This window comes from Anomaloglossus baeobatrachus, chromosome 1 (assembly GCF_048569485.1).
Source record: "Anomaloglossus baeobatrachus isolate aAnoBae1 chromosome 1, aAnoBae1.hap1, whole genome shotgun sequence".
Taxonomy (NCBI): domain Eukaryota; kingdom Metazoa; phylum Chordata; class Amphibia; order Anura; family Aromobatidae; genus Anomaloglossus; species Anomaloglossus baeobatrachus.
In genome coordinates, this window is record NC_134353.1 from 840716291 (window position 1) to 840860469 (window position 144179).

The following is a 144179-nucleotide window of genomic DNA, read 5'->3' on the forward strand; positions in this document are numbered from 1 at the left end:
TGAGGGACCCCAGGAACCAACTATAGGTTTGGTCAGGGATCAATATCTCTTCCTTCCCTAGAAACAGGGGTCCCCTTCCCTTACCTTTCTTCACTCGGTGCTTACCCGTACGTAGCGTGACAAATATGGGCTGCCATTTTTTTTTAATTAAAGAGAGTGCAGCCCCATATTGGTGATCTTACTAATTATCATCTTTTAGTAAAGTGGTCAAAAGTAACCCTAATTCCCTAAAGTCCCAAATTTCTAGGAAAAATGGGCCTGAACCTTCAGGTTGGTGGGATCTCTGCCTGTAGAGTGGGATCCCACAATCCTACCCAGCCCCTATCACTATAAAAGAACAAGATTGTCACATCTCCACCTGGATCTGTTCCTGTGATTTCGGTCTCTGTGAACTGGTGCCACCGTATCCATTTTATGGAAAATGCTGGAATTGACATATAAAGAAAGCCGACCCTGATCCTAAAATTTATATCTCGCTACACCTTGTGTGAAGAATACCAAAATCCAGTAGTCCCCTTTTACTGACAAGTGTCATGAGCTGCAGAAAAACAGCATACTACATGTAATGTCCTTGAGTAGTCACCTATTAAAATTCAGTTTTCATTGCCAGAATTTTTCAATACTTTGCATTAAAAAATTGGGTTAATGAAAATTGAAATTTGCCAAATGACTAAAAAAGGAGATTTGAGTAAAGTATGCTATTATTCTACATTTGCTGATGGAAAAACAATCAACATCAAGAAGATTTGGATGGGTGCAGGCTCTATCGAGGAAAAGATGCTCATGTGGCTTCGACCTAAAGTGTACTGCCGCCCATTCTGCCAGTATGCGAGTGTGTGCTGCCCAGCAAGAGTAATCCGCTAATCAGCACTACATCCTATTTAAACTTCCAGCTTTCTATTGGGAAATTCCAATTATATTTTATACTTGCCTTGGTTTACACTGTTTTTTTCAGCTCCTGCTCAGGCTGGTTGATTCCAGTTTTTGATCTTGGTTCGACTATACTTCTGCTTGACGATTCTGTTCCTATCCCTAACCTGTTGGTATTGATGCAGTTTCTGATAATCCTGGCCAGGTCTTGTCATTGACCACTAGCCACACCATGGACACAACCCAGGGGGCTCTGTGTAATTACAGATACCAGTACAGGGGTTAAAGTGTGAAGGGCAGGGCATCCCCTGGGATTTGCTAGATGGAATGGCTAGCACAAAGTCTCTGTGGAAGCCCTATTAAGAGCTTCCAGCCTTTCACTGACAGTGCACTCTGACAGAGATCTCGCTCTCTGCACTAACCCAGCAATGCCACATATCTTACTAAGGCTGCTTTCACGCTTGCATCGTTTTGCATCAGTTGCAATCTGTCATGTGACTGATGCAACGGATGCAATGCAGATAGTGGCACAACTGATGTGACTAATGCTTCAAAAAAACGATCCGTTGTTTGTTTTTTTTACAGTTTCACTGGCGGCCGGCTATTGTGAATGATCAGCTGATCACCCGGCGGCCGGCCGCCAGGCATCAGCTGATCGTTCACAATAGCCGGCCGCCAGGCATCAGCTGATCGTTCACAATAGCCGGCCGCCAGGCATCAGCTGATCGTTCACAATAGCCGGCCGCCAGGCATCAGCTGATCGTTCACAATAGCCGGCCGCCAGGCATCAGCTGATCGTTCACAATAGCCGGCCGCCAGGCATCAGCTGATTGTTCACAATAGCCGGGCGATCAGCTGATCGTTCACAAAAGCCGGCCGCCAGGCTATCAACTGATCGTTCACAAAAGCTGGCCTGGTCGATCAGCTGATCGTTCACAATAGCCGGCCGATCATCTGATTGTTCACAAAAGCCGGCGCTGGGCAATCAGCTGATCGTTCAGCCGCCGAGAGAGAGACATTGATTTCAATGATTAAACACAAGAGCTGAGCATGCACAGTGAAAACAAAAGGATTCCGCCACTCAGAAAACGTTACATGCTGCGTTCTTGCAGCCCGACGGTCAGTCGTTCCACGACCGATCCGTCACGCAGCGGATGCAACACAATGCCATCAGTCGCAATCCGTCATCCATACAAGTCAGTGGGGAAAAAACAGAATCCTGCAAAATATTTTGCAGGATACCATATTTCCTCAAGGCGACGGATTGCAACTGATGCAAAACAACGCAAGTGTGAAAGCAGCCTAAGCTGTTACTGAATAGTAACGGCTTTAATGACATTCTAAATAGGCTTTTAAATGACCAGTACTTGAAAAATATTTACTAAGCAGCCCTCAATTTATGCAGTAAGTTGACTAATAAGCACTAGTAAATGCACCCTTAGTTAAAGCCAGCTAGAAAATATCTTTGTGCCCTAACATCAAGGTCTTGTGGGTTCATCTGTGAGTTCTACTGGTAGATTACTATCTACTGTATGACCATCATTGATGTAAACTCTGACCCCTCATTGTACAAAATAAAGAGATGGTGGCCTTTAGGATTAACTTTAAATGTTTTTCATTTTATATTACACAGAACAAAAGGGTGTGTTCTCAAGAGAAAATTGTTGCGGACGGGGGCCGGACCGCTGCAGGGGCTGCTCGGATCTGGGTTCGTTACTGTGGCTCGAGTAGTAGCCGGACCCGGGCTCATACAGCCATCCTTCCTCACAACCGTAGGAAGGGGGCATTTAAAAGGGAATAGTTTGTCAGTGACGCCACCCGTGGGTTGCGGTGAGAGTTGGTAGCACCGCCGCTGCCTGGTGATGGGGCGCCCAGGGCTGAACGAGTGGGGCAGCAGGATGAAATTCCCTTCACTTGTAGGAGAGGTGTAGTTCCGGGGCCCAGGTGAGCGGGAGTGGTGGCTGCGGAGAGTGTCCTGCAGGGTTGGACCGGGGATGGATGGTGTACTCACAGTTCCAAAGAATTGCACACAGAGTCCAGTGGTAAACAAAATTGCCAGTGACCGGATGCCTCTGGCGGGTGTATTCGGGTCCCACACCCTGGTGTAGCAAATAGGGGTCCCTTCCTCCTGCACTCAGTGTTTGTGTCTTCAATGAGACAACTCCGCTTGGAATGGGGAAATCCACTCCCGGTACTTTGTATGTTGGGAGCTGTGGCTCACGTAATCTGACCCTTGGGATCTCTGTGGGTTCTGGCGGACACCCTATCCCCCGCGTTGGGCTTCCGTTTCGCTCTCTGGGCTTACTGTGGAACAAGGCCTAAAACCTTGTCCCCGGCTGGTCAATTGACAAGGGGCTTGAAACCTTCCTCGCTCTAGGGTCCAGGCACCCCGTCTGTACACGGCCTCCGGACCGGATTCCCGCTGTCGGCACCGGCGGGCTACAACCCTGCCCCGGTCCACTTAAGGTCTCCATTGCCTGTGGTCCTGCTTGCCGTCTGCCACCTAGTCCGGTAGTCCAGGGGCCCCAACCCCTGACTCCGCTGTCACTTCAACTGTCAGTACTGTTCTACTGTCTGAACTGCTCTGTTATCTTTCCGCCCCTTACACCTCAGGACCCCTAGGTGGGCGCTCCCACCCGCCTGGTCCCGCCCACTGGTGTGTCCCTATTGTCATGGGGGGGTGACTAGGCTTTACTGCCTGGTGTTGTGCACCTGGGTGTTGGTTTTGTGTTGGTATGCCAAGGAGGATGGAGTTTTGTACCTGAGAGATTTGTACAACCTCTGTGACTACCTGGTTTTGCCAGGGCGTCACAAAATCACAGCAAGATAAACCATGACAGATTGTTAAAGGGAACCTGTCAGGTAATTTATGTGTTCTAACCTAGTAGCAGTGTGATGTGTGGCCTAGTAACCCCTTCTTACCCATCCCTGTGTTGTAACAGTGTGTAATGTGAATGTATAAAAATATGTTGTATTACTTACATGCTCCCTATGTAAATGAGTAGGGGCTCTAGCCCCATGGGCGTCGAATCGCCATGTGGGCGTTTGCATGTTTTCCATGGTATAACGCTCCTATGGACGTGATACTGTAATGCCCCTGAAGCCATCAGGGAGCTACAAGATAGTGCATCCCCACCAGGATGCAGGGCCTACCCCCAGGGACGCAGAAAACCAATTCCGGTAACAACAAAAACATTCCAGTTAATCCCTGTTTTTCCCCAAATTTCCCATAGACTGGGTGCCAGACTAGGGTTGGACCTAATGACTGGCCACCTAGAGGTGGAGTCGATCCAATCCACTAGACGACCAGTTGGGAGGGGCAGACAGTGGACAGTGAGAGTTAGTAGTCGGTGACAAAGAGAAAGTGAGCGGAAACACTGACAGGAGTGTGACGGTGACCTGAGGGCCCAGGCGTTTGGTTGCCAGTGGAGTATGGTGGAGTGCTCCCAGAACCATAGCACCAATGGGGTACAGAATCCTAGGTCAGGAAAATGCTCCAGGCAGAACTGATAAAATCTGCACAGTGAGGGAACCATCAAGGACCTCACTGACCTTGAAGTGCGGGACTCAGTAACAATGGGAGAACTGGGGACAGGACCAGAGACTCCGACCCCACAGGGTTCACGCTACCATGGACTACCGATCAGAGACTACCAGGAGGGGAACCCCAGATGCTCCAAGCCCCGGTGACCCACCAACCAAAGACAGGTGCAGGGGAAAGAAGCCACCAAGTCACCAAACCGTCACTGGGACTAAGGGGACCAGCGGTCAAGACCAGCCTTCCTCAGGTGTCCAGTTTCCATCTCACTGTGAGTAAAGAAACCAGTTACACTACAACCCCTTGTGTGGCCTACCTTCTTTCTGCACCCATCCTCATCACCTATCCTCTGGGGTCCGGCCCTGCTTGTGGAGGGCCTAACATCCAGGCTGCCACCAACACCAGCCCCAGTAGTGAGAACATATCCGAAACCCGCTAGTGGCGTCACGTGATAAACATTCATTTAATCTCCCCTCCGGGATACGGAACCGAGCAACGGCCACCAAGTGACATCTCCCCAACAGTACACCGCCCAGGACCGAGTACCCCATAGCCCTGGGCACCACAATACCATAGATTTACATGAGCGACGTACCGTCGCTTCTTGAGATCCCGTGCGTGTGCACTTACCATTCCCGCAGCCTTGTTATCCGAGTGCTTGCTTCTCGGCTTCAGACGCGCACTGTGCATGCTCAGGAGACTCCTGCGGTTCCGGTCATGCGCAGAGCGCATCTGAAGATGAGAAGCAAGCACCCGGATAACAGGGCTGCAGGAATGGTAAGTGCGCATATGTGAGATCTCAAGAAGCGACGGGGACATCGCTCATGTAAATCCATGGTATCATGCCCACGTAATACCACGGAGAACATGCAAACGCCCACAGGGTGATGCAACGCCCATGGGGATAGAGGCCCTGCTCATTTACATAGGGTACACGTAAGTAATAAAACATATTTTCATACATTCACATTACACAATATTACAACACAGGGATGGGTAGGAAGGGGTTAGTAGGCCACACATCACCCTGCTCCTAGGTTAGAACACATAAATTACCTGACAGGTCCCCTTTAAATACTGTTGCAGATTTTGTGACAGAAAAGGTGTGAATGTGACACACATTTATTTTGCAGCTAAATCCGCAGCAGAAATTGACATGCCATGGTTACAGCCCATGCTAACTATGCACAGAGTGGTGACTGAAGACATGGCGGAGCTCCCCTATGACTGAAAGCCTGAGGCTGCCTGGAGTAATAAAGTTATTTTCCTCCTGGCAGCAGGGTGTCAGTGCTGCGGCCACATGCCATCAGGATATTATTAATCTGAAAATTCCCCCCTTATGTGCAAGTTAATAGCATTTTTTACATGACAGGTTTTCTTTAAACTGATGCGATCAGATCTAATTCCAATCACAAAAATTACCAGTAGGTGTCTGCTGTACAACACAGTTGTCGTTTTCAAGTATGAAGCAGGCTAAACATGTGAACCTGCTCTATAGATATCCTCCCAGTTTCTGTGGTAATTAATCAGCGGAGGTCAGGAGTGGTGAGCTGGATTAGGCTGTTCAACACCAGATCCCCTCAGTTCTCAGGATCCATACTGTAGTAGTCACATGGCTTGCCATTATTGGTGGTACACTGGTATCTGCTCGACATGCCCACTTTTGGGTGACGTTTATAGTTGAGAGCTATGACGATAGATATACATGAAGTGACAGACAACTAGATAAGAAAAATCTGTGAGTTGTCTCAACCTTTTATGGGACACAGACGCGTCTAATCCATTTTATTAGCAGTCGAACAGCTCTTGTCACTTCCATGTTCCTGGAAATTACATGAAGTATATGCAGTTTTGAGCTTTTGTGTGCTTGATGCTTTTTTTTTTTTTTACAGGAAAGGCAAAGTATTTTCTTTTTATCAGACACAATCCTTTATTCATTTCATACATGACTTTCCAGCAGCAGGACGCGGCAGTCATAGATACCTTTACTGTCCTTCATCTAAGACATCAACATTACATTCAGGCCATATATGTTCCTGTGACAAAGTGCTCTGTAGTTTCACAGGAATCTTTCAGGGTCTTTGGTCTCCAGAGTTACTGCGTTGCACAAGAGTTTATTTTATAACGTCTTTATCTGGGGAGTCATTTCTTGGAAACTGTGTTTAATGTGAAATCAGAATAACAGAAATACACAAAGGGGAACAATGGTCAATTATGAAGCTAATGAGAAACAGATGCACACTGCTGAATGCTGAGTCTATAGTACTCCGACTGCCTCAGCTCATAGAACTCCTGTCCGCTGCCTCTGAGGGGCTCCCTCTCATCTTCCAGGTAACTGCCTCTCATTTTAGGAAAATAGGTGGCAGAGCATTTCCTCTGGTAGTGTAGATCCATGGATTTCAGATGTATCAGCATATGGAGTGCGTAGGCCAATACAAGTAGAAGAATAAGTGACATGACAAGTCCCATAAGAATGGCTGGTGAAAAGTAGGTGGCACAGTCCTTGGCATAGGCAAACTCTCCATCTTCAATGTTAAATCCCTGTATCTGCAAATAAATGGCATCATTAGAAGATAAATGTATAATCATGAAAGTCAGATGGCCAAGAGCCCCGTGATGATAAGAACAGGGATTCAGTGCCCAAGTGTAAATGGAGCAACAGTACCCATGCGTGACCACAAGCCTCTTCACTTCAAATGGTCTAAGGGGCAAGACACCCCTGATATAGATAGTGAAAACAGCAATTGTTATGCAAGTCCACCAACACTCCTTTCACACCGGGAACATAGGACCCCTATTTTCTAACCAGGGGGAGCCCCATGGTTACACTCCTACAGTCATATATTTATAACTTTCTAGTTGTTAGGGCTACAGAGAAAAGACTTCAATGTGCTGACCTCTTGGAAAAGTTTATTTTTCTTAGTAAGGTATAAGCTGAGCACAAGGTGTAACACTGTTGGAACCCCCAGAGATCAGCGGTACATTGTGCAAAAAGCCATTGCTCCATTCCCCCGCTCTGGTGCTGCAGTTTAGAGGGAACCTGACAGCTGATAAATGCCGTCCAAGCAGTGAGCCACATTTAGCAGCCATTGACTGTGTTATCCTAGCCAGACATTTGGACTAAACACGTATGTAGGCAAAGACCTGTGAATCACTGTCAGCGGGCAAGGAGAAGCCGCCGGTGACTCACCTGTCCAACTAGTTTGCCATGCGGTTCGGTCCCTGGTGACTAATTAAAGTATGTTTGGAGTATTTTTGTTTGGAGTTTTTTTACTATATATTGTGGTCAGTAGTTTAGTCTATGGTGGTATAAACCCATAATTCTATTAAGGCCCTGTCACACACAGAGATAAATCTGCGGCAGATCTGTGGTTGCAGTGAGATTGTGGACAATCAGTGCCAGGTTTGTGGCTGTGTACAAATGGAACAATATGTCCATGATTTCACTGCAACCACAGATCTGCCAAAGATTTATCTCTGTGTGTGACGGGGCCTTTAGACTTGTGCAGCTTTGTTTCCTCCAAACCAGTTGAGAACAAAATGGACTTTTTTAAACCCATGTTTCACAGCTTTGCACAACTCAATGGTGTGCTGCCATCTTTTCTCTTCTTTGGTTGGAAGAGTTGGGTTTTTGTTCAAAGGCATAGCACTTATAATTATTCCATTGTAGATGGATGGATGGATGAATGGACAGATAGATAGAACAAAGAGAAAAACAGTCGCACACTATAATGGCAAAAATATAAACTACTAATAAAAAGGTTTTTAGAAGTGTTTAGATAATTAAAATGGCCATTGTAATACCAGCCCAGCGCCATGTCACAACAACCTCCTTTACTAGGTCCTACTCAATACTGCATCTAAATGGGCTTCTAAATAACCTACATAGAAGATCAGCGAGTAACCATGGAAGTTAAGAACACATGAGGCTAATGGGCAAGGTGGGGGCCATGACGTGGTGCTGGACTGGTATCACAATGGCCATTTTAATATTCAAACACCTCTAAATAGTTTTTTAATAGTAGTTTATATCTTTGTCATTGCACTCCCTGACAGAGGTTCTGTCGCTTATCCATGTTATGTAAATAAAAGCTTGTAACCTGACTTTAAATTCATCCATTGGTTTTTATAAATTACTCTTTTGAAAGCTGAAACCCTCCAAAACTTGGTTTATGTTATGAAAATAAAGTTAATGCAAAGTTGAAATACTGATCATTTAATGAACACAGAAAGGTCAAATTTTGGCAAGACAAAAGCTTTGTCGCACACAGAAAGTGAAATTCAAACAAATAATTAACTTCTAATACAAAGATATGTTGCATAACATTGGTGAAGGAGGCTTTGGTGCTATTAGAGCCATATTTCATATTTTGGGTGATTTTCATAAGCTTGAAGGACTGCATCCATGCGGTTCAACAATGATTCATACAATTTATTGACGAAGTCATAAGGAATAGCAAAGAATGCAGTCTTACATGCCTCCCAGAGTTCATCTAGATTCTTTGGTTCTGTCTTCCAAGCTTCCTCTTTCATCCTACCCCAAACATGCTCAATGATGTTCATGTCTGGTGACTGGGCTGGCCAGTCCTTGAGCACCTTGATCTTCTTTGCCAGAAGGAACTTTGTTGTAGAGATGGATGTATGAGATGGAGCACCATCCTGCTGCAGAATTTGACCCCTTTTATGATTGGAAATGTAAGAGGTAGCTAATACTTCTTGATATTTTAGACTATTGATATTGCCTTCCACCTTGCAAATGTTTCGCACACCCCCATACTAAATGTAACCCCAGACCATGATTTTTCCATCACCAAACTTAAGTGTTTTTTGGGTGTATTTTGGATCCATATGGGCTCCAGTAGGTCTCCTGCAGTATTTGCGGCAGCTGTGGTATAATTCAACTGAAGATTCATCAGAGAAATCTACCTTCTGCCACTTTTTCAGTGTCCATCTGTTTAGCAGGCTGTGAGACTTGGCAAATGCCACACTTCTTTTAATTGCCTTTTGTTTACTGCTGGCTTCTGGGCACTGATTTGACCATGGAGCCTTTTTGAGACAGAATCCTACAAACTGTTCTAGTTGACACAGGGACTTGAGGTGACCAGGCCTGTTGGAACTCTGCTGTAGTGGAAGAGGGGATGGCTTTGGATTTTCTAACCAACAAACTTTCCTCCTGAGCAGTTGTCTTGCGGGGTCCGTCGGACCTGGGCTTATCAAAAACATCTCTAGTCTCGTCAAATCTTTTTTTAGTTCTTTGTTCTTGACGCTGAGACACATTAAAAGTGCCAGCCACCTCTGTAGTGCATCTGGTCTTCAGCCTCTTGATAATCAAGGCTTTGGTCGCAGGGTGGATTTTTGGCATTTTGTCAGAGGTCAAGTTGCAGTTCAAGTGAAGGTCTGATGTGCTGGGTTTCTTTTTATACACACCCACTAATTAACCGATCATTTAGTGAGCACAGGTGAGGATGTAAACTAGGATTGGGTGCATTATATGACAAGGCGACAAAACTTTTGTCTTGCCAAAATCTGACCTTTCAATGTTCATTAAATGATCAATATTTCAGCTTTGCAGCAACCTTATTTTCATAACATAAACCAAATTTGGGAGGGTTTCAGCTTTCAAAAGAGTAATTTATAAAAACAATGGATGAATTTAAAGTCAGGTTATAAGCTTTTATTTATATAACATGGATAAGCAACAGAACTTCTGTCAGGGAGTGTATAGTGTGCAACTGTTTTTATTTTCATTTTATTTTGTATCATGAACAAGATATGCACCTATTCACATTATGGTAAGTGCTGCCAGTCCTCTCTTTTTTCATTATATTTAGTATGGAGTGATGTCCTTTACAGCCCGCTTTACACGCTACAATAAATCTTACAATACGTCGGCGGGGTCACGTTGTAAGTGACACACATTCGGCATCGTAAGTATGATTGTAGCGTGTAAAACCTCCATGCTATTGCGATTGAACGAAAAACCGTTCATCGCATGCACGCCATTCATTCCTCAAAGATTGAACGTGAGGTTGTGTAATGTTCCCGAGGCAGCACGTGTGACACCCCGGGAACATTGAACGACAGCTTACCTCTGTCCGCGGCTCCCGCCGACAATGCGGAAGGAAGGAGTTGGGCGGGATGTTTACGTCACGCTCCGCTCCTCCGCTTCTATTGGCCGGCTGCTGCGTGACGTCGATGTGACGCCGAACGTCCCTCCCACTCCAGGAAGTGGACGTTCGCCGCCCACAGCGAGGTCGTATGGACGGGTAAGTACGTGTGACGGGGGTTAATCGTTTGTGCGGCATGTTCAACAAATTGAACGTGCCACACATACGATAGGGGCGTTGCAAATCGCATACGATATCGTATGCGAAATTGCAACGTGTAAAGCAGGCTTTAGACTGGGTTTGCACTACCAATCCCCACATTGCTCATTAGACTCATGTGTTTTTAACTTCCAAGGTTACTCACTGATCTTGTGCAGGTTTTTTTTAGGAGCCCAGTCAGATGCAGTGTAGAGTAGGACCCATCAAAGGAGGTTGCCGTGATGTGGTGCTGGGCTGGTATTACAATGGACATTTTAATATTATTATATAAACATCTCTAAAAACTTTTTTATTAGTAGTTTATATCTTTGCCATTATAATGTGCAACTGTTTTTATCTTCATTAGGCCTGTTTCACACGTCAGTGAAAAACACAGATGTTTTTCACTGACGTGTTAAAAACGTATATGTCTCTCCGTGGGTTATCCATGTGCTATCCGTGATCCATCATCCATGATAGCACATGGAGATAAACTCACCTGTCCCTGCTCCTGCTGTCCGTGGTGCTGAACTCTTCGGCTCTGCTGCATTTCCGGACTGCCGCTGACCCCCGCTGCAACTAATTCTGGGTCGCGGTGCCATGGTTAACTGCATATGCGTGAGAATAATGAGCCGGCTAGGAAGCAGGAGACAGCAGCAGCCGAGACAGCGTCACTGGAGAAGGTGAGTTTAAAAAGCTTTTTATTTTCAATGTACGTGTTTTTCTGGTACATGTTTCACGGATCACACTGTACTGTGGTCCATTGGAACCTTCGTGATATAAAAAAAAATGAACGTCTCCATGCAGAGCACACGGACATGCGTGTACGCTGCACGGAAACACGGTCACTGAAAAATCACTGATGTGTGAGCAGACCCATTGATATTAATGGGTCTGCGTATGTCCGTGATTCTGGTATGTATAAAAACTGTCACATACGTACCAGAATCACTGACGTGTGAAAGAGGCCTGATAGATAGATAGATAGATAGATAGATAGATAGTGAAGTATCAAAGAAGACAACTGTCTTCTAGAAGTAAACTGGGTTAGACACAGACTGATATTATGAGACAGTGTAGTGCTATGGAGCGAGCCGTTTCTGATGACAATCCTCTCAGGTCATGTCATTGCCTCAAGAATACAACAGTGCTATCAAGTCATATAAAGCCGGGAAGTTGTCTGTGTGGCAGAAATACCTGACACTTGTGACATCATTAATCTAGAAAGCCTTGGGCTTTCAGCGTGTACAAGTTGAAAGTACATAATACCATAAGCTTTACTTTATTTTTCTCCTCCCGTTATTTGCTGTGTACTTTCATCCTCTCGTTAAAGTAAATCTTCCATGTCTCCCATCCAAACCATGTTTATTACCTGAAAATCCTGGAAAGTGACATCCCACAGCCTTGAGCAGTTTTCGGCAGAGCTGGGCACCAACAAAGCGTCGTAATTCTGTAGGCTGCTGACATGCTGACAGTGGTAAGAATAGCTGATTGGGGCAAATATTCGGGAGGTACTGAATGTTGCCTGCACTGAACGGTTAAGAAGGATCTGTATGCTTTGTAGTTTGTACCAGTTCTGCACAGACAGTTTGTAGTAACTTTTTACTAATAAAAATCTAAAACAAAAGAAAAACAATGAAGTCTGAAAATACATAATTCTATACATTAAAATACATAATAAAATACATATATCAATTATGTTCATAAAATATATTATTAGATACATAAAATATATTTGTGTGTGAAAACCTTAATATTGGGATATGTGGAGGTGTATTAATATAATTAAGTAGGGTTCGTCGTTCATACCACTTAGATCCAATAAATGGGTTTTCTCTGGGATGACCATCTATCCTTATGAGAGGTCATCAATATCTGATCAGTGGGTGGAAATGCCCAGCACCCATTACCAGTTCCTTCCCGCATTGGCCGGATGTACACAGTGTGCCCAGATACAACACTATAGCTCAATACAGCTTTACCCATCAGTTTAGTTTCATTTTTATTTCATAAATCAATAGCACAAAAATACAGTATAAACAACTTTGAAATATATCTTATCAGACACATCTGCATCCAGGAGGAGAAAGAAGCAGATTTCTTGGGTATGATATATTACAAGGTTGCTTATGCTCCCGTGTATTATTGATTTATGAAATAAAAATTAAAATGATCTTGTATTATAGTTTATCCAAAAATATAGGTTATCAGAAAAATCTGATTCTTTATATCCCAGGACTGATTATTCATTCTCAAAATTCTTAATTCGGGGGTAAAATCTATTTTCACTGAAGACTTTCCCATTACTGAGATAGGAGATGGCACTTAATACCCTGTTTCCCCAAAAATAAGACCTACCCTGAAAATAAGCCCTAGTAGGATTTTGTGGCCTTTTTTAAGTATTTAGAGTAAAGTACAGCTCACCACATCATCTGTCATACCTCATTATGGAGTCCAGGATCCAGTCTCGCCTTGGCTCCAAACAATCCAAAAGAAAAATCAGGATCCAGCTCTTAAACATACCTAGTGTCCTTTATTCCTGGTCAACAACAGCAAAGTGCATGGTAGCTCAATCAACGCATTTCAAGTGCATTTAGCACTTTTATTTTTAGTCTCTTGTCTAAGAGTGCTAAACACACTTGAAACGTGTTCAAAGGGCTACTCCATGGCTCTGTTTGCTGTTTTTCCACTGTAATTGAACAAAAATAACCTCATATGTTTAAGAGTTGGTTCCTGATTTTTCTTTTGGCTTTTTTGAGTGAGTATGCTTAAGATATGAGCCCTACTCCCACAATAAGCCATGGTTGCAAGTCTATCAGGAAGTGTCCAAGTAGCTAAAAAGGTTAAGAATAAAGCAGGACTCATCATCAAAGAAAGCAGATATTTCCGAAAAAAAAAAAAAACAGGCACCACCAAAAGAAAGAAACTCCCCCCTCAAAACAAAATGCCCTCACCAGACCCCAAACATTTACAGTTGGCAAGTGCTGATAGTGGATGGGCTCTCACAGCGAGATCTGCATCACTGTCAGGTCCCACGCCATTCCAGCTGCATTGTACTGCAGCTCGTACTAATGAGATTCTATATAGACTGAGGGGGAAGGAGGGGGGAGGAGCTCTGCTTTTTGCTCCTTATCCTTCGAAGCTCCCTAACCACCCTTATCCTCAGAGAATCTTATCAGTAACAACTGTTAGGGTAAGTTCACACAGTGCGTTTTTCGCGGCGTTTTTGCGCAGTTTTCGGGTGCGTTTTTGCTCAGAAAACTGCATGACTTTGCTTCCCCAGCAAAGTCTATGAGTTTTCATTTTTGCTGTCTGCACACAGCGTTTTTTTTCAGCTGCGTTTTTGTGGTGCCACAAAAATGCAGCAAGTCAATTATTCCCGCGTTTTTCACTGCGCTTTTCATCCATTGAGTTCAATGTGATGTTGAAAGACGCAATGAGAAACGCAAATAGCTGCGTTTTGGTGCGTTTTGGTGCATTTCTAAGACCAAAAACGCAGATATAAACGCAGGAGGTGGGTAGTAAAGTGACGTGTACAGGAAGAGGATTCCTTCTGTCAGTATATACAGAAGCGTGAATCCTCCCGGTACCGTCACCGCCGCTTCCACCTCCAGTCCTGTGCATGTATGCTGCCGTGCGGCGCCATGTACGGGCAGGAGGTGGAAGCGGCTGCGAAAACAAAAGTTAACAGTAGAAAAAAAAAAAAAAGTTATACTCACCTGTCTGCAGACTCCCGGTGCCATGCCCGCTCACATCTCCTCTCACGGTATCGCCGCTCCAGCTGTGTGCAGACGGCCGGGAAACCTCCGATGGACGCAGGACCTGGCGATGGATCACCTGATGCAGTCACCTGACGCATCAGGTGATCGTAAGTATCGCGGTGACGCGGGCGCCCGGCCGGTATCAGCGGATGCGTCAGGAGACTTCATCCCTGATTACCGGCAGCTGCTGCAGCGATCGGACGGGATCAGACTCCCGCCCCATCGCTCCAGGAGCTGCCGGTAATCAGCACATAAGTGAGTATTTTTTTTTTTTTTTTTGCACCGATGCATCTGCTGATTGTATAAACGGCTTTTATACAATCAGCTGATGTGTGATGGGATTCAGGCACTTGATCCTGACACATCATCTGATCGCTATGCCTTCCAGCAAACCGATCAGATGATATTGGATCCGGATTGGACGGCGTGGGACCCTTGACCCAGGATTACTGCGGAGGGGGGTTCTTTATTTCAATAAAGATGGAGTCACTAATTGTGTTGTGTTTTATTTCTAATAAAAATATTTTTCTGTGTGTTGTGTTTTTTTTTATCTTTACTAGAAATTCATGATGGCCATGTCTAATATTGGCGTGACACCATGAATTTCGGGCTTAGGGCCAGCTATACAGCTAGCCCTAACCCCATTATTACCCAGCGAGCCACCCGGCATCAGGGCAGCTGGAAGAGTTGGATACAGCGCCAGAAGATGGCGCTTCTATGAAAGCGCCATTTTCTGGGGTGGCTGCGGGACTGCAATTCACAGCGGGGGTGCCCAGAAAGCATGGGCACCCTGCACTGTGGATTCTAATCCCCAGCTGCCTAGTTGTACCCGGCTGGACTCAAAAATTGGGAGAAGCTCACGTCATTTTTTTTTTAAAATTATTTCATGAAATTCATGAAATAATTAAAAAAAAAAGGGCTTCCCTATATTTTTGGTTCCCAGCCGGGTACAAATAGGCAGCTGGGGGTTGGGGGCAGCCCGTACCTGCCTGCTGTACCCGGCTAGCATACAAAAATATGGCGAAGCCCACGTCATTTTTTTTGTTTGCGGGGGGCAAAGAAATCCTGCATACAGTCCTGGAAGGAGGATGCTGAGCCTTGTAGTTCGACAGCTGCTGTCTGCTCTCCTGCATACACTATTGGATGGAGGATGCTGAGTCTTGTAGATCTGCTCCCCCTGACTCTCCCTCAAGCATACAGTCCTGGATGGAGCATGCTGAACCTTGTAGTTCTGCAGCTGCTGTCTGCTCTACTGCATACACTATTGGATGGAGTATGCTGAGCCTTGTAGTTCTGCAGCTGTCTGCTCTTCTGCATACACTAGTGGAGAATGAAGAACACATTGAAGAAGGAAATGACATCAGACCTTTTTTTTTTGTTCACTGATAAAAAACACATAAAGACGCAGTGAGCAAAAACGCAGCAAAACGCAGCAAAAAACCGCACCAAATCGCGGCAAAACGCGTGCGTTTTTTGACGCGGGTGCGTTTTTGTGCAGTTTTTGCCGCAAAAAAAAGCACAAAAACGCAGCGTCAAAAAAACGCAGTGTGTGAACCTAGCCTTAAGGCCCCTTTACATACTGCAACATTGCTAGTGATATCGCTGTAACATCACTGGTTTTGTGACGTAATAGCGACCTCCCCAGCGACATTGCAGTGTGTGACACGCATCAGCGACCTGGCCCTCGCTGTGAGGTCACTGATCGCTACAAGTCATTCAGGACCATTCTTTGGTCCTTTGTTTCCCGCTGCGCAGCATGTATTGGTGTATTTGACACCGTTACAAGGACATCGTTAGCGACCCAGTCGATAGGCGCGCTAGCGTTCCCTTTTCAGCGATGCCGTTCTGCAGGTCCGTATCGCTGCTGCGTCGTTGGCCAGATCTGCCTGTTTGACAGCTCACCAGCGACTCCAGCGATCCTGGCCAAGTCGAGATCGCTGGTGGGATCGCTAGAAAGTCTCAGTGTGTAAAGGGGCCTTTAAGCTGTACCTCAACAGGAGCAGACAAACTATTGGTGCAATCTGTACAGCCGCATTTATTGGACTAAAAAGAGCCCATATACAGTTAGGTCCAGAAATATTTGGGCAGTGACACAATTTTCGCGAGTTGGGCTCTGCATGCCACCACATTGGATTTGAAATGAAACCTCTACAACAGAATTCAAGTGCAGATTGTAACGTTTAATTTGAAGGTTTGAACAAAAATATCTGATAGAAATTGTAGGAACTGTACACATTTCTTTACAAACACTCCACATTTTAGGAGGTCAAAAGTAATTGGACAAATAAACCAAACCCAAAAAAAATATTTTTATTTTCAATATTTTGTTGTGAATCCTTTGGAGGCAATCACTGCCTTAAGTCTGGAACCAACGGACATCACCAAACGCTGGGTTTCCTCCTTCTTAATGCTTTGCCAGGCCTTTACAGCCGCAGCCTTCAGGTCTTGCTTGTTTGTGGGTCTTTCCGTCTTAAGTCTGGATTTGAGCAAGTGAAATGCATGCTCAATTGGGTTAAGATCTGGTGATTGACTTGGCCATTGCAGAATGTTCCACTTTTTTGCACTCATGAACTCCTGGGTAGCTTTGGCTGTATGCTTGGGGTCATTGTCCATCAGTACTATGAAGCGCCGTCCGATCAACTTTGCGGCATTTGGCTGAATCTGGGCTGAAAGTATATCCCGGTACACTTCAGAATTCATCCGGCTACTCTTGTCTGCTGTTATGTCATCAATAAACACAAGTGACCCAGTGCCATTGAAAGCCATGCATGCTCATGCCATAACGTTGCCTCCACCATGTTTTACAGAGGATGTGGTGTGCCTTGGATCATGTGCCGTTCCCTTTCTTCTCCAAACTTTTTTCTTCCCATCATTCTGTTACAGGTTGATCTTGGTCTCATCTGTCCATAGAATACTTTTCCAGAACTGAGCTGGCTTCATGAGGTGTTTTTCAGCAAATTTAACTCTGGCCTGTCTATTTTTGGAATTGATGAATGGTTTGCATCTAGATGTGAACCCTTTGTATTTACTTTCATGGAGTCTTCTCTTTACTGTTGACTTAGAGACAGATACACCTACTTCACTGAGAGTGTTCTGGACTTCAGTTGATGTTGTGAACGGGTTCTTCTTCACCAAAGAAAGTATGCGGCGATCATCCACCACTGTTGTCATCCGTGGACGCCCAGGCCTTTTTGAGTTCCCAAGCTCACCAGTCAATTCCTTTTTTCTCAGAATGTACCCGACTGTTGATTTTGCTACTCCAAGCATGTCTGCTATCTCTCTGATGGATTTTTTCTTTTTTTTCAGCCTCAGGATGTTTTGCTTCACCTCAATTGAGAGTTCCTTAGACCGCATGTTGTCTGGTCACAGCAACAGCTTCCAAATGCAAAACCACACACCTGTAATCAACCCCAGACCTTTTAACTACTTCATTGATTACAGGTTAATGAGGGAGACGCCTTCAGAGTTAATTGCAGCCCTTAGAGTCCGTTGTCCAATTACTTTTGGTCCCTTGAAAAAGAGGAGGCTATGCATTACAGAGCTATGATTCCTAAACCCTTTCTCCGATTTGGATGTGAAAACTCTCATATTGCAGCTGGGAGTGTGCACTTTCAGCCCATATTATATATATAATTGTATTTCTGAACATGTTTTTGTAAACAGCTAAAATAACAAAACTTGTGTCACTGTCCAAATATTTCTGGACCTAACTGTATTGTTCTTGCACAGGTACTCTTTCCGGTCTGTGTCTGCTACTGAATCTCAATAATATAACAATCTGTTTTGGCTGAATACAGATTTTACTCTTCGTGGAGAAAAAGCAAATTTCTCTGACAAAATAGATTATAGAGTTGATAATATTCATGTCTACTAATCAGTTGTCACTGCATAGGAGCGAAGCTACACATAATTTTGTACCTGTGGAAGTGGGGATACATCTGTCAGATAAAACCAGAGCACCCATATGGAAGGCAGAGATGGTTTATTACCACCTGTGCCTTCTGCATCACTGTATACACAACTCTAAACAAGCACTCTGTATTACAGATATTAATTACAGATATTTCAGCAACCAAGCATCCGATCTTTACTCTATATAGCAAAATACTAGTGGTTGGTTCCCTTTAAGAAACCCAATGTTTGTCCTAAGTCCTTCCTCAAGCCATATCATTCCCCGGTAGAAACCCAATGTTTGTCCTAAGTCCTTCCTCAAGCCATATCATTCCCCGGTTCGAGCAGTTAGAAATCCTCCTCCTCCTCCTGTTTTAGTTAAAGGCAATTTGGAGTATGAGGTGCAGAGAATCCTAGACTCTCATATGGTGAGAGGGTCTGTGCAATCTCTGGTGCATTGGAGGGGTTATGGTCCAGAAGAAAGATCTTGGGTTCCAGCGAGTAATATCAACACCTAAAACCTGATCAGAAAGGTTCATCTTTTGTTTTTCAATAAACCTGGTCTAACAGGTCTGGAGACACATCGTAAAAGGGGGGGTACTGTCACATCTGTAATAGGGTCTGCCCCTACAATGTCTGCATCAGTTGTCAGGTGTAGGCGGTGCTGGTAATAGAGGAGATGTCAGAATCAGAAGCTCTAGACAACGCAGGCTCTGTCCATCCACTGAGGTTAGAATGGCTGGAAGACTTTATAGTGTGACAGAATGGGTGTGTGTGCTGTCCAGCTGAAGTCGTCATCTCCTTGCTTCAGCCTATTAGACGGCACCACACTCTACTAAAGTTTACTGCTGCAAGCTACTACATATAGCTTGTGCTTCACTAGTTAGGTCTGTGCTTGTTTCACCTGTCTAGTGTCTCACCCCAGGTCTATGGGTTACTTGGTCCTGGGCCGTATATTTACGGGGACAGTTCACTTGGTGGCCATTGCCCGGTTCCTTGACCCTGTGAGTCGCTTTAAAAGGGGGATTATGTACAGGGGAATGTTTATAAAGTTGTTATCGTGATGCCACTTGCAGGTTGCGGTTATAGTGATGGAACAGCCGCTGCACAGTTTCTCACCACTGGGGCTGGTGTTAGTGGCAGCTTGGATGTTGGGCTCTCCGCAAGTAGGGCCGGGGCCCCAGGGGGTAGGTGATGGAGTTAGGCGTGGAAAGAAGGTAGGCCACAGACAGGATTGCAGTGTAACTGGGTTCTTTACTCACAGCGGTTTGATGGCTGATACACGGAGGAAGGCTGGTCTTTACCACTGATCCCCTTAGTCCCAGTGCTGGTTTCGTGACCTGGTTGCTTCTTTCCCCTGCACCCTCCCCTAGTTGGTGGGTCTCCGTGGCTTGGAGCGTCTGGCGGTCCCCTCCTTGTGGTCTCTCGGTCTTTAGTCCGTACGGCGGGCAGTTTGAACCCTGTGGGGTCGGTGTTTTTTCAGGTCCCTGGTTCTCCCGTCACTGCTGGTGCCCTCGGACTTTGCGCTCAGTAAGGTCCTGGACTGTGCAGATTTTATCAGGTCTGCCTGGAGCATTTGCCTGACCTAGGATTCTGTACCCCGTCGGTGCTATGGTTCCAGGAGCACTCCAATGTACTCCACCGGCAACCACAAGCCTGGGCCCTCAGGTCACCGTCACACACTCCCGTCAGTACAGTGTGTCCATCTCCTCTCACTTCCACTTACAGACTCTAAGGGGCACTTTGCACGCTGCGACATCGCTAGCCGATTGTAGCGATGCCGAGCGCGATAGTCCCTGCCCCCGTCGCAGATGCGATATCTTGTGATAGCTGCCGTAGTGAACATTACCGATACGGCGAAATTATGGAAATGACTGACACTACACAGATCACCGATTTACGACGCTTTTGCGATCGTTTATCGGTGCATCTAGGCTTTGCACGTTGCGACGTCGTTACTGGCGCCTGATGTGTGTCACTTTCGATTTGACCCCGACGACATCGCAGTAGCGATGTCGCAATGTGCAAAGTACCCCTAACTAACTGACTGACCCCTCCTCCCCTGGTTGTCGTCTAGTGGACTGGATCGGCTCCATGCCTGGGTGGCCATCCATTGGGTCCAACTCTAGTCTGTCACCAGTCCTTGGGGAATGGAAAAACTGGGATTCTAATGTGTTTTGCTGTTACCGGCACTGGTCTTCCGGGTTCCTGGGGGTAGGCCCTGCATCTTTGACAGGATGCAGAACCTTGTAGCTCCTGATTGCTTCAGGGGTGCTACACTAGCATTGGTGGTTTTCATTTTTTACTTCGGATTGTTTATTGATGCGTTTCCTGCCTGATGATTTTTTACCTTGCTGCCCTATTGGTTTTGACCTGGCTACATGACTATTCTTACAGATCCTGATTTTGTCCTTTACGTGACCTCCCAAGCTTATTCCTTGCTTGGCGACCATTCCTTCTTCTGGTTCGCACCTCCGGATGGTAGAGCTTCTCTGTATTCCACCAAATGAAGTGGCTTGTGCCAAGTCTGTTTGGGGTAGCCTTTTTAAGCCTGTGGCTTCAGACAGATGTTTCGAGATGTTGTTGTTCATGGTAAAGAATAGAACAAACATGCCAGACCCTGACAGACACCACGATTAGACAATAGAGTTCGCTGTGCACTGCTATTGTATGTTGGATGAGGCATGTGCCAAAACATTGCAGCTAAGACAGATGTGATCAGGACATGCATACAATTATACTAGTGATCCCAGTAGTATGAACCCGTAATACATGCTATACCTCCATGTTATGTTGTTTGAAAAGATTTATTCTCCCTTAAAATCATTGATTTCACGATTGAATATACCTTCGTACAAAATGGCACATGGAGCCGTCTATAGTATTGAACCATATTATTATTATTATTATTTATAATAGAGCCATTTATTCCACAGCGCTTTACATGTGAAAGGGGTGTACATAGAAAAGTACAATAATCATAAAGAATACAAGGCACAGACTGGTACAGGGGTAGAGAGGACACCTGCCTATGAGGTCTCACATTCTACAATGGATGGGTGAGTATACAGTAGGTGACAGTAGAGCTAGTCGGGCAGCGGTATAATGGACTGAGGGTTATTGCAGTTTGTAAGCTTGTTGGAAGAGGTGGGTCTTCAGGTTCCTTTTGAAGGTTTCCATGGTAAGTGAGAATGTGATATGTTGTGGAAGAGAGTTCCACAGTATGGGTGAGGCATGGGAGAAATCTTGTGTGCGATTGTGGGAAGAGGAGATAAAAGATGAGAAAAGAAGGAGATCTTGTGAAGATTGGAGGTTATGTACAGGTAAGTACTGGGAGACTAGGCTACAGATGTCTGGAGAAAACAATTTGCAGATGGTTTTGTATGTCATGGCTAGTATTTTGAAATGGAGTCTTTGGGCAATGGGAAGCCAGTGAAAAGATTGGCAGAGAGGAGAGGTCAAGGAATAGCTGGGGGACAGGTGGGTTAGTCGAGCAGCAGAGTTTAGAATAGATTGTAGGGGTGCTAGAGTTTTAGAAGGGGAGGCCAGAGAGCAGGAGGTTGCAGTAGTCAAGGCATGAGATGATGAAGGTATGCGATACGATACGATTCACTTTATTGATCCCGTGGGAAATTATGGTATCACAGCAGCACAACTTAAATAATAACATCAATTACTTAATTGACAAGACAGTAGAGTTGACAGAAGAACATTATACATTAGATTAGGTCATACACAGTGGGTAAACTGAAAAGTAGAAGAAATAAAGAAGGAAACATTCACCTTGATGATTTAACACTAATGTTATTGCACTGGTATTTTGGCAGATTCTTAGTCAAGGAATGTACGGATTCAGGAAATATTTTTTAGTTGGAGTCAGCAGGAGGTTGAAAAGGCATTGGATAAGCAACTTGAAGATAAGAGTAGAGTAGAGTGTTAACACCAGGCAGCGAGCATGCGGGACTGGGAAGAGTGAGCAGCCATTGACTTTGATGGATAGGTCTCATGGAGTGGTAGAGTGAGATGGGGGAAAGATGATGAATTCTGTTTTGTCGATGTTCAATTTTAAAAATCGAGCCGAAAGGAAGGATGAAATAGCAGATAGACATTGTGGGATTTTGGTTAGTATGGAGGTGATATCAGGTCCAGAGAGGTAGATCTGCGTAGAGATGATACTAAAAGTCGTGGGACCTACAAATAAAAAGTGAGATGAGGAAGTAGTGTGAGAGAGGGAGACACTGAGAGTCCGGTCCATTAGATATGAAGTGATCCAGGATAGTGTTAAGTCTGTGATACCAAGAGATGAGAGAATCTGTAGCAAGAGGGAATGGTACATAGTATCAAAAGCAGAAGACAGGTCTAGGAGGAGTAGGACAGATTTATGTCGCTTGGCTTTGGCGGTAAGTATGTCATTGGTTACTTTAGTTAGGGCAGTCTCAGTGGAATGATGCAATCGGAAGCCAGATTGTAACCGAATAAAGAGGGAGCAAGAGGAGAGTTGGAAGTACAGATCAAGATGGACATGCTGTTACAGTAGATTTGAGGCATAAGGGAGAAGTGATATGGGGCGATAGCTAGACACAGAGGATAGGTGAATGTAGGGCTTTGGGTGTGATCGAGGCTTGTTCAAAGCATGAGGTGAAAACACCAGTTGTTAGTGCTAGGTTGAAGAGATGGGTTAGGGTTGGGAAGAAGACTGTGGTGAGGTTGGAGATGAGGTGGAAATCCATAAAGGTTTTCCCACTTTAGGAAGTGATAGAATATCTCTGCTCACCAGCGCTTTAATTAATCATTGTTGTATAGTCATGTGCCCAGCTATCTGATATGCGTTCTGACCCCTTTTTGTCTCATTACAAAAGGAATATATTTTTCTTTATTTTAGGGATTATTAAGCGGGCTTTACATGCTACGATATTGTTAATGAATTATCGTCGGGGTCACGTTGTTTGTGACGCACATCCGGCGCCATTAACGATATCGCAGTGTGTAAAACTTAAGAGCGATCTGAAACGATCGCAAAAGAGGGCAAAATCGTTTGCCGTGGAGAGGTCGTCCTGAAATAAAAAATCGTTTTCTGCTTTTTAGCGATGTTGTTTGTCATTCCTGCGGCATCACACATCGCTATGTGTGACACCGCAGGAGCGACAAACATCTCCTTACCTGCCTCCACCGGCAATGCGGAAGGAAGAGGGTCGGCGGGATGTTTACGTCCCGCTCATCTCTGCCCCTCCGCTTCTATTGGACTGCTGCCGTGTGACGCCGCTGTGACGCCGCACGACCCGCCCTCTTAGAAAGGAGGCGGTTCGCCGGCCAGAGCGATGTCGCAGAGCAGGTATGTGCGTGTGACGCTGCCGTAGCGATAATGTTCTCTACGGCAGCGATCACCACATATCGTCTGTATGACGAGGGTGGGTGTTATCGCTAGCGATGTCGCAGTGTGTAAAGCCCGCTTTAGAGTTCAGAAGGTCAAATCTGAATGATTCAAAAGTTATAACATGAAAAAACAATTGAAGCCACATTTCTCAGTACTTTGAAATAAAAGTGTGGTTAAATAGGCAACCCAACATATTAGCCCAAATCATTACATAGCTGTAGTGCTGAAGGTAAAGAATAGATGTGGCATTATATCTAGTCAGTGTACATACAGTGGGTACAGAAAGCATTCAGACCTCTTTAAATTTTTCATTTTTTGTTTCATTGCAGCCATTTGGTAAATTCAAAAAATTTCATTGGTCACAGAGTTTTCCGAAGCCACTCCTTTGTTATTTTAGCTTTGTGCTTAGGGTCATTGTCTTTTTGGAAGATGAACCTTCGGCCAAGTCTGAGGTGCAGAACACTCTGGAAGAGGTTTTCTTCCAGGATATCTCTGTACTTGGCTACATTCATCTTTCCTTCAATTGCAACCAGTTGTCCTGTCTCTGTAGCTGAAAAATACCCCCCTGGCATGATGCTGCCAAACATACCGCTTAGAATTATCACCAATAAATTCTATCTTTGTCTCATCAGACCAGAGTATCTTATTTCTCATAGTCTGGGAGTCGTTTATGTGTTTTTTTGCAAACTCTATGCGGATTTTTAAATGTCTTGCACGGAAGAGAGGCTTTCGTCGGTTACTCTGCTATAAAGGCCCGACTGGTGGAGGGCTGCAGTGATAGTTAACTTTGTGCAACTTTCTCCCATCTCCCTACTACATCCCTGAAGCTCAGCCACAGTAATCTTGGGGTTCTTCTTTACCTCTCTCACCAAGGCTCTTCTCCCACAATTGCTTAGTTTAGCTGGACGTCCAGGTCAAGGAAGAGTCATGGTGGTCCCAAACTTCTTCCATTTAAGGATTATGGAGGCCACTATGCTCTTAGGGACCTTGAGTACTGCAAAAATTCTTTTGTAACTTTGGCCAGATCTATGCCTTGCCACAATTCTGTATCTGAGCTCCTTGAGCAGTTCCTTTGACCTCATGATTCTCATATGGTGTGACATGCACTGTGAGCTGTGAGGTCTTATATAGACAGGTGTGCGCCTTTCCAAATCAAGTCCTATCAGTTTAATTAAACACAGCTGGACTCCAATGAAGGAGTAGTACCATCTCAAGGAAGATCACAAGGAGATGGAAAGCATGTGACTTAAATATGAGTGTCCGAGCAAAGGGTCTGAATACTTATGACCATGTGATATTTCAGTTTTTCTTGTTTAAAGAAATTGCAAAATTTTCTACATTTCTTTTTTTTCTGTCAAGATGGGGTGCAGAATGTACATTAATGAGAAAAAAACTTTTTTGAATTTACCAAATGTCTTCAACGAAACAATGAGTGAAAAATTTAAAGTGGTCTGAATAGTTTCCGTACCCACTGTATGGACTTACATTTACTTACAGAATATGTAATCATGGCTTACCTTAAGGCAAGTCCCTTTAATTGTCCAACCTTGAAAAACTTTAAAGTAAGTCTACAAAGAGGAAAATAAAGAATAAATCATAAAGTAATGAGTGTATGGCTGAAATATAATATCTAATGGTGGTGAGCCATTACCAGTAATTACAGAGAACCATCAGGGATAATTGACATTCCTTAGAAATCTAAATACATTGTTGTGCATATAAACAGTAATTCCAATTTCAACACAAACAACCGAGTCACAATGCAAACCACCACTGACTTCTGATAAAAAATCCCCTGATAATAGGCTGATCATAAGTTATCCTGCTGCTGGACCCCAAGAGATCAGCGGAGATCTATGTAACAACAATATTCATTGAAATTACCATGGGCCCAATTGTTCATTTCTGATTATTTTAAGTATTTTTTTTTTCTTTTCTTGTGGTATTCACTTATGGTCTTTGCACCAAATAGATCGCAATGGCACACACAGTTCATGAATTTGGTGCAAAATAAAAAAATTTCTTTTTTTCTGTCTTTATGTAGTTTTGTGACTTTTTAGTGCAAAACGTTGCTCAATTTTAACAATGGCACAAAAAGTGCACCAAATATGTGATGTAAATAACATTAATCTATGGGGGTACTGAAGTACATTTGTGACAAATTAAATGTTTATTCTACCTTCCAAGGATCACAGTAAAGCTCGGCCCACATATATCCTGTGCTCTACACTGAGCGCTTACATCTGGGTTTCCACAGCAATCTCAGAAATACGTGATGGAGATAGAATCCAAAAGGAAGATTCACTATAATGTGACAGATGGAGACACTTTGGACTTTCTCTGGCCTATGATCTGGCCATGCCAGTCTTTTTAGGTGTGTGTAAAAGTGCGGTTGACCAGCTCTTTTGTGTACATCTTAAAAGCCAAGTACAGCTAAACAGAAGCCACACAGAGTGCAGAGTAACTCATTAGTAAATGGATCCATCGGTCTTTCATCTGAATCACGTATTTTGTAGATTTAGATATAAACCCAGCGTAAAGCACAGGATAAATGTGAACTGATGCATAATGTTGTATACCCCAAAATACCAACAATAAAAGACTCTTCTCAATACACAAAAAACAACTCCCCACTAAAGTTCATCATCTGTTAACAGAAATAGCACAAAGGCTCTGGAAAAGTGCTATGGCTTCCCCCAAAAGAATCCAGTTAAACTGCGCTCCCAAAACCAAATACACCCTTCCCTCCTAAGCCATACAGTGTGCCTAAACTGCAGTTAGCGTCCACATGTTTGCATTACTGTAGCGAGGAGAGCCTGCTTACTTTACAGGGCGCTGGTCTCCACAAGTTCAAGCTTGGCACAATCTAAGGGCATTACAATGTACGAGCACTACAGTAGCAGATTTCCATTTACACTCTGCAACATCCATTACTGCTTGTTTCTGGAACACAGCCATGGAATTAAAAACATCACTACATCCGTAGTTGACTTCCTAGAGGCATGTTAATTTCAAAATGGGGTCACTTGAGGGAGGTTTCTGCTTTTCTAGCACTTAGGATGTATATGGAGTCTGCATACTATTCTAGGAATCTCTGCACTCCAAAAGTCAATGTTATGCATGTGTCACAATTGAAAGACATCGTGTAGTTTCTGGCTGATGAAGGTCACAGTGTTTGGCTACACAAGTTGCTCTCTGACTTTACCTTTTTCCCGCTTGGGATTCATCCTTTGCTCTTTAAGACCCTGCCCATTTCCTCACCTTTTCACCTGTTAATCTTCAGCACTTACTTTTGTGTCTTTAAATAGCTTCATTCCTACTTAAGCTGGGTTCACACTAAACGACAGCGACAACGACGTCGCTGTTACGTCACCATTTTCGGTGACGTAACAGCGACCTTGTAAGTCGCTGTTATGATCGCTGCTTAGCTGTCAAACACAGCGACGCAGCAGCGATCATAACGTCGCTGTGCTACATGTGCAGAGAGCAGGGAGCCGCGCTTAGCGCTGGCTCCTTGCTCTCCTACAGTACACATCGGGTTAATTAACCCGATGTGTGCTGCAGCTACATGTCACAGTTCAGAGAGCAGGGAGCCGCGCGCACTGCTTAGCGCTGGCTCCTTGCTCTCCTTGCTACAGTATACATCGGGTTAATTACCCGATGCATACTGCAGCCACATGTCACAGTGCAGGAGCCGGCGCTGGCAGCAAGAGCGGAGGCTGGTAACCAGCGTAAACATCGGGTAACCAGGGAAAGGTCTTCCCTTGGTTACCCGATGTTTACGCTGGTTACAGCTTACCGCAGCTGCCAGTGCCGGCTCCTGCTCGCTTCATTTCGTCGCTCTCTCGCTGTCACACACAGCGATGTGTGTGTCACAGCGGGAGAGTGACGACCAAAAAATGAAGCTGGACATTCAGCAACGACCGGCGACCTCACAGCAGGGGCCAGGTCGTTGCTGGATGTCACACACAGCGACAGCGACGGGACGTCGCTGCAACGTCACAGAAAATGGTGACGTAGCAGCGACGTCGTTGTCGTTGTCACTGTGTGTGACACCAGCTTTACTCTGTGCTGGTGACAGGTTTAATACCTGTAACAAGTCTTTGGTGAAAGCAGTTGGCTTGTATTCATCTGGAGAAACTTGGTTGTTGCAGTTCCTCTCCCTGAGTCATCTGGGGATAAGTTATGTGTTTACTCCCCCTGTGTGTATTCCCTGCGTGTTCTTTAGAGCTTACTGCTATACCCTACCTGGGACCTATTTCAGGGTAAGCCAAGGTGCAGTATCTGGCTTGGCGCATTGGTGCGGAACCGATCTAGTGTTGTAAGGAAATCCAGAGGCCAACAGTAGATTTGGGCATGAGTCATATCTCCCCTTTCCCTAGACACACAGTTTCCTTTCCATTTCTTCCATTTTGCCGTTCGCTTGATACTTCCCCGTTATCTAGTGTGACATTATCACCAACTGCACAAGAAGAAAAAAAAAGTCTGACACATTTTTTTTTCCATGGATCCCATCACTTTTTTGGCTGAGCGGTTTCAGGGTCTGTCCCTGGACGTAGCAGACCTTTGGTTAGCTGTTCAGCAGCCGCAGCAGTAGCAGACTCCTAATTTGGAGGATTCTGAGGGTAAGCAGGCCCACCCAGAGCCCAAGATTGCTCTCCCAGACAGGTTTGCAGACGGTAGAGACAATTTTTTTCATGTTCAAAGAGGCCTGTAAATTGTACTTTAGGCTTTTGACATACTCCTCTGGGGATGAGGAGCAGCAGGTGGAAATTGTGATCTTACTGTTGCAGGGGGATCCACAATCCTGGGATTTCTCTTAGCCACATGGCTCTGGTTGCCTCTGGTCGGTGGATGGATTTTTTTGGGGCCTTAGGTTTCATCTATGATGATCCCGACTGAGTCTCCTTGGCTGAGTTCAGGTTGCGTCGCCTCCAACAGTGGATTGTCAGCAGAGACTTATTTTTCAGAATTTCGCAGATGGGCCAGCGACACCAGATGGAATGACACAGCTCTTAGAAGCCAATTTGGACTGTCTAAAAGGTTGAAGGATGCATTGGTGATTTATGACACCCCTGAGTCCCTGGAGGCTACCATGTCCTTAGACATACGTGTGGACAGACACCTCCCTGGAGAACCTTCCTCGAGGCAGCACCCAATTGCCGGGGTGGGGGGGGGCGATCTCAGTGTGGACAGTCATGTTTCCGGTGAGATCCACAAAAAAAGGGGGGTTTTGGTGGTAAAAAGGATCATTTTATCGGATTTTGCCCCTCGGTTTCTAAACATAAAGGAACATCTGGTATGTATTGTCAAAAGAGAAAGGGCAGTCATGCACTACAGTCTAAGCACACCCCATATTTAATATTGTTGGATGCATAGGTAAAACCCCTATATGAAAGACAGCAGTGGTGCACACTCTAAAGGCATATAGTCCATAACAACATTCATCCAGAATAGAAGAAAACAGAGGGGCATTCACCGTGTAAAAAAATCTTTCTTTATTTCATGTGGGATAAAATGGGTCCACAATCAGATGCAGGTTAACAGCTGTTTCGCGCCTGCCAGTGTTTCCACACATCCTGGCCAAGTATTTTGCATATGATGCGCCCACGGGGACTGGGGGGTTACTTGCAACCGGGCCTGTCATAGCGGCCAGGCCTGGTTCCGTGACCCAAGTGGTGTCAATAAAAATGGAGGGGTTATTTACAGGGGAGAAGAGTTTGTATTCATGACGCCACCTGTGGTTTGCGGCTAATATAGGAGTCGCCGCTGCGGGAGGTATCCTCTGGGGCAGATGGTAGCGCAGCTCGGTTGGTGCAGCTCTCCACAGGCAGAGTTCAGGCCCCAGGGATGTTGGGAGTAGTAGTCTCCTGATACTGTGCAGCTATGGTGAGGGTAGGGCGCGGGAAGGATTGGACGACGCAGGGGTTGCAGTCAAAGTTCTTTACTCACTGAAGTATCACCGCCTCTGGAGTGCCGGGTCCCGCTTTCATGGGCTCCAGTCGATCTCGGATAGTTCAGAGGTCAGAGCCTGTGAGTTCTTCCTTCTTGCGCTAAGTGTGTGAGTCTCTGTGGCTTGAAGCTGCACAGTGACCCTCTGCCTTGTGTTGGCTCCGGTTCTCGCCCGTATGGCAGGCAGCGTGAGTCCGTTACTGGTGCCGCTCTTTTGTCACTGCTCCTGGCTCTAGTATGCTGCTGTGCCCCGGGCACTTTGTGGGCCAGGAGACTTGCAATCTCCTGCCCGTTGAATTCTGCTAGTGGGACTTAAAGAACTCACCCAGCCTAGGGCTCCGCACCCTGCTTTCTGCGCTCGGTCCTGAGGAAGCTATGGCGCAGTTCTTTCCTCAGCGACTGTCTTCTCTCCCTTTTTCCGACTCTCTTCCTGCGTGTGTGTCACCTTACTCCCCCATTGGTTGGCTCCACCCCCCGGGTTACTGAACTAGTGGTCCCATACCTTGTAGTGGCCACCCCCAGGTCCCTACCCTAACCCAGTCCCAGTGGGAGGGCACTGATTGTGTGTTGTGTGGATAGTGGTGGTTACCGGCAATTACCTTCTCTATACCCAGGATGGACACGGCACCTCAGCCGAGCTGCAGTACCCTGTGGAGACTGAAGCCTGAGGAGCGCCAAACATACTCCTCCTTCGGGATCTCTCCTGCCATTCGCTATCCCTAATAGATCATGGACATGTTTATCCATGGATTTCATTACTGACCTACCCTTGTCTTTGGGAAAGACTGTGGTTTTAGCATTTGTGGAGAGGTTCAGTAAGATAGTACATTTCATTGAATTACCAGCACTTCGTAATACCAATACTCTGGCTCAGGTGTTCATCAAAGAGATTGTGACACTTCACGGAGTTCCTTCCAATGTGGTCTCAGATTGGAGAACCTAGTTTGTTTCCAAAATGGGGTCAATTGTGGGGAGTTTACACTGTCTAAGCACATTAGGGGCTTTGCAAATGTGACATGGTGTCCGCTATCAATTCCAGCAAATTTTGCATTCTATAAGTCAAGTGGCACTCCTTCTCTTCCGAGCCCAAGCAGTAGTTTTCCATCATGTAGGGCAGAGTACAGCAAAGTGTGGACCACAGGCCACATTTGTCCCTTTGGCTGTTCTAGTCAGGCCCACAGACCAAGACAGTTGAAGGGCTAAAATCAGTGGCCTATGGGCCACCCCATACCCTTCCCCACCGCATGTATGCTGCCACTCACTTTCTGATGTCACAGTTATCTACATCCCCAGGATGTAGACAGCGGTGAATACATTGGTGGAGCAGGGGCTACTGGGTCCATCGTTCACCAATCAGTTTGTGGCACAGAAGATGAGATGACGTCAATTCATCGCATATGCTGTGTGGAGTGTCAGTGCGCCAGAGACCTGAGCAGAGTGGCAGGGGAATGGGTTTGAGGTGAGAGTTTTTTTATTGTCATGTGTATGGAATGTAGGAGGTTGTGTGGGGGCTCATAAAGTATATAGGAGGCTATGTGGAGGATCATGCTTTATTTAGGAGGCTATGCGGGGGCTCAAAATGTATATAGGAAGCTATGAGGGGCTCATAATGTATATAGGAGGCTATGTGGAGCTCATAATATATATTGGAGACTATTTGGGGGCTCATTCTGTATATAGAAGGCTATGTGGGGCTCATATTGTTTATAGGAGGCTATGTGGGAGCTCATAATGTATATAGCAGACTATGCGGCACTCATAATGTATATAAGAGGCTATGTGGGGATCATAATGTATGTAGGATGCTATGTGTGGGCTCATACTGCATTTAGGAGGTTATGTGGGGCTGAAAATATATAGGATGCTATGTGGGGCGCATGCTGCGTTTAGAAGGCTATGTGGGCCGCATAATGTATATAGGAGTCTATGTTGGGCCTCAGATATGTTTAGGGGGCTATGTTGGGCTCAAACTGTACATAGAGGGCTATATGGAGCCTTATGCTGTATATAGGAGGCTATGTGGGGCTCAAAATGTATATAGGAGGCTATTTGGGATTCAAAATGTATATAAGAGGCTATATGGGGTTCAAACTATATATAGTTTGATACTATATATACTCATACTGTGTATAGCAGGCTATGGTGAGACTGATACTTTATATAGGAGGCTATGTGGGAGCTTGCATTGTATATAAAGTGGCTATGTGGGGGCTGATGTAAAGTAGACATGTGGCAAATATTATTTAGTAACTATTTTGTGTGGTATAACTATCTGGTTTGTGTGGTATAACTATCTGGTTTAAAGCCATAAGAATTCTAAATTTAAAAATTGTGACATTTTCAAAACAGTTGCCAAATTTTCAATATTTTCATAAATAAACTCAAATAAGATCAACCAAAATGTACCACTAGCTTGATCTTGATGTACAACATGTCACAAAAAAACAGTCTCAGAATCACTGGAATCTGTTGAAGCGTTCCAAAGTTATAACCTCATAAAGTGAAAAATTAGGCCCGGTCATTAACGTAAAAGTTGGCTCGGTGCCAGAACAGCAGAAACCCCCACAAATGACCCCATTTTACAAACTGCACCCCTCAATGAATACATGCAGTGGTGTAGTGAGCATATTGACACTGCAGGTGTGTCACAAAATGTTATACTATTGGGCAGTGAAGAAAAAATAATTACATTTTTACCACTAAAATATTGTTTTAACCCCAGATTTGTAATTTCTACAAGGGGAATAGGTAAAAATAGGCCACATAATGTGTTACATAATTACTCCTGAACGTGGCAATAACCCACAAGTGACTCTACAGAACGTTTTGGCTGCACCACAGGGCTCGGGAGGGAAGAAGCGCCATTTGATTTTTGGAACATAGATTTTCCTAAAATAGTTTGTGGACTCCATTTACAGAGCCCCTAAGTGCCAGATTGCAAATTACACCTCTCTGGGAATTCATCTATGATTTTAGTTACGATTTAGGCTGTGGAAAACACCCATGGTGTCAAATGCAGTGATTGCTGCAGAATTAAAAATTGCAAATAAGTCCTTGTTGTGTCCAGTACACTGTAGTTTCCATACATTGTACCCACCTCTTGCTTCTGGAAACCTGATACATTTAAGAGGGCTCTTTTCACTACAATTATGCAAAACATGTGGATACTAACTGTGGTTTCGGCACATTGTGGGGCTCAGAAGAGAAGGGTGCATTTGAATTTGGGAGTGCAGATTTTGCTGGATTTCTTATTTGAGGGGGGAACCATGACGTTTTTCGAGAGCCTTTGTGCTACCAGTAACCTGGAAGCCCCCTATATTTCCATTAAACAATGACGTACCTGAGTGGAGACTTGTGTTTTTGTGGGTTGAGTTGAATGCTATTTGGTGACGATTTTGGTACAGAACATGTTGAATCAGTTTATATTTATATTGTGCTCTATGCTGAGCCCTTACATAGGGGTTTCCATCTATGTCTCCAAAATACGTGATTCAGGTGAAACCCGCGACGGGTCAATTCACTAATGAGGCAGTAGAGTTACTCTGGACTCTGTTTGGCCTCTGTTCAGAGGTGTCCATCTTTTCAAAGAGATTGTGACACTTCACGGAGTTCCTTCCAATGTGGTCTCAGATTGGAGAACCTAGTTTGTTTCCAAAATGGGGTCAATTGTGGGGAGTTTACACTGTCTAAGCACATTAGGGGCTTTGCAAATGTGACATGGTGTCCGCTATCAATTCCAGCAAATTTTGCATTCTATAAGTCAAGTGGCACTCCTTCTCTTCCGAGCCCAAGCAGTAGTTTTCCATCATGTAGGGCAGAGTACAGCAAAGTGTGGACCACAGGCCACATTTGTCCCTTTGGCTGTTCTAGTCAGGCCCACAGACCAAGACAGTTGAAGGGCTAAAATCAGTGGCCTATGGGCCACCCCATACCCTTCCCCACCGCATGTATGCTGCCACTCACTTTCTGATGTCACAGTTATCTACATCCCCAGGATGTAGACAGCGGTGAATACATTGGTGGAGCAGGGGCTACTGGGTCCATCGTTCACCAATCAGTTTGTGGCACAGAAGATGAGATGACGTCAATTCATCGCATATGCTGTGTGGAGTGTCAGTGCGCCAGAGACCTGAGCAGAGTGGCAGGGGAATGGGTTTGAGGTGAGAGTTTTTTTATTGTCATGTGTATGGAATGTAGGAGGTTGTGTGGGGGCTCATAAAGTATATAGGAGGCTATGTGGAGGATCATGCTTTATTTAGGAGGCTATGCGGGGGCTCAAAATGTATATAGGAAGCTATGAGGGGCTCATAATGTATATAGGAGGCTATGTGGAGCTCATAATATATATTGGAGACTATTTGGGGGCTCATTCTGTATATAGAAGGCTATGTGGGGCTCATATTGTTTATAGGAGGCTATGTGGGAGCTCATAATGTATATAGCAGACTATGCGGCACTCATAATGTATATAAGAGGCTATGTGGGGATCATAATGTATGTAGGATGCTATGTGTGGGCTCATACTGCATTTAGGAGGTTATGTGGGGCTGAAAATATATAGGATGCTATGTGGGGCGCATGCTGCGTTTAGAAGGCTATGTGGGCCGCATAATGTATATAGGAGTCTATGTTGGGCCTCAGATATGTTTAGGGGGCTATGTTGGGCTCAAACTGTACATAGAGGGCTATATGGAGCCTTATGCTGTATATAGGAGGCTATGTGGGGCTCAAAATGTATATAGGAGGCTATTTGGGATTCAAAATGTATATAAGAGGCTATATGGGGTTCAAACTATATATAGTTTGATACTATATATACTCATACTGTGTATAGCAGGCTATGGTGAGACTGATACTTTATATAGGAGGCTATGTGGGAGCTTGCATTGTATATAAAGTGGCTATGTGGGGGCTGATGTAAAGTAGACATGTGGCAAATATTATTTAGTAACTATTTTGTGTGGTATAACTATCTGGTTTGTGTGGTATAACTATCTGGTTTAAAGCCATAAGAATTCTAAATTTAAAAATTGTGACATTTTCAAAACAGTTGCCAAATTTTCAATATTTTCATAAATAAACTCAAATAAGATCAACCAAAATGTACCACTAGCTTGATCTTGATGTACAACATGTCACAAAAAAACAGTCTCAGAATCACTGGAATCTGTTGAAGCGTTCCAAAGTTATAACCTCATAAAGTGAAAAATTAGGCCCGGTCATTAACGTAAAAGTTGGCTCGGTGCCAGAACAGCAGAAACCCCCACAAATGACCCCATTTTACAAACTGCACCCCTCAATGAATACATGCAGTGGTGTAGTGAGCATATTGACACTGCAGGTGTGTCACAAAATGTTATACTATTGGGCAGTGAAGAAAAAATAATTACATTTTTACCACTAAAATATTGTTTTAACCCCAGATTTGTAATTTCTACAAGGGGAATAGGTAAAAATAGGCCACATAATGTGTTACATAATTACTCCTGAACGTGGCAATAACCCACAAGTGACTCTACAGAACGTTTTGGCTGCACCACAGGGCTCGGGAGGGAAGAAGCGCCATTTGATTTTTGGAACATAGATTTTCCTAAAATAGTTTGTGGACTCCATTTACAGAGCCCCTAAGTGCCAGATTGCAAATTACACCTCTCTGGGAATTCATCTATGATTTTAGTTACGATTTAGGCTGTGGAAAACACCCATGGTGTCAAATGCAGTGATTGCTGCAGAATTAAAAATTGCAAATAAGTCCTTGTTGTGTCCAGTACACTGTAGTTTCCATACATTGTACCCACCTCTTGCTTCTGGAAACCTGATACATTTAAGAGGGCTCTTTTCACTACAATTATGCAAAACATGTGGATACTAACTGTGGTTTCGGCACATTGTGGGGCTCAGAAGAGAAGGGTGCATTTGAATTTGGGAGTGCAGATTTTGCTGGATTTCTTATTTGAGGGGGGAACCATGACGTTTTTCGAGAGCCTTTGTGCTACCAGTAACCTGGAAGCCCCCTATATTTCCATTAAACAATGACGTACCTGAGTGGAGACTTGTGTTTTTGTGGGTTGAGTTGAATGCTATTTGGTGACGATTTTGGTACAGAACATGTTGAATCAGTTTATATTTATATTGTGCTCTATGCTGAGCCCTTACATAGGGGTTTCCATCTATGTCTCCAAAATACGTGATTCAGGTGAAACCCGCGACGGGTCAATTCACTAATGAGGCAGTAGAGTTACTCTGGACTCTGTTTGGCCTCTGTTCAGAGGTGTCCATCTTTTCAAAGAGATTGTGACACTTCACGGAGTTCCTTCCAATGTGGTCTCAGATTGGAGAACCTAGTTTGTTTCCAAAATGGGGTCAATTGTGGGGAGTTTACACTGTCTAAGCACATTAGGGGCTTTGCAAATGTGACATGGTGTCCGCTATCAATTCCAGCAAATTTTGCATTCTATAAGTCAAGTGGCACTCCTTCTCTTCCGAGCCCAAGCAGTAGTTTTCCATCATGTAGGGCAGAGTACAGCAAAGTGTGGACCACAGGCCACATTTGTCCCTTTGGCTGTTCTAGTCAGGCCCACAGACCAAGACAGTTGAAGGGCTAAAATCAGTGGCCTATGGGCCACCCCATACCCTTCCCCACCGCATGTATGCTGCCACTCACTTTCTGATGTCACAGTTATCTACATCCCCAGGATGTAGACAGCGGTGAATACATTGGTGGAGCAGGGGCTACTGGGTCCATCGTTCACCAATCAGTTTGTGGCACAGAAGATGAGATGACGTCAATTCATCGCATATGCTGTGTGGAGTGTCAGTGCGCCAGAGACCTGAGCAGAGTGGCAGGGGAATGGGTTTGAGGTGAGAGTTTTTTTATTGTCATGTGTATGGAATGTAGGAGGTTGTGTGGGGGCTCATAAAGTATATAGGAGGCTATGTGGAGGATCATGCTTTATTTAGGAGGCTATGCGGGGGCTCAAAATGTATATAGGAAGCTATGAGGGGCTCATAATGTATATAGGAGGCTATGTGGAGCTCATAATATATATTGGAGACTATTTGGGGGCTCATTCTGTATATAGAAGGCTATGTGGGGCTCATACTGTTTATAGGAGGCTATGTGGGAGCTCATAATGTATATAGCAGACTATGCGGCACTCATAATGTATATAAGAGGCTATGTGGGGATCATAATGTATGTAGGATGCTATGTGTGGGCTCATACTGCATTTAGGAGGTTATGTGGGGCTGAAAATATATAGGATGCTATGTGGGGCGCATGCTGCGTTTAGAAGGCTATGTGGGCCGCATAATGTATATAGGAGTCTATGTTGGGCCTCAGATATGTTTAGGGGGCTATGTTGGGCTCAAACTGTACATAGAGGGCTATATGGAGCCTTATGCTGTATATAGGAGGCTATGTGGGGCTCAAAATGTATATAGGAGGCTATTTGGGATTCAAAATGTATATAAGAGGCTATATGGGGTTCAAACTATATATAGTTTGATACTATATATACTCATACTGTGTATAGCAGGCTATGGTGAGACTGATACTTTATATAGGAGGCTATGTGGGAGCTTGCATTGTATATAAAGTGGCTATGTGGGGGCTGATGTAAAGTAGACATGTGGCAAATATTATTTAGTAACTATTTTGTGTGGTATAACTATCTGGTTTGTGTGGTATAACTATCTGGTTTAAAGCCATAAGAATTCTAAATTTAAAAATTGTGACATTTTCAAAACAGTTGCCAAATTTTCAATATTTTCATAAATAAACTCAAATAAGATCAACCAAAATGTACCACTAGCTTGATCTTGATGTACAACATGTCACAAAAAAACAGTCTCAGAATCACTGGAATCTGTTGAAGCGTTCCAAAGTTATAACCTCATAAAGTGAAAAATTAGGCCCGGTCATTAACGTAAAAGTTGGCTCGGTGCCAGAACAGCAGAAACCCCCACAAATGACCCCATTTTACAAACTGCACCCCTCAATGAATACATGCAGTGGTGTAGTGAGCATATTGACACTGCAGGTGTGTCACAAAATGTTATACTATTGGGCAGTGAAGAAAAAATAATTACATTTTTACCACTAAAATATTGTTTTAACCCCAGATTTGTAATTTCTACAAGGGGAATAGGTAAAAATAGGCCACATAATGTGTTACATAATTACTCCTGAACGTGGCAATAACCCACAAGTGACTCTACAGAACGTTTTGGCTGCACCACAGGGCTCGGGAGGGAAGAAGCGCCATTTGATTTTTGGAACATAGATTTTCCTAAAATAGTTTGTGGACTCCATTTACAGAGCCCCTAAGTGCCAGATTGCAAATTACACCTCTCTGGGAATTCATCTATGATTTTAGTTACGATTTAGGCTGTGGAAAACACCCATGGTGTCAAATGCAGTGATTGCTGCAGAATTAAAAATTGCAAATAAGTCCTTGTTGTGTCCAGTACACTGTAGTTTCCATACATTGTACCCACCTCTTGCTTCTGGAAACCTGATACATTTAAGAGGGCTCTTTTCACTACAATTATGCAAAACATGTGGATACTAACTGTGGTTTCGGCACATTGTGGGGCTCAGAAGAGAAGGGTGCATTTGAATTTCGGAGTGCAGATTTTGCTGGATTTCTTATTTGAGGGGGGAACCATGACGTTTTTCGAGAGCCTTTGTGCTACCAGTAACCTGGAAGCCCCCTATATTTCCATTAAACAATGACGTACCTGAGTGGAGACTTGTGTTTTTGTGGGTTGAGTTGAATGCTATTTGGTGACGATTTTGGTACAGAACATGTTGAATCAGTTTATATTTATATTGTGCTCTATGCTGAGCCCTTACATAGGGGTTTCCATCTATGTCTCCAAAATACGTGATTCAGGTGAAACCCGCGACGGGTCAATTCACTAATGAGGCAGTAGAGTTACTCTGGACTCTGTTTGGCCTCTGTTCAGAGGTGTCCATCATTTCAAAGGTGAACAAAACTGTTGATGACCGCACTTATGTGCACACTTAAAAAAAGGTGTAAAAAGATGGACACCGCCTGACTACAGGCCAGATATGTGGTCAAAGTGTCTTTCTCTGCTTCAGGGCATGTGCCAACAATCTGCAAACATTATGTCCTGACCAGAATAACGCAGCAGCCTGGACCTACGATCAGGGTTTGGGGAGCTGTAGACTTTCACTCTGTTTTCCCCATGGAGAATACTCGCATCTCTGCAAGCATAAATTAATAGGATGGGAAGCCAAACTGCATAGCAGTTTACGCTGCGGAGAAAAGAAGCACTGTGGGCATGGGATTTCTATAAATCCATCCACTGTGCTTGTACTGTACAATGCAGCATTTTGTACGCAGTAAAAACACACTGCATCCAAAACACTGCTAACACTGATAGTAAACACATACCCTTACACGTAATCACGGTGAAAGCACTCAGCGTAGAGTGCAGGATAAATATGAGACACGCCATACTGTGACTTTTAAGAAGCAGAATGAACAAATCAACAGCAGTTGAAGAATTGGCTTTGTTTATTTATTTTTTACGCCATTCACCTTGTGGTATAAGTGCGGCTTTATTACTCCGGTCAGCACAATTACAATGATACCACCAGATTTATCCAATTTTGGCGACTATTACACTAAAAATTGCTTTTTACAAAATAAAGTTTTTTTGCATCACTGATTTTTTTGGAAAGCTACAGTTTTTTTTTATTTTTTTACCTACAGAGTCATGTGAGGGCTTGATTTTTGCGGGATGAGTTGGAGTTTTTATTGCTACCATTTTGGGCCACATAATCTATTTTGATCGCCTTCTATTTCACTTTTTGTGAAGCACAATCAATAAGAAACAGCAATTCGGGAATAGATTTGTTTTTGTTTTACGCCGTTCACCGTGCCATAAAAGTGTAAGACAATTTTATTCGAAAAATACAGTAAATGTGGTATCGCTGTAATCGTACTGACCTTACAGTACGATTACAACGATACCACATTTACTGTATTTTTCGCTTTATAAGACGCACTTTTGTTCCCCCAAATTTTGGGGGAAAGTAGGGAGTGCGTCTTATAATCCGAATATACGAATTATATACTGCAGGGTCCAGGGGAGGTGGGGGCCGCTCTGGAGCCATGCTGGAGGCTGAGGGAGGCTGGTAGAGGCAGGTGAAAGCTGCGGGCGGCAGCGTTAGATCTCCTGCTCCCGCTCATATAATATGCACTGCCGCTGTCCATCAACATGGTGCTGAAACCGCACTGTGGTGATGGGCTGGGGGAGCGGCGCATATTATATCTGCCTGTGCTCCCTTTGATCGCACATGCACCCCTGTGTTAGCTATGGCCTCCATGCTGCTGCTCATAGTAAAATAAAAAACTCTTTCCTTACCTCCTCCTGCATGTCTCCCCGGTCTCCCTCCTGCTGCTGTGATCAGGCACGCAGAGATATCTCTCTGCTGTGCCGATCACATGACCGCATCGAGAACCAGGAAGTAGGAAGCGCAGTAGACAGGAGGAGCTCAACCCCACGGAGGGAGACACGAGACAGTGATGGAGAAGGTAAGGAAAGAGTTTATTTTACTAAAAGCAGCAGCATGGGGGCGATATCTAACACAGGGTGATGTGTGCCAGCCACAGTGGGCCGTGTGCCAGCCACAGTGGGCCGTGTGCCAGCCACAGGGGGCCATGTGCCAGCCATAGGGGCCATGTGCCAGCCACAGGGGGCCGTGTGCCAGCCATAGAGGACATGTGGCATCACTGGGGGCCGTGTGCCAGCCATAGAGGACAAATGCCAGCAATAGGGGACATGTGGCATCACTGGGGGCTGTGTGCCAGCCACAGGGGGCCGTGTGCCAGCCACAGGAGGCTGTGTGCTAGCCATAGGGGCCGTGTGCCAGCCATAGGGGCCGTGTGTCAGCCATAGGGGACATGTGGCATCACTGGGGGCCATGTGCCAGCCATAGGGGCCGTGTGCCAGCCATAGAGGACGTGTGCCAGCCATAGAGGACATGTGGCATCACTGAGGGATGTGTGTCAGCACAAGGGTGCTATATTCAATATAAGGTGGCCATATCCAGATTAAGCGGGTTAATTTTAGGATGGGGAGGCTATGAGGGACATATACCCTATATGATTTGTTAGACGGACACTGGCATTATAAGACGTACCCCATTTATTAAAAAATTCTCTAATTAATGGTGCTCTATAAATAAATAATAATAATAATAATTACAGGACTCTAATTGCGATGTTCTGCTGTGCTCAATCACTGCAAAACATCACAGCTGTCAGAGCTGCACAGGGAAAGCTGCAGGCATGATCACTCAAGTTTTCCGTAGTCATGTGACCCGGAGGTCGTCATGACGACCTCGAGTCACCACGACAACGATCGAGCCCTTGCAATTACATTGCGGGTGCACTGTTTGAAGGGGGGTAGAGAGCGCGATCCCTCTCCCAATCTCCTAAGTGCCATGACCAATATCAATCATGGCATTTAGGGGGTTAAACAGCCAGGGACAGTGTGGGAACTGCCCCTAACTGTGATGGTCGGGGCTCAGCTGTCAGGAAAGCCGAGTCCCCGGCGGAGATCATGGTGGGCACAGCTTCTATGCCTCCACGATTGCTATGACGAACCTATACGTCATTGGTTCGGAACGAACTGACTTCCATGACATATAGGTACATGAAGGGTCATGAAGGGGGTAACATTGATGCAATAAAATGGATTGGTTACCAGTTCTATTTGAAAGAGAAGAAAAAGGACATATGCCAAACATGATGTATGTGAACCTAAATTTAGGGCTCATTCAGATGTTAGTTTTTCTCATAGATAGCTATCATACCTATCATAGTCTATGGGGTGATTAACATGTCCGATTTTCTCCTTGGACTGAGTAATCGGCACAAAGACTTTTCCGATATTGATCTGAGTGTTGGATCAAACTCATCAATGCATGTCTATGGCTTTATGGAAAAAAAAAAATCGAAAAGCACACAAATATCCATGTGCTGTCCATTTTTCGTGCTGTCCATTTTTCATGAATTGTTGATAAAAGAAGGTTAAGAAATACAGATGAGCGGACCTGTGAAAGTTCGGTTCGGTGGGTTCAGCCAGACTTTAGATTAGTTTCGGTTTGGGACTCGGACGTGACCTGAACCCTAATAGAAGTCAATGAATGGGCAGTTTGGGTCTCCGCCAACATACAGCCAGCCATAAACAGATCCCTTCTGGTGGAAGAGGGGTGGGGGGATTCCATTTTTTTGGTTTGGTGCACACTACATCTGATAACGCTGTTATTACCACCGGTGCGAGACACTCAAACACTGCAAGCGGCTCATACTGGACTGAGCACTGAGAGTACCCAAGCACAGCGAAAAGTAAAAAGTAAAAGTGAAAGTAAAGCACCCAAACTCCGAACCCAAACTCTGTGGGTTTTTTTTGTAAAGTCTGTGTTTGGTACGAACACCGAACCTCAGGTTCACTTATCTCTATTGAGAAACCATCATTGAGTTTTCTTCATCCAAGACAAACTGAATGAAATGAAATTCTGTACAATCTCACAAAAAACTCTGATGACACTCTAGTAGAAAAAAAAACTTGTCAAACGTTTTTCTGCATACAAGAAAAATGACTGATGCCTGATGAGGCCTAATACTGATCATAATTCAATAATAAAATATTATCATTATTTGAACCATATTGACTGCTTCTATGACATTTGAAGACATGTACAAAAAGAGTACTGTGCGATGGAAAAAACACCTTGAGGGCACTGCTGGATACCTGGATTAGATGTCAGCATTGCAATACAAAGTGAAGATTCCTTGAAGAGTCAGATGTACAGATGCAATATACAGAAGACACAATGACGAAGGTCCAGTCCAGATGAACTTACTACCTCGGGGGTCAGGGATGTTGCACATTATGAACACAGTGCCCCAATTCCTACAGCAACATACAGCATATACAATTTATGAGAAATAAATCCATACTTGCTTACGTGGAATTATCGTCATTGCACTTTGATTTTTCTACATCCACATTGTCAGACAGGCTGAAATTTGTATTTGTCAGGTCCAGCTGAGTTTGATTCTTAAATCTGATTATTATTCTCTTCACTCCAAAAAGAATACAAGTTTTGCCATTTTTGGTGATATTAACTGTACTGTGAAGAGGAAGATTGCTTTCATTCGTCACTTCTTGGATCAGTGTTTCTTTTCTTACTATGTTGTAATATATACCCTGTATAAAAGCACACAATAACAAATGCAGGTTTACAGAAATTAATATCAAATTACACATGTATTTTAAAAAGTTCTTACAGTTAAGAAATGTTCACACGTGGTAGAAAATCCAAAGCTGAAGAAAACAGTAATATAGTGAATTGGATTTTATTAGAAATAGTCCTGCATTAGGGATTTTAAGGGGAAGTTGTCATTAGGTTTTTGCCACCTACGGTAGTAGGAAAGCAAAGCAAAGTAATGTAGAGACCATGATTCCAGTATGTGTCACTCAGTGGACCTCTTGATGTAGTTCTGATAAAATCACTGTTTTATCAGAAGGAGATTATCACTACAGGACTAGTAAGTAATGATGAATGAGCACTACCATGTACGGAACTCGTTAGAAGCAGTTGGATCTGTCACCAGTGTGTCACGGGTCACAGACCGTCATGTGGTTTCTGGCAGCAGAAGGTCATAGCTTTTGGTTGTGCAAAATGCTCCCTGGTTTTATGTTGTTCCTACTGTTAGCATTCATTGTACTAGGTACCTTTCCTGCTGGATTTTCATTTATTCACCTTTAGGACCCAGGGGAGCTAAACTTCTGTCCAGCTGCTCATCATCAGTATTCCCCTTGTGTTTAAATACTCCCATATTCTCTACACTTGTGCTGGTGATATTATTCAGTTCATTCAAGCTCTGGTTCCAATTAGGTGGTTTGAACTCATCTGTGGTATCGTTGCTAAAGCTTTGCTGAACGTCTGCCTGAGTCCTCTGTGGATAAGTTGTTCATGCCCTTTTCCCCTGTGTGTCCTCCTTTAGCATTAGTGTGGTTGATGAAGAGCTCATCCCATCTATTCCCTAATTAGGGTCCAGCACTAGGCATACCTAGGGTCAGGTATCCGGCTCAGCGCATAGGTGCAGAATTAGCTGAGGGTCCCCAGGGACCAGCAGTAGGTTTGGTCAGAGGTCACCATCCCCCCTTCCTTAGACGCAGGGATCCCCTTCCCTTCTTACCTTTCAACGCTCGCTTGGTACGTCCCTGTACCTAATGTAGCGCCCCTCAGTACATAAGGGTGCTACAGGGAACTGCATTGTGAAGCCCCACAGGTGCAGTGTCGGTGCATTACCTTCAGGGACTCCACTCGGCTGGATCCTGTCACGGGTAGGAGATCTTCTATTTGTCGTGACGCCACTCTCAGTATTGCGGTCAGTGGGGACCGCCACTGCAGGTTGAGGGACACCTGGGGCTGATGGTGAGAGTGCAGTTAGTTGGAATAGCCTCCTGAGAGTGAGGCAAGCCCCAGGGCCCTGTGTAGGTGCGTAGTACCACAAGGCGCAGAATAACTCCACACAAGCAGGGTGTCTTTCAGGGGTTTTACTCACTTCAGATGGCAGGGTGAGTAACCCGGGCGTAGCTGGGATGAACCAGGCGGGAACCAGGTATCCTTCAGGCTGACTTCTGATGGTGACTACCAACTCGCCTTCCTTAGCCCTTGGTGGTTTGGGGTAACCCCGACTTTTAGTCCCTATGGGGGTCACCCAGGGAAGTTGCTGAAGCCTCACTCCCCTTCGTTTGCCGTTTGCTTGTTGCCTGGGCCAGATCACTCCAGCTGCTTGCCTCCTGTGAGCTATGGGCCCTAACTGTGGCTACGTGGCTGCGGCTTTTGTGGTGTTGTGGTGTGGGCTTTGAGGGCCCCACACCGGCAGGTTTAGCAAGGAAAGGTGGATCTATCCCCGCTCCGGGATCTGCCGCCCGTTTGGGCCTGGTACTCCCTAGCAGTCTCCTTACTTCCCACTCTGTGCTCTCTCTCTAGCTGTAGATGGGTTTCGGGTAGCACTCCTAGGTGACCGTTCTCCCCCGTCGGTAGCCACTGCGCGGACGCTGTCAGACTGCAACAGCTCCAGGGGAAGGGGTCAGCTCTCCTCGGAGCTCCCTGGACTCTGCACTGAACTGGCTCACTGCTCCTCCTCTCCTGTTCTTGCCTACGCCACCTAGCAACCAGGCTCTCTTACCACACCCCTTGAGAGGAGATGGAGGCTTTTGGCCCCCTCCACTATTCCAGTGGAGGTGAAGGCTTTTCCCCCTCCTGGGATCCCCAGGGGTCCTCTCATAGGTACATGTGTGAGACCTGATCACTATGCGCCTGTATAGTCACACCTCGGTCAGCCTTCTGGATTACCTGTATTGTACTGTCCCCAGCATGGGTGCAGTACTCAGTGGTGCCTGACCAGGTCAGGGGCGCCACATTCCCCCTTAGTTATCACCAGCACGTCCTCGGGCTGCAAGACAACATTTTAAAATGCATAAAACATTAAAACATGTAAAACATTTTTAAAAGCACCAGGTACCATACATCACCACCCTCCACCCACAAGTCCGTTAACCCACCCAAAACCCTTTCACGTTGGCCGCGCCTTCAGCCACTTCTGGCAGGATGTAGAGGCGGCTTTCATGGTCTGGTGGTCTTCAGGGTATACCTGGCCTGGTGGATCCGCGCCTTCAGCCTCTTCTGGCAGGATGTAGAGGCGGCCTCCACAGTTGGTGCTGACCAGGTACCCTCTTTGTGGTGGAGAGCCAGGCCCCATAAACAGGCATGCTCTCTGGTTGCAGGTAAGCCAAGGCCCTATATACGGACGTGCCCCCTGGTTGCAGACGAGCCAAGCCCCTAAACAGGCTGACTCTGGTGGTGGTGGTGCCCTCTGGTGTAACTATTTACACTGCGAGAGTTTGTGGCTATAGCCAGTTCATAGCCTTAAGGTTCATTTCTCACATTAGTTTATGTGGGCACATTCTTAAACTTGTAAAACGTTGCAAAACAAACTTTTTCAAACTGGTAACTTGCTGTATTTCTTATGTTATTTACATGGATTCCTCCTCACCAGGGCTTGGGCCTGTAGGGCTGCGGCACCTGCTGCTTCCTTGACCTTTTTCTTCATCTGTGGTAGTCTCGTCAGTAGGTCCTTTGTCTTTTCTTTCTTTATCGCTGTCTTTCCTTTCTTCTTTAGGACATGGTGCTACATCTAGCGCATACCAGCCTCTTTCGCCTTGATGCATGGTAAACTGCACTGTGTCTCCCATCCTTAGGTTCCTTCCAGGATGTCCTCTGGGCAAGTGGGCTCTGACGTCTCGTCTATTGACAAAAATGCCCTCTTTCATACCTGATGCCACTATAAAGCCGTATCCGCTCTTCAAGTTAAAGTCTTCCACAATTCCTCTACAAAGGGGTCCTCTGACCTGTGCTTTGGCTCTTCTCAGGAACCGTTTTTCTTCTAGGTCTCTGGCCGTGACTTCTCTCTGCTCTGGGGATGGCGGTGCAGGGGAAAACTGGGTTCTACTACGGCGCCGTGTCTTGCGGGCTGGATTCTGCGAGGTACAGCTTACAAGCTCCCAGGTGAGGCTTTTAGGCAAATCTTCTTCCGCAGACGGTGTCAGGTCTTCCTCATCCCAGCGGGAATATGGCAACATCTCCGGCTCTGGGCATGGATCCACTGCTGGTGGCTCCTGAGTCAGCTCCTCTGCTTCCTGGCCTCCTCTCCCCCTTAGTTCTTCTGAGCACTCCTTCGGTGGCAGTGCTGGGGATGGGCTTTCTTCAGCAGACCCAGACGGGGAACTCTTTGGCGTGGTTGCTGCAGGAGTTGTCGGAATCCTCTTGGGGGTGTGCGGAGGGAGCATGTACTGATCCACCATCTCCTGTGGGAACTTGGCCTCCAGGTCAGCCTTCAGCTTCCAGTATGCGGAGTCTTCACCTATCAGGGATTTCCTTGCAGGGACCTCCTTGGACTGGGGAGCGGTGGCTGCTCTGGCCTTGCAGGCCGGGGGAAATGGTGATGCAATCTTATCTTGGCGGGCCGCGCCCGATATGGCGGCGGCCTGGTCTTGGCGGGCCGCGCCTGGCATGGCGGCGGCCTGGTCTTGGCGGGCCGCGCCCGGCATGGCGGCGGCCTGGATGGGCACTTCTGGCGCAGCTTGGATCGGCGTCGCAGCTGCGATGGGGTCTTTGCAGGCTGGGCTGGGCGTCGCTGCAGCGATCTGAGCTTGGCGGGCCGCACCTGGCGTGGCTGCGGCCTGGTTCAGCACCTCGCCTGCGGCGTGGATGAGCGTCGCTGCTGCAGTGGGGTCTCGGCGGGCCGGGCCTAGCAAGGCGGCGGCCTGGGTCAGCGTCACACCTGCGGCGTGGATGAGGGTCGCGGTGGCAGCCGGTTCTCTGCGGGCCGGACTGGGCGTCGCTGCAGGGACCGGGTCTTGGTGGGCCGAGCAGGGCATCGCTGCGGCGGCCTGAGCTTGGCGGGCTGCACCTGGCGTGGCTGCGGCCTGCTTCAGCGTCGCCGCGCCGGACGCCTCCTCAGGGACTGCGGGCGTGGCAGCAGGGGTCGGGGCACTCGCGCTGGCAGGGGCATCACTGGACTCACCCATCGGTGGCAGCATCGGGGTCTGAGCCGTCACCGCCCGGTCTGGCACTCGGCGCGCGGCTCTCTCTTCATAGGCCTGAACCGCCGCGGTCATCCACAGAAACTCCGTCCGTCCCTCTCTGATCAGCCTTCCGACCCTGGCCTCCAGTTGATCGCAGAACTCGGCGAGCTCCCGGCACCACCAGGCAGCGGAGCCCGGCTCTGGGTCTCTGCATTCAGACGCCATTTTCTCTAGCAACAAGCTGCTGGCTTCTTGTCCGTTCCGCCGTCTCTGGACGCTTCCGCTCGCTTCACAAGCGAGGTCAGAACTCTGCAGGGGATCTCTGGGTAGCCACACCTCTTCGTGGGCGGTAACTTCTCCCAGCGCGGGCTGCTGTTGTTTTTCAGCGCACTTTTCATGGTGGCAATATGGCGGCGCTTCCAATTTTTCAAGCGGACCGCCCAGGCACATAGTCACCTGTCTGAACAGGTCTAGTCCTTATCCTGTTCGTGACGCCAGATGTGAAGCCCCACAGGTGCAGTGTCGGTGCATTACCTTCAGGGACTCCACTCGGCTGGATCCTGTCACGGGTAGGAGATCTTCTATTTGTCGTGACGCCACTCTCAGTATTGCGGTCAGTGGGGACCGCCACTGCAGGTTGAGGGACACCTGGGGCTGATGGTGAGAGTGCAGTTAGTTGGAATAGCCTCCTGAGAGTGAGGCAAGCCCCAGGGCCCTGTGTAGGTGCGTAGTACCACAAGGCGCAGAATAACTCCACACAAGCAGGGTGTCTTTCAGGGGTTTTACTCACTTCAGCTGGCAGGGTGAGTAACCCGGGCGTAGCTGGGATGAACCAGGCGGGAACCAGGTATCCTTCAGGCTGACTTCTGATGGTGACTACCAACTCGCCTTCCTTAGCCCTTGGTGGTTTGGGGTAACCCCGACTTTTAGTCCCTATGGGGGTCACCCAGGGAAGTTGCTGAAGCCTCACTCCCCTTCGTTTGCCGTTTGCTTGTTGCCTGGGCCAGATCACTCCAGCTGCTTGCCTCCTGTGAGCTATGGGCCCTAACTGTGGCTACGTGGCTGCGGCTTTTGTGGTGTTGTGGTGTGGGCTTTGAGGGCCCCACACCGGCAGGTTTAGCAAGGAAAGGTGGATCTATCCCCGCTCCGGGATCTGCCGCCCGTTTGGGCCTGGTACTCCCTAGCAGTCTCCTTACTTCCCACTCTGTGCTCTCTCTCTAGCTGTAGATGGGTTTCGGGTAGCACTCCTAGGTGACCGTTCTCCCCCGTCGGTAGCCACTGCGCGGACGCTGTCAGACTGCAACAGCTCCAGGGGAAGGGGTCAGCTCTCCTCGGAGCTCCCTGGACTCTGCACTGAACTGGCTCACTGCTCCTCCTCTCCTGTTCTTGCCTACGCCACCTAGCAACCAGGCTCTCTTACCACACCCCTTGAGAGGAGATGGAGGCTTTTGGCCCCCTCCACTATTCCAGTGGAGGTGAAGGCTTTTCCCCCTCCTGGGATCCCCAGGGGTCCTCTCATAGGTACATGTGTGAGACCTGATCACTATGCGCCTGTATAGTCACACCTCGGTCAGCCTTCTGGATTACCTGTATTGTACTGTCCCCAGCATGGGTGCAGTACTCAGTGGTGCCTGACCAGGTCAGGGGCGCCACAGCATCATTTTTCCCCAGGGTGCAGGACCTACCCCCCCATGGTTCCAGGTTCCCAGAAACCGGTGTCACCTCCATCAGCACCACAAAACTCAACCCACACCTCACACCATGACCTGTCAGACACAACAGTGGGTTGGTCTAGCTGGAACAAGGCCACCCACCAGGGGTCAGGCAGACTGGTGGCAGGGACCAAGTCAGAGAGTAGTGACAGCTCTCAAAGTGTGAGGAGCTGGAGTGTTAGCTCCCGGGGAGCTAGAAAGAACGAAGTTGGGTTGCAGACAGTGGTGCAGGACTAGAGGAGTCGGTGACCGGGTTCAGGGACTAACAGAACTGACCGGTACCAAGCACGACGGGGTACAGGACCCTAGGTTAGGAGCAGATTAAACATCCTAGCAATTAACCTGCAGAGGAAGGGGGCCTTCAGGGACCTTCCTAGAGCTCAGAGACTGAGGACATCAGCACAACGCGGGGGACAGAGTTTTCCAGACAATGCAACCCACTGAGGTCCCAAGTGCCAGCCCTTAGGAGCAAGACTTCACCCAAGACTGAAGAACTGGCCTTACAGCTTCAAGCAATAGGGACCCACACAGACACAAAACAGTGCACGGAGGCAGGTTCTGGACTACTAGTGACACCGGTGGTACCGGGGACCTGGACGTGCTCCAGGCAGCGGCAGCTGTACACAGAGACTTGTTTAAGAACAGTGTGTGTCTCCGTTTATCTCTGCTTATACAGTGCATCAACCACCGCAGTGAGTACGCCAGCCCCTGCACCCTGCCTTATACATCTCCTCATCACCCGAGCTCTGGGGCCTTCCCTACCTGCGGAGGGACTGTCACCTTGCTGCTCCCCACCATCTGAGTTTTGAGTGTCCGCCGAGCCCGGGTCCAGACCCCTCGAGCCACGACCACCCCGGATCCGAGCACCCTGGTTGTCACTGAGGCGGCACACTAGCATGACAGGATCAAGCACCAGAGCATAATGAAAGTCGAAGGGGTACTCAAGCATTTTTTTAAGGAAATCTTCTTGAAAAATGCTTCGACCCTCCCGTTGACTTTCGGTACAGGAGTTGCGCCCATCCTTGCATTCAACTGCTCTTAATGAGTAGCAAACACCCAAGCATGGGAGAAATCACTCCTGTTGCCTTACAGTCCTCCAGATTCCTGATCCCTGTATAGCCCCACCTCTATCACTGATTGGCAGCTTTCTGCCTATGCACAGTGCACACAGAAAGCTGCCAGTCAGTTGCATGTTTATCAAAACTGCAGCAACCAGTAAAGTGATACATGGCTGGAATTATGGTCTCTGTCTCTACATTATGCTGCTTTCAAGATGGGTTAGTAAAAATCTGGTGAAAGATTCCCTTTACATCACCAACATGTCAACCTATTCTGCATATTTTCACGTTATATTTCACCCTTTGCAATGTATAATGTGAAATCTGTGGCAGATCTGTAGAAAAAACATTGCACATTCAAATGTAATACAAATAAGAGGTTAGATAACACCGTGATCCAAGAGAGAATCAAGGCACAAAATGTGTCTGTCGATTCAGATTATGGTTTCCCAGGAAGCGCATTATAGGGGAGGCAGAAGCCCGAAGTAATCGATCCCTATAAAGTCCTGATGCCAAAAATTGAAAATCAGAACAGTCTGATTGGAGCAGACAAGCACAATTATTGGCAAATTGACATTTACATGCCCACTCCATGCTTAAGCGAGAAGATAATCTGTTGGGAAACAGAGGAGAGGTAAAAACTATTTTATCCACACCAATGTTTTTTATTCCCATTTATTTTATTTATCTACTTCCTATCATTGGTCTAATAGTAGGTTTCTAGCTTAGGGCATAGTATAGATAGATATTTCTATGCATAGGGCATTTTAATAACACTCTTATTTTTAAGGGCAACATGTGGGGGGATGTGCTCCAGATATCCAGAGAAGATTGAAATCTGCAGAGACGGGCTTTTGTTATGAAAGTTCATCATGGCATCTAGAGAAGATGGGGATGAGAAGAAAGAGAACAACTCCAGTCATAAAAGATGTCAGGTACCTGGATGGCAATGTCTCCTTGTTGATACTGGACTGTGTTCCATCAGCACAAGTGGTTCCTGTATGGTCCACAGTCTAATAATGGCTGTCAACAACAACTCCCAGCATCTCATTACTATTATTAAAGACATTCTGGGAGTTGAAGATTCATGGAATACAAATTTATATGAGGCTGACCTGACATTACAATTAAATGCTTTACTAAGCTTTGTTCTTGTATTCATGTAATTTTAGTGGTTCTGGTGACATATGCATATACTGATGATGGTACTAGTATTGTATTTACTTACTGATGGTAGTTGTTGTGATGTATTCATGTACTGATTATGGTCTTAGTGATGCATTCATATACTGATGGAGGTTCTGGTGTTGTACTCATGTACTGATTGTAGTTCTGGTGATGTATTCATGTACTGCTAGTGGTTCTAGTGCCATATTTATGTACTATGATGACTTTAGTATTCTAGTTATGTACTGGTTAGGAGTTTGGTTTCGTATTCATGTACTGATGATGGTCATCATCACTCCATGAATACAGTACTAGAGCAACCAGCACTACAAAGTGCTGGCACTCACAGGATAACAGTACTCTGCTACATTATTATTGCTGAGTTCCAAAGAGGGAAGAGAAATGGCCAAAGCACTGACAGGGATAGAAAGGGAGAATGGGTCTACAAACATTTTTATATTTTTCTGATCCTGATATTAATAATAAAGCTTGTTAGGTACTATGAAAACTAAGTTGAAATAAATTAAGAATTTTGTAGCAAATCAATTGCTAATGCAGAATTTGAGCTTTTTAGATGGCTCCAGGTACTACTGTAATTAGAGTCCATGCACGGGATATGCAGCGACCACCTTAGTTGATGTGTTGATACAGGGACCATTCTCCCTCCTATTCAGTGCAGAAGGCGAAGCTGAAGGCACTTGCTGTAATGTGTACAATGACTGGAAATGAGACAGAATATATTTTCTGAGTGGCAGGCAGTTCATAAAAGCTCTGGAGTTACCTAAGCAGTAGATATTACCAAATACCAAGCTCACACAAACAAAAAGATATGCCCAGGGTGATGCCCTGGTGGACACTACTAAAGTTGTCGCCATCATTTGCTACCAGAGACCTACATATGTAGTGAGCAGCAGGATACACCTGTAGATTTTGAGCTTTTGGGTAAATTGCAGCAGCAGTCCTGCTGAATGGAACAGTAAGGAAGCTAACGTGTGTGTGTGTGTGTGTGTGTGTGTGTGTGTGCGTGTGTGTGTGTGTGTGTGTGTGTGTGTGTGTGTGTGGGGAGATGTGGCAATTGGATGAGAAGTGTTGCCCTCCCAGATCCCTACTCCATTTGATGAGCCATTTAATACAGGAATCAACTTATCATGCTAAAGAAGCCATGGTGACTATGGAGACCCAATATTGGCTACTAAAAGGATTTAATTAGGATGCTGTTGCATATGTTCCTGCCTATACTGTCTGTGTCCTCCACAACCCAGGAGAATCTAACATGGTCCTGCAATGACACAGGCCAATGCTATTGTACCCTTTCCAGCAACTGTAGAAGAATTTCATACAATTATCCAAGGTGAACACATATGAGTCTGTCTTTATCAGTGTGGATCTCTTTTCGGAATATCCATAGGTCTGATCTCGTGTAAAAGCAACCACAAACCTAAGAAAGGTGGTTGATGTCAAAAGTGATATGTCAATATGAGCGTTCCAATAGTAATAGAGACATGAAAGATTGAAAGATATTGGGGAACAATTTAGAGGACACAGCAGATATTCTTACTCCATACCATCTTCACCATGGGATAGTTGAAAAGCTTAATGGGACACTGAAGTTACAAATTCAGAAAATTGGTGTACCAACAAGGAAGCCATGGACTGAATGTCTGTCAATAGCTTTGTGTTATGTCAAAACCACTCTCAGTAGAAAGAAACGTCTCTCTCACTATAAGATGCCTTTTGAGAGTCCCGCTAAGAATGTCATTACCATCAGCAATTACAGCACCTACACGGAACTTGACAAGATATGTCACATAAGTGCACAACCACAGACACCGTCATAAACATATCACCATGTTTTCTTGTCTAGACCCAAAAGGACTAGAGGAGTAAAATCTGGAGACTGGGTTGTAGTGAAGAAGCATATGAGGAAAAGTTTGAAACCCAAAGTTTAAAGGACATTCCAATTAACCACCCAACCTCAGTTGAAATAGAAAGAACCCATATAAGAGGGGCTACTAATAAGTCTTTGGCTTTGTGATCTTTTTTTTGTTTCTATGGTAACGAATGCTACATCACATGAAAGCCTTGTGTGTCTAGTATACTGTATGTTTTCAAAATGTTGTGTTTGTTGCTTATGGCAACAATGTTTTACGCACGCGGGAAAACAAATTGGCAGAGTCTAATGCGATATTCACAACAACTAAAAGACAGAGAGGGCGCTCCTGTGTGAAAACTGGTGATGAAAGTAAAACAGTGTGATGGACACACTCACCTGGTACTGTTGTACATCAGGTACAACGCTGGGGAAATAGCCGCAGGGAATTGCAAGGTGCACCGCTTAACATCAGCAGGAGAACCGGTCCTTTCAAACCCACAGGAGTCCTGTCCTAGGTGGCTGCTCACGCGATCGATATCCCACGTGGAGATCACAGCCACTGGACCAGCGCTAAATTACAGCTCCTCCTCTGGGATGGATGGTCCCGTGAATACGATGCCGGTGAGTCACCAGCCCTCAGGCAAGCGTTGATAGATGCAGACAAATCCCGAAATAGCTGCAGCAGCCCCGTGAGCTCCACATGGAGATACGGATTCAGGGAAAAGGAAAAAAAAACACGGTATGGCTGCGCTGCTAACATAGACAGAGAGATGCCTAGAGGGACGTGCACAGGGCGTCTACCCTCATGCATGAACCAAGAGGACTGAGCCAGTTTTTTCCTTTTCCCTGAATATTCACAACAACTGAGAGCAGAGGAGTGATAAAATTCTTGTTTCTGCAAAGAAAGGCTGCAAAGGATATTCATGGTGATATGTCGCAGACATTGGGGGATGAATGCCCTTCATATTCCACAGTTAAGAACTGGGTTGCCAAATTTAAAATGGGTCACTTCAGCACCAATGATGAGGAACGTCCTGGACGACCGAGAGTGGTTATTGTTCCGGAAATCGTCAATGCGGTACACAACCTCATACTGGAGAATTGACGAATTTCCTGGATTGACTGGTCACTATGGCTGAGAACTGGATTGAACTTTTGGACCAACTGAAGGCAGCTCTAAAGGCCAAAAGGCACGGTAAGCTGTTCAAAGGAATCTTGTTCCTGCAAGACAACGCCTCGGCTCACATTGCACACGCAACCATGGCACAACTGGCAAAGCTGAGCTTTCATCTGGTTGACCAATCACCGTATTCATCAGATCTAGCTCCCTCCGACTATCATCTGTTTGCAAACCTTAAGAAACACCTCAAGGGTACCAAATTTCACATCATTTCTGATGCCATGGCTGCTACAGATGCCTGGTTTAAGGCACAACCGAAACCTTTCTGTTTGCTAGGCTTACAGAATTTGGAATACCGGTGTAAGAAGTGTGTTGACATGGAGAGTATGTGGAATAAATGTAAAGTTTCATTATCCTATCTCGTTTCTTTCTGGGTAAAGCCAAAGACTTACCAGCAGCCCCTCGTATACACACCTTTCATGATAAAAAGATCTCAATTACAATCAGTGTCAGACCATATCATCTATGAGTTTCAGATAAGTGATTTTGTGGTCATTATATACACAAGTCAATATATACACAACTATCTCCAAAATGAGTGGGATAAAAATAATTAAGACATCATCAGGCTTATATTGACTAATATTACCATATCGTCCAAGTCATCGTCCTACTTACCCAACTGTTTGACAGAATGGGAGTTGTTTGTATCAAATAGTTTAAACATGCAAGAACTGAATTCAGGAGGTAATTTAACAAACATACTAGTAGCAAGCGCAATGGCGGCAAGAGCTATCATTACTAAATCCAACCAATTGGTTTAAGGATCAGGGCAGTAATATTAACCCCTTAATGACCACGAGCCATAACACTACATCCTAAGCCGTGTAGGTGTAATTCCCTGCGGCTGCTATAAGCACCCGACAGTGAACCACGCACATGTCAGCTGAAATGAACAGCTGACCTGTATAAGTAGATCCGCCCACGCCTATTAATTCCTTAAATTACACTGTCAGAATGTGACAGCGCAATTTAAATGCCTGTCGTGGTAAATCTTCACTCACCCGGCTCCATCGGCGGTGACATGATCACTGTGAGATGATTGTTGTCATAGTAGCACAGGGTAATGTGATGACTCCTGTAGCTCACATGACTCATTTACTGTAACAAGCAGCTGATTGCTGCTTGTAACAGGAGATGAGTATTTCTGGTGATCTCAGCTGTGTAGCTGTGATCAACAGAAATGAATGAGCGATCAGACTGCTTATAGTCCCCTAGGGGATCTAGTAGAATAAAGTAAGAAAAGTAAAAAAAGTTTTTTAAAAATAAAAAACCTACAAGTTCAAATCACCCCCCCATTTGCCCACTGAAAATTAAAGGGTTAAAAAAATAAAAATGTACACACACTTGGTATCGCTGCGTTCAAAAATGTCAAATCTATCTAAATATAAAATCAATTAATCTGATCAGCAAACGGCATAGTGACAAAAAAATTTCTAACACAAAAATTAAGTTTTTTGGTGACTGCAGATTTTGTGCAAAATGCAATAACAGGCGATCAAAACAATAGCATCTGTGCAGAAATAGTACTATTAAAAACATCAGCTTGAGACGCAAAAAATAGCCATCACTGGGCCATAGATTCCGAAAAATGAAAATGCTAATTGTTGCGGAATATGGTGAAAAAAGTGCACTTTTTTTGGAACAAAGTTTTAGATTTTTTTAACCCCTTAGATAAAAGTAAAGCTATGCATGTTTGCTGTCTACTAACTCATAGCGACCTGAGGCATCACACTGACACATGAGTTTTACCATATAGTGAACACGGTGAATAAAATACCCCAAAACCAATCATGCAATCGCACTTTTTTTTGCAATTTTTCCGCACTTGGAATATATTTGCCATTTTTAAGTACACTATATGGTAAAACTTATGGTGTTATTTAAAAGTACAACTCGACCTGCTAAAACTAAGCCCTTATAAGGCAAGAATGACGGAAAAATAAAAAAGTTACAACACTACGAAGAAGGGGAGCAAAAAAAAAAAAAGAAAAAAGGAAAATCAGCCGGGGTGAAGTTAATGAATATCAAAATCGGTAGAAGTGTTTACTACAGGGTTATATAGCTATATTTGTAGTGTTTCGAATAATGATGATCTGTATATCAGCATGTGAAAAAAAGGTTAACCCAGCCGGATGTTTCCAGAAATCTAATGTTCTAATTTATGTTCCAGCTAAGTATGAAACTACTCCTATCCTCCTTCATCATGTACATAGGACCAACACTGCAGCAGCATCTCCACTACATTTGACCAACTGAAGTCATAGCTGCTGTGAACCAATCCCCTGAATGTCACATATTGCATAAATTGTAAAATAAGTAGTTACAATAGTACAGTGAAAGGGAAATGTGGTAATGCCCACCCTCAAAAGTTTGCCCCATGTAGTTAAGAGCCTATCCCTATTACTAAGTGGGTTAACATTTGACGGATATATATGTCAAAAGTCTTGTCTCTGCCTTTGATGCGGGCTTGCACACCAAGCCTACATCATCCCCTGCACATGACGGAAGATTTAAAAAGCCATTATGTGCCTCTAACAGCCACAGGTGGATCAGAGATCTGCCCGTGTCTGTTAATCAATTAAATTCCACTGTCAATCTCTGACAGTGGGATTTAAAGGGTGCTTTGCAGTCTGCGACATCGCTAGCGATAGGTATCGATGTCGTGCGCGATAGCACTTGCCCACGTCTCTGTTTCGTCATGGGGGTGATCGCTGCTGTAGCGAACAATATCGCTACGGCAGCGTCACACGCACATACCTGCTTAGCAACGTTGCTGGAGACACCGAACAATCTCTCCTTTAAGGGGGAGGTTCGTTCGGCGTCACAGCAGCGTCACTAAGCGGCCGCCCAATAGCAGATGAGGGGCGGAGATGAGCATGCCGCCCACCTGCTTCCTTCCTCATTGCCAGTGGATGCAGGTAAGGAGATGTTCGTCGTTCCTGTGGTGTCACACATAGCGATGTGTGATGCCGCAGGAACGACGAATAACCAGCGGCATGCAACACCAACGATATTATGAAAAGGAGTGACGTGTCAACAATCAACGATTTTTGACGTTTTTGCGATCGGTGATCGTCGCTCCTAGCTATTACACGCTGCGATGTCGCTAACGACACCGGATGTGCGTCACAAACACCGTGACCCCGACGATATATCGTTTGCGATGTCGCAGCGTGTAAAGCACCCTTAACATTCATCGGTAAGTGACTGCTTTAGTCCCCTAAGGGGACTAATACAGTATCAAAAAATGTAATAATATGCAACAAATTATAAAAAAAAAATCCACCTTTTGACCCATTAAAAGTAAAACAATAAAAAAATACACATATTTAGTATTGCTGCCTTTAGAAATGTCCGATCTATCAAAATATAAAATGTATTCATCAAATCAACTAATGGCATAACAATAAAAAAAGAATCAAAATGCCAAAATTAAGTTATTTTTGGTCTTCGCAACATTTCAATCTAATGCAATTAGACATAATCAAACCATCTACCCCAAAATGGTATCAGTAAAAAGTCAGCTCAGAGCACAAAAAATAACCATCACACAGCCTCAGATTTTAAAAAATGAAAACCTCACAGATCAGCAAAATGCCGACACAAGCAAATATTTTTTAGTTACAAATTTCAGATTTTTTTATTCAACGCTTAGAATTTAAGCAAAATACATAGTTTGGTATCTACGTAGTCATACTGACCTGGAAAATCATATGGCCAAGTCAGATTTACTATTTAGTGAACACAGTAATTTAAAAAAAAAAAACAAAAAACAATTGTGGAATTACACTTTTTTGCAATTTCAACAAACTTGAAATTTTCTTCCAGTGTTCGGGCTCATGCGCACGTTGCCAAATTTCATGCATTTACGCTGCGTATTGCACTGCAGCCTAAATGCATGCGTCCTGCGCCCCCTGCACAATCTATGAAGATTGTGCATGACACGTGTGCACGTTGCTTTTATGAACGCAGCGATTTGGGTGCTAAAATTTTGACCCAAATCTGAGCGTTCATAAAAGCAACATGTCAATTCATTTGTGCGTTCTGGATGCAGTTTCCACTCTGTCTATGGTGGGGGCTGCGGCCATAGCGCATGAAATCGGCTTTTTTTCTGCAGAAATACTGCATCTTTTATGCAGTGTTTCTGCAGCGATTTGACGCGCACATGTGCTGTCAAATCCCTGCAGAAATTTCTGCAGGGACACGACGCAGCTTACGCACATAGCCTTCAAGTACAATATATGGAAAACTTTTAAATTAGAGACAGAACTACTTCAACATTACTTTTATGCAAAAAAAATTAACTCTAAAAACCTTTTTGTTTGGTCGTAATATTGTAAGAGCCTAACTTTTTAATTTTTCTGTTTACAGTTCTGAGTGAGTGCTTTTTATTTGTGCAATGTGCTGTAGTTATTAATTGGTATGAAGAAAACACAGGTGTGCGACTAAAAACCTGTTTGATTATTTTCATCTAATTTCCATGTATTTTGATGTGCTGAAAACAAAAAAAAATAAAGAAAAAAATCCTGGATGTCAGGATTTGCCACAAAATGCAAAATTCTTTTAAAATGTAGGTAAACTTTTCTCAATTTTGTTATTTTTTTAATCTTAGGGTTGGGGGCTGGGATTCTCAGCAGTCCGCAGCAGCCCCTGAAAATGGCGCATTGTTTCTTATAGCCATTTCCAGGCAATTTACTCGACTTGTACAGTGGCCCTGATGGCGGTGGCACGCTTAATACCAGCTTTGTAGTCTCAGCTGATACTAAGGCTATGTGCGCACTAGAGATGTGAAGTTTCTCGAGAAAATCTTCTCGAGAAACTTCTGGGAGTGAAAGATTTGCTGACCTCCGGAAAAAATCCGCGGCAAAACCGCATGCGGATTTGCCGCGGATTAGCCGCGGATTTACCGCGGATTTGCCGCGATTTTCCCGCGGGTGGTTCCCTGCGGATTTTTGCAGTCTGTACTGCAGAAATCCGCGGGGGTACCTGCGGATTTAATGGACATGTTCATTTTCTCAAGAAAGTTTCTCGAGAAACTTTTCTCAAGAAATTTTCTTGAGAAAAATCCGCACCAGTGCGCACAGCTTTTTTTTTTCTCATAGAATTTCATGGGAAATGTCTGCACAAAGATTGCAGACATTTCTCAAGAAATTTCCGCGGGTAAATCCGCGGGTATTTTGCTCTAGTGCGCACATAGCCTAAGCCTGAAATTCAAGGTGTCACACCGAAATAGACATGGCCACCATGAATTTCTGGTAAACAGTAAAAAAAAACCACAACACATGAAAACATTTTTTTATTAGAAATAAAACAAAAAAAAATTAAGAGACACCATATATATTATAAAAATCTCCTTAGTCTAACGAAGTCCAAAGGGAGAACCATGTCAGCCATGCTTCATCACTCTGTAAAGAAGAGCAGCTCTACAGAGAGAAAAGCAGAGAGAGCAAGAAGTAGGCTGACAGTGAGGGTATGATTGCACTTGCATCTCGCATTGCATCACCCCACACGGCCTGACGCTCTCAAGACAGGAGCACCTGAGCTGCATGGAAATACTATTGGGAGATTGTGCACCTTCGATGATGTCATAATCATGTTACCAGACTGATCACATGAGTATGACGTTATACAAGGTCCTTTAGGCATTGGGGCACAGCAATGATCGGATGTGGAAGCAGAAGCGACTTGGAGACACTGCAGTCTGCAGGACGCGTCGTGGGACCTGTAAGTATAATCAGAATGTTTTTTAATAATGTGTTTGTTTTTTTTACAGCCCCTGGACCTGAACTGGACCCAAACTGGACCCGATCTGTAACACGAGCTTCCCAGGAAAGCTTGTGATCGCGATCGTGTACACGATCACTATGTGGTTGGTAAGAACTCCAATCTTTACAGTTCGGGATCAGCCATCACTATTCGTAAACTTAAATATGAAGACCATGGTTGGCAAGTGTGTGGGGATTTGAAAGTCTTGTGCATGCTGCTCAGGCAACAAGCTGGATATACCAAATACCCTTGTTTTCTGTGTCTATGGGACAGTCGAGAATGACAAAATCACTGGACCAAGAAGAGTTGGCAGACGAGAGTGATCACAGTTGGTGAAAAAAATGTCCTCCGAGACACTTTGGTACCTCCCCATGAAGTTCTTCTACCACCTCTCCACATCAAATTGGGATTGATTAAGCAATTGTAAAATCACTTCCAAGAGATGGAAAATGCTTCAAATACTTGGTCACCAAGTTTCCAATCGTCTCGGAGGCAAAATTGAAGGAAAGTGTGTTCGTCGGACCAAACATTATAAACATTAGAAGACTTATAACTGATCAAGAATTTATCAATACCATGAAGAAGGGTGGATTGCATTTAAAGAGGTCATAGAGAAATTTTTAGGCAATAACAAAAATCCTGACTACAAAAAGATTGTCGGACGAATGCTGAAAGCATTTCAAGCTTTAGGTTGCCTGATGAGTTTAAAAGTGCATTTCCTCCATTCCCACCTTGACAACTCTCCTGAAAATTTGGAAGCTGTGAGTTATGAGCAAAGTGAAGGACATTACAGAGATGGAAAGATACCAGGGAAGATGGAGCATTACATGGCAATGAAGGCAGATTACTGCTGGACACTTCAGAAAGACAATCCAGATGCTACTCACAAGCGTAAATGTACCAAGAGAAGCCTCACAGGGAAGAAGAATCAATTTTAGTGTGTGTTAGAGAGCTCATTCCAGTTAAAAAAAATGATTTTCATGAAAAATTTGTAGTAAAAAATGAATTTTATAACTCTATTTTCATTAATTTTGAGGTATTGTCTTATTTAATATTGTTACCTAAATTGTCAGAAAATGTGATGTCCTATGACAAAATGGAGGTAATTTTCGGATTCAGCGCACCTAAAAACATAAGGACTACGTGGAATAACCAAAACAACTCTTGAAAACTTTTTTGGCAGAATTGTGACATAAGAGTTTAACAGTATCATCGGTGAGTGCTAGCCCTTTATTTCTTCATAGAATATTTTTGTTTATATACTGCAGGAATTTAAATGGGTTTTCCCACTATCAAAGTTAATTTTAATCAATAGATCTTGGAATAACAATATTTTCCATAATTGGATGTGTTTAAAAAAAATGCTATGTTCTGTGTAATTACCGTGTCTGACCATACAGGGACATGGTCTAATCATACCACTGCTCCTGGGCAGGGGAGGATGTAAAAAAAATCATAAAGACATTACAGCATGGGGTCGCAGATTATTCTTTTTTTGAGGGACAACATTTTTTAAAAACAGGCAGAGAAATGTTTTACCTCACAAAAAGAATCAGCTATGATCCTATGCTGTAATATCTTTATAGTCTTTTGCATCCTCCTCAGCTCAGGAGCTATGGTATGGTCAGACCATGTTCTTGTATGGTCAGACACAGCCATTACACAGCACAAAGCAGGGACACATATATAAGATTATCTCAGCGCAGGAACATTTTTGCAAAACACATCCAATTGTGGAAATTATCAATATTCCAAGATTTATTGATTAAAAGCAACTTTAAATTAACTGTTTGTGGGAAAACCCCTTTAAGTACCTCCATCCCTAAACATCAACTGTACTTCTAGGGTAATCAGCCACCGCACATATAAATTTCAGTTTCATCGCTGGGTAGTGCCAAATTAATCTCTAAGCTATTGTATTTTTATTGGTACTATTTTGGAATAAATACAATTTTTTTTATCATTTTTTTTTATATATTTTTTTTAGCCATGATTAAGAAAAGTGACAAAGTTTTATTTTTTTCATTTAATGGAGTTCACAAAATGGGATGAAAAAAAAATTCATTTATAAAGTACAGGTTGTTAAGTCATGAACATGGCAATAGCACATATGTGACATTTTTGTGGCGGGATGTTATATTTTAATATACTGTATATACCATTGTTTTATTATTAAAACTGTGATTTTAGGTTTATTATATAATTATTTTTAATAAGACTTAATATTTATTTTCTATGTTGCACTGTACATTATCTAACAGGTCAGTGTTTGAATGACCGTAAGCCTATTAGGCTCGACCATGGTGCGATCTGATTAATAGCAATCTGGACGTAAAGTTACAATTATTTGCGAGGAGGGATAGTATTAATACAAATAATGATAACACTTTAACACTTTGAGAGTTTTTTGTTTGTGCTAAAAGAAATTTCAAGTTTTGGAAAACCTTTGTCCCCAGACACGGTCCCCCAGGCATCAACCACCAGGATTTTAATATTTAAACTAAAGCCAGTGCTATACTGGCGCTATCATGCTGACTCTAAACATACCTTTAGTTGTGAGATCAGATGTATAGTTTCTGAAATATAGGCAAGTAAAGTGTGTGCAATGCACTGTTATTTGATTGATAGCAGCTGCAGACTATCTAATATTTGTGTCGGGTTTTGCTACTTATTCCCTGTCTGCTGCCTGTCCTTCCTCCCCTTGTAGTAACAGAGACAGAGGGAGGAGTGACAGGCAGTCAGACAGGGGTGGGAATGACTAACAAAGCGTGACCCACCTATTAGATATTCTGCAGCACCTATCAATCAAGTATCAGTGCATTTCACAACTTTACTTGCCTATATTTCAGAAAGCATACATCCGATCTCACAACTAAAGGTATGTATAGAAGCAGTATGATAGCGGCAGTATAGCACTGGCTTTAGGTTTTCTATGAAAATCCTGGTGGTTGGTCCTCTTTAACCCTAGAACGCATACCTGGGACCTCGTAGGCCTGCTAGGTCACTTGTTTTCTATCGTAGATTTCTATGGTTGCGCATTCTAGGGTTAAGAAAAAAAACCAAAAACACAGTGCTTTACTTACCCTCTCAGGATCCAGTGCTGAGTCTCTGCTGCTGCTCCAAGTGTCTGTTGTTGTCTGAAGGGCTCATGTCACGTTGATTACGGCTTGTGCCTTCCACATGGACGGGGCCACCAAGCTCACTGCTTGGCCATTGATGAGCGCCACAGACGATCACAGACACCCGGAGCAGCGGTAGAGGTTCTGCGCTGGATCTTGGGAGCGTGATTTTAGCACAGTTTATTTTTTTTAAAACAGTCTACAAGGGGTTTTTACACCTAGAACAATTTTGTTTGTTTCTGCATCTCATATTTAGCAGGTCTGAGAATGGCATTGGCCTCAATAAACAGGACCTTATCATTCTCCAGTTCATTGAAGGCCTGATAGCTGGAATGGCCGTGAATATGATATCAGTGATTAACATTTTGTAAATGTCAGATATAGACCTGCGACATCTGTATGAGCAGCTTAGACGTTTTGTTTTTGCTTTTTTTTTAATCAGTTTTGAGAGAAACACTTTCCAGTATAAATATAAAGGCAGCAATTTCAATATAAGCTGTAAACTCTCAGAGGCCAAAATGCTTCTACAGCGATGTCCTCCTATGGCCTCTGACAAGTTAGCGGAAGCTTGGAACTGCATTAACTCTTCACCGCTGTTCTTTTGTGGTTTTTATTCTTATGCTAATATGACCTTCTTGTGAAATGTACTCACATCAATCATAAAGCAGTTTTCTCCATTGACAATTCATAATCACATATGATGTGAATAGCATATCAGCGCCTAGGCAAAAGGGCAAGACGTTCGCACTATAGGGCAGAAACAAACATTGACACTATTTACAAAGTACTAGATTCTACTTGTTTTAAGAAAATCTGTCACCAGGTTTTTGCTATTCCATATGGGAGCAGCAGAATTCACAGGCATCGATCCTGATTCCAGTGCTGTGTCATTTCCTGAGCTGTTTGCTGTCATTTTTAGATACTCACGGTTTTATCTGCTGCAGATCTAGCAGTTTCCTAAATATTGAGCTCTCGATAATCCGCCCACACCACTGATAGGCAGCTTCCTGCCTATGTATATTGTACACACAAAACAGCCAATTAGTGGTGGGGGTTACACAGGGCTCAAGAATATACTTGATTACTAGGGATGATCGAATACTTTGATTATCCAGCTTCGCAAATATTTTCCGAATAACTCGCCGCTATTCGACTATTCGATGCGCAATGTAAGTCTATGGGAAGCCCGAATAGTTCCGAATAGTTGTTATTCAGGTTTCCCATAGACTTACGTTGCACATCGAATATTCGCGAAGGTATTCGGAAATTATTCGCGAAGCCGGATAATCGAAGTATTTGATCATCTCTATTGGTTACCTTACAGCAGGTTCACTAGTCCTCTAATAATAATCTCCTGCTGAAAAAAAAGTGATTTTATCAAAACTACAGCAAGCATCCAGGTAAGTATCACATCGCTAGAATCAATGATTCTGCGCTACTTTATGCTCCTCTCAGACTGGGTGACCAAAACCTGGTGACAGATTCCCTTTAACCAGGATATCTTCCTGCTCATTCGCAGAAATCTGAGGAAATCTGTAGATACAAACTATCTGCTGGCCAATTGCTTGCTCAGCTGACGGCTATTCCTTCTGATCCCTCACATACATGCTTGAATTGGATGGGAGAATCTTTCTTTTTGAATATAGAGTAGTACATCTGTGAATTCAGGATACCATCAAAGAAATGTAGCTCCCTAACATCAGGAGTTCTTATGCAACCCCACATAAGGACACTGCTGCTACCATGTGTCACTGTAGGCATCAGGCAGTGTACCCCGTTTTGTGTCTCGGGAAATACTCACCTCTGTTTGGCTTTTAACTTTAGCTTACAGCAATGAACGCGCATGTCGTTTTTCTTCAACACTTTTTCATCAGACCACTCTCCTGTTTAGGTATTAACCTCCATGTCCGGCCTGGACATCTCTGTTACTGTTACAGTTTTATCGTCATTAAATGTTCGTATCACGTTTTCTACAGTATTCTGACTGATAAGTATAGCTTTGTTGATAGTCTTGTAGCCTTCACCTTTCTTCTGTAAAGAAATAACTTTTTTCCTCGGGACTTGTAACATATCTCTTCTATGTGGTGCTATTGCTGACAGCTTAAATTCGGTTATGGCTTTCTTTGTTAGGTAATGCCGTTTTATAGTCATCTGTCTGCTAAACACCTGTTTAATGAATAAATACACTTACCTGTGGTTGAAATTAGAGTTTTGCAATCTAAACTTTAGTTTTGCTCCTAAGACTTCATTGAAGGTTACTCATTTTTGCAACATGGTCTTGAATGAATTTGTTAGAAAAAAATATTTTTTGGGGTGTGCAAAATAACAAATCTTGATTTGCAATCAATGACCCACATTTGAGGACGTATTTTGTAGTATGGGATCCCATAGAAAATGTTGAATCTGTCAAAAACCTAAGGTTTTTCTGAGAAATCTGTTGAGGTGTACTCATTTATGCTGACCACTGTATAACAGTTCAGTAATTTATAGATATGTTAAATTTTCCACATGTAAATACAATGATTTTTCATACTAGGTGCCATATAAACTGATCCAGGGTATCCCGTTCCTAAACATGCTCAATGGATGACGTGTGATGAGTATGCTGTCATGCAAGAATGGGGATGTTTGCAGCCTCCAGGAGTTGTGCACAGATCCTTGCACCATGGGGCCGTGCATTATCATGCTGCAACATGACGTAATGGTCATAGATGAATTGCACAACAATGGGCCATCCGTGAAGAGAAACCTCTCAGCATGCCAGATGCCATTTGTTACAATGATGGACTGCAGTCAGGTGGAGACCCTGATGAGGATCGCAAACAGCAGATGAGCTTCCCTGAGATGGTCTCTGACAGCTTGGGCAGAAATTCTTTGGTTATGCAGCTCTATTATTGCAGCAGCTGTCCGGGTGGCTGGCTTCAGACAATCTTTGAGGTGAAGATGCTGAATGTTGAGGTCCTGGGCTGGTGTGGTTACACATGATCTGCGGTTGTGAGGCCGGTTGGATGTGTAACACCCCGGGGTCGAGGGGTTTCCCCGACACGTCGCCGGGTCGGGGGTGCAGATCCTCTACGTCGTCACGGGTTGGCCTGGCCTGGTTTCATGACCCCCGAGATGTACAGGAGGGAGGGAAGGCATTGAATTGGAGGAAGAATGGAAGATGGGGGTGGTAGTGATGGTTAGGAAAGTATTTTATGATCGTGACGCCATCTGTGGTATGCGGCCAGGGATGGGCCGCCACTGCAGGTGCTGCTCTCCGGGGCTGATGGTGAAGGCCGCAGCTGGGATGGTGTCACTCCCCACAGAAGGAGTGGGGTTACCCAGGGGAGGATGATGGAGGATGGACGGAGTGGTAGTTCCCGTTGGCGCCGTAGCGCTGGGTGACGACAAATGAGAGACAGAGGAGAGGGCTGTGGTTACAGGTCTTTTACTCACTGGTAGTTCAGGTGCTGCCCCAGAGTACCGATCTCTGCCACGATGGGCTCCAGACGATCCCGGATAGTCGGTGGTCATCGCCGGTGCCCGTGAAAGTCTTTCTAGTGAAGTGTCCCTTGGTTGCTATCCGGAACCTGGGCCGAGCCTCCAGCTCCAAGCCACGGGTCCCACAGAGAGAGAAACACGTAACTCCCATTGTCTGTGCGAGTTGTTATCCCAAGCTGTGCCCACAAAAGTCTGCTCCTGTGTGATAGTTGCGCCTACTTCTACCCCAAGTGGTGCCCGCCCCCAGTGGTTGGCCTAGCGACTGGTGAAGTCCTATGCTTCATGATGGCCAACCTCTCTGTCTGCCCTAGTCCACCCCCCTGTGGGAAAGCACCTTATTGTTTTATGTGTGTGGTTTTGTGAAGGCACCGGCAGTTAACCCCCTCCTGACCTGGAATAGATATTACCCCTTAAAAGTGGTGTAATACCCTGTGGCGCTTGAAGCCCAGGGTTGCCACAGATGTACTGCCAAATTCTCTGAAACACCTTTGGAGACAGCTTATGCTAGAGAAAAGAACAGTCAATTCATGGGCAACAGCTCTGGTGGACATTCCTGCTGTCGGCATGCCAATTCCACGTTCCTTCAAAAATTGCAACATCTGTGGCATTGTGCTGTATGATAAAACTGCACATTTTAGAGTGGCCTTTTATTGTTGCCAGCCTAAGGCACACCTATGCAATAATCATGCTGTCTGATCAGCATTTTAATTTGTCACACTTGCAAGGTGTATGGATTATCTCTGCAAAGCAGAAGGGCTCACCAATGCAGATTTAGACAAATTACTAAACAATATTTGAGAGAAAAGGGTCTTTCCAGTTCAGCTCATGAAAAGTGGGAGCAAAAACAAAAGTGTTGCATTTATATTTTTGCTCAGTGTAGTATGCCATCTGGTATTATACATCCGCAGTTATTATATTTATAATACCAACAACACCAAACAGTGTTTTCTATATTAAGAATTGCAAAGTAAGTGTGAAAATTGGATCCTAAAAAGTTAATCCATATGAGATCAGATTTTTTTTTGCGCAGCCAGAAACTTGAATAGATGAGTCTCATCCGAAAGTGAAGAAGAAACTAGTGCAGGCTGTGATTTTCTTCACATGGAGATTCGGTACATATATAAAAAAGCACACATCTGAACTGCCAAATTGAATAACCTTGGCCCAACTGCAGTCAGATATTTCAAGGACAACAATCAGACCAAAAATAAGGTTGAGTGACCTTGGCCTGACAGTGAAGGATAGAGGATAGGGAAGGACCTGCGCATGCTCGACTGTCCGTCACAGTAAAAACTACCAACGGGCTTCTCCATTAGCAGCCGTAGGTCATATAGTGCCTCAGAAAGCTGCTAATCAGTGGTGGGGGCGGAGTTATACAGAGCTCATGAATATGGAGGACTACATGAGAGCTGGTTTAGTAGTCTTCTAGTGATAATCTCCTGCTGATAAAACTGATTTTACCAAAATCATAGCAAGCAGCCCAGTAAGTGATACATTGCTGGAATCAGAGTCTCTTTTCCTGCATTTTGTTGGTCGCATATTAGGTGGCTAAAACCTGTTAACAGATTCCCGTTAATACTCACCCATGTGCTTTTTGACAAACACACCATTCTGTTATTATAAATTTCAACAAAATTATATTATAATTATGTGAAAATGGCAAATATGGAAACTGATGTTTATGTGGGCTGCGCTGTGAGAATGATTGGGATTCCAAAAAGGTTTTTTATTAATAATAACACGTTTCTGCACCAGACTGGCAGCTTTGGGAGGTGCAACAAGGAAAGCGCACAATTCACATGGTATTAATTTCACACAAAACCACTTATTTTCACCTATTTCTGTCATTTCAGTTAATGCCTTTGGTTTCTGGACACTTACCATTAAATACTCTGCAGTGGAACCTTGGTTTAAGAGTAACTTGGTTTGAGAGCGTTTTGCATGACAAGCAAAGCTTTTTACAAATTTATAACTTGGTTTAAGAGCAATGCTTTGCAATAAGAGCAAATATTCACCGTGCACACTTCCGGTTCCGTCCTTTCACCGTGCTCTGACCCGCTCTGGAAGTAACTTTGTGTTCATATGTACTGTATACAGTATACAGTATACCATTACACAGTACAGTATATACTATATAGCATTTCTATCAATTTGCATTTGTGGATACAGTACTGTACTTTCTTTCTGCTAACCAGTACAGCACATTACTTGTACTGTACCTCTCGCACACCAACAATTCTATTGTACGCTAATGTGCTGTTTAATTTGTTTTATATGCTCTTACTGTGCTGTTGTACAGTATTTTGTATTCGTGTACTGTAATAATTTTATATGAATACAGTACATTATTTTATATTGCTGTAATAAATTTCTATAAATACTGTAAATATTGTTGGGTTGTGGAACGAATTGTCTGTGTTTCAATTATTTCCTATGGGAAAATTCGCTTTGATATAAGAGTAACTTGGTTTAAGAGCACACTCCCAGAACCAATTATGCTCGTAATCCAAGGTTCCACTGTATTTGCATCTTCGATTTATTAATCTGTTCCTTGGCCCTTTATCATTATTTTTTAGTAATCTCCTCCTTTTTCCTTAGAACCATTTTGCCTCCCCGTAACTTTGATATTCACGGCTTCACATCACACTCCAGTGGTGGACATATCATTTGTGCAAATTGTACGCTGCACAGGCGCCCAAGGAGTAAGGGGCCCAAATCTACCTCAAAAGCAGGTGGAGATGTGCATTTGTGCTCCAATATATATTTTTATGAAAGTTTTTTTTTGCATACAAACACAATAACAACATAAACAACATAGAACAACAAAAGAATGACTCCTGGTAAACCCGTGAGTCAAAAAAAAGGGGTTGGGGGCGCGGCCTTATGAAACTATACATTTAAAGCAAAGAGTACACATTAAGAAAATTCTAAAATATGAGAGATGGGTAAGGTATGTACTGAAATCAGACTAGGGTGCTACATTTTAAGCACAGAAGATTTGGTATTGGCCGACAACGCTAAACAATATTCATCCTGGAAGCTAGAGTAAATTTGATTATAAAGTTCGGAAAGTGACGGGATCCGATCTGACTCCACAGTGTGCTTCATCACAGTCCAGCAGCTAATTGGATATGAACTATAAGTCCCCTAAATTTTAGTGGCAGAGAGTCTACTCCAAGATTTAATACTGCCAGACCTGGGGAAGGTATCACGAGACCCGTCAGTGCAAATACCAGCACCCAGAACGTTGCAACTTTAGGGCAGGTCCACCAGACATGAGCCAGGGAACCAGTCTGCTGACATTCCTTCCAGCAAAAGGGCGAATATTCAGATAAATAATGAACAAGGTTGGCAGGGGCTAAATACCATCTAAGATGTGTTTTTTTAACTGTTCAATATGATAAATACATTTAGAGGATTTTTGAACCCAAGATAAAGCCACACGCCAATCCAAGGGAGAAGTAGAGATGGAAAGATATTTCTCCCACTTTGTCATGTAGGGAAGTTTTTGATCCTGAAGGGGAATGTTTAACAAGTTATACGCATTAGAAAGACCTTTAGAGTTAATAAAACTCTCAAATGAAGAGTTTTGAGTGGGAGGGGCCAACAAGGACTCTACAAATATGGGATTATTAGTTAGAAAACGTCGTATCTGTAGATACTGCTAGAAGGATTTGTTCAGGAAGGGGAATTTAGAGCAAACGCTAGTAAAAGAGGCGAGGGATGTTCCATCTAGCAAGTCTGCAAGGAATTGGATTCCCACAGTTTCTCAGTGAGAAAGATTTAAATAGGGTATGTGCCCCTCAATGGACCTAAGCAAAATGTTCTGAAGCCGGATTAGGAACACTTTAAACATAAATTGGGTGCACACCTGAATAGCGGCTAGGTGAGGGCAGGTGGATGACTTGGCCAAATATTCTGCTTCAAGCCAGCACCTTGTTGAATTAAACTTAGCTAGATGTGTGACGCCTCAGGGACATCGATCCAGCTTCCGGGACGCCACAGGGTCTTCTTTTAATATGGCAAACAGGTATGTCAGATTTTTTATGTGTCGTGACGCCACTCACGGTTTGCGGTCAGGGATATGGAGGACCGCCTCTGCAAATTTTATGAGCGTCTAGGGCTGATAGAGTCTGCAGTCGAATGGTGTGGCCTCCCATGAGTGAGGCTGGCCCCAGAGGCTCGGCTGGGTAGGATAGCGGGTCAGGAATAACTCAGCCTCAGTCCAAAAGTCTTTCAACTGCTTTTTACTCACTTCTAGATGTTTCTGTGAGCTGACCGGGCGATGCTTCAATAAACCAAGTGAAACCAGGTATCCTTCAAGCCAGTCTGAGGGTGACACTTAGCTCGCCTTCCTAGCACAGTCTTATCCAGGGAGTCACTACTGCCTTTTCTCCCTTTTCGGACCATTTGCCGTCAGCATGGACCAGGTGAGATGGCTTCTGGCTCTGTCTCCTTATGGGTCCCTGCGTTGCTGCTGAGGCTCGGACGCTGTGTGGTTGGTGAGGTACTTGTAGTTCCCCTCACCGACAGGTTTAGCAGGTCGTTAAAACGGGGTCTGCTCTAGGGACCTGTTCCCCATACGTTACTAGTCATCAGGAGCACCTTTTCAGTGTCCTCACTCGATGACCGTTCTCCCCTACTAACTGTCACTACACCGCGCAGGGTCTGACTAGTGGCAGCGCGCGAGTCCGCCTCGCGACTGTCGCGCTCCACTACCAGACTGGCTCGCTCCACTTCTTTCCTGACAACTTCTGCACTTTAGCTTCCAGCCCCTCCGCTACACCTCTCGAAAAGATTTGAAAGCTAGCCCTCTCTGGAGACTATCCAAGGGTCCCCTCTAAAGGTGTGGGAGACCTGGTTGCTATGTGTCTGTGCGTACACACCTCATTCTGGCCTTTAGGATTACCTGGAAGTACTGTCCCAGCATGGGTGCAGTACTCAGTGGTGCCTGACCGGGTCAGGGGAGCCACATATGCAGGTGGAGTTCTGCATTTTGATGAGCTCTTGGACTGCAAAGGGCCCATATACTGTTCTTGCATAGGGACCTCTTTTGTATGTGACCACCAGTGACTCCTATATTCTATCTATTTTATCTCCCTATTTCTAATGTGCACTTATACAGTTTCTTTTCACAAGCCTTGATTTAAACTCTGTTGTCTTACTTTTCTCCATCTATATTTTTTCCATCTATTTCTAATTACTTTTTTTACTTATATCCTTTCAGAATTTTTAACATCTTTCTATCACACTCCTCTACATATCAATCTGTTTGATCATGTTTTAATTCTCCTCTCTGCTCCCTTCTTCTTCCCCACTTTTTCAAATTGCTTTTCCTCACTTTATTAACAATTTTCTCTGTGTCAACACTTTTTTCATTTCCTCCTCCGCCCCTACTGGGGCATTTCTCATGACTTTTTTCCCTATTTACTGTAAAGCCTCAAGTTGTTGTACCCTGCATATTTGGTTTTTATACCCTGAGAAAAACACCGGTCAAGCACAGAAATGCGTTGGGTTAATAAAAAACAATTTGGAATCCTCCAGTGTAGCCCACGTAAAAGCTACAGTTTCCATTTTTGCCATTATACATCTGGAAGAGTCATTTCCTTCACCCACGGGGCAGCAGCAGCGGCTTTCGACACTTTTATTGGTGCTGTGCCTGCAGACATTTTCACATGAGCACTACCATCACTTATACTTTTCTTTTACGAGGTGGCGCTGCGCTATTTTGTGTGTGCTTCTCTCACGCTCCCCGGGTCCCTTTGCCGCCTGTCACTCACCGCTCCGGTCTCCAGTTCTCCTGCCCGCGGAGGTCCCTCTCACTCCCTCTGCTGTGCGTCTCCTGTGCCGTACCTCCATCGGTCTCGGCATCCCCCTGCGTCTTCGGATCCTCTGCCTGGCTCTCCTGCATCTCCTGCACCTTCCCCGCCGCTTCCTGCTCTGGCCTCCGGTACTTGCACCTTGCGCGTGCGCATTAGGGCGCGCGCTCATCTCCTCTTAAAGGGCCAGCGTCCCAGGATCAGGCTATGGCTGATACAGGTACAGGGTATATAAGACTTCCCCTTCCAGGTGGGCGTTGCCTGTTCAACGTGTTCCCATAGCTAGATGTTCAGGTCCCTTTGTACTTTGTCTCCAGATTAACTCTGTCTCTTCCTCAGAGCCTGTCTACTGCCCTGACATTGTCCCGATTGCGGTGCCCCCAGGAAGTGTCCCGTGACTGTCTGCTGTGGATCCCGCCATTATCCGTCAGTCTGATCCTGTCACCGGTTCCTGGTAACCTCGCTCTGCACGTATCGTCTGGATCTGGATCCTGTCTGCTGTTCCTTCTCGGCACCTGGACCCGGTTCTAGTCATCCGTCCTGCCTATGGTTCCCTTTGGACTCTAGCAGACTTCTGTAGGACTTGGACTCCGTATCTTTTGTGTTCCGGCTACCATGCATCTAGGCCCCCTGGCGGGTGACCGGACAGTCCCTATATAGGGGTTAGCTCCGGGTTGCCTCTCTGGGGGAGTCCGGTGCACGGCCCAGTAAATCCACATCCAGGACATTACAGCTTCTGGGGCATAACAATCACAGTCGCAGAGATCGCAACTGCAACCGGGTCCGGCAGGGTCAGGGGCCCGATGCCTGTCCTGCAGAGAAGCAGCAGGATCCTCTCTCAGTAAGAGAGGAGCTGCACTGTAGCATACCGCCTATGGCGGCAGATCATTCAGCCGCTATGGCGCCCATGAGTCAGAGAGGCCTGGTGCCAGTGGTGGCACCGGGTCTCCTCACCTGCGGGCCCTCGCCCGTCATCTCACAAAGCAATGATGAGAGAGGGAGCAGAGCGCTCTGCTTCATACTTCATCATTCTCCCCCTGTGTTCGATATCTCAGCGCAGCGGAGCATGGTGATGTCACTGACGCTGAGACATGCAAGACGCTCTGACTGGAGCAGTGGAGAAATGAGGAGAGGTGAGTACTTGTTTATATTTTAATCAGTGAGTACACGATGACCAGAGACCTTTTGGGGTGCATTAAACGGTATATAGCCTGCATAATACAATATGAAGGACTGTGGGGGTTGTATTATAATACATATAGGACTATGGGGGCTGCATTATAATACATGGAGGACTATATGGGCTGCATTATAATACATGGAGTATTATGGGGAGTGCATTATAATACATGGAGGACTATGGGGTGCATTACAATATATGGAGGACAATGGGGGCTGCACTATAATATATGGAAGACAATGGGGGCTGCATTATACAGTAATTTATGGAGTAATATGGGGAGTACATTATACAGTAATTTATGGAGGACCATGAGGGTGCATTATAATACATGCAGTTCTATGGGGGCTGCATTATAATATATGGACGACTATGGGGGCTACCTTATACATGAACTATGGGGGTGCATTATAAAACATGTAGGAATATAGGGGTGCATTATAATACATGCATAACTATGGGGGCTGCATTATAATATATGGAGGACTATGGGATGTAGCATTATATATGGAGGACTATGTGGTGCGGTATAATATATGGAGGATTATGGGGTGCAGTATAATATATGGAGGACTATGGTGCATTGTAATACATGGAGGACTAGGAGAGCTGCATTATAATAATTGGAAGATTACGAGGGCTACGTTATACATAGAGGACTATTCTAATATATGAAGGGTTATGTGGAACCCATTATACTATTTGGAAGGCTATGTGGGAACCATTATAGTATTTGGAGCCTTTATACTTTATGGATTGCCATTATACTGTATGTAAACAATTATGCAATGTGAAAGATTGAGTGCTGAGGGAAAGATGTATATCAGAGGATGGGAAAGCTGCATGCTGAGGGAAAGATGTATAGCAGACCATAGGGAAGATGGGTGCTGAGGAAAAGATGTATACAGTAGCAGAACATAGGAAAGCTGGGTGCTGATTGAAAGAGGGATTTCAGATCATAGGAAACCTGGGTGCTGAGGGAAAAAGCCAAGTGTCAGCGTCACTATCACGTACCCCAAGTGTCAGCGTCATTATCCCGTGCCCCATGTCAGCGCCATTATCCTGTACCCCGAATGTTGGTGTACAGTGGGGAGGAGAGGGGCCCAATGCCAAAACTTGCTGCACCGGAGCCCCATCAAACTCTAGTTATGCCACTGTGCACTTCTGCCCCTCTCCAGAGCATCTCAATAATGTGAAAATGATAATTATCTCCACATCTCACCTGGTTATTCTGTGTTTGAGGTAATGTAAAATCCTCTTGTGTAGTGAACTTGATGGGATATCCTACAATACAAACAGTTGTTTGTTTTTTTTAAATACATTCAATACAACATTCAACACTCCCGAGTAATCTAGTGTATCACAATCAGTGTTCTTTGCTATCAGGAGATAATAGTGATGGTTTTACTGAACAGGTTTAAAATATTTACAATAATAAGTGACCAGGAAGATGAGTAAAATATTAATTATCTCAATTATGACTTATACGGAGGAAATAAAGCCTTACCATGACTCTGCACGGATTCATTCTCAGAAGATGATTGCAAATTATACCTTGAATGAAAGACAAAAAGAACAAAACAATCATTGTGACAATTGTATGTTTATGTCTATATTATTATTGGTTTTCAAATGTTTCATACTACTTTGTGATCCAATTTCCTATTGTTTTCAACATCAAAAAATAAAGAGATTGTCTGAGACTGAGATATTACTGTCTTATCAAATAGCGCTACATAGGCCCCGATGCAGCATTTGCATTTTATCTTGTCACTTTCATTTTTTTGTCTTGTGGTATTATTTGACATTTTTGGCACCAAATTCATCAAAATGGTGCACGTGATTCATGAATTTGGTGCCGAGTCAAAAATTAGCTTTTTTTCTGTCTTGAACTGTTTTTTGTGACTTTTCAGGCAAAAAGTCAAAAACATACTGAAAAATACACCAAAGGACCTGGAGTGAAATTGCACCAAATTGTGTGACTTTAAAAAGTAACAGTTGATGAACAAGGCTAAAACATCTAGAATAGCTAAGCTCTGGCTACAAAGCAAAAAATAGAAAAACAAGTGGGCACTTATGAAATAGACTTAAAAAAAGGTGCAAATAGTATAATTAATTTGGTGCAAATGAAGAAAGGCACAAAACTAGAAAAAAACAGGCACTATAGGGGGCTTTACACGCAGCGACATTGCTAGCGATGTCGCTGGTGAAAGCACCCACCCCCGTCGGTTGTGCGTCATGGGCAAATCACTACCTGTGGCGCGCAACATCGTTAGGGTCCGTCACACGGACTTACCTGCTTAGCGACGTTGCGGTGGCCGGCAAACTGCCTCCTTTCTAATTAGGAGGTTCGCTCGGCGTCACAGTGGCGTCACTAAGCGGCCGCCCAATAGAAGCGGAGGGGCGGAGATGAGCGGGCGGAATATCCCACCCACCTCCTTCCTTCCTCATTGTGGGTGGCCGCAGGTACGGTGTTGTTCCTCGTTCCTGCGGTGTTACACATAGTGATGTGTGCTGCCGCAGGAACGACAAACAACCTGCGTCCTCAACAACCAACGATTTATTGAAAATGAACGATGTGTCAACGATGGGCGATTTGATGAGTATTTTCCATCGTTAACGGACGTTTGTTGGTGTCACACGCAACGATGTCGCTAACGATGCCGGATGTGCGTCATGGAATCCGTGTCCCCGGCAATATATCGTTAATACGTCGTTGCGTGTAGCGGGGCCTTAAGGCAATGAAAAATAGGGACTATAGTGCTATGGTCATGAGAAGTTTAGCCATAGCCAGAATAGCACAGCTCCTTATCCGGAATTACAGTTGTGCTCAAAAGTTTACATGCACCAGCAGATTTTTTGCTTTCTTGGCCTTTTTCAGAGAATACAAATGATAACATAAAAACTTTTATTCCACTCATCGTTAGTGGTTGGGTGAAGCCATTTATTGTCAATCTACTGTGTTTTCTCTTTTTAAATCATAATGACAACCAAAAACATCCAAATTACCCTGATCAAAAGTTCACATACCCTAGTTCTGAATACCATGTATTACCCCCTCTAACATCAATGACAGCTTGAAGTCTTTTGTGGTAGTTGTGGTTGAGGTGCTTTATTTTCTCAGATGGTAAAGCTGCCCATTCTTCTTGGCAAAAATCATCCAGTTCCTGTAAATTCCTGGGCTTTCTTGCATGAACTGTGTGCATGAGTTCTCCCCAGAGTGGCTCAATGATATTGCGGTCAAGAGGCTGAGATGGCCATTCCAGAACCTTCACTTTGTTCTGCTGTAGCCAATGACAGGTCGACTTGGCCTTGTGTTTTGGATCGTTGTCATGTTGGAACTTCCAAGTACCTCCCATGCGCAGGTTCAGGGCTGATGAGTGAAAATTTGCCTCCAGTATTTGCTGATAACATGCTGCATTCATCTTTCCTTCAACTTTGACCAAATTTCTGTGCCTTTGTAGCTCACACATCCCCAGATCATCAGCGATCCACCTTTTGTGCTTTACAGTGGGAATGGTGTTTCTTTCATCATATGCCTTGTTGACACCTCTCCAAATGTAACGTTTATGGTTGTGGCCAAAAGTTCTATTTTGGTTGCATCATTCCAAATTACATCATTCCAAATGACCTTGTTCCAGAAGTTTGGAGGCTTGTCGGCGAGATACTTTATGGCATTTGCACAGTAATGGCTTCTTCTGGCGACTCGATCATTCAGCCCATTTTTCTTCAAGTGCCTCCTTATTGTGCATCTTGAAACAGCCACACCACTGGTTTCACTGAGTCTTGTATTTCAGCAGATGTTATTTGTGGGTTTTTCTTTGAATCCCGAACAATTTTCCTGGCAGTTGTGGCCAAAATATATGTGGTTTGGTTTTTACAGAGCCCCTGATTTTCCATTTGTTAATCACAGTTTGAACACTGCTAACTGGCATTATCAATTCCTTAGATATCTTTTTATATCCCTTTCCTGTTTTATACAGTTCAACTATTTGTTTCCGTAGAGCCGTTTACAATTCTTTTGCTTTCTACATGACTTACAATCCAGAAATATCAGTGGCTGGATGAAACATGCAAGAGTCTGTCTGGATCCCAGAAACTCACTCAGCTTTAATGCGCACACACTGATTACAAGCAAACAGGTCACAGGTGAGGATGTTACCTTTATTAGCCATTCAAACCCCTTTGTGTCAACTTCTGTGCATGCTATCAGGCCAAAATCACCAGGGTATGTGAACGTTTGTTCAGGGTCATTTGTATGTTTTTGGTTGTCATTTTAATTTAAAAAGAGAAAACACAGTAGTTTGACAATAAATGGTTTCACCCAACTACTAACCATGAGTGGAAAAAAAGAGTTTGTGTTATTATTCATATTCTCTGAAAAAAGGCCAAGAAAGCAAAAAAAAAAAAAATCTGTTGAGATATGTAAACTTTTGGACACAACTGTATGGCTAAAGTTCCTGTGAAGAATCTATTTAGTGTATGGAGCTGCGTTGTTCCAGTGCCCCACAGTGTGTACTTCTCCATCACACCAGGTATTGGCTGATTGGTGGGGTTACTGGGTGTGAGACCCCCACTGTTCAGATATTGATAACCAATCTGAAGTATGGTCCTTATCTTTAGTATCTTAATCCCGTTTAATATGTGTCAGGGATGAGCCTTTGCTATAATTGCATTAAGTCCAGATAATCTTCCCTGATCTAATCATATGATTATCATTGGTTTGTCTTTTCTCCTAAACAGTTACCACAACTTATTAGGCTTCATTCAGACATCTATTTTTCGAGTCGATGTTCTATTGGTGTTTTTCTTGGGTAGAAAACATAACTACTATAGTTAGATATAGGAAAAGAAGTCCAGCGCAGTCCTCAGGATGTAGACTTTAAAATCATCAATATTTATTTGTGAAATCCAATAAAAGCCATAAAGTATAAAGCGGTCCGCAAAAAATACAGGGGGTACAGATATAGAGACCCCACAGAACCACGCGTTTCGACACATAGTCTTACTCATGTTCAAGTGAGGAAAGAATGTCGGTTTCCTAAATGGTGTGGCACACACCCTCCATAATTGCATACACATGTGAGTTACCTACATGGGTTCCATATACATAGTAAATGGTTGCAATGCGGTTTTGTAAATAAAATCAAGAAGAAGTGAAAAGGAAAAATAATAGTGATTTAAAATAATAATAAAATCACTTGTTGCTAAACATGTATATCTTAATATTCTATACGTGCATTAGTTGTATATTCTGTATCAATATTCTATATGACATATTTATAAATTTAGGAATACAATCACAACATCCATAATATAGTCATTAGTGTAGGAAGACTTTATAAAATCCAATAGATGCACGTTTAATCTGATCCTGATTCCCATTTTAAATATATATATCAATATATGATCATCAATAGTGGAGGATTATTTTTATTCATTATCGGCAAACAATATTTTGTCTAAATAGGTGGTTTTCCCATTTTATTAATAATATGCACTTTTAATTTTAATCTATCTTTTTATAAAGTTGTTTTAAGTTTTATATAAAAAAAAAGAAAACATTTTTGCAATATCACATTTAATCCTAGGTTAGGGTTCATATTAATATAAATTCATACAAGATCTGTCTAATGAGCTGCACTGAAATTATAAGTTTAAATATCTATCCCCTATTTTAATTAAAATTGTCATGTCATAATTTCACAAATATGCATGCATTTTTTCATAAACTACACTATGAAATTTATATAAGACAACATAAGTTTAATAATCTTTCCCCTATTTTATCAAAACCAATATGGTCATATCATAAATGTTACCATATATTCATCAATTTATTTGGGGAAGGAATCCTGGAAGTGTAGTATATAAAAAATGTGTCATAGTGGTTCACATATAGTGCCAATATTAATTATGTTGTAGGTCGCTGTGTAGATCTACAAATCCACATAGATCTCAAAGGGTAGATTTAATTTTCATTTAACAATAGCTTTTAATCACATAAGCTCTAAGAGTGTAGCCTTCCATCCACCCGAATGGAATAATTATCCTACCAGGTGAATAAAAAAAACTCCATCACTTGCAAATGGAAGCGCAGTAAGGGATGTCCGCAGCTGCATGAATTAATAGTGCAGGATGAGATCCTGACGATTATTCATAACAAACGGTATTCTTGTCTCCAGGGTATGGATCCAGTATATTTCTCTATTAAGGAGTTTCCTCCTATAATCTCCTCCCCGTGTAGGTCTATAAACTTTTTCTATACCTAAGAATTTAAAGCTGCGGACATCACCTCCATGCACTGACTGGAAGTGTCTGGACGCAGCTGAGATAGAGACAGCCTGGAAATTAATCGCATCTGAAAGATGCCGTCTTATTCTAGTTTTAAGAGGTCCTGTTGTACATCCCATATACTGGAGATGACAAGTAGTGCATATGATAAGGTAGACAACATGATCTGTATTGCAATTAATACATTCCTTAATATTAAACTCTTTGCAGTTTTTATTTGATTGGAAGGTGCGACATTTTAATGCATGATTACAGGCTTTGCATTTAGTGGCTCCACATCTAAAAAATCCCCTTAGATCTAACCAGCAACCACTATTATGTTTATTATTTTTAGTACTAGTAAAACAGCTGGGAGATAGGAGATTACCAAGTGTAGGTGCTTTACTCGCCATATATCCTATTCCTTCTTGTATTACATTTTTTAATTTTGGATCCTCATTTAACATAGGTAGATTTTTTTTTATAATGTTAATAATCTGTGGAAACTGGTTATTATAATTTGTTACAAAGCTAATATTGTTATGATGGTTCGTCTTTTCTCCTAAACAGGTATCACAACTTATTAGGCTTCATTCAGACGTCTATTTTTCGAGTCAATGTTCTATTGGTGTTTTTCTTGGATAGAAAACATAACTACTATAGTTAGAGGCTCTTCACATGTGAAGGTTTTTCTGCTGATTGTCTGAAACAAATCTGGTTCATGAAAAAGCAAACATATGCTGATTGGATATTATCAGAGGGCTGTCAATTTTTTACTTTTTAACAGCTGCAGGATTGCTAATAGACCTTTAGGCCATGTGTCCACGCTGCGGAAAATGCTTTCTCGCGGAAAAGCCGCGGATTTTCCGAAAATCTGCAGCAGCGGCACTTCCAAGTCATTTCAATGGCATTTTGGAAATGCTGTGTCCATGCTGCAGATTTTTCCGCGGCGGATTTGCCGCGGATTTTGATCCGGAAAAATCTGCAGCATGTCAATTATTGTTGTGGATTTTGATCCGGATTTTGGCTATAGAATGGGGAAAAAAAAAAATCCGCGGCAAATCCGCGGCAAAAAAAGGTGCGGATTTGCCGTGAAAGTTGCGGATTTTCATGCAGAAAAATCCGCAGCAACATTCTACCGTGGACACATAGCCTTAAGGTGGCTTTACACACTGCAACATCGCAAACAACTTCGCTGTAATGTCACCGGTTTTGTGACGTAATAGCGACCTCTCCCCAACGACATTGCAGTGTGTGAAACACATCAGCGACCTGGCCCCTGCTGTGAAGTTGCTGATCGCTACAAATCGTTCAGGACCATTCTTTGGTCCTTTGTTTCCCGCTGTGCAGCATGATCGCTAGAAAGTCTCAGTGTGTAAAGGGGACTTTACAGCGACTTCGTTAGCGACTTCCCTTTCAAAAAGCTGCTTTACAACATCCCCAATGACTAGCTAGGTCATTCTGCAGGTCCAGATCGCTGTTGCGTCGTTGGCCAGGTCTGCCTGTTTGACAGCTCACCAGCGACTCACCAGAGACTTTGTAGCGATGCCAGCCAGGTTGGGATCGCTGGTGGGATCGCTGAAAGTCTCAGTGTGTAAAGGGGCCTTTAGGAAATGACTGTGTGGACTTTTCAACATCAGTGTAATCAACTTTCACAAGATAATGAAGCTGTGGGGGAGGGGCACAAACTGCCAGACACAGCCAGACTTCCCAAAGAGAAGAGAAGCATGGTTTATTACCACGTTTACCTTCTCGATCTCTTTATACACAGCGCTTAAAGGGAACCTGTCAGGTGTTATATGCACCCAGAACCATGAGCAGTTCTGGGTGCATACTGCTAATCCTTGCCTAACCGTTCCTATATACACTACATTAGATAGATCTTTTATTGTATGCTAATGAGCAAGGGGACTAGTCCCCTGGGTGTTGCTTCCCTTGCCAATTGGCTCCATTAGCATGTTACTATGCCCCTGTGGGTGTACTAACATGCTAATGAATGTGCAGCGTCACAGGATGATCTCACTCACCTCTCCACTGGCGTCACGTCCAATGCTGGTTTTCGGCTCAGTGCGCATGACCCCGGAGTTATGGTCATGCACACTACTTCAGTTTGAGGCCAGGACGTGTACACCCAGCTTCATAGTGCGCATGACCCAAACTCTGGGATCATGTGCACTGAGCCGAAATTCCCCGTTGGATGCAATGGCTGCGGAGAGGTGAGTGAGATCAACCTGTGACGCTGCGTATCATTATCATGTTAGCACACCCACAGGGACGTACCAACATGCTAATGGAGCCGACTGGCAAGGGGAACTAACGCCCAGGGGACTAGTCCCCACGCTCATTAGCATACGATAAAAAATCTTTAGAAATACTTTTTCTAAAGATCTCTTTATCTATGTGAGTGTATACAGGGAGTTAGGCAGGAATTAGTAATATGCAACCAGAACTGCTCGTGGTTCTGGGTCTATATTGGACCTGACAGGTTCCCTTTAACGAACACTGTATACAGATTGGGAAACTATCGCCCTGCTTTCACCTCCAAATCCAGTGAACATATGATCCCAGACATCTCTCCCAGACGTCTATAGGCTGAAATTCTACTGTAGACTGTAGCTGGGGCTAGTATACCAGCTCCAGTTATGACAGAAATCAGTAAAAAAAACAATGCATAGATGTGTTAAAATGTCCTCCCCAAAGGACTTTTAACATCTTAAGGGTTGCACAGTGTATAAAATAAAATAAAAGAATATAGTAGCGAAAATAAAATATAAACAGCATAAATAAAAAAAAATAAACTAAAAAATAAACACTGCCAGTCCAAATCGTTGTTTCCAGCCCTGCCCCATCAAAAAAATAATACGTCCAAAATAAAAAAAAAATATTTATATGGAAAGGGGAACACAATTTAAATTGCTTTTAGTGGTTCTTTGTGGTAGTAAATAAAAAAGGGAAAAATATTTTTTCTATACATTTTCCCCCAATGTTAGCAAATAAAAGAGATAATATAAAAATAGCATTAAAATTCAGCCCCTTACCTAATGAAAAAACAGGCAGAATTTATTTAAATACCAGAATGAGAAAAAATTATAGAACAGTGAAAAGATTAATCAATCTAAGGATTGAACCGTAAGGGTTCATTCCTCCACTGCCTGGATGAAGAGACTGCTGACAAATGAACTCAGAAACTCATGAAGATTAGAATTAAATGCGGTTTATCAATGAGTTTCAAAGTATCACACTTCTTCTTTAGGACAAACCACTAATCTTCACTGTAAATACGAGCTTTTAAAGGGGTATTCCCAGCGCTTTTTTTGTAAAAAAAATATTTGCCGGTATGCATCTCTGAGGCAAGGAGCGGGGGGGGTGCCGAGACTGAGGCGGAAGGGGGGTCTGTCAACCGGCGGCCGAGATCGAGGAGCGGGGAAAGGGTGCTGTCGGGCGGCCGGGAGATCCTGTGCACGGTCTACCTGTTGAGGCACTGGGCAGCGGAAAACGGCAGTCCCCATACAGCTCCACATCTGTTCGGGGTCTTTTGCGCGCACCGACCGAGAAATAGTGCGTTATTTTATCCATCTAAGACAAGTTTGACGAAACAAAACTCAATGAACCCTGTTCCCTCCATTCTCCATCCCCCTGATCTCTCCATCCTCCACCCCCCTCGTCTTTCAATTCTCCCTACCCCTGATCTCACTCTATCCCCCCTGCATCCTTCTTCCCCCTGCACAGCCTGCCGCCCTCTGCACCCCTCTCTCACATACCCTGCACTCTTCCATCTTCTCCAGCTTCTTTCCCGCTGGGCAAAACTCCATGGCTCCACCCACCCGAGTCACATGTACATGACATCATCGCAGGTCCTGCAGCTCTAGTAGCTGCTCTGCTTGTGCCTCCGCTCCACACATGGCTAATTTGTATAGTTTACAAATTAGCCATGTGGACAGAGCCAGAGGTGCTGTCCCTCAGCGCTCTTCAGATTTTCCGGTACACCGTACCGGCACGTACCGCCGCAACAAAGCACTGGGTATTCCTATATCTTTTATTTTTTGCATATACACAGGGTATGGCATAAATGTTTAGATTGTGAGCCCCAATGGGAACAGTGTTCCTGATATATGTAAAGCGCTGCGGAATATGTTAGCGCTATATAAAAATAAAGATTTATTTTATTTTTTTATTTTATGTATAGTAAATGCAGGTTCCAATCTTTAGGACTTTCAGCATTCCAGAGAATGGACTGCACTGTGCTTTGCTTTCAGTGGAGAGGTGATTGAAATTCTTATTTAAATTAATTGGAAATCCCACCACCTTACCACTGACAGCAGCGCACATTGGTGGGATCCACATCTACTATACATTTATGACATGGCCTGCGGATATACAATAAATATACAAGATGAAAATTGTCATGGTTGTCTCTCGCAGTTGACAGATTTGTGACGGTTATGTGATCCGAGCTTCACATATACTTGTGAGGTATTTGCTTCCTGTTGGCGCAGCAAGGGTTAATGTCTTTTTCGTTGCCGCTCTCTCCTAACTAGTTGATCTCAGACAGTTTGAGTCCACTCCCCTCCTCTTTAAATAGCCACATGATCTATCACTTGATGCCGGCAATAGATTACCTCTATTCTGAGAGAGGAAGGCTCTAGTGATGGCTGAAAATTCTGCTATTCGAGCTGTGTCACCTGTAGTTTGGGGTTGGGCTGCAACAGTTTGTCGTATATCCTTTTTGTCTATATCCCCCTGTCCATTTACCTTCCCTTAGTGTTGTATTATTATAGTGGTGGGACTAGCGCTCTCGCCGGCCTTCTCATTCGCCATGGTGAATTTAGAGCAAGTGTGGGTTTAGGCATGTGATCGGCTATGGGGTGAAAGAATACATATAGAAATGGTAAGGAATGCAGGAGGTCTTCCAGCTCCACTCTCATTCGCGCCAGGACCCAGCATTGTATCATGTAACCTGTGTGTTGCAGCGCTTGCCAGGGATTCCCTTGTCCCTGGCGGCATCCCGATAGTCATACCGTGACAGAAATATACAAGAATTACATGTATAGGTATACTGTATGTGCTAAAACAGTACCCGAGAGAAGATAGTGATGCTGCAATCTCTCTTAATATACGCTACACGATAATACAATCCATTAACACTTGTAATAAACATTATAATAATATAACAATTTAAAATAACATGAAAATAAAATATTAATAAAAAAGTACTTTTTTTTATAAAAACAGAAATTGAATAAATTCCAGATTAGAATGGAGGAGAGGAAGGAAAGCTGCTTTTTCTGTGATCTATTTCTGAAGTGTGAAAATAACAAAGCCTCACTTAAAATAGGATGTGTGAAGTCACTTCTTCATGAGAATATCTCCATCCATATGGTATAAATCCACACACAGGACTCCATGCTGTGTACAGGAGCCTTAACTGTAAGGAAATCTTCAGCATGTCGATATGGTTGCAGATTAGCACTAAACATGGAGACAGTCCTGCACTCGAAGTGTAAAACATAAATATAGACATAACATAGTAATAACACTTCATTTTGTCAATCTTGAGCCTCACAGCAGAAGGTGCAACTACAATTTGTATTAGCTGAGAAATAGTGGGCTTTATGCCGATTACACTAATCACTAAGCAGGATCTGGTTAGGAAGGCGTATTAGTGCCTATAAGTACCACGTCCAGCTCATTAGGCTGTGTTATCCACTAAGCAGGTTACCCCTTACGAAAGACAAAATGTAATTGTTATAATATCATGTTCCTAATCTACATAATACACCAAACAAAAATATATATGCAACACTTTTGTTTTCTTTCCCATTTTTCATGAACTGAACTTTAAGAGAACCTATCATCAGGATCAAGCAACACAAACTAAAGGACTGGGCATAAAGGCGCTGATCTGCTGATTTAATCGGTAGCTTCAGTGTAGAAGTCCGCTGCCTGGTTATTCTTTAATCACTGTTAAACATTTTGGTGCAATGAGCTGTTCGTCCATCAGGGCGGGACTGTCTGGCAGGACTGTTGGTAGGGTCTACATCTTTGCCACAGCCCCTCAGCTGCCTTTGGTGTAAGTATCTTCATGCTGTTTAAAATTCCATGCCAGTGCCCACCACAGCCTTAGGCCCCCTTCACACGTCAGTGATTCTGGTACGTATGTGCTTTTTTTATACGTACCAGAATCACTGACATACGCAGACCCATTATAATCAATGGGTCTGCTTACACATCAGTGATTTTTCACTGAACGTGTCTCCGTGCAGCGTACACGCGTATCCGTGATTCTGCACGGAGACAAGTCAGTTTTTTTCTGGCATCACTGATGACCCACGGACCACACTATGAGAACATGACTAAGACCTGAAGCGTCGAAACGCATTGTTCTGCCATCTTTCTGACATCTATTATGGTATCTGCTGGATTTTTATTACCTTATTTTCAATAAAAAAGGATTTTTAACTTATTCCTGGTGCTGGAAACCTTTTTTTTTCCTATGGTGTGATCCGTGTGTGATCTGTGAAACACGTACCAGAAAAACACTGACATATAAAATAATAAACATTTTCCCCTCACCTTTCCAGCGATTCGCTGTGCAGCCTCTGCTCTCTGCAGCTCCTGCCCGGCTCATAAATATTCATGAAAGCAGGAACAGCCGACTCGGAAGTAGCTGCAGAGAGCGGTGGGCGGACGCTGCAGGGCCGAGGAGTTCAGCACCATGGACAGCAGGAGCGAAGGCAAGTGAGTATTGTCCATTTGCAATCATGGATCACAGATCACGGATTGCACATGGACAACCCACGTGTGCCGTGAATCACGGGACATGGAGGGACATGTGCATGTTTTACACGTCAGTGAAGAACGTCAGTGAAGAACGTCAGTGTTTTTCACTGACGTGTGAAGGGGGCCTTAGGCAGCGCTTGCGTGGATTGCTCTGATTGCAGGCTTCAGTGAAATGGTGCCTTTGTCAGCGCATGCACATATTAAACTCCCAGCAGGTTTCAGTAAAATGGCGCCCAAGCAGCGCATGCGCAAATTGAGATCTAGGATTGTCATTAAGCTAAGATCTCAATCTGCGCATTCACCACCATGGTGCCATTTTCCTGATGCCTGCTGGGAGGTTAGTGTGTGCATGCAACCAGAACAATCTGTGCAAGTGCCACTCATGACATAGCACTGGGGCAGAATTTAGATAATTACACCTGGGCGGCCATGGCAGAGATGAAGACCCTACCCACAGTCCCACTCCAATGCACAAACAGCACATTGCTTTAAAATTTATAACAGTGCTAAAAGAAAAACCAGGCTGCGGATTTCTGCAGTGAAGGTACCTTTTAAATCAGCAGAACAGCACCTTTATGCCCAGAGCTTTAGTTGATCATGCCTGATCCCGATGACTAATTCTCTTTAAAGATCTAAGACTAATTTTGTACACAAAAGCCCTTTTTCTCTCACATATTCACAGGTTTGTCTGAAATAGTGTTAGGGAGCACTTCTCCTTTGCAGAGAAATGCCACACCTGTGAGGTGTATGGATTATCAAGAATGTGATTAGACAGCATGATAATTGAACAGGTGTGCCTAAAGGCCGCTTTACACGCTGCGATAGCATTACCGATATCGCTAGCGTGCGTACTCGCCCCCATCGTTTGTGCGACACGGGCAAATTGCTGCCTGTGGTGCACAAAATCGCTCGGACCCGTCACACTACTTACCTGCCTAGCGAAGTCGCTGTGACCGGCGAACTGCCTCCTTTCTAAGGGGCGGTTTGTTCGGCGTCACAGCGGTGTCACTAAGCAACCGCCCAATAGAAGCGGAGGGTCAGTGATGAGCGGGACATAACATCCCGCCCACCTCCTTCCTTCCTCATTGCCGGTGGAGGCAGGTAAGGAGATGTTCGTCGCTCCTGCGGTGTCACACACAGCGATGTGTGCTGCCGCAGGAACGACGAACAACATCGTACAAGCAGCAGCAACGATAATTGGGAATGGGGGCATGTCACCGATGAGCGATTTTGAACGTTTTTGCGACGATGTAAAATCACTCATAGGTGTCACACGCAACGACATCGCTTGAGCGATGTTATAGCGTGTAAAGCGGCCTTTAGGCTGGCCACAATAAAAGGTCACTCTAAAATGTGTAGTTTTTCAGTATTGGGTGAGTCTGGGGGGCGGTCAGAAAATTAGTCACTATCTGGTGTGACCACCAGTTGCCTCCCACAATGCAACACATCTCCTTCACATAGAGTTGATCAGGGTGTTCATTGTGGCCTGTAGAATGTTACTCCAGTACTCTTCAATGGCTGTCCGAAGTTACTGGATATTTGCAGGAATTTGATGATGCTGTCTTATACGCTACTACAGAGCATCCCAAATATGCTCAATGGGTGACATGTCATGTGATTATGCTGGCCATGCAAGAATTGGGATGTTTTCAGCTTCCAGGAATTGTATACAGATCCTTGTAACATAGGGCCGTGCGTTATCATGCTGCAACATGAGCTGATGGTCGTGGATGAATGACACAACAATGGGCCTCAGGATCTCATCATGGTATCTCTATGCATTCAAAATGGCATCAATAAAATGCACCTGTGTTCACTGTTCATAACAGATGCCTGCCCATACCATAACCCCAACACCATCATGGGCCACTCGATTCAAAAGCAAACCGCTCATATGCCCTGTACAGTGAAAATTAGGAGTGAAGTCAGTGAAGCAAACATCTCTCCAGCATGCTAGATGCCATTGAGTGTGAGCATTTGCCCACTCAAGCCGGTTATAATGATAATCAGCAGTAAGGTGGAGACCCCAATGCCAAGCAGCAGATGAGCTTCACTGAGGCAGTTCCGGACAGTTTGTGCAGAAATTCTTTGGTTACGCACCGATTACTTGCAGTAGCTGTCCAGGTGGCTGGTCTCAGATGATCTTGGTGGTGAAGATGCTGGATGTTGAGAGCCTAGGCCGGTGTGGTTACACATGGCATGCAGTGGTGAGGCCGGTTGGATGTACTGCCAAATTTTGCGGCTGCGGTGAAGGGAGGTGTGGTGGTGGTGGAGCGGGTCATCGACGGCATGAGCAGGCTGTAGCAGTGCCTACAGTGACCATGTGGGCCCGCTCATTATCTCTTTTCATATGCACTTTTCATATGCACTGCATCCCGACAACCATCATCTCAGGCGAGGGCTGCGCGCATAATTAACAGCCGGCCCGCGTGATTATCCCTGGTGTTGAGAGCGGTGCGCACAGCGATGACGTCATTGCTATGCGCACGACTCCACACAGGTCAACGGCGCTGCTGCTGGCACAGACAGGAAGACGAGAAATACTGCGTGGAGTGAGGAAAGGTGAGTATAAACGTTTATTTTTTGTGTGCCACAGGAAACGGTCCATAAATCAGGATGGGGGTATATAGCAGGATGGGGACACATATCAGGATGTGGCATATACGGTACCTGGATGTGGGCACATACAAAGATGAGTGACAAATATATACAAGGATGGGGATCATATACAAGGCAGGAAGATCATTACCAGGATGGGATACCTTAGTAGAGAAATTGGGGACATTACCCCCATAACAATGTCAGCAGCAGATCCTCGCCCCATAACAGTGTGTCATGACCACATTTTTTGCTTAAAATTTTATTTTCCTATTTTCTTACTCTAAAAAAAGGGTGCGTCTTATGGTCCGGTGCGTCTTATAGTCCGAAAAATACAGTAAATCTCATTCCTACACATAGAAGATAGGAAACTATGAGTAGCCATAAATGGTACATTCTCTAAATGGGCTATAGTCAGCAGTGGGGTGCCGCAGGGATCTGTGCTAGGACCGATTCTTTTTAATCTCTTTATTAATGACCTTGTGGATGGGATTGATAGTAAAGTGTCAGGCACTTTGCACACTACGACATCGCAGTTGCGATGTCGGTGGGGTCAAATTGAAAGTGATGCACATCCGGCGTCACTGGCGATATCGTAGTGTGTAAAGCCTTTTTGATACGATTAACGAGCACAAAATCGTCGTAATCGTATCATCGGTGTAGCATCAGTCATTTCCATAATTTGGAAATGACCGATGTTAAGATGTTGTTCCTAGTTCCAGCGGCATCACACATCGCTGTATGTGAAGCCGCAGGAGCGAGGAACATCTCCTACCTGCGTCCACCGGCTATGCGGAAGGAAGGAGGTGGGCGGGATGTTTACGTCCCGCTCATCTCCGCCCCTCCACTTCTATTGGCCGCCCGCCGTGTGATGTCGCTATGACGCCGCACGACCCACCCCCTTAATAAGGAGGCGGGTTGCCGGACAGAGCGACGTCGCAGGGCAGGTGAGTGCATGTGAAGCTGGCGTAGCGATAATGTTCGCTACGCCAGCTATCACCATGATATCGCAGCTGCGACGGGGGGGGGGGGGACTATCGCGCTTGGCATCGCAAGCATCGCCTTGCGATGTCGTAGTGTGCAAAGTGCCCCTCAGTCTTTGCTGATGACACCAAACTATGTAGGATATTAAAAATTAACCTTGATAGCACAATATTACAAAAAGATCTGGATAAGATGTCAGAATGGGCAGATACTTGGCAAATGAGTTTTAATGTTGATAAATGTAAAGTAATGCACCTAGGACAAAGTAATCCTATAGCTGTGTATACATTAAATGGAAGTAAACTTGGGACTAGAGAACAGGAGAAGGACTTGGGTATTCTCATTACAAATAAGCTGAGCAACAGTACGCAATGTCAAGCAGCAGCTGCTAAAGCAAACAAGATTTTAGGGTGTATAAAAAGAGAGATTAGATCCTGTGATCACAACGTATTGTTAGTCCTCTATAAATCACTTGTAAGGCCACATTTGGAATATGGGATCCAGTTGTGGGCTCCACATTTTAAAAAGGACATTCAGAAGTTAGAGTCAGTTCAAAGGCGGGTAACTAAATTACTACAGGGAATGGAAGGCCTCCCATATGATGAGAGGTTGAAAAAGTTAGATATGTTTAGCTTAGAAAAAAGACGTCTCAGAGGAGATCTCATTTATTTGTATAAATACATATGTGGTCAATATAAAGGACTGGCACATGACTTATTTCTTCCAAAGACAATACTAAGGACCAGGGGGCACTCGGTGCGAGTGGAAGAAAAGCGATTCCGACAGCTAAAGAGGAAAGGGTTCTTTACAGTTAGAGCAGTCAGACTGTGGAATGCCCTACCACAAGAGGTAGTAATGGCAGATACTATAACAGCTTTTAAAAAAGGGCTTGATGATTTCCTCAGTACACACAACATTGTTGGTTATAAATGACTTAGTGACCAGATGTAGAACTGGTGGAGGACGGTTGAACTAGATGGCCCTAGGTCTTTTTTCAACCTAAGTAACTATGTAACTATGTAACGTAATCCTAATCCAGTATGAAACATTATGGGTCTGTACAAAGTTGGGGTTAAACCTCATCGCTAATCAACAATATAACAAGTCAATCGATGCTTGTTAGAGATCCTTTTACACAGGATGATGCAAAGCCCTTTCCCACCATGTGCTTGCACTTTCTTTTTCTTCTGCCCATCTTCCCAGAGTCATAACTTTTCAATTTTTGCATCAACATAGCCATCAGAGGGCTTGTTATTTTGCAGGATGAGTTGTTTGTGGAGAATAAGGATGTCTGTATGTTACATTCTACAAAGGGAAGTAGTGGATAGACATGAGGGAACCCAAAGTTCAGGTTTGTACCAAACAGAGACTTTACAAAAAAAAACGGTGCTTTATGTATGATCACCACTCACGCTCGGTACTCAGCACAGTGCGAGCCGCTTACAGTGTTTAAACGGCACGCACTTGGGGTAACAATAGCGTGACATGACTAATCAGTGACTTCCATTGGGGTTCAGGTCAAGTTCGGGTCCAAAATGAACTTTATCTAAAGTCCCGCTGAACACACAGAACCTGAACTTCCAAGGATACGCTCATTTCTAGTACTGGATTGAACAAGTCATTATGGCAATCTAGGTAAAATAGAGGAGAAAAATGATTGATTGCAGGTCTGCCAGGGTAAAACTGTTTGAAAAGTAAGAAGTGAATTTTATAGACTTTCGCTGAACTAAGTAAAAATATCAAACAAATTCCATCATGTACAGTTTTTTCACAAACACTTAGGCTATGTGCGCACGTTGCGTAAATTCATGCAGTTACGCTGCGCTTTGCAGCGCAGCGTAACTGCATGCGTCCTGCGTCCCCTGCACAGTCTATGGAGATTGTGCAGGGGCCGTGCGCACGTGGCGTCTCAGAGCGCAGCGCTTCGGCTACTGCCGAAGCGCTGCGCAAAAAGAAGTGACATGTCACTTCTTTCCTGCGCTTTGCCGGCAGCTCCTGCTCTGTCTATGGCAGGAGCTGCAGGCAGAGCGCATGGAATCGGCGCTCACTACGGACATTTCTGCAGCGATCTAAAGCGCACATGTGCTCTTCAGATCGCTGCAGAAATATCTGCAGGGCTAGTACGCAACGTGCGCACATAGCCTTACACTGTAGGCTTTTTTTTGCACCAGACTTTGACCCCTTTGTGTGACCTTTGGTGGAAGATTTTGGTGCCAATAGATTGGTTAGAAACTTTTCACAGCTCAAATTAAATCATTTAGTCAAGAACTTGGCCCTTTCTAAACAGTCTGCAGATCTCCTATCGTCTAGACTGGAAAAAAGAACCTTCTAGATCCTGGTACCTATTTTTCATGGTGGAGAAGCAGATAAAAGCAATTACTTCCATACTTTTGTCAAGACCTGGGCTGATGCAAAAATGTAATATCGAACACAATGTGAGCGAATATCGGCATAACAGTAGTGTGTGTGTATATATATATATATATATATATATATATATATACATACATACTGCTCAAACAAATAAAGGGAGCACTAAAATACCATTGTGTTGTTTAAGTGTTCCCTTTATTTTTTTGTGCAATATACACAGTGCCTTGCGAAAGCATTCGGCTCCCTTGATTTTTTTTCAACCCTTTCCCACATTTCAGGCTTCAAACATATAGATAAAAATGTTCATTTTATGGTGAAGAATCAACAATAAGTGGGACACAATTATGAAGTTGATCGAAATGTATTGCTTATTTTAAACTTTTTTAAAAAATAAACTGAAAAGTGGGTTGTGCAATATTATTCGTCCCCTTTAAGTTAATACTTTGTAGTGCCACCTTTTGCTGCGATTACAGCTGCAAGTCGCTTGGGGTATGTCTCTAGCAGTTTTACACATCGAGAGACTGAAATTCTTGCCCATTCTTCCTTTGCAAACAGCTTGAGCTGAGTGAAGTTGGATGGAGAGCGTTTGTGAACAGCAGTTTTCAGCTCTTTCCACAGATTTTCGATTAGATTCAGGTCTGGACTTTGACTTGGCCATTCTAACACTGGTGACGTTTATTTGTGAGCCATTCCATTGTAGATTTTGCTTTATGTTTTGGATCATTGTCTTGTTGGAAGACAAATCTCCGTCCCAGTCTCAGGTCTTTAGCATACTCCAAAAGGTTTTCTTCAAGAATGGTCCTGTATTTGGCTCCATCCATCTTCCCATCAATTTTAACCATCTTCACTGTCCCTGCTGAAGAAAAGTAGGCCCAAACCATGATGCTGCCATCAGGGTGAAGAGCTGTGTTGCTTTTATGCCAAACATATCGTTTGGCATTGTGCCCAAAAAGTTCGATTTTGGTTTCATCTGCCCAAAGCACCTTCTTCCTACAAGATAAGGCAGAAAAGGGGTTAATGCTGCGCATCAGCCAAATGAAGACGTATAATGTTGATGAAGATGAGTATTCTTTTATTTCATAGGTCTACGCGTTTCAAGGTGACAACCTCTTCCTCAGGACCAATGCATCAACAACAAGTTGTTGTTGATGCATTGGTCCTGAGGAAGAGGTTGTCACCTTGAAACGCGTAGACCTATGAAATAAAAGAATACTCATCTTCATCAACATTATACGTCTTCATTTGGCTGATGCGCAGCATTAACCCCTTTTCTGCCTTATCTTGTATGCTCATCCACGTGGGGCTGCAGCAGACGCCATTATCTCATGCGCACTAGTGGTTGTGACTGTCACAACTGATCCAGGTGAGTGTATATTTTCCAGGTATACCCCACTGATCACTTTGGTGTTACACTATCAGCGCTCCTTATTTTCAGATCTACAAAGCACCTTCTTCCACATGTTTGGTGTGCCTCTCAGGTGGCTTGTGGCAAACTTTAAACCACACTTTTTATGGATATCTTTGAGAAATGGCTTTCTTCTTGCCACTCTTCCATAAAGGCCAGATTTGTGCAGTGTACGACTGATTGTTGTCCTATGGACAGACTCTCCCACCTCAGCTGTAGATCTCTGCAGTTCATCCAGAGTGATTATGGGCCTCTTGGCTGCATCTCTGATCAGTCTTCTCCTTGTCTGAGATGAAAGTTTTGAGGGACGGCCGGGTCTTGGTAGATTTGCAGTGGTATGATACTCCTTCCATTTCAATATGATCGCTTGCACAGTGCTACTTGATATGTTTAACGTTTTGGAAATCTTTTTGTAAACAAATCCAGCTTTAAACGTCTTCACAACAGTATCACGGACCTGCCTGTTGTGTTCCTTGGTCTTCATGATGCTCTCTGTGCTTTAAACAGAACACTGAGACTATCACAGAGCAGGTACATTTATACGGAGACTTGATTAGACACAGGTGGATTATATTTATCATCATCAGTCATTTAGGACAACATTGGATCATTCAGAGATCCTCAATGAACTTCTGGAGTGAATTTGCTGCACTGAAAGTAAAGGGGTCGAATAATTTTGCACGCCCCAATATTTTTAGTTTTTTGCTTTTTAAAAAAGTTTAAAATAAGCAATACATTTCGTTCAACTTCACAATTGTGATCCACTTGTTGATTCTTCACCATAACATTAAAATTTTTATCTTTATGTTTGAAGCCAGAAATGTGGGAGGAGGAGGAGGAGAAAGTTACTTTCAGATGCTATAAATGAGATACAATTCAAGGCAAATCGAATCTGCTTCGAATTTTACAAACAATTCCTATTCCTTTTTTTTTCTAATTGATTTTGCACAAACTTAGAAAATTAGTAGGAGGCTGGCTGTAATTTTTCTGGATTTAAAAGAGCCAGAGAGGGTTTAAAAAAGAAAATGTTATACTCCCTATTCCCTTTGACTGTCCTCCAATAAGTATTTCAGTTTTAAACCTTGGTCCCTGGCTACTTTTGGACAGGACTAGGCCCACGCCGTCACCTGGGATTCAGCATATGTCAGGGGCATGAGTTGTTCCCCATGTCATGTCACTAGTGTGCATCCCACCTAACCTGATGTTGTTAGGCCCACTGAACCGAAGACCCTTCTTTGGCTAAAGGACTAGAATGGAGACAAAAAGAACAACTGCGGCAGGACAGTTACAGAAAAGATCAAGGAGAGAGAAGTAAAGAGTGTTTCTTTTTTTTCATATCCCCCTTTCAAAATTTGATTTATGGAAATTAAATTTCTCCCCTGGATTGAGCAAAACTATCAAATTAGGTGCGCTCAAAACTTACAGACACCTTCAGTGGTGGTTTATTTACCCTAACAAATATAGAGATCAGGCATGTAAATGCAGTTTGCCTTATACTTCTCATTATCTTTTGAGGAGACAGACCTATATACGTTTGGGTGACTGTGTCCTAGTGTGTGTGTGTGTGTGTGTGTGTGTGTGTGTGTGTGTGTGTGTGTGTGTGTGTGTGTGTGTGTGTGTGTGTGTGGTGTGTGTGTGGGTGTGTGGGTGTGTGTGTGATTTTTACCTGTGAATAGAGATCAGCGCCCCCGTGGAAGTTCAGGTTCGGCGGGTTCTGGACCTGGACTTGACCTGACCTGCATTGGAACTTCAGTAAGGGGCAGTTCGGTTCTCTGCCCACAAACAGCCAGCAATAAATCGATCACATCCAGGGGAATGAGTGCGGGGTTTTTCAAATTTTTTTCCAACATACTACATCTGATAATGCTGAATTTACCTCCAGTGAGAGCCATTCAGAGAATGCAAGCAGCTCACACTGGACTAAGCATTGAGCGTACCTGTGCACAGTGGTTAGAATATGTAAAGCACCCGAACTTCGAACACTGTCTTTTCTTGTAAAGTTTGTCTTCGGTATTAACACCGAACCTTAAAGGGGTTGTCTAATACTTTTACATTGATGGCCTATCCTTAGGATAGGTCATTAATGTCTGATCGGCCGGGGTCCGACAGCCCGCACTCCCGCCGATCAGCTGTTCTCGTTTTCGACAGCGGCAGCAGTAGGCAGCCAGAAATGCTCAGTTCTGGCACTGCTCAGTCTTCGGGTAGTGGCTGTAACTGGGTACTGTACATCTGCCTCCTATTAATATCAGTAGGAGGCAGATGTGTAGTAGCCGCCCGCTATCAGAAGATGAAGCAGCTCTGAAACTAAGCATTTCCGTCTGCCTGCTGCAACCACCAGGAGCGAGATCAGCTTATCGGTGGGGGTGCAGGGTGTCAGACACCAGCCGATCAGACATTGATTACCTATCCTAAGAATAGGCCATCAATGCAAAAGTAGTGGACAATCCCTTTAAAGTTCAGGTCCGCTCATCTCAACCTAAGACCAACTTGAATCAATTACACTTAAATTAAGTTTGTTAATAATAAAAATCCTAATATTGTGTAAGTAGAAAGCAAATAAATTAATCCAGTTATGAATATTAGAATATAAACATTGTGCTAAGCTATATCATGTGTGCTCGGGAGATTACATGACGTCAGACATAGCATTCCCTAGAGATGAATGTAGGTCTGATACAGGAGCCGTCATCCATTCTGCCTCTCTCATGTCTAGTAAGCAGGTTTAAACGCCCGCTAATTAAAATGCGCTGGATATACAGCGGGAAACATATTGTTGCTTTTATCCGTTATTGACCCAAAGTCGTCTTAATACAAGATTAAACAAATCTCCACATGTCCAGTCTGCCCTACATCCACAGATTGGATTCTCGGCAGTGCCAACCTCTAGGATATGTTGACCTGTGTACATGTGCAGTAAATTATATTTGTGTATGTATATATTATACTTTTGTTGGTAAGATCACCGCTCGTAGAAGAGCACTTTTCAGTGCAATTTTGAGTGTTCATCTCAATGACGGTTTCACATAGGTTTGTAGAATAATACAGAGTAGAAGAAAGCATCCGGCATCGTGACAACCACATCCACAAAGAACAGGGATAGAAACCCCATAATCTGGAAGATCGCATTCACCATAACGTACACGACAGAGGGATATTTCAGCTAACTGATATCCTGAGATATACAAATAGTCCTACATTTTTACTGACGTAACTGAGCGTTCTTTGTTAATATAGCAGTGCTGGGATTGTAATCTCGCACGGCTATCCGGGATATTCGTTCCTACGGTTTTACATAGGACTGCGGGCAAAGTTGCTGCATTGTTCTAACTGAGTGAGTTTCTTCGATGCGTGAAATAAACAGTTAAATGACATATTCTGTTCTACTATGGTATGGCACTGATAGAAATCCCGATGGTAGTTCCATGCTCCATTACCTCTAGATTGATTAATTATAATGTAATAAATAGCTATCATGAAATGAAGCTTTGTGCTCACCTGTTCTCCAGCCCTGCAGAGACCCAGTCCTTGGAGCGCACAATTCCCACACCAATAATAGCTACAATGAAGCAGAACCTATTCTTTTCCATTGAGAAGCAGCAGATCTTGTCAGATCATGCACATTTGTTAATCTGGCGTAGCAGAATGAAAGAAATGACCTTCCAATCACATGTGACAGCAGTTTCGCCAATAGGAGGCAACAGAAGCCAGAAGTTCTCATCCTCATTAGTGCTCGCAGCTCGCCTGCATTTATTTAGCACTTTGATGTCACACGTCTCTAAGCTATTATCATCACAGACATCTTTAATTGGTTTTACCAACTTTACTGCAAAAGAAGAAACGTATGTATGTGCTGAAACGCAATCAGTGCAGCAAAAATGTTGTACATGTGATAGAAATCAGAGACGTATTATTATACATGGCAGACGCCAATGTCGCTCTACATGAGAAAACGTATTGTCAGCGAACTGTTAACGAATTGGAAATTCTGAATTTACATTCATGTTATGATTTCCTATTCCTTTTTTTCCCAAGATGTATAAAGCACATGACAGGATTACATCACCGTACTCCAACCACATATTTAGAGCCATGGAGAGGATTACATCCTTTATTCGTCTGAAAATTATGCACATGCTGCAGGAACAACTCATTCAGATGTATAGGACATTTCAGTTCCAGAAATTCCTGAAAAAAATCTGTTAATATACCTTAAAGCGTAGAATTGATCAGTCATTATCAAAATTCTCAACTCTGAGGTAAAATCTGTATTCAGTGAAGACGTTCCCATTACTAAAATAGCAGATGGCAGCTGGCGCTGATGCGATTCTATGAAGAAGGTGCAAAGCTCTGCCTATAGCTCCTCTTTTTGCCTCTATCTCCTCCCTCTGCCTCTAGCTCCTTCTGTCGTCATGGAACCTCATCAGTCCCATTACTGAGATAGGAGATGGCAGTTGTTTCTGATGAGATTCCATGATGGGAGGAGGGAGGAGCTATAGGCAGAGGGAGGAGCTATAGGCAGAGGGAGGAGCTATAGGCAGAGAGAGGAGCTAGAGGCATAGGGAGGAGCTAGAGGCAGAAAGATGAGCTAGAGACAGAGGGAGGAACTAGAGGCAGAGGGAGAGAAGCTAGAGGCAGAGACAAGCTAGAAACAGAGGGAGAAGCTAGAGGCAGAGGGAGGAAGTAGAGGCAGAGAGATATCTAGAGGCAGAGAGATATCTAGGGGCAGAGAGAGGAGTTAAGCGGGCTTTACACACAGCGACATTGCTAGCGATGTTGCTGGTGAAAGCATCCGCCCCCGTTGGTTGTGCGTCAAGCGCAAATCGCTGCCCGTGGCGCACAACATCGCTAACACCCAACACATGGACTTACCTGCCTAGCGACGTCGCTGTGGCCAGCGAACCGCCTCCTCTCTAAGGGGGCGGTTTGTGCGTCGTCACAACGGCGTCACTAAGCTGCTGCCCAATAGAAGCAGAGGGGCGGAGATGAGTGGCCTTAACATCCCGCCCACCTCCTTCCTTCCTCATTGGCGGCGGCCGCAGGTACAATGTAGTTCCTCGTTCCTGCGGTGTCACACATAGCGATGTGTGCTGCTGCAGGAACGACGAACAACCTGCGTCCTGCAACAGCAACGATAATCGGGACAACGATCTGGAACGACTGGACAACGATCAACGATTTGGTAAGTAATTTTGATCATTAACAGGTCGTTCCTGTGTTTCACATGCAATGACGTCGCTAACGAGGCCGGATGTGCGTCACGAATTCTGTGACCCCAACGACATCTCATTAGCGATGTTGTTCCGTGTAAAGCCCTCTTTAGAGGCAGAAAGAGGAGCTAGAGGCAGAAAAAGGAGCTAGAGGTAGAGGGAGTAGCTAGAGGCAGAAGGAGTAGCTGGAGGCAGAGAGAGAAGCTAGAAACAGAGGGAGAAGCTAGAGGCAGAGGGAGGACCTAAGGGTAGGGAGAGATATCTAGAGGCAGAGAGAGGAGCTAGAGACAGAGAGAGGAGCTAAAGGCAGAGAGAGAAGCTAGAGGCAGTGAGAGAAACTAGAGGCAGAGAGAGGAACTAGAGACAAAGAGAGGAGCTAGAGGCAGAAGGAGGAGCTAGACGCAGAGCTTCGCCCCCTCTTCCCTCTTCTGTCTACATAGAATCTTCTATCTCAGTAATGGCAAAGTCTTCCTTACAGATTTGACTTCCAAATTGAACATTTTTTGATAATGACTAATCAGTTCTGGCAGAGAAGAAGCCAATTTGTCTGATAAAATATATAACAAAGTTGTTCATTTTCATATGTACTATTGATTTATGAACTAGAAATTAAAATTACAATTATAACTTAAGGCTGTGTGCCCATGATGCGTTTTTGACATTGCGTATTTTTGCTGCATCAAAAACGCACCACCATACAGTTCCAGCAAAGTGGATGGGATTTATAGAAATATCCTACCCACTGTGCTGCATTTTTTACTCAGGATAAACTCCACTACGATGTGTTTTTCAAATCCACAGCATGTCAATATCTCCTGTGGTTACGCTGATTTGTCTGTGCAGCTATTTCCCATAGACTTGCATTAGATGTGGAAAACCCCAGGTAAAAAAAACGAACCAAAAATGCATGTAATCCACAGATAAGCATAATAATAATGTTTTCTCAAAGTTAAATACCAGGAAGTATAAAAACAAAGCAGCTTTATTTAACCCCTTAAGGACGAAGCCAGTTTTGTACTTAATGCCCAGGACATTTTTTGCAATTTTGACCAGTGTCACTTTATAAGGTTATAACTCTGGAACGCTTCAATGGATCCCGGTGATTCTGACATTGTTTTTTCGTGACATATTGGGCTTTATGTTAGAGGTAAATTTAGGATGATTTTTTTTCATTTTATTTGTGAAAAAATCTGAAATTTGACAAAAAAAATTAAAAATTTTGCAATTTTCAAACTTTTAATTTTTATGCCCATAATCCAGAGAGTTATGTCACACAAAATAGTTAATAAATAACATTTCCCACTTGTCTACTTTAGATCAGCGCAATTTTTGAAACAACATTTTTTGGGGTTAGGAAGTTAGAAGGGTTCAAAGTTCATCAGCAATTTCCCATTTTTTCAACAAAATTTACAAAACCAATTTTTTTAGGGACCACATCACATTTGAAGTGACTTTGAGAGGCCTAGGTGAAAGAAGAAGGGAATTTTGTTACTTACCGTAAATTCCTTTTCTTCTAGCTCCTATTGGGAGACCCAGACGATTGGTGTATAGCACTGCCTCCGGAGGCCACACAAAGCAATTACACTAAAAAGTGTAAGGCCCCTCCCCTTCTGGCTATACACCCCCAGTGGGATCACTGGCTCACCAGTTTTAGTGCAAAAGCAAGAAGGAGGAAAGCCAATAACTGGTTTAAACAAATTCACTCCGAAGTAACGTCGGAGAACTGAAAACCATTCAACATGAACAACATGTGTACCCGAAAAACAACCAAAAATCCCGAAGGACAACAGGGCGGGTGCTGGGTCTCCCAATAGGAGCTAGAAGAAAAGGAATTTACGGTAAGTAACAAAATTCCCTTCTTCTTCAGCGCTCCATTGGGAGACCCAGACGATTGGGACGTCCAAAAGCTGTCCCTGGGTGGGTAAAGAAATACCTCATGTTAGAGCTGCAAAGACAGCCCTCCCCTACGGGGAGGCAACTGCCGCCTGCAGGACTCTTCTACATAGGCTGGCGTCCGCCGAAGCATAGGTATGCACCTGATAATGTTTGGCGAAAGTGTGCAGACTCGACCAGGTAGCTGCCTGGCACACCTGTTGAGCCGTAGCCTGGTGTCGTAATGCCCAGGACGCACCCACGGCTCTGGTAGAATGGGCCTTCAGCCCTGATGGAACCGGAAGCCCCGCAGAACGGTAGGCTTCAAGAATTGGTTCTTTGATCCATCGAGCCAGGGTGGCTTTGGAAGCCTGCGACCCTTTGCGCTTACCAGCGACAAGGACAAAGAGTGCATCCGAGCGGCGCAGGGGCGCCGTGCGGGAAATGTAGATTCTGAGTGCTCTCACCAGATCCAACAAATGTAAATCCTTTTCATACCGATGAACTGCATGCGGATAAAAGGAAGGCAAGGAGATATCCTGATTAAGATGAAAAGAGGATACCACCTTAGGGAGAAACTCCTGAATGGGGCGCAGCACTACCTTGTCCTGGTGGAACACCAGGAAAGGAGCCTTGGATGACAGCGCTGCTAGTTCGGACACTCTCCGAAGAGACGTGACCGCTACCAGAAAAGCCACTTTCTGTGAGAGTCGAGAAAGTGACACATCCCTCAGAGGCTCGAAGGGCGGCTTCTGAAGAGCAACAAGGACCTTGTTTAGATCCCACGGATCTAACGGCCGCCTGTACGGAGGTACGATATGACAAACCCCCTGCAGGAACGTGCGCACCTGAGAAAGTCGTGCTAGTCGCTTCTGAAAAAACACGGATAGTGCCGAGACTTGCCCTTTAAGGGAGCCGAGCGACAAGCCCTTTTCCAACCCAGATTGCAGGAAGGAAAGAAAGACAGGTAACGCGAATGGCCAGGGAGACACTCCTTGTGCAGAGCACCAGGATAAGAAAATCTTCCACGTTCTGTGGTAGATCTTAGCAGAAGTGGACTTCCTAGCCTGTCTCATGGTGGCCACGACCCCTTGGGATAATCCTGAAGACGCTAGGATCCAGGACTCAATGGCCACACAGTCAGGTTCAGGGCCGCAGAATTCCGATGGAAAAACGGCCCTTGGGACAGTAAGTCTGGACGGTCTGGTAGTGCCCACGGTTGGCCGACCGTGAGATGCCACAGATCCGGGTACCACGACCTCCTCGGCCAGTCTGGGGCGACGAGTATGACGCGGCCGCAATCGGATCTGATCTTGCGTAACACTCTGGGCAAGAGTGCCAGAGGTGGAAACACATAAGGGAGCCGGAACTGCGACCAATCTTGCACTAAGGCGTCTGCCGCCAGAGCTCTTTGATCGCGAGACCGCGCTATGAAGGTCGGTACCTTGTTGTTGTGCCGAGACGCCATTAGGTCGACGTCCGGCACCCCCCAGCGGCGGCAGATTTCCTGAAACACGTCCGGGTGAAGGGACCATTCCCCTGCGTCCATGCCCTGGCGACTGAGGAAGTCTGCTTCCCAGTTTTCTACGCCCGGGATGTGAACTGCTGATATGGTGGATGCTCTTTCCTCTACCCACATCAGAATCCGCCTGACTTCCCGGAAGGCTTGCCGACTGCGTGTCCCTCCTTGGTGGTTGATGTATGCCACCGCTGTGGAGTTGTCCGATTGAATTCGGATCTGCTGTCCTTCCAGCCACTGCTGGAAGGCTAATAGGGCAAGATACACTGCCCTGATCTCCAGAACATTGATCTGAAGGGTGGACTCCTGCTGAGTCCACGTCCCTTGAGCCCTGTGGTGGAGAAACACTGCTCCCCACCCTGACAGACTCGCGTCTGTCGTGACCACTGCCCAGGATGGGGGCAGGAATGATCTTCCCTGCGATAATGAGGTGGGAAGAAGCCACCATAGCAGAGAATCCTTGGCCGTCTGAGAAAGGGAGACTTTCCTGTCTAGGGAAGTTGTCTTCCCGTCCCATTGGCGGAGAATGTCCCACTGAAGTGGACGCAGATGAAACTGCGCGAACGGGACTGCCTCCATTGCTGCCACCATCTTCCCTAGGAAGTGCATGAGGCGCCTTAAGGTGTGCGACTGACCCTGAAGGAGAGACTGCACCCCTGTCTGTAGAGACCGCTGCTTGTCCAGCGGAAGCTTCACTATCGCTGAGAGAGTATGAAACTCCATGCCAAGATACGTTAGTGATTGAGTCGGTGCCAGGTTTGACTTTGAAAGGTTGATGATCCACCCGAAAGTCTGGAGAGTCTCCAGTGCAACATTCAGGCTGTGTTGGCATGCCTCTTGAGAGGGTGCTTTGACAAGTAGATCGTCCAAGTAAGGGATCACCGAGTGTCCCTGAGAATGCAAGACTGCTACCACTGCCGCCATGACCTTGGTGAAAACCCGTGGAGCTGTCGCCAGACCAAATGGCAGAGCTACGAACTGGAGATGGTCGTCTCCTATCACGAAACGTAGAAAACGTTGATGCTCTGTAGCAATCGGCACGTGGAGATAAGCATCTTTGATGTCTATTGATGCAAGGAAATCTCCTTGAGACATTGAGGCAATGACAGAGCGGAGGGATTCCATCCGGAACCGCCTGGCGTTCACATGCTTGTTGAGCAGCTTTAGGTCCAGAACAGGACGGAACGAGCCGTCCTTTTTTGGAACCACGAAGAGATTGGAGTAAAAACCTTGCCCTTGTTCCTGCAGAGGAACAGGGATCACCACTCCTTCTGCTTTTAGTGAGCACACCGCCTGCAGAAGGGCATCTGCTCGGTCGGGATGTGGGGAGGTTCTGAAGAACCGAGGCGGAGGACGAGAACTGAATTCTATCCTGTACCCGTGAGACAAAATGTCTGCTACCCACCGGTCTTTGACCTGTGGCAGCCAAATGTCGCAAAAGCGGGAGAGCCTGCCACCGACCGAGGATGCGGAGGGCTGAGGCCGAAAGTCATGAGGCAGCCGCCTTGGAAGCGGTTCCTCCGGTTGCTTTCTTGGGGCGTGACTGAGCCCGCCAGGAATCTGAGCTCCTATGCTCCTTCTGAGTCCCTTTGGACGAGGAGAATTGGGTCTTGCTGGAGCCTCGAAAGGACCGAAACCTCGACTGCCACTTCCTCTGTTGAGGTTTGCTTGATCTGGGCTGGGGTAAGGAGGAGTCCTTACCCTTGGATTGCTTAATGATTTCAGCCAATTGTTCACCAAACAGTCTATCCACAGATAGCGGCAAGCTGGTTAAACATTTTTTGGAAGCAGAATCCGCTTTCCATTCCTTTAACCACAAGGCTCTGCGCAAGACAACAGAGTTGGCAGACACAATTGAGGTACGGCTTGTAGAGTCCAGGACAGCGTTGATAGCGTAAGTCGCAAACGCCGACATTTGCGAGGTTAGGGACGCTACTCGCGGCACTGCTGGACCTATGAAAGAGTCCACCTGTGCCAAGCCAGCTGAAATAGCTTGGAGTGCCCACACGGCCGCGAATGCTGGAGCAAACGACGCGCCAATAGCTTCATAGACAGACTTTAACCAAAGGTCCATCTGTCTGTCATTGGCATCTTTAAGTGAAGCCCCATCTTCCACTGCAACTATGGATCTAGCTGCAAGCCTGGAAATTGGGGGATCCACCTTTGGACACTGGGTCCAGCGTTTGACCACGTCAGGGGGAAAGGGATAACGTGTATCCTTAAGACGTTTTGAGAAACGCTTATCTGGGTAGGCATGGTGTTTCTGGACTGATTCTCTGAAGTCAGCGTGGTCCAGAAAAGTACTCAGTTTAGGCTTGGGATACCTGAAATGGAACTTCTCCTGCTGTGCAGCTGCCTCCTCTGCAGAAGGGGCAGGGGGAGAAATTTCCAATAGACTATTGATGGCCGCTATAAGGTCATTTACCACGGCGTCACCATCAGGAGTATCCAGATTGAGAGCGGTTTCAGGATTAGACTCCTGATCACCCTCCTCTGTCTCATCATGTAGAGACTCCTCTCGCTGAGACCCTGATCCGCGTGAAGACGTGGGGGGTCTCTCCCAGCGAGCACGCTTAGGCTGCCTGGGACTGTCATCTGAATCAGAGCCGTCAGGCTGAGATGCCTGGGACCCCCTTGAAGCACTGATTAACTCCAACTGAGGGGGACCGGGGAACATTGCCGCAGCAGTGTCCATGGACTGAGTAACTGGCCTGGCCTGCAAGGTCTCTAGGATTTTTGTCATAGTGACAGACATCCTGTCAGCAAAAACAGCAAACTCTGTCCCCGTCACCGGGACAGGGTTCACCGGCGACTCTGCCTGGGCCACTACCACCACAGGCTCCGGCTGACGAAGTGGCACAGGGACCGAACATTGCACACAATGGGGGTCATTGTAACCTGCCGGTAGATTAGCCCCACAAGCGGCACAAACAGCGTTCACAGCCTGTGTCTTGGCACCCTTGCGTTTTGCAGATGACATGTTGTCGTCTCCTCAGAGCAATAGGGGTATACAGCCAAGAAGCGACCTTACAGTGCAATATATATAGATATATCTGGTACAGGAAAAAGTACACCAAATAACACTGTGGCACTAGTGGGGCCAGCACGAATGTGCTGCTTACCGCCCGCTTAACGCGGGTGTGTGGTCGCCAGAAATCCCTTGTCTGGGTCTCCCAGAGCCTGTGTCCGTTCCCCAGCCAGACTGCATGCAGGAATGGCTGCCGGTGTCTCTGTGGAGGGGGGGGCGGGCCCTGGGTGTGCTCAGACAAAAAGCGGGAAACCTGCTTCCCACTGTGCCCAGTGAGAGGGCTGGAGCATGTAAATAAGGCTCCAGCCCTCGGCGCTGATGATTGCACAACGCCTGTCCCCTTCCCTGAGTGACAGGGAGGGGGCGGGAACGAAGCGGATCTAGGCCGCAAAAGCCGGGGACTAGATTTATAAGCGCCGCCGTCGTAAAAGCACGGTCGGCGCTAAGTCCCCGGCGCACTACAAGTCCCAGCCGCGCCGCCGCTCCCGGAGCGGTCGGCGCGGTAGTTCCCAACACATAAAGTCACTCAGCTAAGCTGCAGTGACTCAAACCCCAGCGCGCAGCGCTACTGTCCCCGGCGCACTAGCACGCCCAGCAAGTCTGGAGCGTGCGCGGCCAGTCCATAGGGGGACACAGAGTACCTGAATGTTGCAGGGCCTTGTCCCTGAACGGTACCCCGGCTCCTTAACCAGCAGGTTCAATGGGTCTGTGGACGGAGCCCGGCCTCAGGTCTTGGAGGCCGGTAAGATCCCACTTCCTCAGAGCCCCTCAGGGGGATGGGGAAGGAAAACAGCATGTGGGCTCCCGCCTCCGTACCCGCAATGGGTACCTCAACCTTACAAACCGCAAGTGGGGTGAGAAGGGAGCATGCTGGGGGCCCTATAAGGGCTCTCTTTTCTTCCATCCGATATAGTCAGCAGCTGCTGCTGACTAAACAGTGGAGCTATGCGTGGATGTCTGACCTCCTTCGCACAAAGCAGAAAACTGGTGAGCCAGTGATCCCACTGGGGGTGTATAGCCAGAAGGGGAGGGGCCTTACACTTTTTAGTGTAATTGCTTTGTGTGGCCTCCGGAGGCAGTGCTATACACCAATCGTCTGGGTCTCCCAATGGAGCGCTGAAGAAAATACCCAAAAGTGACACCATTCTAAAAACTGCACCCCTCAAGGTACTCAAAACCACATTCAAGAAGTTTATTAACCCTTCAGGTGCTTCACAGGAACTAAAGTAATGTGGAATGAAAAAAAATAAAAATTAACATTTTACCTAAAAATGTTACTTTAGCACTAATTTTCTTACTTTTTCAAGAGGTAACACCAAAAATTGGACCTCACACTTTGTTACCCACTTTCTTATTAGCGCGCCGATACCCCCACATGTGGTCAGAAATCTTTGTTTGGGTAAATGGGAGGGCTCGGAACGAAAGGAGCAATATTTGAATTTTGGAAAGCAAAGTTGGCTGAAACAGATTGCGGGCACCATGTTGCATTTACAGATCCCCTAAGGTACCTAAACAGCAGGAACCCCCCTAAAGTGACCCCATTTTGGAAAATAGACCCATTAAGGCTTCTATCGAGGGGTATACTGAGCATTTTGGACCCACAGGTACTTCACAGATTTTGATAACGTTACGTTGTCATATTGAAAATTGTCATTATTTTCTCAAAAATGTTGCTTTAGCATCAATTCTCTCACTTTTTCAAGAGGTAATTCCAAAAATTTGACCCAAATGTTTGTTACCCACTTTTTTATGAGCGCGGTGATACCTCACATGTGGTCTGAAACCTTTGTATGGACAAATGGGAGGGCTTGGAACGAAAGGAGCAATATTTGAATTTTGGAAAGGAAATTTGGCTGAAAAAGATTGCGGGCACCATGTTGCATTTGGAGGACCCCTAAGGTACGTAAACAGCAAAAAACCACCACAAGTGACCCCATATTGGAAACTAGGTCTCTCAAGGAATTTAGCTAGATGTTTGGTAGTACCCTGAACCCCCAGGTGCTTCACAGAAGTTTATAACGTTGAGCCATGAAAATAAAAAAATAAAATTTTACCACAAAATTGTTACTTCAACCAGGTAGCTTTTTTTTTCACAAGGGTAACAGGAAAAAAATCACCATGAAATTTATTGTGCAATTTTTCCTGAGTTTGGTGATATCTTATATGTGGTGGAAATCAACTGTTTGGGCACACGGCAGGTCTTGGAAGGGAAGGAGTGCAATTTGACTGCAAAATTGGCTGGAATCAATAGCGGACACCATGCTGCATTAGGAGAGCCCCTGAGGTGCCTAAGCAGGGGAGGTCCCCCACAAGTGACCCCATTCTGGAAAATAGACCCCTCAAGGAATTTACCTAGATGTTTGGTGAGTACCCTGAACCCCCAGGTGCTTCACAGAAGTTTATAATGTTAAGCTGTGAAAATAAAAAAAATACATTTTTACCACAAAATTGTTGCTTCAACCACATAAGCTTTTTTATTTTTAACAAGAGTAAAAGGAAAAAAAGCAGCATAAAATGTATTGTGCAATTTCTCCTGAGTATGCAGATACCTTATGTGTGGTGGAAATCAACTGTTTGGGTGCACAGCAGGGCTCGGAAGGGAAAAAGTGCCATTTGACTGAACATTTGGCTGGAATAATTAGCGGACGCTATGTCGCATTTGGAAAGCCCCTAAACTGCCTAAACAGTGGAGGCCCCCCACAAGTGACCCCATTCTGGAATCAAGACAACTCAAGGCTTTTATCTAGGTGTATATTGAGCATTTTGAATCCACGAATACTTCACAGAATTTGATAAGCTTAGGTTGCCATATTGAAAATTTTCATTTTTTTCACAAAAATGTTTCTTTAGCATCACATTTCTCACTTTTTCAAGAGGCAACAACAAAACGTGGACCCCACAGGTTGTTATCCAATTTATTGTGAGCGCAGAGATACCCCATATGTGGCCACAAACCTCTGTTTGGATAAATGGGAGGGCTTGGAATGGAAGGAGCACCATTTGAATTTTGGAAAAGTTGAAATAAATTGCGCGCACCATGTCACATTAGCAGGGCCTCTTGGGTACCTTACATACATAAATACATTAGAAACCCCCCACAAGTGACTCCATTTTGGAAACTGGACCCCTCAAGGATTTTATTCAGTAGTATAGTAAGCATTTTGAATCCACAGGTACTTCACAAAAATGTTGCTGTAGCAACAAATTTCTCACTGTTAGGCTATGTGGCCATGATCCAGCGACACGGCGTCTAGTACACAGTGTCAGCCTTCCTGCAGAGATGTGAGTGTTGTCCACGGGAGAATGCAGCTGCCCATGCCCACGATTTGGGTTCAGGCTGCTGTGGACTTTAGCTCTATTCTACCTGCAGAGAACACTCTTGTCTCCGCAGCATAAATTGACATGCTGAGGCTCAGGAAGCTGCGCCACAGGTCGGTTTATGCTGCGGAGAAAAGAAGCACAGTGGGCATGGGATTTCTAAAAATCCTTCCACTGTGCTTCTACTGCACAACGCAGTGTTATGGATGCAGGGAAAACACTCTGCGCCCAAAACGCTGCAAACGCTGAATGTGGGCACATAGCCTAAAATGCTACAATGGATGAATGGATAGATGTTAAACATATATAACGTCCCACCCCCCTGAATATTCTAAGCTGGCGCCCTTCAGTGACTTTCATGTGGCACTAAAGGGTGCCTAGCCTTGTATTTAGCCCAAAAAGAAAAAAAAAAGAATTAAAATAAATGACGTGGGGTCCCCCCTATTATTAATAGCCAGCTAGGGTAAAGCAGACAGCTGTAGCCTGCAAACCACAGCTGACAGCTTCACCTTGGCTGGTGATCAATTTGGAGGGCTCCCCAAGCTGTTTTTTTTTTAATTATTTATAAATAAATAATTAAAAAAACAAACAAACGTAGGGTCCCCCCAAATTAGATCACCAGCCAAGATGAAGCTGACAGCTGGGGTCTGGTATTCTCAGGGTGGGAAGAGCCATGGTTATTGGACTCTTCCCAGCCTAAAAATAGCAGGCCGCAACCGCCCCAGAAGTGGCGCATCCATTAGATGCGCCAATCCTGGTGCTTCGCCCCAACTCATCCCGCGCCCTGGTGCGGTGGCAAACGGGGTAATAAATGGGGTTGATACCAGATGTGTAATTAGTTATGTCACGGCGTCTATTTGATACCAGACATAACTAATTGACAGTAATAATAATAAAAAAAAAATTGACAACAAAAAAAAAATGTATTTGAAAAAACACTCCCCAAAAACATTCCCTCTTTGGCCAATTTATTGAAAAGAAAAAAAAAAAATCGGGTCCCTGCTGTAATCCATTGTGAAAGTCCCGCGGCTATTCTGGACCTTCTAGAATATGGGGGGCACGTTCAGGGAACGTATCCCCCATTTTCTAGGAGTGCAGACCCTCCATTTGAGGAGAGTGGGTGCAAAGAATTTGCACCCACCCTCCCCGGGTCACAGCTGCACAGTGCGAGCAGCACAGGAAGCTGAGCTGACAGCCGCGCTCTGCACGTATGACCGGCGTGCACTGTGAAGGAGGAGGGGGCTGCGGGGGATCAGAGCTGAGACAGGTACGGTGGACACCGGGGAACACCGGGGTGGGAATAGGGGGTGACCTGGCAGGGCCTGGGGAGCAGTTTTCTGTCGTATGTGTCATAGCATATGCGACAGAAACCATAGGAAAGGGGGAAATGCGGCCGGCGCGCTGCTGTGCGGGCCGGTATGTGCGGCGCCATGTTAGATTTTCGGGAGGAAGGGGGTGTGGGGGGACACTTTGGCGACATCGGGGGACCGGAGAGGACCGGGGGATGAGATTTATCTCCCATCTGACATGTTTGTTTATGCCAGATGGGAGATAAATGATTTTTTACCGGCGCGGTCATTTACTGTAACCTGATCATCGGTATACGGTGCATACCGGTCATCAGGTGAGCGGGGACCGGAAAAACCGGCCAGAATCATGATCTCCAGAGTCTCAGCTACCCCCGGAAATTTTCTGACTCTGGGGGGCGCTAGACCCTTTTTTCCGACCGCCGTTAAAAAGTGGCGGATCGGAAGAAGTACCCTAATTTGTCGCCGTTTAAAGGCGTATCGGCGGTCGTTAAGGGGTTAAAACATGCCATACCAACAAAAGACAAAAAGCAGAGTAAAAAATGTGATAAAAATGTATGTAAAAAATGCAAGTAAAAAAAGCTCATCATGAGAACGTAGCCTAATAATAATAATATTTATTTACTTATATAGCACCATTAATTCCACAGCACTTTACATACATCAGAAAGTCTACATGGTTACAGTGCTGGCCAAAAGTATTAGCACCCCTGCAATTCTGTCAGATAATACTCAGTTTATTCTTGAAAATGATTGCAATCACTAATTTTTTGGTATTATTATCTTCATTTAATTTGTCTTCAATGAAAAAAAATAAAAAAACTGTCATAAAGCCAAATTGGATATAATTCCACACCAAACATAAAAAAGGGGGTGGACAAAAGTATTGGCACCGTTTGAAAAATCATGTGATGCTTCTCTAATTTGTGTAATTAACAGCACCTGTAACTTACTTGTGGCACCTAACAGGTGTTGGCAATAATTAAATCACACTTGCAGCCAGTTGACATGGATTAAAGGTGACTCAACCTCTGTCCTGTGTCCTTGTGTGTACCACATTGACCATGGAGAAAAGAAAGAAGACCAAAGAACTGTCTGAGTACTTGAGAATCCAAATTGTGAGGAAGCATGAGCAATCTCAAGGCTACAAGTCCATCTCCAAAGACCTGAAAGTTCCTTTGTCTAAGGTGCGCAGTGTCATCAAGAAGTTTAAAGCCCATGGCACGGTGGCTAACCTCCTTAGATGTGGAAGGAAATGAAAAATTGATGAGAGATGTCAACGCAAGATTGTGCGGATGGTGGATAAAAAACCTCGACTAACATCCAAACAAGTTCTTACCCCGAGACATAAAAAAGCCAGGCTGGAGTTTGCCAAAACTTACCTGAGAAATCCTAAAATGTTTTGGAAGAATGTTCTCTGGTCAGATGAGACAAAAGTAAAGCTTTTTGGGAAAAGCCATCAACATAGAGTTTACAAGAAAAAAAAAGAGGCATTCAAAGAAAAGAACACGGTACCTACAGTCAAACATGCCGGAGGTTTCCTGATGTTTTGGGGTTGCTTTGCTGCCTCTGGCACTGGACTGCTTGACCGTGTGCATGGCATTATGAAGTCTGAAGACTACCCACAAATTTTGCAGCATAATGTAGGGCCCAGTGTGAGAAAGCTGAGTCTCCCTCAGAGGTCATTGGTCTTCCAGCAGGACAATGACCCAAAACACACTTCAAAAAGCACTAGAAAATGGTTTGAGAGAAAGCACTGGAGACTACTAAAGTGGCCAGCAATGAGTCCAGACCTGAATCCCATAGAACACCTGTGGAGAGATCTCAAAATGGCAGTTTGGAGAAGGCACCCTTCAAATCTCAGGGACCTGGAGCAGTTTGCCAAAGAAGAATGGTCTAAAATTCCAGCAGAGCATTGTAAGAAACTCATTGATGGTTACCAGAAGCGGTTGTTTGCAGTTATTTTGGCTAAAGGTTGTGCAACCAAGTATTAGGTGGGCTTTGCACGTTGCGACATCGCAAGCCGATGCTGCGATGTCGCACGCGATAGTCCCCGCCCCCGTCGCAGGTACGATATCGTGTGATAGCTGGCGTAGCGAAAATTATCGCTACGCCAGCTTCACATGCACACTCACCTGCCCTGCGACCGTCGCTCTGGCCGGCGACCCGCCTCCTTCCTAAGGGGCGGGTCGTGCGGCGTCATAGCGACGTCACACGGCAGGCGGCCAATAGCGGCGGAGGGGCGGAGATGAGCAGGATGTAAACATCCTGCCCACCTCCTTCCTTCCGCATATCCTACGGAAGCCGCAGTGACGCCGGTAGGAGATGTTCCTCGCTCCTGCGGCTTCACACACACAGCGATGTGTGCTGCGGCAGGAACGAGGAACAACATCGGACCGTCGCGTCAGCGTAATTATGGATTACGCCGACGCTGCACCGATGATACGATTACGACGATTTTGTGCTCGTTAATCGTATCATCTAGGCTTTACACAGTACGATGTCGCATGCGATGCCGGATGTGCGTCACTTTCAATTTGACCCCACCGACATCGCACCTGCGATGTCGTAGTGTGCAAAGCCGCCCTTAGGCTAAGGGTGCCAATACTTTTGTCTGGCCCATTTTTGGAGTTTTGTGTGAAATGATCAATGATTTGATTTTTGTTTCATTCTCTTTTGTGTTTTTTCATTGCAAGCAAAATAAATGAAGATAATAATAAAAAAGAATTTGTGATTGCAATCATTTTCAAGAAGAAACTGAGTATTAACTGACAGAATTGCAGGGGTGCCAATGCTTTTGGCCAGCACTGTACATCTGTGTTGCTCCACTCATTTTACATAATAATGGCAAGTGACAAAATGACATGCTTGATTTTCAGAAATGTAAAAAAGAAAAAAAAATAGCCCTTTTACTGTAAACGTTATAGAAGAAAACTGAAAGGTACGTAATGCAAGTCACTACTTACGGATAGTGCAGATGGAAGAATAGTCAGGCAAGCTGGAGTTAGGTAACGGGCAGACACTTATGAACACAAGGAGTAAGTAGAAGTGTAGTCAGGTCACAATCCAAGGGTCAATATTCCATGACGGTACAGAATATAAACAGGAAGAAGACAGAGATGTGGTCAGGGAACTATCCGAGGTCCAAAGCCAGGAGGTCACAACAAGAACAGGGAGTGGGCAGAGAGGAGTCACACAACGGGTCCAGAGTCAAGAAAGAAAGATCAGGACACAAGCAGAAACACAGGCCAACAGCACAACTACAAAACCAGAATGTACAACTGGCAAGGTTATGGGAGAGCATGCTCAGTAAAGTAGCAGAGCAATTACCAGGAAGATGAAACACCAGAGTAATCAGCACCTCTCAGAACCTGCAAGGAGTCCTGTGATAGTCAATTAACCTGCCTGCCAGTTCAGGAAAACACCGCAGAGCATCTCATAATGTGCAAAATGTTCTGCACAGAGGAATCGTGTCACCGCTGGCTCAATGGTCCAGGAAAGCGCAGCAGGGCATCTCCTAGTGAGCACAATGCTCTGCACAGAGGAATCATGACAGAAATCAAATGTTATCTCACAGTGTAAATACCATATAAAAATAAAAAAATCCAAGACTTGTTATTTTCACCATCCCACCTCCCAAAAAGCATAATAGAAAGTGATCAGAAAATGGAGCAAATAGAAACTAAAGCTTGTGCTGTAAAAACAAGCCCTCACACAAATCTGTCATCTGCTGTTCACTAAAAAGTAAAACTTGGAAAATACACTCACACAAAAACAAATTATTTTTTAGGTGTGTTTATTGTATGAAAGTAGTAAAACATGAAAAAGTCAAATACAGTATATCATTATCACACTATTTATATTGCACCGTGAGTGGTGCAAAATTTAAAATGTAAAAAAAATACAATTCTTCTCATTCCCTACAGAAAGAGTTCACAAAAGTTAATCAATAAATATTGTGCAGCAAAAAATAGCACCAATGGAAATAAAAACAACCTATTTTGCAAAAACAAGCTCTCATACGGTGTGATTGATGGAACAATGCAGATATGACTTTCTGAATGTGTAAAACCGAAAACATTTTTGAAGTCCTTGTAGAATAATCATTATTATTTTTCTTTAATAAGTCAATAATACATATGAAAATAAATACGGTCGTGTGCACCTACCCATATTCTGATCGACTGCCTAGTTATCCAGGGCTCAACTGCCATGGTGGTCTATTCATACAGAAATTTGTAATATGTGAAGACCAGGATGAAGAATTAAGTTTACTACAAACTGTTATTTTCACACCTTATGACCAAACTCTTCTCCGTTGTTCAAATCTTGATCCTCGGATACCTTTTCTGATCAAAAACAATTACGATTGAAAAAAAGAGTTTAATCTACACTTGTAAGTCATCATATTTATTTCATTTCTAGGAAATGTAATACCTACATGCATTTCTATGAGAAAACTTCCAGAAACAGTCAGCTCTTACATTCATTCCTTTGGGTCTAATTTCAATGTTTGATTAACCATTCATGAGAAAAAAAACCTCTATTTAATATGTCTTCCTGACTCGTCAGCCTTCATGAGGCCGTATCTGTTCCTCCTCTTTTGGGTTTCGGCCATTGTCCGTCAATATTCGGTGATTGGCCAAGCTGCATCCGTTGAGTTAGAGGCTTCCACTATTTGGATCCTCAGGATTTGTTAGCCACGCTCCATCAACATGGAACAAATCGAGCTGGAGGTACAGTATGATCTGTGCGTCGGAGATGACAGCATTCTTGAGTATAACATCTGATTTCCCTGGAGTTGACCCACACGTAGATGGATGAGCAGGTTTTTCAGACTCTTAAATTGGCCTGCAATCCTGAAATGAACAATGGGGGTGACGTTAGGATATGAACAAAATGTACAGAAACAAACTGGTAAAATGTGAATGCAGCCTTGAAATACCAATATAAGAAAACATTGGCGATGTCTGTTATTCTGCAATGGTAAACAATATCTAAAGGAAATTAGATTATTAATTCCAAATGTTCTGGCAAGATACAGAAGTGGGCTTTGCCAAGACAACTTTGGCAAACGGCGCTGAATCCCCACGAATAGAAAGCAGCTTAATAGCTTAATGTAATATGGTGTGTTTATAGCTAAGTATAAGAATAGGAGTCAAGACGTAAGGCCGGATAACAGGGCCAGAAATGAATGCAATTTTCAAAAGAATTTGACACAAATTATTGTTTGCAAGAAACTACATTGTTTTCTGCTTAAACACCCAAGTTAAACAAATACTACAATCTGTAATAGGCATTAACAAGAAATGGAAAGAAATCTATTATTTGGCAGCGAGATGAGGTTCTTTAGTTGCCATACTTGCTGAGAACAACAAAGAAAACAGCGCATTTATGTGGCAAATAAACATGATAGTTAATACTAAACTGACCGGTGATTCCAAAAAGATGAAGCATTGATAAAAGAGAACTAAAAAAAAAATGATCATTTAAATGTCCTTTATTTAATTAAAAGAAAGCAAGGGATAAGGCTATGTGCCCACATGGCGTTTTTTGCATTTTTTATGTGTTTTTCCTTGCTTCTTTTAATCAATAAAAGCAAAAAAAGCATCCCAGCAGAGTCTATGAGAATCGTGACTTGCTGTGTCCACGCTGCGGTTTTTTTCTTGCAGCTTTTGTTGCTGAAAAAAGAAGGAGCATGTCAATTGTTTCTGCATTTATTTTCTGCGTTTCTATAACCCCCTGCAAAGTTTTATCACTACAGAGGATTATAGCGCAGCACACTGACTCACACACCGTGCATACAGAATGGTCTGTGAGGCTTTCAGTAGATCAGTAACCCGGGGTCATCATGGTGATGACCCAGAGATACTATGGGAGTAATCGGGTCCCTGTGATCGCATTACATGAATACGATCACCAGGGAGAGGTAAGCGATTCCTCTCTCTTTTCTGAATGTTGCGATCGCACTAATCCAGTCACTCTCAGCCTTTATTCACATTGAGGCCTATTTTGACCCATGGTAAGGTTTCAATATTAGAGAGTGTAGGTACTGTCCCGACTGGGTACACCGTAACATGGCGGGATGGCTTTATGCTTTTTTTGATCAAAAACAGAGTTTACTAAGTACGCTACGTTTAAATATATATATATATATATATATATATACATATATATACAGTATATGCATTATGCTTTTATTTAGTTACAGTAGGTATACGTTCATAATATTTTTTCTTTGGTTTTTCATACAGTATAATGGCCCTACTAGGCCTCCAAACAGTATAATGCCCCCCACATAAATCTTTACACTATATAATTCCTTGTATACAGTATAATGGCCATCAAATAGCACTCCACTTATTATAATAGCCCCCTATAGCCTTCCATATAATATAATACACCCCCTATAGTCTTCCAGATAGTATAATTTACTCCTCAAAGTCCTACATATTGTATAATGCACCCCATAGTCCTCCATATAGTATAATGCACCTCATAGTCCTCCACATAGTATAATGCACCCCCATAGATCTCCATGTAAAATAATGCACTCCAAAGTCCTATAAATCGTATAAGAGCCACCAGTATAGAAATACTCACATCCCATTGTTCTCCTGATGCTCCAGTCTCAACAGTGAGTGATCTGCAGCTCTGCACATCTCTGAGCACTGTAGTGACATCATCAAAGCTGCTGCGCTGAGACGTTAGATCTCAGACACAGCTGGAGAATGATGATTCAGCCAATATAGCTGAACGTGTGATGATGGCAGTGGCTGGCTTGCAAATTTTAGCCTGTGAGGGGAAAAACAAAGTGGTGGCCCATAATAATTTTATTTTGGTCCTAATCTATCTAGTGTCATAATTAGAGATGAAAGAACCTGAGGTTCGGTGTTTGTACCAAACACAGACTTTACAAAAAAAACAAACAAACCAGAGTTCGGATTAGGAGTTTGGGTGCTTTATTTATGAACACCACTCGCGTGAGCATCGCTGTGCTTGGGTACGATCGGTGCTAAGCACAATGCGAGCCGTTTGCAGTGTTTGAACGGTTCACGCTGGGGGTAATAAGAGCGTGATCAGATGTAATGTGCACCCCCCAAAAAATGGAAAAACCTTGCTCACCCTGCCCTGGAAGTGATCTGTTTAGGACTGGCTGCATGTGGGCAGAGACCCAAACTGCCCAATTAGTGACTTCAATTAGGGTTCATGTCAAGTCCGTGGCCCAAATTGAACTTTATCTAAAGATCGGATGAAGCTCCTGAACCGAACCTCAACACGGCCGCTCATCACTAGTCATAATTTAATCTTTTTTGAATATACTTTAAGTAAAAATTCCCTATCCTTTCCTCACTACTCTATTTGAATTTAAAAAAAATGGAAAAAAAGACAAACGATCCAGCAATAACATATAACTAACTAGCTGTGAGGAATTCATGGTGCTTACTCTTCAAAAAGAACACGCAGGCAGCGTTGTGGACAATGGTCATTTAAGTCACACCAGAGCGTTAATTGGATGCGTTGAATTGCTGGTGTGCATAAAACGGCCGTCATCCACAATGCTGCCTTTGTCCCCCTGCATTCATGTTTTTATATGACTTTTGTGGAATGGTGAGTGCCACCTTTTTTCTTCATTGTTTAATTTTTTTTTATTTCGAATACTTCTTTGATGACATTTTATTTGAGAGCCTCCAGTGCATGCTGGGATACTCAAAGGAGTCACTGTCAGGTGGCAGAAGCTGCTGTTAATACTACAGCCTCTGCCCCATCCCTGAAACAAAGCATCATCAGTAGGGATGGGTGAACCCCCCGATGTTCGGGAGACTCGCTCGAACGTTTTGAAAAGTTCGCATTCGGGTTCTGTTTTAATGCGAACTAGCGTCCGAACTTGAACGTTACAGTTATGTGATGGGGCGGGGAGGGGCTGTAAAATAAAGAGTATAGTTAATAATAAACATTGTCATTATACTTACAGGTCCTGCGATGCGTCCTGCAGACTCTGTCTCCCGCCGCTTCTCCTTCTAATCATCGCTATGCCCTCCCTGTAACTAGCACTGATGATAGGACCTTCCGTGACGTCATAGCATGTGACCAGTCACGTGTGTATTATCTCATTGGCTACAGACTGGTCACATGGCTATGACGTCATGCTAGGTCCTGTCAGTGCTGCCAGTGCATCTCGCCAGTATGCGGTGCTTGCCCAAGCATCTCCGTACTCAGTATACTCAGTGAGTGCAGCATACCGGCGACATACTCGGACACATGCTTGGTTCCCCGTCCCTGCATGTCGGCGCTCTTTACAGAGTCAGCCCACATGCAGGGACTGGCTGCCATAGCCGGTGATTAGCGGCACCAAGAATCAGGTGATCTGAGATCACCGTTGCTATAGTAACCTGCCTGTCAGGTTACTATTGCAACGGTGGCAGCGGTGACATCACCGCTTACAACCCTCAGCCTCTGTTCACTCACTGAGTGATTAGACTGCATGGCGAGCAGCAGCATTCTTCCTCCCATGCAGTGCTGTCTGATGTAGCAGAGGTGCATGGGTTGAAGAAGAAAGAAGACAGAGGACCAGGATCGTGGAGGGGTGAGAGGGAGTAATAAACATGGAGTCTCTAATGTGTCTGTGTATTTATTTCTAATAAAGTATTTTTTCTCTGTGTTGTGTCTTTTTTTTAACCCTTTATTGGAGATTCTTAATTGCCGGGTCAAACTTGCCGGACATTAAAAATTTCTGGCTTAATACTAGCTAGTAAAACAAAGCTAGTATTAACCCCTTATTACCCAGCGTGCGACCCGTCACCAGGGCCACTGGTAGAGTTGGATACAGTGCCAGAAGATGACGCTTTTATGAAAACGCCATTTTCTGGGGCGGCTGCGAACTGCAATTCGCAGCGAAGGAACCCAGAAAGCTTGGGCCAACCTGCGCTGCGGATTCCAAACACCAGCTGCCTAGTTGTACCTGGCTGGAGACAAAAATGGGGCGAAGCTCATGTCGTTTTTTTTTATTATTTCATGAAATTCATGAAATAATTAAAAAAAGGGCTTCTCTATATTTTTAGTTCCCAGCCGGGTACAAATAGGCAGCTGGGGGTTGGGGGCAGCCTGTACCTGCCTGCTGTACCTGGCTAGCATACAAAAATATGGCGAAGCCCACGTCATTTTTTTTTTAGTTTTTCGGCAAAAAAAAATAAAAATGCTTCCCTTGATTTTCCATTGCCAGTGAAGGTAACACCAAGCAGTGGGGTTAACAGCCAGTAGCAGTAGAAAATGCAGCGGGAGCCCACGCATTTTTTTTTAATTATTTATTTATATAACTAAAAAAAAATGGGCTCACCTGTATTTTCATTGCCTGATATCACAGTACTGTAAAATAATATACATTTTTAAAAAAATGACGTAGCGCTCCATGGTATTTTTGATTCTCAGCGTAGATAAAGCAGACAGCTGCCACCCCCATCTGCCTGGCGCTACCTTGACTGGCAATCAAAATACAGGGAAGCCCATTATTTATTTTTTTTTATTAAAAAAAAAATGTAAAAAAAATGCATGGGGTCCCGCCATATTTTGATCGCCAGTCAGGTAAAGCCAGGCAGCTGGGGGCTGGGATTCTTGGCAGCCCGCAGCCGCCCCTGGAAATGGCGCATTGTTTCTTAGCGCCATTTCCAGGCGCTTTACCAGGCTCGTCCAGCGGCCGTGATGGCGGTGGCTTGCTGGGTAATAAAGGCGTTAATACCAGCTTTGTATTCTCAGATGGTACTAAGCCCGAAATTCATGGTGTCACGCCAAATTGAACATGGCCACCATAAATTTCTAGGAAACAGTAAAAAAAACACAACACAGAGAAATTTTTTTTATTAGAAATAAAACAAAAAACATTTAGAGACTCCATCTTTATTATAAAAAAATCCTTAGTCCGATGTAATCCACAGGGACAGCCATGTCAGCTTCATCACTGTGCACAGACACAGTCTATACACAGTGAGAAGCAAAGCGCAATGTCAACTCTGCTTCATCTTGTGCACAGACAGTGTCTATACACAGTGAGAAGCACAGAGAGCCATGTCAGCCTGCTGCATCGTTCTGGTCAGAGTGATGTAGCAGGCTGACAGTAAGGGGATTATTGCACTTGCGTCTCGCAGTGCATCACCCCACTCTACTGACAGGAACGCCTCAGCTGTGGAAATACATGCAGCTGACCCACTGCCGTCGGGAGATTGTGCACCATGATGCGATGACACTCGCATCACAGAGTGCCTGGTCACATGGGTATGACGTCACGGTCGCGGCAGGTCCTTTTAGCCAGAGGTGCTTACCGGACAGCATAGCAATACTAATGATCGTACGGACGCAGAAGCAGAAGCGCTGTGAGACTGAGTCTGCAGGACCTGTAGGTATGATCAGATTTTTTTATTGTTTTTTGGTAAAAACTATAAAAGGCAGTCTTTTATATGCCTTTTATTTATTTATTAATTTTTAACTGCCTCACAGTGTGAACAATGTGAACAAACAGATTGAATCAAACAACTACTTTAATCCAGCCATCAGTGTAGATATGCAGAAAAAAAAAGGAAGGTATACATTGAATTTCTTTAATTTTTTCCACAGAATTAAAAAGGATTAAACTCCATGATAGGAAGAGATGAAATATTCTGATGTGTTTCGTGCGTTACCACTCTTAGGGTCTGTGCGCACGCTGTGTTTTTTGCCGCACATTTTCAGCGGTTTTGCTGCAGAAAATATTCATAATCTTTCTGCAATAATTCTCCAGCAAAACCTATGGTAAAAAAAAAAATAGTGTGCGCACACTGCGTTTTTTTCCCCTACAGGTTTTGCTGCAGAATTTCTGCAGCAAAAAGAATGAGCATGTCACTTCTTTTCTGCAGGTACCTGCGGTTTTTGCCATAGATAATGGTAAAAACCGCATGGACCAACCCGCAGAAAAACCGTGGCAAACTGTGGCTAAAACGCAGGTGCGGTTTTACCGCGGTTTCTGCCGCGGGTGCAGTATTCTGCCAGAGGGCGCAGATTTTTCTTAAGAAAAGTCCATTTTCTAGTGTGCACATAGCCTTAAGCCTGCTTTACATGGGACGACCGATTGTGCAATTTCACAATTGATCGTACCCGACCCCGTCGTTTGTGCGTCACGGGCATATCGCTGCCCATGTCGCACAAAGTCGTGAAACCCCCGTCACACGTACTTACCTGCTGAGCGACCTCGCTGTGGTCGGCGAACGTCCACTTCCTGAATGGGGAGGGACGTTCGGCGTCACAGTGACGTCACACAGCCGCCGGCCAATAGAAGCGGAGGGGCGGAGATGAGCGGGATGTAAACATCCCGCCCACCTCCTTCCTTCCGTATAGCCGGCGGGAGCCGTGGTACTCAGGTAAGCAGAGTTCATCGCTCCCGTGGTGTCACACGGAGCGACGTGTGCTGCCACGGGAACAATGAACAACCGGTACAAGTAAAAATAAACGATATTATGAAACTGAGCGACGAGTACACGACTCACGATTTATGAGCCATACTGCGTCGCTCAGAGGTTTCACACGAGACGACGTCGTGTATGATGCCGGATGTGTGTCACGAAAACCGTGACCCCGACGATGCATCGCACGATCTGTCGTCTCGTGTAAAGCACCCTCAAGACATAGAATATGTGCATGTACAGTATACTATATTTATATATATATATATATATATATATATATATATATATATACACATACACATATACATATACACACACACAGATATATATATATATATATATATATATACAGTTAGGTCCAGAAATATTTGGACAGTGACACAATTTTCGCGAGTTGGGCTCTGCATGCCACCACATTGGATTTGAAATGAAACCTCTACAACAGAATTCAAGTGCAGATTGTAACGTTTAATTTGAAGGTTTGAACAAAAATATCTGATAGAAATTGTAGGAATTGTACACATTTCTTTACAAACACTCCACATTTTAGGAGGTCAAAAGTAATTGGACAAATAAACCAAACCCAAACAAAATATTTTTATTTTCAATATTTTGTTGCGAATCCTTTGGAGGCAATCACTGCCTTAAGTCTGGAACCCATGGACATCACCAAACGCTGGGTTTCCTCCTTCTTAATGCTTTGCCAGGTCTTTACAGCCGCAGCCTTCAGGTCTTGCTTGTTTGTGGGTCTTTCCGTCTTAAGTCTGGATTTGAGCAAGTGAAATGCATGCTCAATTGGGTTAAGATCTGGTGATTGACTTGGCCATTGCAGAATGTTCCACTTTTTTGCACTCATGAACTCCTGGGTAGCTTTGGCTGTATGCTTGGGGTCATTGTCCATCTGTACTATGAAGCGCCGTCCGATCAACTTTGCGGCATTTGGCTGAATCTGGGCTGAAAGTATATCCCGGTACACTTCAGAATTCATCTGGCTACTCTTGTCTGCTGTTATGTCATCAATAAACACAAGTGACCCAGTGCCATTGAAAGCCATGCATGCCCATGCCATCACGTTGCCTCCACCATGTTTTACAGAGGATGTGGTGTGCCTTGGATCATGTGCTGTTCCCTTTCTTCTCCAAACTTTTTTCTTCCCATCATTCTGGTACAGGTTGATCTTTGTCTCATCTGTCCATAGAATACTTTTCCGGAACTGAGCTGGCTTCATGAGGTGTTTTCCAGCAAATTTAACTCTGGCCTGTCTATTTTTGGAATTGATGAATGGTTTGCATCTAGATGTGAACCCTTTGTATTTACTTTCATGGAGTCTTCTCTTTACTGTTGACTTAGAGACAGATACACCTACTTCACTGAGAGTGTTCTGGACTTCAGTTGATGTTGTGAACGGGTTCTTCTTCACCAAAGAAAGTATGCGGCGATCATCCACCACTGTTGTCATCCGTGGACACCCAGGCCTTTTTGAGTTCCCAAGCTCACCAGTCAATTCCTTTTTTCTCAGAATGTACCCGACTGTTGATTTTGCTACTCCAAGCATGTCTGCTATCTCTCTGATGGATTTTTTCTTTTTTTTCAGCCTCAGGATGTTCTGCTTCACCTCAATTGAGAGTTCCTTAGACCGCATGTTGTCTGGTCACAGCAACAGCTTCCAAATGCAAAACCACACACCTGTAATCAACCCCAGACCTTTTAACTACTTCATTGATTACAGGTTAACGAGGGAGACACCTTCAGAGTTAATTGCAGCCCTTAGAGTCCCTTGTCCAATTACTTTTGGTCCCTTGAAAAAGAGGAGGCTATGCATTACAGAGCTATGATTCCTAAACCCTTTCTCCGATTTGGATGTGAAAACTCTCATATTGCAGCTGGGAGTGTGCACTTTCAGCCCATATTATATATATAATTGTATTTCTGAACATGTTTTTGTAAACAGCTAAAATAACAAAACTTCTGTCACTGTCCAAATATTTCTGGACCTAACTGTATATCTTCTATTAATAAGGGCGGCAATGGCATAAACGCCAGAATATTTCCTCTCCTCCAATCATGGATTTATGGATTTTAATCTTTTTTTAATTCTACAGGGTTTTTTTATTCCTACCTTTCCAATCTGAACTTCGTTTTTTCTGTCATGAACAGTAATTAGATAAATAGCAAAAAATTGCAGTCATTCCTTGCCATGAAAATTAACTTCATCACAGAAATTTCCACATTGCCAAATTTATACTCTACCAGAAAATGATATGGTTACATAATTTCAGTGACCTTAGAGTTAGTTCAGAAGAAAGTCTTAACAAGGTTTATGTGACTGTAATGCTGATTGCATTATAAGACTGCTTGCTGTCATCTTCTGCTCTTCTACTTTCAAGGAAACATCAGTCATCATTGCTTTGCCTCAAAAGTGCTTTACAGGCAAAGACATTGTTGCTTCCACCCTAAAGGGTGCTTTACACGCTGCGACATCGCTAGCGATGTCGTGCGCGATAATACCCGCCCCCGTCGTTCGTGCGACATTTGGTGCTCGCTGCGGTAGCGAACATTATCGCTACGGCAGCGTCACATGCACATACCTTGTCAGCGACGTTGCTGTGACCGCCGAACAATCCCTCCTTCAAGGGGGAGGTGCGTTCGGTGTCATAGCGATGTCACTGAGGCGTCACTAAGCAGCCGGCCAATAGAAGCTGAGGGGCGGAGATGAGCGGGACGTAACATCCCGCCCACCTCCTTCCTTTCGCATTGCCGGTGGACGCAGGTAAGGAGATGTTCGTCGTTCCTGCGGTGTCACACATAGCGATGTGTGATGCCGCAGTAATGACGAACAACATTGTACCTGTAGCAGCAGCTATATTAAAGAAAGGAGCGACGTGTCAACGATCATCGTTTTTGAATGATTTTGCGATCGTTTATCGTCGCTCCTTGGTGTCACACGCTGCGATGTCGCTACCGGCGCCGGATATGCATCACTAACGACATGACCCCGACGATATATCGGTAGCGATGTCACAGCGTGTAAAGCACCCTTAAATCAACCATTTATCGGATTATCAAGAACTCCAAATAAAGAGGTTCAATTGCTATAAAGAAGGCTTGTGGGTCCACAAAAATTTCCAGAAAGTTTCAGGACAGTCTCATAAAAAGGATTCAGCTATGGGATCAATACGACACCACTGCAGAGCTTGCTCAGTAATGGCATCAGGTAGGTGTCACTGAATCTGCATGCAGAGTGAGGCGGGGGTTTCAGAAGGTTGGCCTTATCTCAAGAAAAGCAGCAAAGAAGCAATTCTTTCCAAGAAAAGCATGAAGGACAGACTGACATATAGAGGGATTGGACATCAGAGGACTGTGATAAGGTTATTACATTATACAAAGTTGCAATCAAAACATTGTAGGTACCAAAAATGGTATTAATAAAAACTATAGATTGGAGCACAAAAATAAGCCCTAACATAGCCAATGTACAGAAAAAAAAAAGTTATGGGTCTCAGATAACGGCGATACAAAAAAACCCCAATAATTATAAAACAATTATAATTTTGGAAGGACGGTACTCAGAGATGAGCAAACCTGAGGTTCGTTTTTTGAATTGAACACCAAATTTAAATATCCAAACCAAACCAAAAAAAAAAAAATAAGAAAACGCCTACCCACCCTCCCCCAGAAGTGATCTGCTTATGGCTGGCTGTATATGGGCGAAGACTCAAACTGCCAATCAGTGACTGGATCCGGGGTTTGGGTCAAGCTTGAGCCTGTGGAGCTAGGTTCGTTTGCTGCCGGAGAACCGAACCTCGACGGAACCACTCATCTCTACTTATACTGACCTAACGAATTATAGCGTCAGGTAATTGAACACCACAAATACAAAACCCATAAAACCTTAGTGGGGTGGGGGGGGGTGTTTCATAATTTTGCTCCACTTGCAATTTTTAATATTTTTCAGTGATTTATAAGGTAAAATTAATGACATCATTCAAAACTTTATTTTATCCTGCAAAAACTGCCAGGTCTTGAAAGGGATAAATAGTCATTGGAAAATGAAATGTGTATTTGGTTGTTATAGATAAGAAACGTTTTTCTTTTAGACTATTCTGGATAAATCTAATCCAAAGCGTTATGACTTTGGTGTAGAAGAATCTAAGTGGCGTGTACAAAGCCTATAAAAGCGAGAAGCAATATAACAGCTCCTTTGTTCTCAGGATTAGAGGAGGTCTCAAAAGGGAGACCCCGCTGTTCATAAAGTGATATCTTAGCAATATGCCATCACTTTATAGAATGAGAATAACCCATTGAGCCTAACAACTTCATGTATATTGTCAGCTTCACTTTAATACAAGCATCCCTTCACTCCATTGATTATTCATTCTCAATAATCAGAAATGATTGTGGAATAAATGCTGCAAAGTAACAATGTTTTTAAACATTGACTTGTTAAAGAGGCCAACCAGCAGGATTTTGCTATATGAGGTAAAGGCAGTGCCATACATGCAGTAATATGCTGAATCCAGGCATACCGGTTATAGAAAGATCCGATGTTTGGTTGATTAAATATCTTTAATCAAAGTTGCAGAAAAGTACTGCACTCTGATCTGATTGACTGCTGCAACATGGATGGGTCTTTGTGTGTTGGGTCCTCATGTTTATTCCTCCTCCGGATTCCTCATGGCTTGCCCCCTTTTGTTTAGGGCTCATTCAGACGACCGTTCCGTTTATCCTGGTCAGTTCCTGTTTTTTGCAGACCCATGGACAGGACCATCTTTTCAATGTCTTTTGTGTAGGATCGGATGGCACATGGGAGTACTTCTGTGTGCATACGATCCTACAAAAAAACACATCGGATGCCGTATGTCCGTTCAGTTATTATGGAACATGTCCTATTCTGTTCCGTAATAACGGACCGTGACTCAATACAAGTCTATGAGTCCGCAAAATCCCCGGAAGCCACATGGAAGCACTTCCGTGTGACTTCCGTCGGGTGCTGCTGCAGTTTGTGTCCAGCTCCAGCCCCGTGGCTGCCCGCACTGTAGTGTGTTCGCAGCTGCCCGCACAGCAGTGTCAGCATATGCCCGCACTGTAGTGTGTCCGCAGCTTCCCGCACTGCAGTGTCAGCATATGCCCGCACTGTAGTGTGTCCGCAGCTTCCCGCACTGCAGTGTCAGCAGCCGCGGGGATGATGAGTGTTGCCGTCAGGAGGTTAGTAAAGTTCCTTACCTGTGGTGACGATCTCCTGCACTCCTGACGTCAGCGCTCGTCTCTGACAGCTGCGTTCTTACATCACCTCTCGCGGGCGGTCTGAGACTATGACTAGCGGTTATGTCACGGGCCGCCCGCGATACTTGGTTTGTGAAGGCGGCGGTCATTGAACTCAGTGACAGCGCTGCTGTCAGGAGTGCAGCAATCACCGCAGTTAATGTACCTCGCTAACCTCCTGACAGCAGCGCTCGTCATGCCCTGCAGTGACCTGGGCTGACCTATTGATGTTAGCTCAGGTCACTGCACTGTTCTCCCAGCCAATGGGGAACATTCTGTTCTTCATTGACTGGGACATGGACTATGGTATGGATCGTCGTGGGACCCCCTTGGATTACACCAGACCTGGATTTGTTTTTCTTTCTAATAAATTGGTTAAAGAGGGAATGTGTTGGGGAGTGTTGTGTTTGTCGTCTATTTTTTTTTTTTATTACTGACTGGATTGGTGATGTCAGGTATGTCAGGTATCTGATAGACGCCTGACATCAATAACCCCAGGGCTTGATGCCAGGTGACATTACACATCTGGTATCAACCCCATATACAGTGCCTACAAGTAGTATTCAACCCCCTGCAGATTTATCAGGTTTACACATTCGGAATTAACTTGGCATTGTGACATTTGGACTGTAGATCAGCCTGGAAGTGTGAAATGCACTGCAGCAAAAAAGAATGTTATTTCTTTTTTTTTTTTTTTTTTAAATTGTGAAAAGTTTATTCAGAGGGTCATTTATTATTCAACCCCTCAAACCACCAGAATTCTGTTTGGTTCCCCTAAAGTATTAAGAAGTATTTCAGGCACAAAGAACAATGAGTTTCACATGTTTGGATTAATTATCTCTTTTTCCAGCCTTTTCTGACTAATTAAGACCCTCCCCAAACTTGTGAACAGCACTCATACTTCGTCAACATGGGAAAGACAAAGGAGCATTCCAAGGCCATCAGAGACAAGATCGTGGAGGGTCACAAGGCTGGCAAGGGGTACAAAACCCTTTCCAAGGAGTTGGGCCTACCTGTCTCCACTGTTGGGAGCATCATCCGGAAGTGGAAGGCTTATGGAACTACTGTTAGCCTTCCACGGCCTGGACAGCCTTTGAAAGTTTCCACCCATGCCGAGGCCAGGCTTGTCCGAAGAGTCAAGGCTAACCCAAGGACAACAAGGAAGGAGCTCCGGGAAGATCGCATGGCAGTGGGGACATTGGTTTCAGTCAATACCATAAGTAACGTACTCCACCGCAATGGTCTCCGTTCCAGACGAGCCCGTAAGGTACCTTTACTTTCAAAGCGTCATGTCAAGGCTCGTCTACAGTTTGCTCATGATCACTTGGAGGACTCTGAGACAGACTGGTTCAAGGTTCTCTGGTCTGATGAGACCAAGATCGAGATCTTTGGTGCCAACCACACACGTGACGTTTGGAGACTGGATGGCACTGCATACGACCCCAAGAATACCATCCCTACAGTCAAGCATGGTGGTGGCAGCATCATGCTGTGGGGCTGTTTCTCAGCCAAGGGGCCTGGCCATCTGGTCCGCATCCATGGGAAGATGGATAGCACGGCCCACCTGGAGATTTTGGCCAAGAACCTCCGCTCCTCCATCAAGGATCTTAAGATGGGTCGTCATTTCATCTTCCAACAAGACAACGACCCAAAGCACACAGCCAAGAAAACCAAGGCCTGGTTCAAGAGGGAAAAAATCAAGGTGTTGCAGTGGCCTAGTCAGTCTCCTGACCTTAACCCAATTGAAAACTTGTGGAAGGAGCTCAAGATTAAAGTCCACATGAGACACCCAAAGAACCTAGATAACTTGGAGAAGATCTGCATGGAGGAGTGGGCCAAGATAACTCCAGAGACCTGTGCCGGCCTGATCAGGTCTTATAAAAGACGATTATTAGCTGTAATTGCAAACATGGGTTATTCCACAAAATATTAAACCTAAGGGTTGAATAATAATTGACCCACACTTTTAAGTTGAAAATTTATTAAAATTTAACTGAGCAACATAACTTGTTGGTTTGTAAGATTTATGCATCTGTTAATAAATCCTGCTCTTGTTTGAAGTTTGCAGGCTCTAACTTATTTGCATCTTATCAAACCTGCTAAATCTGCAGGGGGTTGAATACTACTTGTAGGCACTGTATTACCCTGTTTGCCACTGCACCAGGGCAATGGGATGAGTTGGGGCAAAGCGCCAGGATTGGCACATCTCATGGATGCGCCGCTTCTGGGGCGGCTGTGGCCTGCTATTTTTAGGCTGCGGAGTGTCCAATAACAGTGGACCTCCCTAGTCTGAGAATACCAGACCACAGCTGTCCGCTTTACCTTGGCTGGTGATCCAATTTGGGGGGACCCTGTGTTTTTTGTTTTAAATTATTTATTTAATTTAAAATAACAGTGTGGGGTGCCCTCTGTTTTGGATTACCAGCCAAGGTGAAGCTGCCAGCTGTGGTCTGAAGGCTACAGTTGTCTGCTTTACCCTAGCTGGCTACAAAAGATAGGGGGGACCCCACGACATTTTTTTTAATTATTTATTTAATTTTTGGCTAAATACAAGGCTAAGCACCCTTTAGTGCCACATGAAAGTCACAAAAGTGTGCCATCTTAGAATATGCAGGGGGGTGGGACATTATATATGTCTTTCTCATCTATTGTCTATCTATCCCTCTATCGGTCTCTCTATCTATCCATCTATCTATCCCTCCATTCATTCATCCCTCTATCTCTCGGTCTATATCTATCTATCCATCTCTATATCTACTCATCTATTTATCTTTCTTACTGCTTCCGTTTTTTTTGCGGTCCGCAAAAAAAAATGGAAGGCACACGGATGACACATGGACCGTATACAGAATGGAACGGATGTCAAACGGATGCCATACGGATGCATCCGTGAAAAAAATGGACCGTTTTTTGCGGCCCGGAAAAACGGAACGGTCATGTGAATGTAGCCTTATTTGAATATCACGCAGCGCTGCCATTGCTGTGGTTGGTGGCGCGTGTGCACTGCCATAGTACTCAGGTCTTCATTAAACTGGCGCCGGAGTCTGCATATGCGCATACCGCAATTTCCAATGACATTTTATTGAACAGACTGTGATGAAGACTGAAAAGCATTGGCACGTGCACAGATGTAAAAATGGAAAATATGTGCACGCACCGATGCTTCTCACAATCTTCACCGCAGTGTGTTCAATAATATGGCGCTGGAGATTGCGTTACACACATACGCAGACTCCGGCGTCATTTTAATGAAGACCTGATTACTGTGTCAATGCATACGTGCCGCCAACAACAGCAATGGCAGCGTGGTGCAATATTCAAATAAAGAAAAGGGGGCAAGTCAGGAGTGCGCGGAGGAGGAGGAATAAACACGAGGACCCAACCCACAAAGACCCGCCCATGATGCACACATCAATCAAAGTGCAGTGCTTTTCTGTAACTTTTGTTTAAAGATATTTAATCAACCAAGCATCGGATCTTTCTACAACAGGTATGCCTGGATTCAGCATCATAGTGCCTGCATGGTATTGCCTCTACCGCATATAGCAAAATCATACTGGTTGGTTCTCTTCAACAGATTATTTTATCACTTAACAAGATGCAAAGTGAATGAACAAAAGAGAAATCTAAATCAAATCAATATTTGGAGTGAGAATTATTTGCCTTCAAAACAGCATCAAAGAAGCAGTTCTTCTAGGTACTTGTACATAGCTTTTGAAGACACTTGGCAGAGAGGTTGTTTCAAACATCTTCGAGAAATTAACCACAGATGGTCTGTGGATGTAAGCTTGTGCAAATCTTTCTGTCTCATCATGTAATCCCCGCAGACTTAATGGTGTTGAGATCAGGCTCTCATCACCTCTCATATCCATATCTTCTTTTCCACTGAACGTAATTTACTCTGTAGATACTTCTTAAACCCATTGACTGTATATGTGGGGTTCCTGTCCTGCTGCAGAATACATTTAGTACCAATCAGATGCCACGCTGATGGTATTGAATGATGGATAAGTAACTGCCTGCTTTTCTCAATGCTGAGGATTACCAACTCCATTTAATGATATGCAGCCCCAAACTTGCAGAGAACCTCCATAATGCTTCACTGTTCCCTGTGCACAGTCATTATTGTACCAATGTTCAACCCTTTGGTAGTGTATTTATACAGCCAAATATTTCATATTTTGACTCAAGTTCAGAGTACCTGTTGACAGTTTACTGTTCCCCAGTGCCTATATGTTTGTGCATAGTTGAGTTACATGGCCTTGTTTCCATTCCAAAGTTATGTTTTTTGGCCACATTTCTTTCATAATAACTAGTAATATGCGAGCACTACCATGCTCAGGTGCTCGGTATTCGAAACGAACAGTTGGAAGCTTGGATGGGCTCGACTCATGTATCAAGTTTAATGGAAATCAATGGAGAACTCAAGCATTTTTCCGGAAGAGCTTTTGGAAAAATGCTTGAGTTTCCCGTTGATTTCTAGGTATTGGTACTTTATAGTGCCTGCTCAAAATTTGCCAGTGAACCACATTTCTAGGTGTTGGTTCTTTTTAGAGCCTTCAAAATATTGTCAATTCAAACAAGAAATAAAGAATTTTTGTGTCAGATGTCTGACAGGTGTGGGCATAGGGTTACAAAAGATCTGTTTCAAAAGGGGGAAGGGTACATCAACAATGAGTGGTAAATCACAACGAGGTTGTGGTGGAAGGGTGAATATGCGAGAGTTTGAGGTGTGTGTGCGATGTTCTAATGTTAGCCAAAGCTCTACTAAGCAAACATAGGTTCATTCTATCCCAAGAGAAATTATAAGAACTTCCATTACTGAACAGCCTACTCCACTAGATTTCTTTTTCAGCTGCACACTACTTCAACTTCAAAGTGAGGGTTAGAAACAGCATATGCTAGACTGTATGGCAAGCGCTGCATCAAATGACCACTGCTCTTCTTCCAGCACCTCAACATCACAGACAGTTCATTTCTCAGAGGTGCCACCCCAATTACACTTATTTTCCCCATGATACAAATCTCCAACCGCCAAACTGACTGTGGGGAACCACACATGGGCGAGTCTGAAGAGCTATTCACACATTTTATCCTGTGGGCATCAGAGGTCTGCTCCAAAAATTCACAGACTCAAGAGAAGGAAAGCATCTGCACTGATGCCAAAATCTTTGTTAGTTGGATCTTGGCCTGAACGAAGTAGGGGCTGAGCAGTATCCTGACCCTCGTCAACTGAAGTTAACCCCCGGGGGTGGAGGTGATGATGAAGAGACCTCAGATACCTGAGAAGCATGCGTACTGTTCTGTGATGTCAGGTCAGGAAGAGGAGGAGAGGTACAACATAGAGCATGACGATTAAGTTGTAGATCCCTCTTGGTGTGAACCTAGAGGCAAGCAGCTGAGTAGCTCAGCGGATGAGGAAGAGGAAGACTAGGATGTTTCATTGGCGATTCCCGCCTACTCAACCACCGGTCTCCAAATCAACCACGTTTGCTGCTTCATCCTCCTCCTGCATCACCATCAAAACTATTTTCAAAACAGGTTTCCAGCCGAAGAACCTCCACTTGTTTACCCGCTTTAGTCGGGGTGAGTGAGAGCCTGTCAGTTGTTATGGAAGTGACCATATCTGGTGTTTTTGACCCATGTGAGACAGCAGGCACACCACGTTTCTCAATCCACCATTACATCTATCTCCGCGTACACTTCCCTTAAAGTCGAACGATTGGTTGTGCACACCCTACTCCACCCTCTCTCAGCACAGCAGCCAGCCCTCGGTCCCAGTTTTGGTCACGTAAAAGATCATTTCATTTGACACATGCCAAAGCAAAGAGCTCGAACTTCCCCATATCTAAACTGCTGGCCACGGAAATGCTGCCTTTCTGCCTGGTGCATACAGACGGTTTCCGAAACCTGATGGATATTGCAGTGCCCCAGTACCAGTTGGCCAGTCGCCATTATTTCTCTAATAAAGCTGCGCCTGCGCTACACCATTATGTCGCAGACAATAATACCTTTTCCTTGAAAAGCTCTATGTCTCCTAGGGTGCCTTTCAATAATGACACCTGGATGAGGAAGCATGGCCAGGGGCGTTACATGTCACTGACTGGGCACTAGGTTACTCTAGTGGCTGCGGGGGCAGGCATGGAAGGGGCTGCTTCCCAAGTCTTGAAATCCCCAAGGCTTGCAGGACAAACCTCTGCATTTACCGCTTTCTCCACTGCTTCTGCTTCCTCCACCTCCTCTAGGGCCTCTCCCTGCATCCTCAACCTCTTCCTTAATGTAACACGCATTCCAATATTACAGAAAGAATCCCCCCACCTCCTACAGCTCAGCTATGAATCAATGCAATCAGGCAGTGCTGAACTTAATATGCATTGGAGAATGCAGTCACACAGCTGCAGAGTAGTGGACTTCTATACAAGCCCAGTTTGATCAATGGCTGTCGGAAGGTCTGTGCAAATCTGGTGGCGGCCCTACACATGTATCTTGCATGGCTCACGTTCCTCAACTGGTTGTACAGCAATTTCTAGGCTAATATCCTGGCCTGGATACGCTGCTGCAGCAGACACGGTCACTGTGTTCTCACTTCAACCATTCACACCTCGCGGCTACTCAACTTACAAAGATACCGGTTAACCTACCGGTTAACCAGTTTATATGAGATGAGCCACTATGGTGAAATTCCACTGTGCACATGCTGCACCGACTCTAGCAGCAGCAGTGAACCCTGGTGCCCTATGCCATAATGCATAGCCTGGGACAACGCAGTCTGCATGTGGGACAAATCATGATTGCGGAGTGGGCACAGAGGAAGGATCTCTGCGCCCTTTTGAAATGGCTACAAAGATGGTTAGTGCTGACGTTGCCTTCATCAGCATGACTATTCAGGTCATCTACATGTTGGAGAACACTTAATAGTCTGCAGGAGGAGGTGGACCCAGAGGTGAGGAGGAAGCAGAGGAGGATGAGGAAGGGATACCATTTCCTCAAAGGTCCGGACAGTCGTCGCACAAGCGTGTCACGGGAGGGTGGAGTCCATTGATGGAGGCAGGCTCATGGTAACAGACAAACTGGTAGCAAAGGAAAAGAACAAATGGAGGAGGAAGAGGTGATGGGTGTAGAAAACTCAGGAGATGACGAGATATTGATCCCATCTCTGTTGTCCATGGTTGGACTTGGACCTCATGGAAGTGTTCAACAGACAAGGGCCTTCTAGGTGCACTATCTGCAAAATGATGTCCATATTGTTATGATTAAAAATAGTGTTGACTACAAAGTACAAGAGTAAATTTAGTAAGATGCTTTTTCCCAGGGAAAGGGACGCGCAGATGTTGCAGTACTGAAACAAGCTTGTAGTCCATCTTAACAGTAGTTTTCCACAAAAAAACAGTGAGGAACACAGTGTGCATCGCAGTTCGAAAATTCCAACCACAGGAACATTGCGTTGTCAGCACAGAAAAATTAGCAGCAGTTCACGTGGCACACATTTTTTGACGATCGCATGCACAAGCATAACAGAGTAGAAGTCTGGCACATAGTGAACCACTGGAGAGGATAATGCAGGAGTATTTAGAGCTCAATATTGATGCCATATAGAGGGATTGAACCTTTTGTATTTTGTTCTTCAAAAATGGAAGAGTGGCCTGAGCTCACCAGTCACGCCTTGGAAGTTTTGGCCTGACCAGCAGCCTGCGTTCTCTCAGAACATGCCTTCCGTGCTCTTGGCAGTGTATTGATGGATTATCACATCCGGCTGTCCCGTGAAAGTATAGACCACTTAAATATTATAAAGATGAACAAGTTGTGCATGTCCAATAACTTTGCCATTCCAGTCACAGACTGTGCAGGCTAGCGCCAGGGGTCTGGGAGCACCAGCCCTACACCTGTCTGTCATCTTGCTGTCTCTGGTAAAGGTAGAAATGATTCAGGGCTGGTCCCATGCATCCATGTTGCAGCTTTGTGACTATATGTAGTCTGTGCCAATTGTTGCCACTTTTCCTGTTGCTGGACCTTAATTTTTGTAAATGTGGAGACTCCAAGTAGGGTCTCCAAATTGTCGTTTGCCTGTAGTGCTAAATTCTGGATGCAAGAGGCCTACGCCTGTCTGTCAACTTGCTGTCTCTGGTGAAGTTAGAAATGCTGTTTCAGGCCTTATTACAAGGCGGGTCCCATGCGTCCATGTTGTGGTGTTCTACTATTTGTAGTCTGTGCCAATTGTTGACACTTTTCCTGTTCTCTGACATTCATTTTTGGAAATGTAGAGACTCCAAGTAGGGTCTCCAAATTATAATGTGCCTGTAGTGACAGGTGTGTGAGAGCAAAAGGTTTAATCCTGTCACTCATGCACCTCTTGATTTTTAAAATGGAAATGCCATCCTGTGTGTTGCATGGACTACATCTCACTGCTGTTCAAATACACTATGGGTAAATTTAAGGGGGGGCAATTGATGCCACTGTTCTGCTGTCTGTCTGAAATGTTTTTAAATATCAAGACTTCAAGATGGGTCTCCAAGTTGTGTCCTGTCTGTACTAGCAGAAGTGTGGGAGGAAGAAGCCTAATCCTGTCTCTCATCAACCTCTTGATTTTTAAAATGGAAACGTCAAGCCACACCCTGTATGTTGCATGGACCATACCTCACTGCTGCAAGGACACTATGGGGAAAAGGGAAGGGGCAATTAATGCCACTGTCCTGTTGTCTGCCTGACATGTTTCTGGGTCTCCAAGTTGTGTCTTGTCTGTACTGGCAGGGGTATGGGAGCACCAGCCCTACGCCTGTCTCACATCCACCTCAATATTTCTTATGGTAATAGTCTAGGAAGCTAATTGCTATGCCAAAACAGTGGGGCTGCACCGTAAAATGTATTTTTGCTGTTTTGGAAGCTTTTAAACCTCCCTAACGGTGTTTTCTCGCCCTTAGGTTTGGACTCCCATTAAATCCAAAGGGGTTCGAAAACGTTTGGCGAACATAGGGAAGTTCGACAAAGAGCGATGAACCAAACTTTGAAAGATTCGCTCATCTGTAATAATGACTACTTCAGATATATTAATGACACATCCACGCAATACAAGACTATAGAATATAACAGAAGCTCCTTCTTGCACAGAAGTGGTAATCTGACATGTTGATCTGAGCTCGCCTGCCAAGATATACAGTACCTTGCAATGAAATACTTTATTTTGACATAAAGTAACTTTTTCATGATGAAAATTTCTGTACTGGCGTCTCTAAATGAAACATGGGCACAGACCCAATGACCTCAGACTCCTGTAGAGCACCTGGGATTTTTTTCTTCAGTGAATTTCATTAAGCTTTGTTTTTTTTGCTTCCAAGTATAATGCTGCAGATTTAATTATCACAGAATAGCTCTTCTGATTTGCTGCCAATCATTTTTTGCGTTTAGACGAATGTAATCTGCTCCATAGCTTCTAGTGTTTCAAAGGGGGTTAAAGGAATGTAAAAATGTCGAGTCACTAAGAAGAGACAAATGCATTAAAGAGCTTGACTCGGCTTAAAAGAAAAGGCATTCTCCATGGCCTGCATCTCGTATAAAAAAAGAATAGGGTTACGATGGAAGAATGGCACTGTTTCTGGAAAAAGGATGGCCCTTAATGAACCCCTTTAAATGTGTCAGAAATTTAGATTGTGTAAATGTATTACACTTTTAACCAGAGCCACAGCAAAATTTTCCTTTACCTGGAAAAGGGTCGGTTCACTGATATAGCCCTGTATCTACATACTCTAGCATTGTACCCTCGTACACATCAGATAGCTATCAGCTTATTGTTGGGCCAGCAGCTATCCAGGATGTCTCTCCCATAAACATGAGCACTCCAGCAGCTATCCAGAATGTCTCTCCCATAAACATGAGCACTCCAGCAGCTATCCAGAATGTCTCTCCCATAAACATGAGCACTCCAGCAGCTATCCAGAATGTCTCTCCCATAAACATGAGCACTCCAGCAGCTATCCAGAATGTCTCTCCCATAAACATGAGCATAGTATCATAGTATCATAGTTTTTAAGGTTGAAGGGAGACTCTAAGTCCATCTAGTTCAACCCGTAGCCTAACATGTTGATCCAGAGGAAGGCAAAAAAAAAAAACCCCAATGCGGCAAACAAGTTCCAATGGGGAAAAAATTTCCTTCCTGACTCCACATCCGGCAATCAGACTAGTTCCCTGGATCAATACCCTGTCATAAAATCTAATATACATAACTGGTAATATTAAATTTTTCAAGAAAGGCATCCAGGCTCTGCTTAAATGTTAGTAGTGAATCACTCATTACAACATCATGCGGCAGAGAGTTCCATAGTCTCACTGCTCGTACAGTAAAGAATCCTCGTCTGTGATTATGATTAAACCTTCTTTCCTCAAGACGTAGCGGATGCCCCCGTGTTCCAGTCGCAGGCCTAGGTGTAAAAAGATCTTTGGAAAGGTCTCTGTACTGTCCCCTCATATATTTATACATTGTGATTAGATCCCCCCTAAGCCTTCGTTTTTCCAGACTAAATAACCCCAAGTTTAATAACCTGTCTTGGTACTGCAGCCCACCCATTCCTCTAATAATCTTGGTCGCTCTTCTCTGCACCCTCTCCAGTTCAGCTATGTCCTTCTTATATATCGGTGACCAGAATTGTACACAGTATTCTACGTGCGGTCGCACTAGTGACTTGTACAGAGGTAGAACTATATTTTTTTCATGAACACTTATACCTCTTTTAATACATCCCATTATTTTATTAGCCCTGGCAGCAGTTGCCTGACACTGTCCACTAAAGTGAAGTTTACCATCCACCCATACACCCAAGTCTTTTTCTGTGTCTGTTTTACCCAGTGTTCTACAATTAAATACATAATCATAAATGTTATTTCCTCTACCCAAGTGCATGACCTTACATTTATCTACATTAAACTTCAATTGCCACTTCTCAGCCCAATCCTCCAATTTACATAAATCTCCCTGTAATATAAAATTATCCTCCTCTGTATTGATTACCCTGCAGAGTTTAGTATCATCTGCAAATATTGAAATTCTACTCCACATGCCCCCAACAAGGTCATTTATAAATATGTTGAAAAGAAGCGGGCCCAATACTGACCCCTGTGGTACCCCACTATGAACTGAGACCCAGTCCGAGTACGTACCATTAATAACCACCCTTTGTTTCCTATCACTGAGCCAGTTTTTAACCCAGTTACACATATTTTCCCCTATCCCCATTATTCTCATTTTATGTACCAACCTTTTGTGTGGCACCGTATCAAAAGCTTTTGAAAAGTCCATATACACAACATCCACTGCATTTCCCTGGTCCAGGCTTGAACTTACCTCTTCATAGAAGCTGATCAAATTAGTTTGACAGGATCGATCCCTCATAAACCCATGTTGATACTGTCATAAGGTTATTTTTCTTGAGATACTCCAGTATAGCATCTCTCAAGAAACCCTCAAGGATTTTACCAACCGTAGAGGTTAAACTTACCGGCCTATAATTTCCCGGCTCAGTTTTTGTCCCCTTTTTGAATATTGGCACCACATTTGCAATGCGCCAGTCCTGCGGTACCGACCCTGTTATTAAGGAATCTGAGAAGATTAAAAATAATGGTCTATCTATCACAGAACTCAATTCCTGTAGTACTCTGGGGTGTATGCCATCCGGGCCCGGAGATTTGTCAACCTTAGTGATTTCGAGGCGGCGGCGTACTTCCTGCTGGGTTAAGCAGGTAATACTCAAGGGTGAATTTATGGTATCACTGGTCATGTCATCTGCCATGGCATTTTCTTGTATAAAAACGGTAGAAAAAAAGTCATTCAGCAGGTTGGCTTTACCCTCATCCCCTTCCACCATTTCACCAAGACTATTTTTAAGGGGACCAACACTATCGCTTTTCAGTTTTTTACTGTTTATGTAGTTAAAGAATATTTTAGGATTATTTTTACTTTCTCTCGCAATGAGTCTCTCTGTCTCAAACTTAGCTAACTTAATTTGCTTTTTACATATTTTATTTAATTTTCTATAATTATATAATGCCTCATCACTACCTACCCTCTTTAATTCTTTTAAGGCTTTCTGTTTTTCTTTTATTGCTTCCCTTACAGCTCTATTTAGCCATAGGGGTTTCCTCCTATTTCTAGAATGTTTGTTCCCATAGGGTATATTTTCTGCACAAGCCCTATTCAGGATGCTCATAAAAGTCTCCCATTTGCTTTGTGTACTTTTATTACTTAGTACATCATCCCAGTTTATTGCACTAAGATCATCTCTCAACCGTTTAAAATTTGCTTTCCTGAAGTTTAGTGTCCTTGTAGCCCCTCTACTATACATCTTACTAAAAAATACATGAAAACTTATTATTTTGTGATCACTATTCCCCAAGTAACCCCCAACTTGTATATTTGATATGCGGTCTGGCCTATTGGTTAGTACAAGGTCTAGTAGTGCTCTCCCTCTTGTGGGGTCCTGTACCATTTGTGAAAGGTAATTATCTTTCATTGTTATCAAAAATCTATTTCCTTTGCTGGAACTGCAAGTTTCTGTTCCCCAATTTATATCAGGATAGTTAAAGTCCCCCATAATAATTACCTCTCCGAGACTCGTTGCTTTATCAATTTGCTTTATGAGGAGATTCTCTACCTCTTCCATAATATTCGGCGTCTTATAACACACCCCTATCAGTATTTTATTATTCATTCTCCCCCCCCTGAGCTGCTGGCACTCCAGCCGCTATCCAGGATGTCTCTCCCATAAACATGAGCACTCCAGCAGCTATCTAGGATGTCTCTCTCATAAACATGAGCACTCCAGCAGCTATCTAGGATGTCTCTCCCATAAACATGAGCACTCCAGCAGCTATCTAGGATGTCTCTCCCATAAACATGAGCACTCGCCCCATGCTCTCTATTACAGACCCGCTCTGCTGGACAATGGGCAGCTGCTTTTCTCAGGCAGAATAAAAGGACTGTCATTCCGAAATTTTTTTTTTGCTCCCCTTCTTCCGAGAGCCGAAACGTTTTTTATTTTTCCGTCAATCTTGCCATATGACGGCTTGTTTTTTGCGAGATGAGTTGTACTTTTAAATGAAATCATTAGTTTTACCATAAAGTGTACTGGAAAAGGAAAATGGCAAAAGAATTCCAAGTGCGGAAAAATTGCAAAAAAAGTGCAATTGCACGATTGTTTTGGGGTATTTTATTCAGTGGTCACTATATGGTAAAAGTGATGTGGCGGTGTGATGCCTCAGGTCGTTAAGGGTTCCTACATACAACATCATATACGAAATTTGCGCAGAACACAAGGTCAAGTATTGTGGGTTCTGCGCAAATTTCTTATCTGTTGTTATTGTATTGTGTAGCATTGTGGTTAGGTTTAATTACCTTTGTTGACCTGTCTCTTCTAGCAAATATTTGATTTTACATACCAAACATGTATAGCTTTACTTTTATCTAAGGGGTTAAAAAAATTCAGAAGTTTGTCCACAAAAAGTGGAGCACTTTTTGCGCCATTTTCTGTGACCTGTAGCTTTCTAGATTTTTGGGATATGGGGCTCAGTGATGGCTTATTTTTTTGCGTCTTGCGCTGACATTATTAATGGTACCATTTTTCTGCAGATGCTATGTTTTGATCGCCTGTTATTGTATTTTGTGCAAAATTTGCGACGACCAAGAAACATAATTTGGCATTTGGACTTCATTTGCCGCTATGCCGTTTACTGATCAGAATAATTGATTTCATATTTTGATAGATCAGGCATTTCTCAAAGCAGTGATACCAAATTTGGTATTTTTTAACCCTTTAATTTTCAATGGAGCGAATGAGGGGTGATTTAAACTTTTATTTTTTTTATTTTTTTTTGCTTTTTTTAATTTTTTTTTACTAGTCCTACTAGGGGACTATAAGGATCAGCAGTCTGATCACTCATTAATTTCTGCTGCTCAGAGCAGCACAGCTCTGATCAGCAGAAATGCTACATTCCTGTTACAGTCGGTGCTGTGCCGGCTGTAACAGGAACTACGTCATAATAGCGACAGGAGTCATCACATGATCTGTCGCTACCATGGCAACCAGTGGCTCTCCATGATCGCATCACGGGACCTCTGATGGCGGCGGGAAAAGGCGATATCCTCACTGCGGCTATTTAAATCGCGCTGTCACATTTTGATAGCGCTATCTAAGGGGTTAAGAGGCATAGGTGGATCACAGATCCACCTACACTTGTGAGGCACACATCTGCTGTTTAAATCAGCAGACATGTGTGGGGATCACTGCCGGCTCATCGCAGCAGCTGAGGGCGGTCACCCCTTCACAATTTAGGGCATACCGTTATGTCCTAGGTCGTGAAGGGGTTAAAGGGAATCTGTCAGCAGGTTTTTGCCATGTAAGCTATGCCATGTAAGGGATAGAAAACAAAAATTAACTATGTCTCTCTTATCAGGCTCCATGCTGTTGTTTACTTAAACTAAAGGCTTTATCACATGGTGATTATCATTCATAGGTTTAGTTGCATGACAGTCCAGCACGACCCCTTCTCTGATTTACACCTCACTGTCAATGTACAATCTCTATTGAGGGCAAGGGGAAAGCTCCCAGGGCTCTGCTAATTGACTATAGATAAAAATTCAGAATGGCTGCAGCTAGTAATCTAAGTGATACACTGTTGGATTCAAAATCTACTTGCATACATCATGCTGCTCTTAGGGTACTGTCTCACTAAACGACGTACAAGCGATTCCGATCACGATATGACCTGGTCAGGATCGCTGGTGCGTCACTACATGGTCGCTGGTGAGCTGTCAATCAGGCAAATCTCACCAGTGACCAGCCACCAGCTCGCAGAAACTCGTGGAAACAATGCTGCGCTTGGTAACCAAGGTAAATATCGGGTAACTAAGCAAAATGCTTTGCTTGGTTACCCAATATTTACACTGGTTAACAGCGCACACCGCTTAGCACTGGCTCCCTGCACTCGTAGCTTCCACGCGTCGCTGCTGGCTGGGGGCTGGTCACTGGTTGCTGGTGAGATCTGCCTGTTTGACAGCTCACCAGCAACCCATGTAGCGACGCTCCAGCGATCCCTGCCAGGTCAGGTTGCTGGTGGGATCGCTGGAGCATCGCTTAGTGTGACGGTACCTTTAGTTATCAACTGATAATAATCAAATGTAAATTGAGGGGCTTAAGGCAAAAGAATTTTTTTGGTACCCCCCATTACCACAACTCAGCATCCAGCACCCAACGCACTCTCTTAGCTGTCCATCTTTTCAATATGGCCCTTTAAATACTGATACAACTGTAGCTTCTCACACTTTCAATAGATAATAAACATGCATTATATAATGAAATAATATATTTCTATCTCTGCACCACACATTTCGTGGCATTTTTAAACTTTACCTATTTCCTACCCTTTTCGTAAGAAAAGCATGATAACCAGAACATATGATTGTAGCTTTTCTGCTTCCTAAGGCGCAAATTCAACTGAGGCCACCCCTCTACCAACCACCTCCCCCTATCACAGTGAAAAAAATGCAATTCAATTTTGCTTTTTGGCTTTTGATTTTACTGAATTCATTCATTCTAGTTTAGTCCCCATATGGGACTTGAACCTGCAATCTTTTGATCACTTAATTGATTATAATATATACTGCAATACCACAGTATTACAGAGTATAGAACAAATCACTGTCTCATGTGGAAGAATACAACAGAAGAACCACTATCAGTCCATGAATACAGTACCAGAACTATCATCAGTACAGGAACTCATCAACAAAAAACACCATCAGTACATGAATACAGAACAATCATCAGTACAAGAATACAGCACCAGAACCACCATCAGTACATGACTACAACAACAGAATTATTACATGAATACAAAACTAAGCTTAGTACAATGATGCACTGCAATGTAAGGTTAGCCCTCATAATATACACTGGTGTTTTAAACTTGGATATTTGGTCTAGGACTTGTAGTGCCAAAAGTCTTATTGGGGCATTCCAGGGAAAGGTCTTACAGATAGTTGGAGAGATGAGCGGGTCTGGCTATCCACATACTTCCACCCAAGGGCGAACAGCAAAAATGAAGGGAAACTCTATGTCTAGGGAAGGGCAAGATGTAACCTCTGACCAAACCTACTGCTGGTCCCTGGAGTCCCTCACCACCCTAGATAGTTTCCGTACCTATACGCCAAGCAGCATACCTGACCCTAGGTATCCCTAGTGCTGGGCTTTAAATAGAGAATGGATGGGATGAGCTCTTCGTCAACCCCACTAAACACTATAGGAGACACAAGAAGGACACAGTGGAAAATGCATGAACTACTTATCTAGAGATGACTCAGGTAGTAGTTCAGCAAAGTTTTCAGCAACGATACCACAGAGGCCTGCTTGCAACCAGGGCTTCAATGAACTGAATAATATCAGAAGCACTAGTCCAAGGAAGGAAAGGGTATGTAAGCACCAAGAGACTACTGATGATCGGCAGCTGGGTGGAAGGCGAGCTCCTGCTGGGTCCAAAAGGGGGAGAGACAAAATTCCAACAGGAAAGTTACCGATTACAATGAATACTAACAGCAGGAACAATGGAAAGTCAAGGAGTATTTTGTACAGCCAAACGCTGTGACCTTTTATGGCAAGAAAACACATGACTGTCTGTCACCCGTGACACAGGCTTTTAAAAATAGTGGGTTTTTTGGCACGTGGTCAGTGTGTGGAGGTGTTGTGAAACCTCTAGGAACAAAATTCTGGGAATATACTGACTAGGGTTAGTGTGCGGAGGTAAGAAGGCCTCTTATGAAAAATCTCTATGCTGGGACTTACTGGGCTGTGACTGAAGTGCCACGTTTTGGGAATGTGTGTGTTGTTTTCTTGTTTTCCTGCATTGAAATGCCATTTATCTCCTGTACTGGTGGCACACTTAAAGTGTAAATAAAGCTGCCTGGACGTTTTATTCAAAGTGCCTCCCGTGCGTATCTCAATACAACTGAGAAGCAAGCAGAGTGAGTTGCTCCATCACAGTTCATTTTATTCAATGGATTAAATAAAATATTCCTATGCTGAGATAATCTTATAAATGTCCCCTGGCTATGTACTGTTTAATGACTATTTGAGGCCTATTATTCTGTAT

The 144179-nt window shown here is 44.3% G+C and overlaps 2 protein-coding genes across 2 annotated transcripts in view; both read right to left on the reverse strand.

Moving 5' to 3' along the window:
• Positions 1-6313: 6313 nt before the first annotated feature.
• Positions 6314-97758, reverse strand: LOC142300970 (V-type proton ATPase subunit S1-like protein). Its single transcript, XM_075341994.1, has 7 exons — positions 97603-97758; positions 75202-75248; positions 74917-74978; positions 42701-42942; positions 25257-25307; positions 12086-12329; positions 6314-6955 (listed from the first exon to the last, which is right to left on the reverse strand). Exons 1-7 carry the CDS (start codon positions 97692-97694, stop codon positions 6629-6631), a joined length of 1065 nt encoding a protein of 354 aa, XP_075198109.1. The 5' UTR covers positions 97695-97758; the 3' UTR covers positions 6314-6628.
• Positions 97759-114199: 16441 nt separating this feature from the next.
• The window catches only part of ATG10 (autophagy related 10), a 321978-nt gene continuing 291998 nt past the window's right edge, over positions 114200-144179 (reverse strand). The window contains exon 8 of the mRNA XM_075342003.1: positions 114200-115217. The gene's annotated coding sequence lies outside the window, so the exon portion shown is untranslated. The remainder of the gene's footprint in view (positions 115218-144179) is intronic.

Excerpts from the sequence above, each read along its gene's own strand:
- LOC142300970 (XM_075341994.1), bottom strand. The coding sequence starts at position 97,694 with ATGGAAAAGAATAGGTTCTGCTTCATTGTAGCTATTATTGGTGTGGGA. Across the intron at positions 75,249-97,602 it reads TCTGCAGGGCTGGAGAACAG|GTATAATTTGCAATCATCTT; the intron begins GTGAGCACAAAG and ends CTTTCATTCAAG. Across the intron at positions 25,308-42,700 it reads TGCAATGACGATAATTCCAC|ACTTACTTTAAAGTTTTTCA; the intron begins GTAAGCAAGTAT and ends TCCTCTTTGTAG.